At 33.2% G+C, this 141,524-nt stretch overlaps 16 protein-coding genes, 2 long non-coding RNA genes and 1 other non-coding gene across 25 annotated transcripts in view; 12 read left to right on the plus strand and 7 right to left on the minus strand.

Moving 5' to 3' along the window:
- The window catches only part of LOC18599381 (rust resistance kinase Lr10), a 2,606-nt gene extending 2,349 nt beyond the window's left edge, over positions 1-257 (plus strand). Inside the window, exon 3 of the mRNA XM_018120634.1 lies at positions 1-257. This exon is cut by the window's left edge and continues 1,068 nt beyond it. Within this exon, the coding sequence (XP_017976123.1) occupies positions 1-83 (83 nt within the window). The 3' untranslated portion in view covers positions 84-257.
- Positions 5,406-17,545, plus strand: LOC18599382 (zinc finger CCCH domain-containing protein ZFN-like). Of its 2 annotated transcripts, XM_007029329.2 has the most exons (9): positions 5,406-5,900; positions 7,907-8,064; positions 8,493-8,555; positions 11,093-11,212; positions 11,787-12,077; positions 13,438-13,764; positions 15,583-16,658; positions 16,738-16,827; positions 17,500-17,545. In XM_007029329.2, the coding sequence occupies exons 1-7, from the start codon at positions 5,786-5,788 to the stop codon at positions 15,862-15,864; spliced, it is 1,356 nt and encodes a 451-aa protein (XP_007029391.1). In that variant the 5' UTR covers positions 5,406-5,785; the 3' UTR covers positions 15,865-16,658; positions 16,738-16,827; positions 17,500-17,545. The 2 variants fall into 2 exon arrangements, with proteins under 2 accessions (XP_007029391.1, XP_017977170.1); XM_018121681.1 differs by lacking the exon at positions 5,406-5,900 and having other exon boundaries at positions 8,057-8,136.
- LOC18599384 (protein SIEVE ELEMENT OCCLUSION A) lies at positions 23,654-27,918 on the plus strand. The gene is made up of 7 exons (XM_018120620.1): positions 23,654-23,890; positions 24,022-24,117; positions 24,205-24,605; positions 24,711-24,808; positions 26,303-26,430; positions 26,526-26,996; positions 27,085-27,918. The coding sequence occupies exons 1-7, from the start codon at positions 23,741-23,743 to the stop codon at positions 27,676-27,678; spliced, it is 1,938 nt and encodes a 645-aa protein (XP_017976109.1). The 5' UTR covers positions 23,654-23,740; the 3' UTR covers positions 27,679-27,918.
- On the plus strand, positions 31,228-34,468 carry LOC108661854 (protein SIEVE ELEMENT OCCLUSION A-like). 2 transcript variants are annotated; one of them, XM_018120618.1, is made up of 7 exons: positions 31,228-31,444; positions 31,570-31,665; positions 31,750-32,150; positions 32,236-32,333; positions 32,856-33,013; positions 33,135-33,602; positions 33,678-34,468. In XM_018120618.1, exons 1-7 carry the CDS (start codon positions 31,283-31,285, stop codon positions 34,269-34,271), a joined length of 1,977 nt encoding a protein of 658 aa, XP_017976107.1. In that variant the 5' UTR covers positions 31,228-31,282; the 3' UTR covers positions 34,272-34,468. The 2 variants fall into 2 exon arrangements, with proteins under 2 accessions (XP_017976107.1, XP_017976108.1); XM_018120619.1 differs by lacking the exon at positions 31,228-31,444 and having other exon boundaries at positions 31,627-31,665; positions 31,769-32,150.
- On the plus strand, positions 37,525-38,948 carry LOC18599385. The gene is made up of 2 exons (XM_007029333.2): positions 37,525-38,038; positions 38,147-38,948. Exons 1-2 carry the CDS (start codon positions 37,946-37,948, stop codon positions 38,393-38,395), a joined length of 342 nt encoding a protein of 113 aa, XP_007029395.1. The 5' UTR covers positions 37,525-37,945; the 3' UTR covers positions 38,396-38,948.
- LOC18599386 lies at positions 41,480-42,984 on the minus strand. 2 transcript variants are annotated; one of them, XR_001928169.1, is made up of 5 exons: positions 42,873-42,978; positions 42,657-42,799; positions 42,466-42,552; positions 41,915-42,044; positions 41,480-41,752 (listed from the first exon to the last, which is right to left on the minus strand). It is a non-coding gene; the product is annotated as an uncharacterized LOC18599386 (long non-coding RNA). The 2 variants fall into 2 exon arrangements; XR_001928168.1 differs by having other exon boundaries at positions 42,657-42,984.
- Positions 53,449-61,133, minus strand: LOC18599388. Its single transcript, XM_018121823.1, has 14 exons — positions 60,919-61,133; positions 59,853-59,975; positions 59,422-59,481; positions 59,227-59,322; positions 58,338-58,418; positions 58,129-58,247; positions 57,934-58,035; positions 57,271-57,387; positions 57,023-57,091; positions 56,709-56,775; positions 56,236-56,289; positions 56,038-56,160; positions 54,309-54,347; positions 53,449-53,930 (listed from the first exon to the last, which is right to left on the minus strand). Exons 1-14 carry the CDS (start codon positions 60,940-60,942, stop codon positions 53,835-53,837), a joined length of 1,170 nt encoding a protein of 389 aa, XP_017977312.1. The 5' UTR covers positions 60,943-61,133; the 3' UTR covers positions 53,449-53,834.
- Positions 66,345-69,482, minus strand: LOC18599389 (auxin efflux carrier component 5). The gene is made up of 5 exons (XM_018120797.1): positions 68,665-69,482; positions 68,463-68,548; positions 67,881-68,038; positions 66,833-66,909; positions 66,345-66,744 (listed from the first exon to the last, which is right to left on the minus strand). Exons 1-5 carry the CDS (start codon positions 69,330-69,332, stop codon positions 66,672-66,674), a joined length of 1,062 nt encoding a protein of 353 aa, XP_017976286.1. The 5' UTR covers positions 69,333-69,482; the 3' UTR covers positions 66,345-66,671.
- On the minus strand, positions 79,031-84,313 carry LOC18599391 (CBS domain-containing protein CBSX6). The gene is made up of 3 exons (XM_018121824.1): positions 83,706-84,313; positions 83,236-83,611; positions 79,031-80,393 (listed from the first exon to the last, which is right to left on the minus strand). The coding sequence occupies exons 2-3, from the start codon at positions 83,577-83,579 to the stop codon at positions 79,463-79,465; spliced, it is 1,275 nt and encodes a 424-aa protein (XP_017977313.1). The 5' UTR covers positions 83,580-83,611; positions 83,706-84,313; the 3' UTR covers positions 79,031-79,462.
- TRNAN-GUU lies at positions 90,502-90,575 on the minus strand. Its single transcript has one exon. It is a non-coding gene; the product is annotated as a tRNA-Asn (tRNA).
- Positions 90,517-92,415, minus strand: LOC18599392 (scopoletin glucosyltransferase). The gene has a single exon (XM_007029342.2). The coding sequence runs from the start codon at positions 92,147-92,149 to the stop codon at positions 90,695-90,697; it is 1,455 nt and encodes a 484-aa protein (XP_007029404.2). The 5' UTR covers positions 92,150-92,415; the 3' UTR covers positions 90,517-90,694.
- LOC18599393 (leucine-rich repeat receptor-like protein CLAVATA2) lies at positions 92,913-95,729 on the plus strand. The gene has a single exon (XM_007029343.2). It carries the CDS (start codon positions 93,309-93,311, stop codon positions 95,505-95,507), a length of 2,199 nt encoding a protein of 732 aa, XP_007029405.2. The 5' UTR covers positions 92,913-93,308; the 3' UTR covers positions 95,508-95,729.
- On the plus strand, positions 96,760-98,119 carry LOC18599394. Its single transcript, XR_001928116.1, has 3 exons — positions 96,760-97,446; positions 97,605-97,676; positions 97,800-98,119. It is a non-coding gene; the product is annotated as an uncharacterized LOC18599394 (long non-coding RNA).
- Positions 98,625-106,491, minus strand: LOC18599395 (protein TRIGALACTOSYLDIACYLGLYCEROL 3, chloroplastic). 2 transcript variants are annotated; one of them, XM_018121585.1, is made up of 10 exons: positions 105,893-106,491; positions 105,072-105,200; positions 103,196-103,291; positions 102,995-103,072; positions 102,832-102,893; positions 102,608-102,683; positions 102,163-102,270; positions 100,399-100,486; positions 100,147-100,231; positions 98,625-99,141 (listed from the first exon to the last, which is right to left on the minus strand). In XM_018121585.1, exons 1-9 carry the CDS (start codon positions 106,091-106,093, stop codon positions 100,188-100,190), a joined length of 882 nt encoding a protein of 293 aa, XP_017977074.1. In that variant the 5' UTR covers positions 106,094-106,491; the 3' UTR covers positions 98,625-99,141; positions 100,147-100,187. The 2 variants fall into 2 exon arrangements, with proteins under 2 accessions (XP_017977074.1, XP_007029408.2); XM_007029346.2 differs by having other exon boundaries at positions 100,311-100,486; positions 105,893-106,486.
- LOC18599396 (mitogen-activated protein kinase kinase kinase NPK1) lies at positions 107,455-108,777 on the plus strand. The gene has a single exon (XM_007029348.2). The coding sequence runs from the start codon at positions 107,568-107,570 to the stop codon at positions 108,657-108,659; it is 1,092 nt and encodes a 363-aa protein (XP_007029410.2). The 5' UTR covers positions 107,455-107,567; the 3' UTR covers positions 108,660-108,777.
- Positions 112,737-116,141, plus strand: LOC18599397 (receptor-like kinase LIP2). The gene is made up of 5 exons (XM_018120570.1): positions 112,737-113,015; positions 113,369-113,532; positions 113,646-113,835; positions 113,981-114,372; positions 114,491-116,141. The coding sequence occupies exons 1-5, from the start codon at positions 112,913-112,915 to the stop codon at positions 115,964-115,966; spliced, it is 2,325 nt and encodes a 774-aa protein (XP_017976059.1). The 5' UTR covers positions 112,737-112,912; the 3' UTR covers positions 115,967-116,141.
- LOC18599398 lies at positions 116,507-119,290 on the plus strand. 2 transcript variants are annotated; one of them, XM_007029351.2, is made up of 5 exons: positions 116,507-116,599; positions 117,707-118,133; positions 118,215-118,331; positions 118,505-118,585; positions 118,966-119,290. In XM_007029351.2, the coding sequence occupies exons 2-4, from the start codon at positions 117,765-117,767 to the stop codon at positions 118,550-118,552; spliced, it is 534 nt and encodes a 177-aa protein (XP_007029413.2). In that variant the 5' UTR covers positions 116,507-116,599; positions 117,707-117,764; the 3' UTR covers positions 118,553-118,585; positions 118,966-119,290. The 2 variants fall into 2 exon arrangements, with proteins under 2 accessions (XP_007029413.2, XP_007029412.2); XM_007029350.2 differs by lacking the exon at positions 118,505-118,585.
- LOC18599399 (F-box protein PP2-B10) lies at positions 121,686-123,987 on the plus strand. Its single transcript, XM_007029354.2, has 3 exons — positions 121,686-122,265; positions 122,687-122,805; positions 123,069-123,987. Exons 1-3 carry the CDS (start codon positions 121,957-121,959, stop codon positions 123,667-123,669), a joined length of 1,029 nt encoding a protein of 342 aa, XP_007029416.2. The 5' UTR covers positions 121,686-121,956; the 3' UTR covers positions 123,670-123,987.
- LOC18599401 (sterol 3-beta-glucosyltransferase UGT80A2) overlaps positions 128,838-141,524 on the plus strand; it is a 12,926-nt gene continuing 239 nt past the window's right edge. The window contains exons 1-16 of one of the 2 annotated variants that reach the window (XM_018122051.1): positions 128,838-129,142; positions 129,358-129,432; positions 130,984-131,153; positions 131,735-131,977; positions 133,483-133,594; positions 134,191-134,361; positions 134,648-134,711; positions 134,949-135,006; positions 135,087-135,264; positions 138,095-138,225; positions 138,595-138,697; positions 138,794-138,870; positions 140,018-140,065; positions 140,143-140,292; positions 141,253-141,449; positions 141,512-141,524. The exon at positions 141,512-141,524 is cut by the window's right edge and continues 239 nt beyond it. In XM_018122051.1, coding sequence (XP_017977540.1) covers positions 129,040-129,142; positions 129,358-129,432; positions 130,984-131,153; positions 131,735-131,977; positions 133,483-133,594; positions 134,191-134,361; positions 134,648-134,711; positions 134,949-135,006; positions 135,087-135,264; positions 138,095-138,225; positions 138,595-138,697; positions 138,794-138,870; positions 140,018-140,065; positions 140,143-140,292; positions 141,253-141,426 — 1,857 coding nt within the window. In that variant the 5' untranslated portion in view covers positions 128,838-129,039 and the 3' untranslated portion in view covers positions 141,427-141,449; positions 141,512-141,524. Of the gene's footprint in view, positions 129,143-129,355; positions 129,433-130,983; positions 131,154-131,734; positions 131,978-133,482; positions 133,595-134,190; positions 134,362-134,647; positions 134,712-134,948; positions 135,007-135,086; positions 135,265-138,094; positions 138,226-138,594; positions 138,698-138,793; positions 138,871-140,017; positions 140,066-140,142; positions 140,293-141,252; positions 141,450-141,511 lie in introns of those variants that run through there. The other variant, XM_018122052.1, reaches the window with a different exon arrangement.

Genomic DNA, 141,524 nt, shown 5'->3' on the forward strand with positions numbered 1-141,524 from the left:
GACGTCGACGCCAACAAGAGCTGGATGTAATTTCCGAAGTCCATCAGGAAATGGAAGAGATCAACGATCTGCAAGAGGAATGACAGAGGTTTGGAATTTGAATGAGTAGAACTTAAAACGTTTGTAATATTTTATGGTGAAGCTTTTGTAATTGGTGCTTGGGAATTGTAAACCTTAGATAGCGTTAGAAATGACTTTTAAGATCACCATAATGATCTTATTATCATAGTTCTATTATCATGGATGATTTAATATTATCATATTTAGTTAACAACTATTAATTACTGAGAATTAAAGATCATCCAATTTGATATCAGGTAAAAATCATATGCAATTTTATTTACAATTACCCAAAGTAATCATAATAATTTGAATATTGTATAAAAATAATAATATGTAAAATATTAATATTATTTCTTGGATATAAGGTATAATTAAATGATTATCAGGGTACATTTATACTCTTTGTAACCTCTAGGTTAATAGTGTATTTTTCCCCTTTTATAGATATAGATAATAGGTACAAAACCACATTAAATATTATCTCTTATAGTTGATTTATTTATGTATTGATTTCAATGTTAAATACGTTTCTACTTAAAAATCCCAACAAATAAAAAATAAAAGGAGAATTATTTTGATACTTTTTCTCAAATTTAAGACGGCAAAATAGAAGCACAAAGAGAGAAGAAGATGGCAGTTTCCCATAGGGAAGGAGATGGGAAAAGAAATAAGGAAAAATAGATAAAGAGATTAAAAAAACAAAAAGAAAAGAAACTCAAAGCAGAGCCACCAAAAAAGTTGCAAAAGTAATTACCACCAGAAAAGGTATGATGATAGGATAGCACACCAAAGGCTTCCACATGTGTATCTCTTGGCCCTTCCTTTTTCGCTGGTTCTTTTTGAAAGGCCGACTTCCAGACAAAGCTAGACCCAAGGCAAAGGCCCCTAATACCAAAATTAGAAGATAAGCTTTCCAAAGTTGCAAGTGTCAAAGCTGAGCCAAGAATAAAGACACCCATTGCCAAGGTTCTATATTTCTATCCGCCAATGCCATATGAGATCCTCCTGCTGCTACTGCCACTGGTACCAAACTATTTGATGCTTCCATCTCTCTTCCTACTGCAACAACTTAAATGCAATTCAAAAGCAGTTAGCCTACATTGACCCACATTTTGAACCACAGTCCCCAGAGCAATGTATTGCATTTGCAGCATATATCCCTTTGAAAAAGGTTGTTTAGGTTAACAATCACCTTTGAAAAAACTGTTTAAAGAGTTTGAAAAGATTGATAATTGACTTAAGCATCGGAGTGCTATTTTCCTTCTTGCTTGCTTGCAGATCCTATCTCAGTTAGCCCTCAACATGGACATAATAAAAGAGTAAGAGTGTATATGAGAATTTTATTGTAGCTCCAAAACTTACTTGGTCATTATGCCCGATAATTATTTATAAATTTTGGTTGCATTTAACATTTTTTATTGAACTAATTATAATTAATCTCATAAAGAGTATGGAAACTTTACATTTTAATTTTTTTATGTTTGATATTATGTTCGAATAGATATAATTATATCATTTATACAAAATAAAATGTTAGAGGTATTATTTTTTGTTTATACACAAACAAAGTGTCTCACAATAAAAGTTAACTTCTTCAGCTTTTTTTTTTAATTTAAATCTGAATTATTATATTTTTTAATTTTTTTGTTCTCTTATGGGGTCTGATACTACTTATAATGAGTTGGTGTTTTCAATCCAAAAAATATGTCTGATAGGTGATGAAAGGGTTATATTTATATACCCAAGATTCATCTCATTTTTTTACAGATATGAGATTCGTGACATTAAGATATTACTAGTTTTCTTAATCAATGAGATTTTAAAATTATATGAAGATTAATTAACTCAAATTTTCATTTTTTAATTAATTAAAATAAAACTCCTATATTTTTTTTTTGTGGCATCTTCATATAATTTGACACAATTAAAATCTACAAGGTTCAAGGACGAATCCAGGTTGGGGACAATGAGGGTAATTGTCATTATTGATATCCTAATGTCTCTTTGATTTTATTACAAAAATAGTTTAAAATTTTAACCCTTTTATATTTTTTTCATTAAAATTGAAAAAAATAATATATATATCACATCATTATAAATATTTGAAAAAGTAAAAATATAATTATTACAAAAAGTGACTTATTTTTCATATTAATAGTTTGTATAATATTATTTATAAAATACGAGCCTTATAATTAATTTGTTTATCAATATAAAATCTATTAAAACTTTAAAAAAGAATTATAAAACAACAAATAAAAAATATTTATAAGTTAAAAAGTTATCTTTTACCTCATTTGTTACTTTTCTCACCTACAAAAAATTATAATATCTAATAAAAGCAAATGAGGAATCAGTTGAGAGAAAAGAACATGACAAGTAATTTTATGAAAGAAATGCCAAAAAAAAAAGTCAAAGGGGTGATATTGCTTGCTTTTTTCAAAAATGAAAATATTTGTAATTAGTTTTTTATATTTTTGATAAATTGTTATTATAATAGAGTATTCATTTATTATTAGAAAATTTTTTTACTGAAAAAAACAATTTGATGTATGTAGAATAATAACTTAAAAAATAAGATTATCAATTTTGAAGAGATATTCTTGAATGAATGATTCTTTAATTAAATATATAAATAAAAATACATTTTGTAGTATTGATAATTTAAAAAATTTTACAACACTTTCGAACTATAAGAACTCGCTGACAACTTTCGTTAAACTAGAGTTGATTTGTATTTATAACTTTTGTGTATTTAATATATTTATATATATAGTTTTTTAAAAACTTAATTATTAATAATTTTTATATATATAGTTTAACTCCATTGAATATAAATCCTAAATGGTCTCTTACAAAGTTAAAAACTGAGAGGAGGCAAGGCATGAGATAGGTAAAGGGGACTAGACGAAGATGATGGAAAACGTTTTTACGCATATTCTTTTCACCAATTAGAAAATATCTATTTAAAATTCACAAACTTATTTTGGCTTAGCTTATTTTAAATTTAAAAGTTATTATTAAGCTTTTATAAAAAATAATAACTTTTAGAATTAAGCTAAAACTGTTTAATAAACTATTTAACGAAATAAATTATATAAATTCTAATTTCGGTTAAAATTACCATAAAGAATATATGTCATCTTCAATCACCTAATAAACTATAATGTAATGCTTCAAGTTTATATATAATTTTATATGTTAAAATCAAATAAATCAATAAAGAAACGGAACAATTATCAAACTTATATAGTAGCAATAGTATTAAATTTTTATTGATCTAGTAAGCAATCGAATCATAATGCTTCAATTTCTAAAAAAAGAAAAAAGGAAACGATGTATTTAATATTAAAATATTTTTTGGTGAAAAAGAAAGAAAACTTTTAAATAGTATTTAAATACAGTTTTGAATTTTAGATTTTTTTTTCTCTTAATCTTTGCAAGAACAAAAAAAATTTTAGATTTTGATATTTTGTTGTTGGGTCTTCTGTTTTTTTCTGAATGTAATTTTGAATTTTAGATTTTTTTTCTTTTAATCTTTGTAAGAATAAAAAAATTATAGATTTTGACATTCTATTGTTGGATCTTCTTTTTTTTTAGTAGTTTTTGTAGAGAGATAAAAGAGAGGGAAATCACAATTTACGTTGAAAAATGATAATTTATAGAAAGAAAGAGAGGAGATGAGAGGGAGATTGATTGAGAGAGAGATATTTTCTGAAAAATTAATATATTTTTAAAAGAATAGGAGAAAGCTCTTTCCTGTAGCTTTTCTTTAAGCTTTTTTTTTAAAAATTTTATTCTTTAAAAAAAAGTTAATTTTTTTAAGAGTTTCTAAAAAAATTATGTTTGACTTGATCTTTATTTTTAAGAGATAGATAAGTTGAAAAAAAATTAAATCAAATAAGTACTAAATAAATAAATAAATAATTTTAATTTACAAAATGTTTATATTCAATGCCATTTCATCTATGTTCTCCAAGAAAAAAAAAAGTCACTTTTTTGTTGCATACAAAACTCATACAAAAAAGTAAGCTTTTTTATCTGTTTTTTTTTTTCCTTTTAGATGTAACTTCACTTCTTCTTCTTTTTTTTTTCATTTAATTTAGTCAGCAATTAAACATGTTTTTGTTTTGTGGAAAAATTAGGATGCTTTTATTTCATAAAAAAAAAAAATTTAACATGTATTAGACTTAGAATTTTAATTCTTAAATGAGTCTGTTTTTTATTTTTCTCGATAAAAAAAGATACAATGTTATGAAGTCGAATTTTAGAAGAGTAAGCAAAATTTAAAGGATATAGAAGTTGACTATCATACCAACACATTTTTTTAATGAAAAGTGGATTTTTAACTGGTACGGGGCACCAATTGAGGGTTATGAAGGTAATAAGGTTACATAAATTGTGATTAGTATAGTTTAGATCATCACATCCTTGTATTCAAGTTGCATATATTAATTATAATTGGGCAAGATTAAGTAATAATTCATCACATAAAGTTTATAAAATTTTTATTTAAAATTATTAAATAAAAAAACCCAAACCAACTAATTTGACTAAATTTAATTAGTATATCAATCATATGACCAGAATTAACTAAAAACAGTATTTATAACAAAATCTAGTCTATATTTGTCGAATGTCGAAATTTTAATAAAAATTAAATAAAGTATTAAAATTCATTTAGAAATAAACCTAACATAAGAATCTCTATTTAAGTTTTGCTTATATCCCTAATATGAATAGGGTAACATCTTTTTTTCCTCAACAGTAATGAATTTATTTCACATCATTATAAAATGTTCAAATATTTTATTTTCGTAATTAGTGGACTCAAATGTTACATCATAAGCTTAAAAAAATCTTCTTTTTTCCTTAATTTTTTTTCTTATTTCCCTAAACTTTTGGATTATAAGATAGAATTATCGTTTGACTAAAACAACAAGTTGATCACACAAAAGAATAAAGAGCAGCCCAAAATAAAAAGTAGTGACTCCAAAAAATCATTAAAAAAAACCTACCTGGAAATAGTAAAACGGGATCCCTACCCCAGCCGGTGCCAAACGTTGCACTCGCTTTTACATAATGACACCTGTCCAACAAAAAATTTAAGCCACCAATAGAAAGCCACCTGAACAAATAACAAGCCATGACGTGGCGATGTAAGAAGAGATTCGAGATGGGTTGGGTACTCGCGCGAGTGAAGAGAACGTTGATCGTTGGTTTTGTGTGAAACGCTAGTGAAAAAAAAGCGAAAAAGAAAGGAAAGGAAAAGAAAAATAAAAGAGTTGGTGGGTTTTGGATGGTTGGTTTTTATTCCCTCTTTGTCTCTCTACNTTTTTTTCTTTTTTTTTTTTCAATTTTTTCGATTTTGTTTTTGTGGAGAAGAGAAAACAACGCTCTTTCCTTTCTCTCAAAAACTAAAAGCAAAAAACTTAAGAAAAAAAAAAGGGAAAATTGTTTGTTTTGTGGTTTTTTTTTTTTGGAAAACGAGGAAAGACTTTCCGTGAAGAAAAGCTCCCTTTAGTATTTCTTTTTTTCTCTCTAAAAAAAGTAACCGTTTTTTGGTTTCTCTGGTTTTCGGTTAGGAAGGACGAGAGGAGAGGGGAGGAGGTGGAGTTTTTTTGCTAAAGTGACAGCGTGGTTAGTAACGGGGAATGAAAATTCCGGCTTGGAGGTGGTGCTAACGTGACAGTAGTCGGTGATGGAGGAAAATGACTGCTGAATGGAATTCTCATTCGATGCTGGAATTCCGATGCCCCGAACAGCAGCAGCGGTGGCAGCAGCGGCGGCGGTGGCTGTGACTGAAGGAACCTCGCTTTCACCGTCGTTGAATCAAGGCATCTCTCTCTCACTCTCTTCATATATTTCTTTACTCTGTTTTTATTTATTATTTTTTTTTCGTTTTTTATTCTGTGAAACGCAAGAGAAATGCGGTTCACATGTTTTTGTTGGTTATATTTTCCTGTTGTGAATTGTCCTTTTTGTCCATTTTTGATGGTGAATTCCGCTTTGATCATTGTCGATAATCAATCATTTCTTTGGTTAAATTTTAATGAAGAAACTATGTAAAGTTTGAATATTAATTATTCATCTTAAATTCTTACTTGCGTTTCAATTATTGAGAAAATAGTGCAATTTTTCTGTGATTTTGAATAAGTTGTCGCAAATTTTGTTGCGGTGAACGAATTTGAGATTCCACTTTTTTTAGTTTGTTTTATTTTTTTTTAAATTTCAAATTCAATGTCAAATTTAAGGTTTTAAGAAATAAAAATGAAATTTAAAATTTTGTGTGATTAGGTTTTATTCTTTATTTATTTGTTCCTTTTTTTCTTTTATTTATTGCTTTATTTTATTATTTCTTTTACTGTTTTTTTACTATGTAAAAGCAAATGCTAGTAAGCAAAATTATGAATTGGTTGAAAAATGAACAAACGACTAAAATGCTACACTTATTCTAATAAGTATAATTGTTATATATAGAAGTAAAATCATGCATTTTGTCATTAAGAAAATACATTTTTAACTTTTCAAAAAATATTGTTTGCTTTTAAATTTAAATTAAAGCTTTTGCCTCTTGATTCTAGAAGAAGAAGGCAAGTAGTGAAAGGCATCAGTCCTCTTGGACCTTAATGTTTTTAATTTTTTATGAATTTGGTTTTGATCAATGCTGAAATTTGAGCTGCATTAATTTACTATGTATCTTTTGAGGTGGTGATGGTCATTCTAGTCAGTCTGTTTTCACATCTTTTTGTCACTGTTTGATTTAATTGAAGTGACAAGAGTGAAATTTCTGAATTATTTTTACAGTTAGAATTTTTTTTAAAATATATATTCTCTTCATATATCAGATCTGCTAATGTGATTGTGGGAATCATATTAGTGCTTCAGATATAAATTGTATTGTTGTTCATGCAAGTTGAATATGGACTACCCATATGAAACACATATCATTTTAATATGGAGAAATCATATTAAACATGATTGTTCTAGACATAATAGTTTGTGTCTTAGGTTCCGAAATGGTGGAAATAGAAGCTTTTTTCTCTGAGTACCATTTCTCAGTTAATATTCAGTTTTGTGGTAGTCTTCAAAATGGATTCATTGCCTTAATGTTTTTACTTCGACTCTTGTCTCTTTTGAACTATAACTCTTTTACCTTTTGTATTTTTCAGTTATCTTGTATAGGATGCTACTTTTAAGCACCATACTTAGTGTACTGGAACAGATTCTTAGATAAAGTATCTTTCTGTTGAACAGAATATTGCTGCATTTATTTGTTTTTTAAACTTTCTGGATTGTACATAGTTGATCTTCATGCTTCCTTCAAATGCTGAATTTTCTAAAATGAAATTTTCTGTTCTTGGTGTAAACATTCTCAAATTAGAGGCCAGTTTGGATCTTGAAAAGGAGGGAAAGAACATAAACCAGTTTTATAAAGGTCTTTTATTGAGGCCTTAGAAAAACGGATTTGCATTTTTTTCCTTAATAATTTGGCCACTGTAGAGGCATGCAGATGTCAAAGGTTAGACTGAGATTTCTTACTGCTGCTAGCCAGAATCATGTTTGTTAAAGGGATTCTCATCCTGTCCCAATTATTTCATGCAAATTCTCAATCATTTGCACCTTGATGCTTTTCACTGTTAGAACATTGGGTGAGTCTACTTTAAATGCAAGGGATAAATCTATGATATTTTAAAGCTAATATGAAACTAAAAATTGAAATTTAGAGTTTGTACATTCCAGGTATATTGTGCACGAAATGAGAATTGCAATACCCGTATGTAGTTCCTTGACTCTATTTTGTCATGTATTTTCTGAACCTACTTATTTAATATTATTTCAGATGCTATGTGGCAAATGAACTTGAGATCGAGTGAAACAATGGAATCTGGTCCCTACCCTGAGCGTCCTGGAGAACCAGATTGTTCTTATTATATCAGGACAGGCCTTTGTAGATTTGGGGCAACATGTCGTTTTAATCATCCTCCTAACCGAAAGCTGGTATAAAGCTGTGGCTTGTTTGGACAATTCTTATGAACTCAGAGTTAATGCTATATGAGTGAGATATTATTGGTACAATGCAAAAGAGCCTCTCAATTTCATGCGTTTAGAAGCCTTATTATTATCTTTGACATAATATCGGTAGTTAAGTTGTAGAAACTTGAGGTGTTTACACATGGGTGTTTACTTCTAAATCACCCTAAAACAGAACTCATTTTAGGAAAATTTATAGAGTATATAGATGCTCAAGAGATAAGCATGGTTTTGTATATGCACGTGCGCATGCAGACACGCACACACTTGCTGCTCTGAACATTGGCATACTTCATCTGATACTGTCATTTCATTTTAACCGTCTTACTACTTGTTTGAGTTTTTAAATATCAATTGTCATTTGAAACATTTACTTAGACTATATCAAATTCCAGGCTATTGCCGCTGCAAGGATGAAAGGAGAATTTCCAGAAAGAGCAGGACAACCTGAATGCCAGGCATGTACTTATTCCTTGGTTCCCTATGTAATAACAATGTTGCTGCTTTTATCTATGTTCTTTATAATTTGCAATGTATGATTAACATACAATATGTGGAGAGGCTATTGGCACTCCCTATTGTCTATTCACACTCCCCACTAGGAACTTAACATTGTAATTTCCTAAATTACCCTCACTTAAATAACTTTTTATTAAAGTTAAACTTTAATTAAATATATTAATGTTTGTCTATTCACACTCCCCGATATTAATTATTTGTATTTTTACTTATTTATTGAAATCTTTACAATTTTTTATTATAATTGCAACTTAATAAAAAAGGAGGAGAGTATTTTTCTATAAGAAACTCAGATTCATATGCTGAAGCAAATTTGTATAGCAAACTCGTAGAAACAACTTCAGAAGAAAAAATACAAATGGCACTATAAGAACTGCACAAAGTTGGATGCCAATATATTTCATGTTTATTAAGTAATTACATACCCTCCCTATAAAAATAAAAAATCAGTAATAAATATTTTATGTTCTTCGTCAAAAAAAATATTTTATGTTCATTTACTAACTGGTGTGTTTGTTACAAATTATCTACAGGATGAGGAATAAAAAACTCTAATAAGGAATGACCTTAAAAGTGAAGACAAATATACTAAACATTCAACAATAAATAACCCCATTTGATTGGTTAACCAAATTCCAAAACAGAGAAGGAAAAATCAAGCTTAACAGCAGATTCATTGAATCCATATTCAGTCCCAAACGCAATCATTAGTTTTGCCACCAAACAAGCTTATGATTAAACTCATATTTAAAACAACTGGACATACGTAATTTACTCTATTAAGTCATTAGGGGTTGAGTTTGCTACTTACTTTAACTATGGAGTGCATTGAGATCTATGAGACTTCCACTTGCACCAAACCTTGAAATTGTTACAGACCTAGCATCTAAACTTGCTCACGATAATCTGGGCCAATTTTCTTATTTAAACATTTACGATAATCTTCTTTATTTCCTATCTATTCCATCAATTTGCTACCCAACTTAGACTTTGTACATCTGAACTAAAACAGATATGACAACTATCTAGACAAATAAATTTGGAAAAAAGTTTATGTTGAGCTAAAATTTTAAAATAAAAAAAATAAAGAATTATTTAAATAAAGAAAAGAAGAACATACCGGAAGAAAGCATGCCAAGATAAGAATTTAACTCCAATTCCAAGCTATTTTTGCCATTAGGGCAAGAGATTTCATTAAAGTTCATGTTTTCATCATCGATTTGTTGCTGCTCCATTGTTAGATTCATCTAATATTAATGAATTGAACGCTACTAGAGAAGAAAGAAAGCAATGAAGAGTCACAAGGAATGGAAGCTATGGAGAGTTAAAAGGTGCGTAAACAAAAGGTGAGAGTAACTGAGATTAACTAGGAGTGTGAATAGATAAATAGTAATATAATTAATTAAAATTTGACCTGAATAAAAAATTATTTAAGTGAGGGTAATTTAGGAAATTACAATTATAAGGTGTTAGTGGGGAGTGTTAATAGACAATTAGAAGTGCTAATAGCCCCACCCTACTTTTACGTATTCAAAGAGGAAATTTATTTTATTTGTTGTGTCTTGGAGATTTCACCTATCAAAATGATGGGTCAAACATTTCAATGATTTTGTAAATGCAATCATTTTAACTTGAACAGTCTAGATTGATGCAGATATTTCTCTATTAATGCTTATGCTATTTTTGGTGAATTCTTATGGATTTGACTGTTAGATCCATTTGTTACTTGAACTTGTTGTAATTGAGTCCGTGGATGTTGAAAATTGATAATTTGCAGTTCAGAATTTGTTCACATCTATATGGGCGATACACTAGAATTAGACAAGTGTTCCTGCTACGTTTAAAGTTGTTCAAAATGGAAATAAAGACTACTTTGCAGGTTTTAAAGGAAATCCTGCTGGATGTTGAACATAGCGAGATTCATTAGATTATAGGTTAAAGGAAAATTTATTGAAAATAATAGTGTAAACAACACAGACGGTTGATGATAGAGGATTTCCGTTACTTCTCATATGGCCTCCTCCTCCTTTGTCCCTGCTTTTTCCTCAAAAGATTCTTTTAATCATGTGCAATTCATAAAGACGAATCCAGTCCGGTCTCGATCCTAGTATAAATAAAGTAAACAAATAAAGAACCCAAGAAAATGGAAATATGATGATAATTTGGATTGAAAAAAATTTCCTTCTCTTTCTAGAGGTTTGAGATATCAATCAAACTTAGTCTGAACCCTCAGCTTGACTTGATGGTCAAATTCTCCTAATATTTTCTTTATTCTTTTATGTTGTTTTGACTTTCTGTTCTAGAAAGAAAGATAGCACAAACTCCTCTTAGATTGTATGGAAGCTAAGTTGCAATCTTGACAGAAGCTACTCTTTTGGTTTTACTGCCTCATGTTTCAGATATGGGACTTCATGTTTCTTGTTTTCATGGATCTTTGGATCTGACAATTGACATTTTGCTTTTAACTGCTCTGCAGTACTACCTGAAGACAGGAACTTGCAAATTTGGAGCTACATGCAAGTTTCATCATCCTAGAGACAAAGCTGGGATAGCTGGGAGGGTTTCTTTAAATATTTTGGGCTATCCTCTTCGCCCGGTTCGGATTTCATTTTTTTCCTTTAACTCCTTACAATATAATGATACATTATGTCAATATTCAGGTCTTTTCCTGTTTCATTTTTGTTTGTTCCATTGTCTTATAAAAAAAAAGGTACAATCTTTTGACTGGGTTAGTTTAGCAAAGAGGGGGAATTGATATCATCCAGTTTAGCTTGTCCAATTGTTTGCCAATTGCATAGTTATATTGACTGAATGTTAGTTAGTTTATCCTTTAGATCTGATATGCAAATATAAACACATACGCAAGGATCATAAAGTAAAATGTATATGGCTTGCTATGACTCGCAGAGAACTTTTTATCTTTTTAATTTCTATTTTTAATTTTTTTTAAACTTTAAATTGGATTGCATGAATGAATATACTGCTGAATTTTCGACCATTGCTGGACTCAATATTGAGGTTAAATTATTGTATTAGTTTGGACCTCGTTAAGGCAAGCTATATTTCTTAAATGATTTGTTTCTAGCACCTGGTTTTTTCTGATTATTTGTGTTTCATAGGCTTAGTGTAACTTTCTTTTTTTTTTTTTTTTTAACTTTTCCTTCATACAGAATGAGCCAGAGTGTGCTTATTATTTAAGAACTGGACAATGTAAGTTTGGGAGCACTTGTAAATTCCACCATCCTCAGCCAACTAATATGATGGTCTCAGTGCGTGGCTCTCCTATTTATCAAACTGTCCCTTCTCCTACGACTCCTGGTCAGCAGTCATATGCAGGAGGGATTACAAATTGGTCAAGAGCATCTTTCATTCCCAGCCCCCGCTGGCAAGGTCCTTCAAGTTATGCACCTTTGATTTTACCTCAAGGGGTGGTATCAGTTCCAGGCTGGAATGCTTACAGTGTAAGCTTTTCCTAAACTTATTTCTAATGCTTTGTTCATTAAGCATGTCTATTTAGTGTTTACATGTGTTTGGAGAACATTTGGGGTGACAAGTGAGGCGACTTAAGGGAATTGTTGTTGTCAATATGCTAATACTTTGTATTTGGAATATATTAATGCTTGTATCTTGAATCAAGAAGTTGCTCGATTATTTTTAGAGAAGCATTATCAACCTTCATCACAAAAGGTTTCTTTTGTGGTTGATAACCTTTTATCTTTTCCTGGGCCTCAACAAAACACATCTGGAGCATGCTAAAATGGTGCAATTTAACCAATGACCTCTTTTTTTCCTCTAAAGAAGAATCTTATTCTCAGCTTGGGTACTGTTGCATGATGCTAAATGCTAATATTTGATGGAGCTAATGTCCAGAGAGCCATGGGAACAGTGGTTTCGTGATGCTTGCCATTAACGTGAAATTAATGGTACTTTGGTAGCATTATGAAAGCCCAGAATTAAGTCTGATGGAAGTTGGTTAAAGTGTTGGAGGTCACAAGTCGACAGTATTGGTGCTGTTACCAGTGGTAGTGGAGTTCTGTTGTTTTTTGTTGTAGGAGACACTTGTGGTTGGCTGATGATGTGTTTGGACAAGTGCAGTTTGCTGCAGATCTGGTTGATATTCTGAAGGAACTATTCTGGCCTAAAAAGTTAAACTTGATCCATATATTTCTTATCATGCTTATTAGTAGGTTTATGATTAAGAATTAAATAAGCATGTCAAAATCTGGGTCAACTCCCATCAACAGGTGAGGTGGATTGGAATTTAACTCTTAATGAGAGCCATTCATATGCTGGTTGCACCAGTTTGGTCTTTGGTAAAAGTAAACATGAAGTGCAGAGGTTTCTTTTAAAACTATGTACATGATTGTTGAATTACTTGACAATTAGAAATGAGAGTCACATTGAATCCAAAATTTTTAGTTCAACTAACTTATTTGATCAGATGCTTGTTTCTACAAAACAACTAATCTATCTCCTCCTGAATACATTATTAACTGTACACTATAAATCAGAACCTGACCATGAATGCATTTCCATTGAAGAACAAATGTTTTATGGTAATATTATAGTTGTGCTTGTCTCTGGTGCTCAGTTATTTCTATGGTTTTGGTCCAAATGGTTTGATGGCATCTCTAATAGTGTACTGTATCAAAATGCCTGAGAGCATACATCTAATCTCTGGTTTTTTTTTTTTTTAAATATTTGGTTATACAGAATTTGATTTTGTAAGTTGATTTTCACTTTGACTAGCAAGCATCTTTGCAGCGTGTAACATGTGATTTTTGAGAAGTGCTACCATTCTAATGCTTCTCATTTCTCTAGGGTCAACTGGCATCAGTCTCTTCTTCAGAGAACCTGCTGCAGACAAATGGAAATAATCAATATGGAACCACACACCAGAATGAATCGGCAACTGCAGGGTCTCAAGCATCCTTTTCTCAATTTCGTTCTGGCTCTGTCCCTGTGGGTTTTTATGCATTGCAGAGAGAGAATGTATTTCCTGAGAGACCTGGCCAGCCTGAGTGCCAATTTTACATGAAGACTGGAGATTGTAAATTTGGTACAGTTTGTAGGTTTCATCACCCAAGAGAGAGAGTTCTTCCTGCCCCAGACTGTGTATTGAGTCCTATAGGCCTTCCTTTACGTCCGGTGAGTTATGTATTCGGTGGAAATTCTGTCTCCGTTTACTTCTGTGTCTTTATCTGTTTTAAATAATTACAGCTGTTTATGAAAAACCCAGTCTTAATGCTATTTAAAACTATGTCATTCCCTAGCTATTTCCTTACATGACCTTTTCTTTTCTAGAAAAACTTGGTTTTGTTTTTCTAATTGTTGGGTTTTAGTTGCAGCTCAAGCTAATGATTTTTGTTCTTACAAAAGTAGATATTTGATTTTTGGGCAATTGTTCATTCTGTGGATAAAAGAGTCTAAGGCTATTAGGCATTGATTGAGTTTTGATAGTGAAAACGTTCTGGAAATCAAGAATTTGGTCACCGCAACTTTTGCCACTACTATACTTAATAGGATGTCTGAGCCACATTGAAGATAGGTGGTTCTTGTTGTGATCAATTCTAGGATGACTGGGGTTTGTTAGAATTAGGAATTTATGGTTAAGAGGAGCCACAAAATTGTTCTAATTCTGCAGATAGTTATGAGAGCACCATAAACAATCCATCTTGATTCATTTAAAACAAATAAAATAAAATCTTACCCTGTTAAAGCTATTCTCAATCTAATTTTTATGATGCAGTCATGGAAGACAAAGCATTGGAGGCAGAAATTATGTTATTTCCATTTTGATTTAAGGATTTTTTTGGTATTTTCAGATGCAGGGTTAGTTATGTGTGTGTGTTTCACTGTTCTAATTTTTGGGGCTAGTTTTGGATGCTTTAATGTATATTCTCTCTTGTCCAGTCTCCTTTTCTTCTACTCTCTCTGTCTCTCTCTTTCTTTCCGTTTTCCATACTGCATCAGATTAATAACTTTAACCATGTGAGAATTCTTGTAGACTTATCCAACCATTAGCCCTCTCCAACCTTAAAGGTAAAAAAATAGTCCACAAATTTGTGGTAATCTTGTCCAAGAATATTTCTGTTAGCTTCAAGTTGACGTAATAATTTAGTGAGAGCAAAGTTATTTCTGTTGATTGATTTACAGAACCAGTATAGTTAAATTTCCATTTTGCACAAACTGTAGGGTTTAATCTTTTAATTTAAAACTGTAAACTGTGTACCAAAAAGAAAGGTAAACTGTAGGTTTTACCACAGGATCCTCTGACACTTGTGTATGAACTCTTTAATTTTGTTTTAGCCCCATAGGGTTTAGGATAGTGCAATATTCCTATGAAAATTGCTACGACTCAATGACCATCTTCAAAGAATTTGACTTCATTGACTATGATTGCACTCAGTCGTGCTGTTCTTGGTCTTTAATTCTGCTCAGATAATATGACCTGTACAAGTTAAATTCTAATTGGCAATGAATTTCATGCTGAGATTTTTAAGTTAAAATCTTCATGTATCTCTTTTCTGATGGATAGATCAGAGTTAATAGGTTTTCTTCCTAGTTAACTTCCTCATTTTATTGTTTATTACTGTGTCTTGATTTGTTATGGTAGAGAGCCTTACCTCGCACACTTGTTTTGAAGCTTTCATGTTGCCCAGATTATATGGTCACTTGTAGAATTTGATTACTTTGACTTTCTTTTTGTCATTCTTAATTACGAAACTTAGTATGTTTTGCTTATTTGTTATCCATCTCACATTTTTATTCTGGTTTGAGGTTTGCTTTTGTTCTAGTCATTTTATCTTGCAATATTCCCATGATTTTATGGTGCATGTGGTTAGTTCACTAGGAGAGATTCCTTACTATGTGCAGACATGCTTTTTTACTATGTTGCTAATTTTATTCTTTTATTATTTGATATTTTCGTCCTTACGATGTTGTGGTGCTTTTATATTTTAACAGGGAGAACCTCTTTGCATTTTCTATTCTCGATATGGAATTTGCAAATTTGGTCCAAGTTGCAAGTTTAACCATCCTATGGGAATTTTCACATACAATTATTCTACATCATCTCCATCTGATGCCCCAGTTCACCGTTTATTGGGGTCTTCTTCAGGAACTGCTGGGTTAAACCTGTCATCAGAGGGGCTTGTTGAAGCAGGCTCTACAAAAACCAGACGACTTTCACTGTCAGAGAATAGACAATTGTCTTCCAGTGATGATAATATTGACACAGAGGGATAAGCACTGCAACAAGATATGGGCTGATTACCTTTGACAATCTTTTGATGGATGAGGAAGAGTAATCTGTAAATTCATTTCCCATTGTTGGAGATGTACAGAGTTCATGTCAAGTTGATTCTGTTCTTTAAAAAATATGCAATTCAGTCGATAGTTGCCTCTTCTGAATTTCATGTTGCTGCATTGTATAAATCTCAAAATGATGTCACATTTGGTAAAACCCAATGTGAACAGTTCATCTGTCCCAAAGCTCTTTTTCTTTCTAATTTTTGTGTTATGTTTCTTTCACAGTATGTTATACGAGGCATTTCTTTTGCAGTTTTTATGCCTCAGCCTAATTTTCTGGTGTAACTTCATCTAGCTGCTGTGTTTAAGATTTCCAGTCTAGGCCCTTGCTTTTCAAATATGAGTAATTGTCTGCCACCCTGCTTTGTTCATACAGCATAGCTTTAACATTTATATCATACTTCTTCCTCTTCTTTTTCCTTCTTGGACCTCACATCCACAGACATTTCCTAATATCAGCCTTATTTCTTGAGGTAATAGTTACTATGTTCCCATCATTAATCAATCTTGAGTGATTCTTAAAGTTGTTTCTTGCATTGACGTATTTTACTTCTTAATTATATGTGAGAGAAATTGTGAAGCTGAAGTATAAATGAGTAAACAGTTGATTCCCCTGCAAAAAGAAGTGGAACAGTGTTATCTATATCCTTGTTAGATGAATTTTCAAACTCTTCTGAGCTCCTGGTGATCCGATCCTACTTCATGATACGTGATTCTCTGAAGATGAATTTGTAAGTCATTCCAACAGAATCTCTCATGTTTTGTGGGATTATTTTATCTTTATCAAGCATCATACCCTTGTCCTTGCAGGAGGCTCTGGAAAATGATAGAGAATCTTCAGATATTGCTCAATAAAATATTTCAGATTTCTATTAAATATCCTTGACAAAATTATATCAGGTATAGTGCAATCATGGAAAAAGTAGTGTTTTTATTCTTTTTTCTATTTAATGAGAAATAAGTTCTGTAATTATTGGAAGTTTACCAGTTTATGATTGAGAAGGTTTTGCCTTCTTTTGGGCTGCCTGTTTTGCTTAATGCCAATTTTTGATGTGTCCTTGTGCTTCCTTATTTCTATGCGTCTCAGCATTCATGACCTACTGATTCAATGTAATGTCTGCTGGATCTTTCTGGAAAGTGTGGTTGCTTTGCTCGGAACTGTGGCAATGCTTATTGCATAGGGAGAGAAAAATATCAGAAAAAGAAGAGAGAGAGAGGGGGGGGGGGGTGGGGTGGGGGAAGAGGTGTCAGTTGGATAAAGAAGAATTTTGGGTTTGGGACCTTGCAATTTCCTCCACTTCTGTTCATCAACATGAGGTTGATCAAAGTTATTAGGTTGTAGTGGCTTCTTTTATGTTTCATTGCAACTTTGGTGTTGTAGTTTTGTGCTTACAAACAGAGAAATTACTGGATATAGAGTGGTTTAGATGCTTGACAATGCTATTTTCTTTTATATTATGATGTAAGTTGTGAGTTGTGACCATACCGCTTGTTCTGAAATTGTTTTCATTCTGGATAGCAATTAGGATCTTGCATTTTTGAATCTAATGTAATCATGCGTTTTGATTGTAGGTCAAGGATAACAGGGTGCTTATAGGATAGATCAGCGGTTAAAACCTCAAAATATCAAATAAAGCTCACGTCAGGCTTATGATCTCAGGGCGGAGGAACAACAAGTGAAAATGTTTGCTTTCTTGCTCCTACTTTTGATTTCCTGATTGCCATTGTGCTTGGTTGGCAAGAGATTCCATTTTGCTTAACTCTGTGTTCTGTTAATTTTGGTCATAACTGTTTAGTTTGGAACATTTCTAGAATATATCTCCTTTCACTCAGTATTATCACATTTGGTTCGCCTAGCATTTTTTCAATCTGACATTTCCTTCAACCTTAGATGTCCTACGGCCCCGTTTGGCTCAGCGAGACGGTGAACTACCCACCACACTGTCCCGCGCTTCCAAACGGAGTCTGGAGGTATTACCTTCCAGCTCAAGGCTTGGAATCATAATACTATTTGAAGAGATGTTATTGTCAAATATAACTACTTCCTTTGTCCCAGAAAAACTTGTTACATGTTGATCGACTTTTGTCAGTCAAATTTTTTTTAACTTTTGACTTTGTAAATGCTTTGTTTAAGAGTTGTTTTACAATAATGAGAATTAGTGTGGAATAGTTATATCATGTGGATAACAATGAAAGTAATACTAAACAAATTATAGGGTTCACGAATTAGTTTTACAATTGGGCAGTTATAGAGAGTTTAACTTGGTGACTCAGTATATGGAGCTAGTTAAGTAGTTTTTTTCCTAATCATTTTTCGAAGTTGAAGTGTTTTTTCCTTTTCTTTTATTTTTAAGAAACACGTGACATATTGTCAAGTGTCATTATGTCATTAAACCAACATGAATGTCTATGACCCAATATACGTAGTGAATTAAGCTAACTCGTTATTCTCGTGATGGACATGTTCCTACATAATGATGAATGTGTTTTTACATAATGGACTTGTTCTTCTTATGATAAACTTGTATTCTTCCCGTGATAAATAGGTTCTTCTATCACGGACTTGTTCTTCCTATGATGAACATATTCTCCTCAAGTGTATTCTTCCCGTGACGTTCAATAAATATTTTCTTGCCAATCACTTTTACTTGGTATATATAAGAGCCTTGACAATTCATGAAGAACATTAGAAATTCAACATATTCTCTCCCTAAGATATTCTCTTTAAAAAGCTTAAAAAATTTCTTCCCGAATACTCTCTCCTTTACTCAACTCTTTCCATCTATTCTCTATTGTGCTCCGTCACCACACTTATTCTACTTTTTTTTTTCTTAATTTATATTTTTTACGTCAAATACTTAACACTTCAAGGGTTGTTCCAAGATGTCCCTATGTTGTTTTTAGTGCATCTTGTTTTATTGGTTACAACATTAGTTTTCTCCTTATCAAAAAATCCCTCTATAATTTGTAATAAAAAAATGTATTTTTAAAAACCTTTGAATGAAGTAATTTCTAAACATATGTATATATATATAGAAAAAATAAATTTTGATCAATTAAAATATTGAAAATGATAAAGATTGAAAATTTTGAAAAGTAAAAAGAGTGAAATGTGATAACTGGGCTGGGCTCAAGCAGTTTTAAACTCACTTGGTGGGCTTTTTGAACTTTCATTTAGTGGGTTGATTGTTCGTTGTTCCTTGGCGCACAATGGGCAAGTCATACGGTTCCTCGCTTGGCACTTGGCAGGCCGGTTTTTACCCTAAACGGCCACCCTGCCTTTTAACACTTACCATGCAAACATCTTGATAGCCTATGGTACAAGAGAAATAGGATCACATTTTTTATAATGTGTCTAACTAAACTATATTATAGTATTTGTTTTGTAATAAATTATTGTAATATATATCAAAAGTTGTAATATGATTACAATAAAAAATCAATACAATTACATTGTATTGTACTCTGAAATGTTGTTAAGGACATTTTTACCTTTCAACTTTATTACTTTGTTAAATATGCTTTGTAATATTATAATTAAAATAAAATATATAATGTAGGAATTAAAAATTAAAATAAAATATAATAAATGAAATTAAAAATTTATATAACATAGAAAAAAGAAATTAAAATAAAAAATATAAGATAAGAAATTGTATTAAAGAAATGAAAATAAAATATACAAGATTATAATAAGAAATGAAAATAAATATATGACATTAAAAATATATTTAAGAGATGATATTATCTAAAAATTAATAATAAAAAATACAAATATATTAAATTTAAACTTTACTAAATAGGGGTAATTTTAAAAATTAACATTACATTTTCATCAAAATGCTTGTAAACTAAATGCTGTAATGTTATTTTCTTTGTATTTTATCATTACTTTACTTGTATACCAAATACTGTAATATTTTTTAATTTCCTTACAATCTCATTGCTTACAATTATATTATCTGTAATTACATTGTATTGTGAAGTATCAAACGTCAGCCTTATATAAGACAAATTCATTTTGAAGCGATTATGAGATAGGACAATTTTGTAAAAGGAAACCTTTCCAAATTAATTGGTATTGCATGTCCTTCCGAAAGAATACATACTCTAAAACAAGGCCTAGTTGATTCTATTGTTCCATAAATATTGGTTGCTTGGTGACAAGGGGGTTAGCCTACCCTGGCCTTGACCAAATTCATTAAAAAACAATAAAAATGTGGGACGAGCACCATGCTTTTAGTACTGTATCTTTCCCTCCAAATACAGTGAATGGACCAAGACCAAGAAAGCTTGAGAATTAGCTTCTCCAAAAGCTCTAGCTTTTAAGGCTCCTGAATACCCTACTTGTTTTTACAGCTAGGATAACTGGAGAATCTAGACCCAAAGCTCCTTAAAATATAAGCATTGGAGAAAAATAAGTTATCTCTACTCTTATGTGTCCATTACAAAAAAGACAATAGGTATTATTTGAGACACTCAAACACCCAAAAGCACAATCTTTGTAGGGTAGGAAGCCAGTCATAAGAATTGCTGTCCTAGCAATCATTGAGTGCCAAGGGATATGCTCTTAAAACCAAATCAGCTTGTGTCGCCCAACTCTAACTTTGCTTGTGTTTTCATAATTGAATTCCGATGTGATCAGCTAGCTTATATAAGTCCTTTCATTTTGGAGGCGAGTCTTCAATATTGTTTCCAAGGACAAAACGAGGTTTTTGTGATCTTCTACATCAAATTCCATTAGGTCATTGAATTAATGTCGGTATATATAGAATTTTTTATATTAATAATGAAAAACTTCGATTCCAATTATTTAAACAAAAAAAAATATGTACCAACCATTGAACTAAATGTTTACAATAACTTTATTATGAGTTTGAGGGTCATTTGGAACATAACTTAACAGTTAAGACCTCAAAAAAAAAAAAAGTAATAACAAAAAAATGTCTTGATCATTGCAGGAAACAAGCATTCCATAATCTTTTGAAGATGATTGGAGGCTATTAGAGAAAGGGGAAACACGAAAACAAAGTGCTACAATCGTTTTCCGGAAGGAATGCATGAATTGAATTTCCTTCTTCTGCTTTTTTTTTTTTAAAGTACAAGAGTGATACGTATTGAAGTAAGAATAGGTGGGAACAAAAGTCGGTTTGTTTGTAAGACCAATTATGAAAACGAAAAAGGAGGGATGCTTAGGGCAAGCCCACGACCAGAATAATTTGTCGCAAATGATTATCAACGAGTTCCACATTGTCTTGTATATGTGCATAGTTTCTCCCATAACATCCATTTCTAGCTAACATAAACATGCATGCATCTGACATGCATGAACCTAGCTCGTGCTAATATTGGCTCTTCTTCAGCTATAACCTCTGGTCATCTACGTGAGTTACACAAAGATTTTCTCGTATTCTATATATAAAATCTCACCTTCTCTTTTTCGATACTCAAATAAAAAAATTTTCTGTATGTAATATATATAATCTCACACTTTCTTTTTCTATACTCGAACCTGATATTTTCAAAAAATATATCTTAAGATATATTTTTTCAGTTATTTATTTATTTTTTATGCAAATTGCTTTGTCATAAATTGTTAAAATGTGTTGGATTAAATACTGAAGTCAATTTATGAAATGTAAATAGTTAAATATGTGACGTTAATATATATATATATATATTTATTTATTTACGGTAGAGAAGCCATAATGCAAACATGCATGCATAATAAGAAGTGATCTATCCAAAATAAAATAAAAACATGGCACAAGGATAGCACATAAACGGTTGCCCTAATTGGGTCTGACGAGTCAAGCAAGAATATGGTGCCAAGGTGAAAAGCAATTAAAAATGATAAAATAAACAAAAGCACAATCCCAAAACTAAATCTCAAGTTAGGAGATTGATCAATGCTAGCTGTTCCTGATCCTGCCTTAATTAAATAAATCCAAGAACAACCTTTTAACTTTGGTCGCGTCGGATATATATATATATATATATATATATNTCGTATATATATATATATATATATATATATATGCCCTTACCTTTTTGTATAAATTTTCAACTTTAGTCAAAAAGAAGAAAAATAAGTGTTACATAATTTTAAATTTATTGCTTTTATGTAATTAGAATTAATAATTATTATTTATTTATATCCGTTGTTTTCAATTATTTAACAATATATTATAAGATTTTTTTAGTATTAATTATATTTTGTACGATACAGTGGCGGATCCGGGAAAAAAAATTCTAGAATTCTTGAGCTAGTTAATGGTTTTAAATAATAAGTTAGGTAGTTTATCATTGTTTCAAAATAAATTGTTTGATTTGATTAGAGTTGACGAAATTATATATATCAAAATTTATACATATATAATAATAAAAAAATTAAATATTGAGAACTTGCAGCCGTCACCTTCCGTAAATATGTACGATTGAATATTTGAAATGTAAGACAATTTTAATATTATAATCATAGATAATTTGAAATGTGACATTTTATTACCTTAAATATATAAGTTGGAGACATGCAGCAGCATTGCAGTGATAATGACATTGGAAGAGCATGGCCTGCTGCGAATGTTGAATGGGTATTTAGCCCAGCAGGGGGTACATCGGGGAAGTCCAACTACCATGTGGGATAAGGGAGCTTTGTTCAGTGACTTGTCACTTGTCGATTACCTGGAAAAGATTTGTCCTAGTCAAAGGGAGATGGGTTGTTGAAGATTTTAGTTGTGTAGTCTAAGATTGATCGGTGATTATGAGTTCACACATATTCCACGAGATGTTAATTCCTTGGCGGATGCTTTAGCAAAGTTGGGTGTGGGGAGGGAGGAAATGCTCTTTGTCTGGTGGTAGCGTGATAGAGATCACGGGAAGATGCTTTACATTATTGTTTGAGGTCTGCTGTGGGTGAGCTTCGGACTCTGTGTGACCACTGGACATACATTTTTGGTGCACAACCCCTGCACTTTTCTTGCATTAGTTGTTGTTGCAGAACCTTTCTTACGTTGTATTACCTAATGGGGTTTATATGTTGTTATGCTTTGGGTGTAGTATATCATTACCGGACTATCCTTGTCTAGACAATGAATCGAGTCTAATATTATACTCAAGAACAAGATTCACATCGACATTACAATTTTCACTTTTCAAAATAATATGAATCCACTGAAGAGAAAAATCTTAAAAGCAACTTATAGATTTGTATTTGTCTAATCACGCTTGTACAACATGAGCTCACCCACCTCTCCTATCATTGATAAAAGAATGTATTGTTTTGCTTTTTGGTTTACTCGTTTTAATTTATTAATATTTATTTTTAGTTTAAGAAACTTTGAGGTGAAAATAAAAACAAAAAAAAAGTTATAAATATCTTAATAGATTATCCTAATAACAAACTAGCTAGCTTAACCCATCTATATAGTTAGTCATCCAATTATACAAATTAAAATTAACCTTGCAATGACCTATTTGACGCTCCTAATCTTTCTTCATCAAATATCTGAACGCCATATTTCATAGAATTGAAGTTGTGTTTTGATATTATGACCCAAATGAGTGAAGGAATTCTTTTTGTGGTAAAGAAGATTGAAGTTAGTAAGTTTTTCTTTAAAATCGTCTTGAACTGATGATGATGTCACTTATCTGACATCATTTAAATTTGCATTGCACCTACCTTACTATGGCATCTTGTCTTCCATACCTAATGCTTTCTTTTATATAAGTGCGTTTGCTGCACCATCGATCGGAGTCCTCACTCCAAACCTGAAAACACCAACTCCGTCTCTTCAATCTCGATCATCCTAAAATGGCTGCAACTACATCCAACAGTCAGTCCTCCTTACACAGCATTCTCCAAACCCATGCCTTTGATCAAACTCGCGAAGTTGATCTCGGACCTCTAGTCAAGGTCATCGAGAGCATTTTGCAAAACGCTGCCGCCGCGTCTGTTTCCAAGGTACTTACACACTTCCCTAGCTAGCTACTTTGCCTTTTACTTTGCTCCTTGATCATAGAAAAAAGCTTTTAAAACAGTGTTATTCCTATTCAAATGATTGATACGTATGAATTTTAATTTCTTTGCTGTAGGGTGCATATGAAGGTTTAAGCGATATGATCGGCAGCCTGGAGAACTTTGATGGCATGCGTCAAGTATTGGATGATATACGCAGCATCTCCTGTGAGGTTGTTGCCTGACATATAATTATAGATGATTTTTTTTACGAGTACTGTCTTACTCTTAAGGATTCTGAATTTTACGTGTACTCGTAGATGTCATGCAATCTCTCAGACGTGGAAGCAACGACAATGGAGCTGCTCAAAAGGCTCAGAAATTATTCATGGAACGCCAAAGTGGTGCTAGCCGTAGCAGCTTTCGCCTCCAGCATCGGGGAGTTGTTGATGCTTGTGAATCACCGAACCACGGACCCAATTGCAAAGTCGGTAGATCTCCTCAAAGGTCACTCGTTTAAACTTGATATCAATGTGCTTAAACAGCTTTTGAAGGCCATGATGGATGTGGTGAACGTCAATTTCGCCTTCTTGGTCCCAACTCTTTCCAAGATTCCGAAAGAGGCACCGTCCATGAAGGATGCCATGGAATATTTCCCCACCGCCACTTACAAGATCCTTAGCGTTATTGTTCAAATTGCAAGCATTTTAAGCAAAAGGGAGTAAGCCCCGATCCATCCATGCATCGTGCCCAACTCCAACTTAATTATGAATACAATTAAACTAATTACCAATTTCTTTCTTTCTTTTTTTAACTCTGATTTCAGGCAAATTATTGACTCAACAATAAAAAGCTTGGCATATGAAGTTAGCTGTGTAAATTACGTCCTTCAAAAGAAATTAGAACGTTGCAAAATTGACGCTGGTAAGTCTTTTAACTTTGGATATATAACATTTATTCATTTTGGGTATATATACATAAGCCATCAAGTATTAAATTGAACATTTTCTTTTTGTTCTTTTAATTAAGAGGCAAAACAAAAAGGATAGATGGCTTGAAATTTATATATACTATATACTAAAACTCATTTCTTTGATTCTCTTCATGCACTCACGATGCACTATACTGATAATGGTGCTATTTATATATTTTTTTCCATTGCACTTCCTTTTTCATTTTTCTTTTCCTTTCTGCAATTTTAAGGCTTTGTGGACCATTTGCTAGCTAGCTTTCTCTTTTGCTAGGTTTAATTACATTACTTTTTCCAATGCAAAGTGCTTTGGCATTTTTATAATATTTTAACACTATTTTATTTACTGATCATTTTTATAAATAATTTGTTTTTTATATGTTAAAAAATTTTAAATTAAGTATCCTAAACTCTAAAGCGCCGACCGACAAATTTAATGCTATATGCCTTTCACCATTTTATAATATTCAATATTTTAGCAATTACTAATTATGAGTGAGACAATTTGGTGCTGTTGTAGTACCATTTTATGCTCAACAATTTGATTTAATCAGAATATTACTTTTAATTTTTTTTTGAAAGGTATAAGTATTGATTTTATTACTTAAAATTATCATACAATAATAGTGGAGCAGAGCAATGCATAGAGGGGTAAAGCACTCCCTTAATTACTGCATTTATCTGCGTATATGAGCATGGACCAAACTATCGCGATTGTGTTAGAGATCAAACTAACCGGTTATCCACCTTCCTTTCTCACCAGCAAAATCAAAAAGGCCATAAGGAGTAGTTGATTGTTTGAAGGTGCATAGTATAAATTCCATGAATTAAGTATGAGTTTAACTGAGTTACCACAGTTCTCTAATAAATTTAAACATGTGACAACCAAATAACAATGCTCAAGTGATACAAAAAATTATGAATTGCTTTGATTAATTTATGAATTTGAGACATTGATGACTGCAAATGTTTAGGAAATAGTTTTGAGATCGTTAGCTTTAAATTGCAATGAGGAATTTGTTTCTGTATTTTAAGTTATAACCAAAATTATTTTTGTTCATTTTGATTAGCTTCCAAAAACCCAAAAAAAAATTCATGTTTCATAAAATGATTTTCATTTAAAAAATCGTTAATATATTCATTACCTATCTCTATATTTCTATTTTTTTTAGTATTTTGATATTGATAAATATTTTTAAATAATTTATCTCAATTCCGCAACCACCGGGATATTTTTATTTTCTTTTCAAGTAAAATTTTTATATATTAATTGAGATAAAGATTACATGAATAAATTGATAACCATAAGTCATCCAGACATTAACTCAGCATAACATTCGTGTACAAGGAAACACATAGTATTTCCACAAGACATCACCCCCATCCCCTCAATTCCCGCTAAAAGTTTGTTACTTGGCAATGGAACAACTGATGACGATGCGATGCAGAACAAGGCGAAAAGTACCACAAGCATGACGAAACAGAGTACCAGCGGGATGAAGACGTTTCGGAACTCATTCCTAAAATTGGCTTTTGGGAACTTTTCGGTAAAATTAAGCAACATATGAAGATTCAGGTTGCTTCATTTACACTTCCTCTATGGTTGTATGCTCCGTTTTCATGTCCCTTGCGTTTTGCTAAATAAACCCTATGTTCTTCTGGTGCAAACAGGTTCCTGAAAAACTGAGGAAAAAGCATGTGCTGTTTCTCATATCGGATCTTGACATCTCCTTTGAAGAGATTAAGGTTCTTGATCGGCTGTACCAAAAGAACAACCAGAGGTATGAAATCCTGTGGCTCCCAATTGCGGACTTGACTACCCCTTACGAAAAGACAAAATTTTCAGAGCTGAAACAGTTGATGAAATGGGGTGCGGTCGAACCCTCCAAAATTGGACCGGCCTTCATTGAGTACATCAAGAAGGAATGGCATTTTATAAAGAACCCCATTGCTGTGTCTTTGAATGAAGAAGGAGAAGTGACGTGCCGGAATGCACTCCCTATGCTGTGGACATGGGGCAATTTGGCCTTCCCATTCACTGATGAAAAAGAGCATCACTTCTGGAATAAGATTGATGAGAAAAATGGTTGGAAACTTGAACTCCTGCTTGATGAGCAGATCGATCTCGACATACCGCCACGGGTACATTTTTTTTTGTTTGCTTGTTTTTGTATTTAAGCCATGGTTCAGTTTCTGATACTTGATCACTGTTGGGTCCTTGATTTGTCAGATGCGGAGCGTGACATTTGTATGCTTGTTTGGGGGTGAAAATATATCATGGATTCAGGCGTTCACGGAGAAAGTAAAAAATGCTACCGCTGGTGTTTCCTTTAAACTGGTTTACGTGGGAAAGAACAAACGGGAAGGGCTACCAAGCCACCTTCTAAGTCCTGACATTCACGTGATCGACTCTGAATTCCAGTGGCAGTTTTGGACCCGACTGGAGAGCATATTGTATGCCAAAATCCAACAGGACAAGACCAATCAAACTGATCGCGTGCTGCGCGAGGCCTTGAAACTACTTGGCTACGCTGGCAGTGGCGAACCGTGGGCAATGTTCTCTGTCGGATCAGCCGCGATGGTCACGACCAACGGAGAAATGGCTCTAAACATCATGTCAAACTATAAAGATTGGAAAAATGACACAACAGGGCCTCTTTTTCTTGAGGCACTCAGAAATTATTACATGTATAAAATGCAGGATACCCATGGCTGCATCAATGTTCACCTCCCCGTTCTCGGGGAGTTTCCAGGGATAGTAAGTTGCCCGAAATGTTCCAAAGAAATGGAGATGTATTACACGTATCGCTGCTGTGCTGAGTAATTACCAAACTATATGTTTGAGAAGGAGATGGATAAGATGCTTCTATGACAAATAAAGATCACCTTTGGAAGCACAAGGTTATACTATATGTTGCTTTCTTATTACTATGTTATGAATAATAATTTTTGGGACTCCTATTCATTAGCTTTGGCTTGTGAAGAGTTAAGATTAGTGTAATGAATGGTTCATCTACTATTTTAATTCCATTGTTTTGGTCTTTCTATCTCAAGTTTTAATAAATTTAATTTCTACACCTTCAATTTATAGATGATTGATAGTGATAAAATTTTACCATTAATTTCGACTACTTGACCTTTTTGTTGATAACATAATATGCCAACTTGAATTATTTTTTAGCACATGGAACACATATAGCACACAAAATTCTTATTTTTAATAAAAAATCTAATAAATTATGTTTTTTAGAATATAGAAATTATTGTTTTTAATTAAAATAAAATATTATTTTTATACTAATATATGCCTCGTGATCAAAAAATAATCTGTCTCATCATGTCAATTTATCACCAAATGCCATGCCATCCTAATTGATTACAAAATTTTAATACTTTCATCATTGTCATCAACTTCCTTCTAAATTGACTTTTAATAAAAGAGTAAATAATAAATTCATTAAAATTGAAGTAAAAAGATTAAAATTATCAAATTAAAATAATAGAGAGGGATTAAATTCAAATTTTGGCACATGCTTTTATCTGATAATTATCTGCCTCACATCTCCCTTTGGCATATGCTTTTATCTGATAATTATCTGCCTCACATCTCCCTTTGGCATATGCTTTGTATAGTATAACTTGATGGTGATTCCTTAGGTTGTGGTGTGATGATGTTCTTGATGGTTGTTCTTTTGATCCCATTACAACTTAAGGGTGTGTTGAACTTGTATAGTCTGTTTCGACACTACTTATCTGCAGCTCTAGCCTTCTATGCCTTCTTTTTTACAGGAAGTTATTAATGAAATCATCTCTACTTTTCAAAAGAAAAAATTAAAGAGCAGACACATTACTTAATAATTAATTACGTAACACAATGAATACTCGGTTGATCACTGCAAAATTTTGGAAGTTTTCTTTGAAGGCTATATAATCAAAGAGCAAATGAGCATTACTTCTACTATATGACAACCAATGTGACATTTTCATTATTTTGTATCTCTCACCCTCCTCAAAACTAAGTAACTTTGAGGAGGTTATATAAACCTTGTCATTTTCTTCTTTGAATGAAGTAGCTTTTTAAATGCATATATATATGTTATAAACTTTACCCTTTTTATTATTTTAAATATTTTGTTTATTAAAGTTTGAAAATTTTGATTCGTAAAAAGGGTGAATTGTGATAATTAGGCAGCTTGAGGCAAACGGGCTCTTAAGTGGTGGAATGGGAAAAGATGAATTGTGATAAGTAGCCTTGACCAATTCCATTGAAAAACAATAAAAATGTGGGACGAGCGCTAACCTACTTGTTTTTACAGCTAGGATAATTGGAGAATCTTCACCCAAAGCTTCCTCAAGTAAGGATAAGAGAGAAATAAGTTATCTTTAGTCAAATGTGTCCATTGCGAAAAAAGAAAGACAAAAAGTATTATTTGGGACATTCAATACCCAAAAGCACAATCTTTGTAGGGTAGGAATTGCCAGTCATAAGAATTGCTATCCTAGCAATCATTGAGTGCCAAGGGATATGCTCTTCAAACCAAAATCAGCTTGTGCTAGACAACTCTTAACTTTGCTCGTATTTTCATAATTGAAGGCCCATGTATCAGCCGGCTTATATAAGTCTTTTGATTTTGAGTCAAGTCTTCAATATTGTTACCAAGCACTAAGAGTTTGTTGTGATTTTCTATATCAAATTTCATTAGGTCATTAAGTTAATTTGAATAAGGGATTTTTAATATTGAGGATGGGGGATTTGATTCCAACTAATTAAAAAAAAGAACATGTATCAATCATTGAATTAAATATTCAGACATTAAGTAAGAAACTATGTGAAAATACTACAACAACTTCCATAGCCGATTAGAGGCAGCTATAGCCATAACAGAGTCATTAAGAACATAACGTTAACAGCCAAGACCCCATGTGAGAATTGTTTTTTTGAAAAGTATATTTGAATATTGAAAATTAAGATGTCGGTGCAGGAGACGAAAATGGAGACATGCAGTGATAATGAGATTGGAAGAGCATGGCTTGATGCGAATGTTGAATGGGTTTTTAGCCCGGCAAGGGGTACATCGGGAGATCTAATTAATTACCAAGTGGGATAAGGAAGCTTTTCGCAGTGACTTGTCAATTACCAGGAAATTAAAGATTTGTCCTAGTCAGTCAAAGGGAGATATGGGTGATTGAGAATTTTAATTGTGTAGTCTAAGATTGATTGGTGATTTTGAGTTCACACATGCTTCACGAGATGCTAATTCCTTGGCGGATGCTTTAGCAAAGTTGGGTGTGGAGAGGGAGGAAATGCTGTCTGGTGGTAGGGTGATCTTTGTCACGCGAAGATGCTTTACGTTGTCGTCTGCTGTGGGTGAGCTTCGGATTCTGTGTGACCACTGGACATACATTTTTGGTGCACAACCCCTGCACTTTTCTTGCATTAGTTGTTGTTGCAGAACCTTTTTATGTTTATATGGTGTTATGCTTTGGATGTAGTATATCATTTCTGGACTAACCTGGTCTAGGCAATGGTATGCAAGCTTTTTTTTAATAAAAATGAAATTTTTATTAATTTTGAATCATTCGTGAAAAATACATTATTAATAAATTCTTTGATGATTAAGAATATATATATATATATATATATATATATATATTGATTGAAAGAAAGTGAAGAGTCTAATATTCTATTTAAGATTAAAATTTGTATCGATATTACAACTTTCACTTCTCAAAACATTATGAATCTATTTAAGAAAAATCTTAAAAACAACTTATAGATTGTATATTTGTCTAATCTTGCTCACACAATATGAGATCCCCCAGCCCTCCTTTCTCTGCTTAGCTAATATATAAATCCTAGATTCCATTGATTTACATTTTTCATTTTAATTTATTAATATTTATTTTAGTTGAAGATAATTTGAAGTGAATAACAAAAAAATTTATAAATATCTTCATAGATTATCCTAATGATGAACTAGCTTAAACATACAAAGTTATAAATTTCATTGAGAAGTAATGAATGACAATAAGTGGTTACTTAAAATTATAAAGAAATTCGGCCTATCTATACAATTATTCATCCAATCTTATACAAAAATCAACCTTGCAATGATCTATTTGACGCTCCTAATCTTTCCTCATCAAATATCTAAACGCCATATTTCATAGAATTGGAGTTGTGTTTGATATTATGACCCAAATGAGTGAAGGAAAAATCGTCTTGAACTGATTATGTCACTTGTCTGACATCATTTAAATCTGCAGTGCACCTACTTTACTATGGTGTCCTGTCTTCTTGAGTACCATACCTACTGCCAGCTTATATATAAGTGTGTTTGCTGCATCCTTGGAGTCCTCACTCCAAACCTAAAAACACCAACTCCGTCTCTTCAATCTCGATCATCCTTAATTACCACCTTCCTAAAATGGCTGCTACTACATCCAACTGTCAGTCCATCACGATATCTCAGGAGCTGTCACAGAAGATTCTGATAACTCATGTCTTTGATCAAACTCGTGAAGTTGATCTCGGACCACTAGTTAAGGTCGTTGAGAGCATTTTGCAAAACGCTGCAGCTGCTTGCAAGGTACTTAAACATCACTCCCCTAGCTACTTTGCCTTTCATTTTGCTCCTTGATCATAAAAAGAAAATTTTTAAACAGTGCTATTCCTCTTCGAATGATTGATTCGTATGAATTTTATTTGTTGCAGGGTGAGTATGAAGGTTTAAATGATATGATCTGCAGCCTGGAGAACTTTGATGGCATGCGTCAAGCATTGGATGATATACGCAGCATCTCCTGTGAGGTTGTTGCTTAACATATAATTATAGATGATTTTGTTTACCAGTGTCTTACTCTTAAGGATTTTAAATTTTACATGTACTTGTAGATTTCATGCAATCTTTCAGATGTGGAGGCAACGACAATGGTGCTGCTCAAAAGGCTTAGAAATTATTCATGGAACGCCAAAGTAGTGCTAGCCGTAGCAGCTTTCGCCTTGAGTATCGGGGAGTTGTTGATGCTTTTGAATCACCGCACCACGGACCCAATTGCTATGTCCGTGGATCTCCTCAAAGGTCACGTGCTCAAACTTGATATAAATGTGCTTAAACAACTTTTGAAGGCCATGGTGGATGTGGTGAACATCAATTTCGCCTTCTTGGTTCCAACTCTTTCCAAGATTCCAAAAGAGGCACCGTCCATGAAGGATGCCATGGATTATTTCCCCACCGCTACTTACAAGATCCTTAGCGTTGTTGTTCAAATTGCAAGCATTATAAGCAAAAGGGAGTAAGCCCTGATCCATTCATTATGTCTCAACTCCAACTTATGAATACAATTAAAGTAACTAAATTTTTTTTTACTCTGATTTCAGGTACATTATTGAGTCAACAATAAGACGCTTGGCACATGAAGTTAGCTATGTAAACTATGTCCTTCAAGAGAAATTAGAACGTTGCAGAAAGGATGCTGGTAAGTCTTTGACCTTTGGGTATATAACATTACTCATTCTTGGTATATATACACAAGCTATTAAGAATTAAATAAGACATTTAATTTCCTTTTGTTCTTTTATGACTCAAAACAACAAAAGATAGATGACTTGAAATTTATATATACTTTATACTAAAACTCAATTCTTTGATACTCTTCACACACTCACTATGCACTCCCTTTTCATTTATCTTTTTCTTTCTGCAATTTTAAGGCTTTGTGTGGACCATTTGCTAGCTTTCTCTTTTGCTGAGTTTACAAAAGTTTTTCAATGCCAAGTTCTTTGGAATTTTAATTTATAATCTTTTAACACTATTTTATTTACTTATCATGTTTTATAAATATATAATTTGTTATTATATGTAATATAAAAAACAATGTTTCGTAAATTGATTTTCACTTAAAAATTGATGATATATATATACATATATTCATTACCTATCCCTAAATTTCTATTTCTTCTAATATATTTGTTTTGGTAAATGTTTTCAAACAATAAAGCCAATTTAACAACTGATTACGAGGCAAAACAAGGCGAAAAGTACTACCAGCATGAACAAGTAGAGTACCGGCAGTATGAAGGCGTTTGGGAAGTCATTATTCCTAAAATTGGTTTTTGGGAACTTATTGATAAAATTAAGTATCATATGAAGATTCAGGTTGGTTCATTTACACTTCCTCTAAGGCTGTATGCTCCGTTTTGAAGTCCTTTCCATTTAGCTAAAGCCTTTATTATTATTATTATTATTATTGTTTTTCACATTGTATGTCTACAAACAGGTTCCTGAAAAACTGAGAAAAAAGCATGTGTTGCTTCTCATATCAGATCTTGACATCTCCATTGAAGAGATTAAGGTTCTTAATCGGCTGTACCAAATGAACAACCAGCGGTATGAAATCTTATGGTTCCCAATTGTGGACGTGGCAACTTACGAAAAGATAAAGTTTTCGGAGCTGAAACAGTTGATGAAATGGGGTGCGGTCGACCCCTCCAACATTGGACCGGCCTTCATTGAATACATTAAGAAGGAATGCAATTTTTTAAAAAACCCCATTGCTGTGTCGCTGAATCAAGAAGGAGATGTGACGTGCCTAAATGCACTCCCAATGTTGTGGACGTGGGGCAATTCGGCCTTCCCATTCACTGATGAAAAAGAGCATCAGCTCTGGAATAAGATTGGTGAGAAAACTGGTTGGAAACTTGAACTCCTGCTTGATGAGCAGATCGATCTCGACATACCGCCACGGGTACATTTTCTTTTTTCTTTTTTGCTTGTTTTTGTATTTAAGCCTTGGTTCAGTTTCTGATACTTGATTTATCAGATGCGGAGCGTGACATTCGTATGCTTGTTTGGGGGTGAAAATATATCATGGATTCAGAAGTTCACGGAGAAAGTAAAAAATGCTACTGTCGGCGTTTCCTTTAAACTGGTTTACGTGGGAAAGAGCAAAGGCAAAGGGCTACCAAGCCACCTGCTTAGTTCTGACATTCACGTGATCGACTCTGAATTTCAGTGGCAGTTTTCGACCCGACTGGAGAGTATATTGTATGCAAAAATCCAACAGGACAAGACCAGTCAAACTGATCGCGTGATGCACGAAGCCTTGAAACTACTTGGCTACGCTAGCAATGGCGAACCGTGGGCAATGTTCTCTGTCGGATCAGCTGTGATGGTCACGGCCAACGGAGAAATGGCTCTAACCATCATGTCAAACTATAAAGATTGGAAAAAGGACACAACAGGGCCTCTTTTTCTTGAAGCACTCCGAAATTATTGCACGTATAAGATACCGGATATCCATGGCTGCATCAATGTTCACCTCCCCGTTGTCGGGGAGATTCCAGGGATAGTAAGTTGCCCGACATGTTCCAAAGAAATGGAGATGTATTACACGTATCGCTGCTGTTCTGAGTAATTAGCAAACTATGTTTGAGCAGGACATCGACAAGATGCTACTGTGATAAATAAATATCACTTTTGGGTTTTACCAGACCGATGGGATGATCATGAAGAAGTACAAGATTGTATTATATGTTGCTTTCTTATTATTATGTTATGAACAATTTTTAGGAGTCCTATACATTAAGGAGCTTTGGCTAGTGAAGAGTTCAAGATCAGTGTTCATCGACTATTTTAATTCCTTTGTTTTAGTCTAATTTCTATTTCAATTTTTAATAAATTTAAATTCTACACTTTCGATTTATAGATGATTGATAGGGATAAAATTTTACCAATAATTTCAACTACTTGGCCTTTAATTTATTAATAATGTAACATGTCAACTCGAATTATTTTTTACCACATGGAACACATATAGCACAGAAAATCTTTATTTTTATATAAATTATTCTTTAGAATATAAAAATTATTATTTTTAATTAAAATAAAATATTATTTTTTAGACTAATATATGCCACGTGATAAAAAAAATGAATCTATCTCATTATGTCAATTTACACCAAAATGCCATGCCATTCAAATTGATGACAAAATTTTAATACTTCCATTGTTATCAACTTCCTCTAAATTGACTTTTAATAAAAGCGTACGTATTAAATTCATTAAAATTGAGGTAAAAGGATTAAAAATATCAAATTAAAGCAATAGAGGGGGATTAAATTCAAATTTTGGCATATGCTTAATTTAATTTATCCCATAATTATCTACCTCACATCTCCCTTTGTTCCCTTCCCAAATCCCAACCCTCACCAAGAGATATAGGAATTGAAAAACAGACTTATGTAGCACAATGAAGACTCTGATTGATCACTGCAAAAATTTGACAGTTTTCTTGGAGGCTATATGGTCAAAGAGCAAACGAGCATTGCTTCTATGTAGATATATATGTACAACCAGGATTTACATATGCACATGCCTTTAGATGTTAATTTATAATTTAATTGTTAATTAAAGCACTAAATAGAAAAACAAAAAATTGTTTTTCTCATGAAAAAATAAATTTATTTGTTGTTGCTCCCACCCTTATCTACAAAATATGAACTTCAAATCATGTCATTCAATATGTTATCTCGATAGAGATGTTTATGAGCGAGATGGAGCGAATCTTAGAGCCAACATTTTTAGATAAGCCTTGGCTCAACCATAATTTTCCCCTTCTCTATTTTTTTTTTTTTTGTTAAAGTATTTTAAAATTATTTATTATAGTTATTTTATTTTTAAAAAAAATTAAAAATTAATAAATTTATTTATTATTAATATAAAAATACTATCAATTCTAGTTGGGCGGGAATGACGTTTACAACTTGAGATGTTAAAATGGTGGTGGATGGAGATAAAACTAAAATATGGTATAAACAAGTACAAAATATCCATGGAAAGGAAAGCCCAAATTAATAGAGCCTACTTGAAACAACTTAAAAACAAAGCTTGGGCTCAACAAGGGTAGCCCACTTAAAAGACCTTAATATCAGCTAGCTAACCTCCCCAACTCAATTAAATGTTTTTTTTTTTTATAAATTTGAAAAAACTTTAATCTTAAAAAGGTTATCGTATTATATCTGTTTATTAAAATAAGTCCTTCATCTTTTATTAAACTTTTAATTTGAACAAAATCAATTCTTAATCTTAATAGATTTAATATCAACGTGTATTTTTTTTTATCTATATGACACATGATATGATTTGATTATATAATCACTGTGACATTTTTTCTTGATTATTTTCTCGCACTTTCCTCAAAATTACGTATAATTTTGAGAATGTTATATAAAGCTTCTCATTTTCTTCTCGCTCTTCCCATCTCTACGTCCTTATTTTTCAGTTCCTTTACCCCTCCCTCTACCTTTTAATCTGTTTAGCTTCTCCAAAAAATCCTTTTTTTTTTGTTTTATCTTTCTTTGTTCTAAAAAAAAAAAAAACCTAGACCTAGTTGTCAAGAGTGGACTTTTGCCACCACCTATTCCTTTGTCCTCTATGAGTCTCTTCTCTCTACACTTTCATCGGTTAATTTTCACTAAATCTCCAAACCAAAACTTAAATTTAAAAGTTTTAGGCTTTGGGTTTTTCTAAGATTCGAAGAACAAGAAAAACTTTCTCAAAAAAATGAGTTCAATTAATAAAAGAGGAGAAAGAGATGAATAAAAAATGTTTTTCTTTTTTGTGATTCCAATGTTGACTGATGATTGACAACAACGACAGACTATTGATAATAGGCGGTCAATAAATTTAAATTGTGATTTTGTCACGTGATCACGTTAACTAGACAAGTTATACCTCATGTGATGAAAAAGGTATAATTAGCATTAAGTCTAATGATAGTTACATTTACATTAAATTAAAAAAACTTATTTATATCAAAATAAAAATTTAAAAATTTATCTGATATATATAAAACTTTAATGAAATTTATTTTGTTGCCTATCCTCTTATTCGAGCCTAATAATTAAATTCGTTTTCTCATAAAAAAATATGGTTTTGATGATGGTCCCTCCATCAAAACACTTTCAGAAAAACAAATGGAAAGTCTACAAAAAGGGACCACTATGGTAAAACAATATGGTCTGTGTTTTTTCCCATTGCCTTGTACCCATCCCATCTCACAATAATTTCTTCCTTCTTTTCTTCACTACAACTAACACCAATATGCATGACAGATATATGGCAGAGGAAAAAGGGATTATTTGTTGAGAAACAAAGACAACCCACTCCCTCTTTGTAATCCATAATTCTGTATCGTTATTCTCCTTTTTGGTGTTGTATGTGGGTTTTGATTGTACATTGATAAGAGGTACTGCACAGTGCACCCCCAAGCCTTGAATTATTTTGGATTGCACATTTTTATTTCTCACAGACAATGGTTGTCGACTTGGAGAGATTGATCCACGTATGCTGATGGTTTCTTTTATTATTTATTTAGAATTAACTTGACAGGAAAGGTTAAAGAAATAAACTTTGTTCCTTGTTCACGGAATGAAAACTCTCATTGCCTCCTTTTAGTTTATGACAGCTCATGCTTGATTGTAGCAAAACCGTACATATGTTTTTTTGCAAGAAAAAAGATGAGATACAGCCATTCCCATCTTCATCAGCACACTGTGATTTGCCACGTGGCATTGTTGGAAGGGACCTCCAAACGGTTTCATTGTAGAGCAATGTGAGATGTAATAATTAATTACATGAGACGGAGAGGCAAAGTGAAGTAGTAAAATCAAAGGGCGGCAGCAGATGCTTCCTCCTTAGTCCTATGGACTGATTCACAGTCTCAACAGTGCGAAAAGGTGCTCCTCCATAAACCAAACTCTCTCTCGCCCTTTAGTCTCTTTCTTCAAAAATTCCACACCAAAAAAAAAAAAGAAGATTTCTTGTATTTTAATTCCTTCTACTCCAGCTAAATCCCATTTAAGATGCACTCAATTTAGCAGCACCACCAAACAAAGCTGTTCAACAAGACAATTCTTTTTCATTTATGATTTACACCAAATCAAATTTAAGCCAAATACCTTCCTCTTTACAAAAACAAAAGACAAATCAATACCCATTTCGCATTCATATACATTACCATTACAATCCCCTTTTTCTTTTCTTTTACTACCTGCTTAGCAAAAACACCAAATACCCACTTCAAGAAACATGAAATCTGCTTATGGGGTCACTCTTTTTCTCCTGTTTCTGCTCTTTTCAGCTTATGTCTTCAATTACAATGAAGCTACAAGCATGGCCCAAGTAAGTCAAAAACCTTGCTTTGAATGCCTAGATCCCTTTGCTTTTCATGTCAAAGTTGTCAACTTTTTGGGTATTTCGTGGATTTAAAGTTGGTTTCTTGATTTGAAGGTAAATGGGTCTTCAGAAATGGTTCCATTGGTGGAAGAAAAGATGATGAAGATGATGATGTTCAATGAAAGCAGAAGAAAGTTAGGGAGTTTCCAGATATGCGCTGTTTGTACATGCTGTGGTGGAGCTAAAGGTCTTTGCTTGCCATCTCCTTGTTGCTATGCTATCAATTGCAACATTCCAAACAGACCTTTTGGATTCTGTTCGTTCACTCCCAAGACCTGTAATTGCTTTGGATGCCATCTCTAGTTTAAAGGTTTATTATATATATATTTGATCATTTTGCTTTGTTTTAATTTAGGAGTAAAAAAAAGCTCTTGATTCTGTTGGGAGTGTGAAAGGGGAGGAAGAGAATATCTGTTTTCTTCATTTGTTTGTTTATAAATTTTATAAATTTTATAGGGGAGGTTGCTCTTTCCAGGATAGTTTTTTGGCTATCTCCAGTGGGATTTGTCTATATATTTTTTTTAAGGAAGTAGCATTGCCTGGAAATAGATATGCTAAGCATTAGAGCACGATATATGGATAATTAAGGAAACATTGTCCCTTGTTTATGAAGCTACTGGGTCTTATGATAAGGTTATTTTTCTTTGGTTAGGATATAAATTAATGTTAGTGCTCAGTTGGGTGGAAGTGTTACTCATGACAAAGATTCAAGATGTCTATTATTTTAATATTGTTTTGTTTACTTTTTTTTATTTATATGTTTAATGTATTAGTGGGGTGTAATGCAGAATGCAACTTGGAAAACTGTAAGAGGATCTTATTTTAATGTCAATTTGTTTTTGGACAGTTTTGTTTATCTTAATCCTGTTTTTTAATTGTACTAATGTTTCTGCTGCTTTAATTATGCTTCACACTTGATCTTGCACAGTATCTTAAGTCAGAGTGGTTCAATACATAAATAAATCTAAGCTGATGTTGCTCAAGGGAAAGTAAATTGCTAGAACTTTGCAGTTGGCTTGTTGTGCCTACCAAATTTTGAAGGATTTTGCAATTACTTTTTTAACACTTAGCTTTATGGCTCTGGCATGTTGCCTCTCTTTCCTGCGGTGCCAGATACAAAAACTCTAGGTTGACATACAATGTCTTGCCAATTTCCGGCAGTTCATGCTTTGATTTGGGTGGGCCAATTCTTTGAATAGTGGGGCATCTAGGGAGGAAGGAAGAGCAAGAGGGAGGTATTATGAGATATGAATTACCTAAAAAAAAAAGAGAGGTTTTGTTGGTAGAAATGCCCTAAATAGCTGAGATTTAAATGTTGGTGACTTTGGTGGATGGGATAGATGTGATGATATTAATGCATGTAGGTGTAGCCAACAGAAATATTAGGGTGGGTGGAAGTTGGGTAGAGGCCATTAAGCCTAGCTACAATTGTAAGGTGGTGCTGTTAATATTTCTAGAGCTATTTATGTGTTTCTCTGCATATTTTATGTCTATTTTGTCATAGATTATAATGCGTCTTTTTTTTTTCTTTTCTCTTATAAATCATGAAATCCCCATTAGAAATTCGTAGTTTTTTTGTGAGTAGGACTCTTCTTTTCTTTTTTTTTAATTTTAAAAAGGGAATTTTAATGAGGGATGGGAGGATTTAGACATTGCAGCAGCAGCCAGCAGGTTATAGAGGCACATTTGTATTTGTTGTCTTGAGAAGGGTGTGTTGGGAATCTCATTGACCTTTTGTATGAAGGCAATATGCAACAACCCATGTGCTGCTAAAACATCAAATAACAATCAAATGGGTTGGCAATTCTAGCACGACCTTATAAAATATTTCTCATATAAATTTTTGGTTGAGAACTTGTGATCATGTTCAATGAGATTTGATTGCAACTCTATAAACTCTTTGCTTGCTCTGTTTGGTTATATCTTATCCTCTTCTATTTTAAATGCAAATCATAGCTTTTTTTTTTTTTGACAATGATTTATTGATATAATGAGAACAGCTTGCATATACAGGTTGGTATTCATTTAGGTCACATGTGATGACTGATTAGTTGCAACTTCTATGGGATCCACCAATACCATAATATGATTCAACAAATGTAGCTACAAAAAGACCCAACCGCAATAAGTCATATTAAAAGTATAAAAAATTACCAAGTGAGACGACTACCTTTCATTGTGTTAATATTAAGATTGGAGTTTGTGAGATGGGGTGAAGAAAGGAGATACCAGTGTGCAACATAAATTAGGCAAGGTTTTAATTTAAGAATATACCCTTTCTCACCATTTTGTGGAGATCATTGTGGTTGCCGACCATCTACTTTTACAATTGTGGCATTTATATGAAGGGACAAAGTGCAGGAGTAGCTCCTCCCTCTCCCTCCCAAGTAGTTGCTACCTCTTTTATCAGTCACTTGTGGGGCTCCATGACTGTCTTAGGACCTTTTTCTAACGGGTTTGGTATGGCCCTGGTAAGCAATGGTTCTACTCAATTGGTCCCGCTTTCCTTTTTCACTTTGATATCACATTTACCTAATTGGATCTGCCAACTCCCACAGCTCGAAACCAACCTTGACTCAAAACTTGAAAGGAGTTCAAGCTACGACCTTCCTCCCATCTTAACTCCAACTACTTGCTTGCATATTAAGAATGTGAAAGGAATCGATTGACTTCCACCCAAAAGCCTTACAGCCAATTAGATCCAAACAAAGTTGGTCATTTAATTTCCAAATGATTGAATGAAATATCTAACTGGTCGTTCAATGGTCACTTCTTCAATATTATTAATTTATTCCAAAACTCTTATTGGTTGATAAAAATTAACAAATAAATAAAAAAAACATTTTGAAAAATGTTAAAATTATATATAAATAAAGGAAATATAAAGTTTGGGGTGTTTCTTTCTCTCAATTTAATATTTTTAAAAAAGTACAGTAGATGATCAAAGAATTTAATCTACAAATAATTATATGAACTAAATTTTATGTTAGCTTTCTACTTTTTTTTGTGTGTGTGGAAAATGTGTATATTTCAGTAATATGGTGGATTGAAACAAAAGCAAAACAATAGAATATGTAGAAAAATGAACATAAGTGAATGATAATTGTCCGTTGAAAGGCATCATTTGATTGAGCAATTATGGTTTCTTGACTTTCACCTTCCCCATTCCCCCAACATCCGTAATCATTCAGTCTTCATCTACTTTCTCTTTCTCTCTCTCTCTCTCTTATGTCAAGTGGACTTTCTGCCTCTTATCTCAATGATACCAAATCAAAGAAATTTTGAATCCATAAAGCCTGCTGTCACATTCTGACAAGTTTGAACTAGGTTCCTTCTTTTAGTCTAATGTCTGTTGAGCTAGCTGCTTTAACATTGGCAAATTGAATCTATAAAAGTGAAAGTATACATTCTTTGTCCATTGAGATATTTTGGCCAAAGGCATCAGAGTCTTCAGGTACAGTTGATTTCGTAATCAAAAGTATCACCTAGTCTACATACAAGAAAAAAACTCTACATATTCTTAGTAAAACCACAAGGTTACATGTCAGTACTCCACTAGATCAAGTTTCATGGTTTTTCCATTACCATCAATCTGTCCTAAGATCCATGTATTCCCTACGGATACTGTCAGCATTGAGGATGACAATTTAAAGCGACTCCCTGTTGAACATACATCACAAGATAGAGTGAGTCATAAGTGAACTACATTTCTATGAAGCTGCAAAGGCTGAAAAAGAGGAACAAACTAACGCAGAGAGAGAGAGGGAGAGAGTATTTCTCAACATATGAACCGTAAAATCAGATGCTTTCATTGTATTTCACCTTCTAGGAATCTAAGACCAAAATTGTTAGTATGACTGCAATAAGCTCCCAAGCCAAAGTTCTAGAGAAGATGAGGCTATCAAGGGAAGGCAACATCTGAAGGCCCAGATCCCAGGAATCCAGAGCAAACCTAAACAGGTTTACAAAGAAGATAATCTATTATCTGTCTCAATATATTCTGCAGATACGATGAAAAGACTAGCAAATCTCTCAAATCGTACGGACACAAGCTCAAACTTCCAGGAAGTTAGAACTTGCTTTAGAAATAAACTGATACCATTTTCAAGAAAGGACCTAACGAAAACCTTCCAAGTAAGCAATGAAAGGTTGATACAAGAGAACTGGGGCACGTAGATTCAAAATTACAAATTAAGAAAATAACTTTTTTTTTCATCTCAAAAGGGTGGAATACTAAAAGCAGCACTGAAAGACCAAGAAAAACCTTTCTAATGTAAGCATGAAATTCCTTAATATTTGCTTTCAACAACGATGAAATAGTTTTCCTTAAGTTCATCCAAATATACAGAAATTAACAGGAAAAAGAAACTTACAGTGTATATATCCCTCTCAGTTGCTGAGGCATAAACAGTTCTGACTAAATCAACTGCTTCAGATTCAGAAAGTTGAGTAACGGCATCCTGCACAGGCCATGGGTTTGTCAAGCAGGAATGTATGGAGTAGAAAGTTCTGAAGAATATATATCACAAAATTATAAATTATAAAAAAAAAATTAAAAGCAAACCTGGGCAGGCAACAAGAGAGGGCTGGGAGACTTCAGTTGGTTATCCAAAAAAGGCATGATAAGTGTAGAACCAGTACCCTGGGTGCCATATCCAACCCTCTCATAGGAACCAACAGCATCATATGTGAAAACACAACCCTTTCCTAGAGGTTTGGATGAAGAATATCATATATAAAGCAAAGCTCAAACCAGTGATGAAAGCTCAAAATAGAATACCTTCGTCATCAAGGCCCCCCAAAACATTAAACGAATAATAAGGGAAGAAACGCCTGTAGTAAAGGGTGTTGGAAGCAGTTGAGCCATTGCAGGGCAGCTCATTTGCTTGTTGTTAGGGGGGGGCGATGGTCTGTTGCAATCGGGCAACCGATCGAAACCGTCGGTCAATCCGATCAGTCTCGTCGGCCAATCGGCTCAGCCCTCAAAAGGGACTCCTTCCCCCTCGAACCGATCGAATAACCGTTGGTCATGTTTTTTTTTTTCAAGAGGGGGGAAATACCGTAATACCCCTCATTAAACCCCCTTCTCCCCGCCACCCATAAGGGTAAAGAAAGAATAGAAGCTTTTGCTGCTATTTTTCCCTTTTCGGTTTTCCCCGACCCCCTCTAATTTCTCTTTCCCCTACTTTTCGCAGCTCCAACTCTCCCTCTCACTAAACCCTAAACCAGCAGCCACTAACAAAGTTGGCTCTCTTCCATTCTTCAACTGGTGCTTCTCAATCAAAATTACTACCACTGCAAGGTAAATCATAGTTTTTTTTTTTTGTTAGTTATTTTGTCAATGTGTCATTGTGTTTGGCTGTTTGTTGGCCATGGATTGTTAAGCATAAAACTCTCTCAAGAATTAGCCCAACGGAATTAATGTCATCTGTTGCCCATGATTGTTAATCATTTGCTGCTTATGGATCCTTAATTATTATTAGCAAGACCATTATTAGCCCATGGATTCTTCATAGCCTAAGTTAACTCTATGGATCTTTTACAGCCCATGTCAACCTTCACAACCTAGGTCAATTTCATGGAATCTTCACAGCCCAAGCCCAAATTAAACTAAGCCCACAATCTATAAAAATCACCTCGAAATCGACCGAACCAACCACCTTAAAAATTGATCGAAATCGATTTTAGGGGGGGTGCAGTTCGGTCTGTTAAAATGATTGAAATTTTTGATCGATTTTCGAAATAACCGGACTGAAACCGATCGAAACCGACTTTGCACACTTCTACTTGTTGTGCTGATGCTGATAAATCTGTAATTTAAAAAGCAAAACAAGAAAGTAATATGATGTCAGCTACAATATATGTTTCCAAGATGAGAACCCAAAAAAATTATGATCATGCACAGAAGATAAAGCTTATAGTTATATTAATTACAAAAAGAAAATGTAAAATAGACTACATATGCAATGGTAAGTAAAGGAACGAAGGTTTAGGTTTCTAGCAGCCCTCTAAAACAAATTTCAAGTTCTCTTTTTAACTTTTTTCTTACAAACAAAGCAATTTCTAGCTTTCCCTACTTTTGAAAAATTTAACCATCATTATTTTGTTTGGGGTGCTAAGCTTCAAATAAACTGTCTTTGGCTTTTAAAGTTAATTCAAATGAAGCCCATCATGTACATTCAAAACAAATATTCCATCCCCCATCTTCGATAACTCACTAAGTGTCTTGCAGCCAATTGCTTCTGTAGAACCTTCACATCAGCTTGGAAACCAAAAAACGCCATAATGCAATTGTCCGCTATACAAAAATAACGAGGTTACCAATATAAAGAACCCAAAGGAAAGGAAGAGTATGTTGGAAAACAATGTATTTCATAAAGTTCAAACAATCCCACATTACTAAGGTAAATAAAGGTGTGAGTGCTTTAAATAAGCAAACCCGTTAAAAGCTCATTGGAAAGAAGAAAAAACAGTGAGCTTGTGTGCACTTGAGATCGAACTAAGCCTTGAGAAAATTTAGATTTTTTCCCCTGCACGTGAGATAGGCCAAAGTGAATTTTTTATACCTTGGCTTTAATTTTTTTTTTTTAAGCTTTCTTAGCCTTTGATTGAATCAAACTCAAAACTCTACATGCTGATGTCTCTCAACGTCTATCTTACAAAGCACTCTACTAGGCTGATGACTCTCCTGATTTTACTACAACGTAGACCTGACTAAGTATACTTGCTAACCAGGTTTTTTCTCTAACTCCTTGAGGCTTTTTCTCAACTCCTTGATTTGGTGCAACGTTCATTTTATTCCCTGCCTATAAATACAACCTCCCTAACTCACTCACAACCAGGGGCGGAGGGTAAGCCAACAATGGGGGGCCGTGGCCCCCCCAAAATTTTTAAAAATATTTATTTTTTATATATATTTTATCAATGATCCCCTCAAAATTTTTGAAAATTTTAATTTATTATATATTATTAATGGCCCACTCAAAATAAATTTTTTATTTAATAATTAATATAAATGAAAAAATCAAACAACCTTACAAACCTATTTATCTTTGCTCTAATTTAAGTTTCTCTACACCTCTTTCTCTTTTTCGTTTTCTCTTCTCTTTTGTTTCTTTTTATTTTTATTTCTCTTTCTTGTAACTCACCGTTAAAACACACCTTATTCTTCAAAAGAGATTTATGAGCTTGTGAGTTTGGATAAGGAAAGACAGAGATCACCTACCACTATTGTGTAAAATTAAGAAGAGGTAAAGTTTTCTTTTACCTTCTTCTTTCTATTTATATTATTTTGACTCTTCTGGTTTCTACAGCAACTACAAAAAGAGCCTTTTCAGCAATGAAAATTATGAAAATAAGACTCCGAAACAAAATGGATGATGAGTTTCTTGCAGATAATTTAGTTGTTTATATTGAGAAAGATATTGTCAGTCTTTTCAGTATAAAGTCAATAATTAATAAATTTGAATTTAGAAAACATTGTTGAGTATAACTTTCTTAGATAACTATTATAAGTTTTTTTTTATTTACATGTTATATAAAATTATTGTCTATTATGAATCTTTTGATTTTTGATTAAATTCAACATATTAGTTTTAAAAATTTTTAGCTTTTATTTTTTTCATCTTTAGCCCCCCAACAAAAATTGACTAGCTCCGCCCCTGCTCACAACACACCAAAAGCCTTTCGTCTTCTCTTAAGTCTTCTCTACTTATTTTCTGCTTCCTTTCCTTCCTAGCTGGGTTTTTGCTTTTTATTTTTCTTGTCATCCCTTACTTGTTTGTGCAAACTATAAGAAAGGGTTTGTTGAATCCTAAAGGATAACTTTTACAGTCCTTTTACACCAAGTTTTATACTCCAAATGGGCGAAAATTATCTTTAAGGACAGTAATACTATGCTTCAGACTTCCTAATGTTCTTACTTGCTTTATTTTTTTTTATTCTAAATTTTTTCTAACAACCTTAAGATAATGGATTTCCATGTTGATAATGCTACTGCCACTCTTCTTACTATTGCCTCTGTCCCTGCTGCCTTTGTCCCCACTACCACCACCACTGTTAATGGTTCCACCATAGCTCCCATTCCGTTGTCCGTTCCTTCTATGTCTTCGGTTTCATATGCCAAACCATTTCTAGATATTTTCAAAATAAAAGTCTTTGATGGCAAAAACTTCAAAAGATAGGAAGAAAGGATTTTTTTCAATCCTTGATGTTCATGGGGTGGCTTTTGTGCTAATTGATTCTAAGCTAGATGATGTCAAGATGCTAGAACCATGGATGCACGCAAATAAGGTATGCAGGCATACAATCATTAGCAAATTTTCTAATGAGCTGTTTGATGTATACAGTCTATACAAAGAAGTAAAGCAAATATGGGAGTCAACGATTGCCAAATACACAGCTGAAGATGTTGGAAAATAGAAGTTTCGTGATTAGCAACTTCTATTATTGGAAGATGACAGATGACAAGAACATCAAAAGTCAGATCAATAAATACCACAAGCTGATGGATAACTTGAAGGTTGAAAAAATCAACTTGTAAGAAGAGTTCATTACTGGGTTTCTGATTGAGAAGCTGCCAGAATCATGGAATGGCTACAAGCAACAACTGAAGCACAAGGAAAAGTAGTTGTCACTTGCAAACTTGATTGTGCACATCATCATTGAAGACTCAACCCGGAGAGAGATTAAGGCCTCCAAAGAGAAAGAAGTTGCAACTAAAGCCAATCTGATTCAAGGCAGAACCCAGCGTCAACAAAGGTACTTTTATAAACCTGACAATAAACCCAAAGCTTCTCATCCCACTTTAAAAAGAAAAGTAGTTGTTTTGTTTGTGAAAAGCCAAGGCATCATGCAACACAATGCAAGAAGAGAGTCAAAGGAAATGACATTCCTACTAATCCAAGAGTCAACTTGGTCAAAGCAAATGAATTCGATGATATAATTACTGCAGTCATTTCACAAGCCAATATAGTGGCTAATGTGAAGGAATGGGTGGTAGACTCAGGTACTACCAGGTATATTTGTGTAAACAAAAATGCCTTACCTCATATACTTTAGTAGAGGAAGGAGAAGAGATAATATACCTTAGTGATTCTCAAACTACTTAAGTTCTTGGTAAAAGGAAAGTCCTTCCCAAACTCACGTTTGGCAAGACCTTAGCTTTAAATGATATTCTTCATGTTCCCAATATAAGGGCAAACCTGATGTTTATGGCTTTATTGGGCAAGGTTGGGGTGAAAGTGTTATTCGAATCTGACAAAATCGTATTGATAAAAAATAATGTGTTTATGGGTAAGAGTTATTGCAATCAAGAACTCTTTGTATTTAACATTTCTAATGTTTTGAATGAAAATGTCAGTTCTTCCGCTTACATGATTGACTCTATTGATTTATGGCATAGTAGATTAGGAAATGTTAACGTTCCTTAAATTAAGAAAATGCAATAACTTGGTTTAATTTCTAGTATTAAAAAATGATGTTTTAATAAGTGCAAGATATGTGCTGAAACAAAATCAATTAAAAAAACTTGTATTTCAGTAAATAGAGAATTTGAATTATTAAGTTTAATTTATGCTGACTTATGATATCTAAAACAAACTATGACTAGAGATGGTACGCAATACTATATTACATTTATTAATGATTATTCTAGATTTACTAAAGTTTATTTACTTAAGCATAAAGATGAAGCTTTTGACATGTTTATTAAATATAAAGTTGAGGTAGAAAATCAACTGAAAAAAAAAGATAAAAAGAGTTAGATCAAATAGAGAGGGTGAATGTATACCGATTAATGATATTTGTGAAAAAAAAAAAGAATAATTCATGAAATTACTCCTCTATATTCCCCTGAATCAAATAGTATAGTTGAAAGGAAAAATAGAACTTTAAAAGAAATGATGAACTCAATGCTTGTTAGTTCTAATGCACATGAAAATTTGTGAGGGAAAGTTTTATTATCTACATGTCATATTCAAAATAAAATTTCTTATAAGAAAACTGATAGGACACTTTATGAATTATGGAAAGACTATTCTCCTAACTTAAAATATTTGAAAATGCGGGGGTGTCTTACTAAAGTAATGCTTCCTGGTTTTAAGAAAAGAAAAATTGGTTCTAAGACATTGGATTGCATGTTTTTTGGTTATACTAAACATAGTACTACTTATAGATTTCTTGCATTAAAAAGTGATGTTCTTGATTATAATACAATTATTGAAACAAAGAATGTTGAATTTTTTGAGCATATTTGTCCATTGAGAACTAATACAATTTCTCATGCACCTTTTAGTAAAAATGATTTTGAAATTTAAAATGATGATTTGAGAATGAGTGAGAGACCCAAGAAAGAAATTTCTTTTAGTAATGATTTTTATACTTATCTTGTAGATAATGATCCTTTAACTTATATTGATGCAATTTCTTCTAAAGAAAGTCTATTTTGAAAAGAAGCTATGCGAAATAAGATTGATTCAATTTTACAAAATCAAACTTGGGAATTAATTTATTCACCACCTGGAGACAAACCAATTGGTTGTAAATGGATTTTTAAAAGAAAATTTAATACTGATCGTTTTATTGATAAATACAAAGCTAGATTAGTTGTTAAGGGTTTTACTCAAAAACAAAATATTGACTATTTTGGTACTTTTAATCTGGTAACAAGAATTTCATCTATTTGTATTTTATTTGCCTTAGCTTCCATTTACAAACTTGTTGTTCATCAAATGGATATTAAAATCGCTTTTTTAAATGGTGATTTAGAATAAGAAATTTATATGGCACAACCTGAGGAATGTGTTCTTCCTGGTCAAGAGAACAAAGTTTGAAAATTGATTAAATCATTATATGGCTTGAAACAAGCACCAAAACAATGGCATGAGAAACTTGATCAAGTTCTTGTTAGTAATGGATTTTCTACTATTGGAGTTGATAAATGTGTGTACACAAAAACTATTGATAGTAAATATCTTATTATTAGCTTATATGTCGATGATATGCTTGTTTTTTGTACATGCATTGATGTGGTCAATAAAACAAAATGTTTTTTGGCTTCTAAATTTGATATGAAAGATTTAGGAGAAGTGAATGTTATTTTGGATATTAAAATCATAAGATGTGATAGTTGCTTAATGTTAACTCAAGAGCATTATGTAGAAAGGTTACTTAAAAAGTTTGGACATTTTGATGTCACACCTGTGAGTATTCCTTATGATAGAAATATCCATTTAAAGAAAAATAGAGGTAATAGTGTAGCTCAGTCTGAGTATACACAGATTATTAAGAGTCTAATGCATTTGATGAATTATGCTCGACTTGATATAGCTTATACTGTGTGTAGATTGAGCAGATATACACAAAGCGCCGATCAAGATCATTGGACTGCCTTAAGTAAAGCGATGAAATATTTGAAATTTACTATAAACTATGGTATTTTATATAATGGATTTCTCGCTGTATTAGAAGGATACAATGATGCTAACTGGATCTTAGATTCAAATGAGACATAATTCACAAGTAGTTATATATTCACCCTTAGTGGGGCTGTTATAACTTGAAAATCAGTCAAACAAAAAATAATTGTTTAATCTACAATAGAGTCAAAATTTGTAGCTTTAGAGTTGGCTAGTAATGAGATTGAGTGGTTGAGAAACCTTTTAGCAGATATTTTATTGGGAATGAAACCAACACCTTCGTGTCTATGCATTGTGATTGTCAAGTGACAATAGCTATTGCAAAGAATAAAAGTTTCAATGGTAAAAATAGACATATTCATTTGAGACATGATGTAGTAAAGTAGCTGCTTAAAGATAGAATTATATCCATTAATTATGTGAAGTCAGAGCTGAATTTGGCTGATCCTCTGACTAAACCCTTAGGAAGAAAATTAATTATTGCTACATCGAGGGGAATGAGACTTAAGCCAATTGAAGAAATCAACAAATAATAGTAACCCAACCTATGTGATTGAAAATCCCATGAATTAGGTTCATATAAGTAATAACAAATTATTTGTTGATAAATTAATGCATTATTAAAATTATTGTTCCTCTTATGCTGTGTGAATAGTGTAAAACTGTAATATAAGAGAGGTTGAGTTAAACTCTTAATGAATTTTGTATCCCTTATGGGTAATATATTAAACTGTAGCATACACTTGATGGAATCAACCTATATAAGTGTGGAGTGGGGTCGTTCTTATGAGATTTATGGCAAATTCTCTAATGGCATGCTTGGTTCACTGGAAATAATAGAATAGGAATAGAATAGTCATTCCAAGGGAATAGAATAGAGGAAGAATATCTATTATGTAGATTGGTTCATGGGAATGGAATAGGATAGAAATTGCTATTATTACTTATTCCATTATTTGGTTGGTAGGAATAATTTTAAGAATGGTTAAGGAATAATGGGTAAATGATAAAAATACCCTTTATTAAAATTTAAAGATTTTTAATTAAAAAACAAAAAAAACTATGATGAGAAATAAATACTCTTTATTAAAATTAAAGAATTTATTTTGTTAAAAAATAAAAATATTCTGAGCAATAAAATCAAAATAACTTTTACTAAAATTAAATAATATTTTCATCAAAATACAAACATATTTTTATTATAATTTAATAATATTTTGTATTAGAAGATAATTAAACCTTTTATTATAATTAAATAATATTTAATATTAAAAGAAAAAATATATTCTTCATTAAATTTAAATAATACTAAATAATATTCTTTGTTACATTTATTATATTCAAATAATAATATTAAGTAATATGCTTTATAATATTTATTATAGTGAAATAATATTAATATATTAAATAATATTTAAATATTTTCATTTCCCTTTTTTTGAAAATGAAGTAAAAAATTTTGTGTCTTTTGTGCTTTAGAGAGAGGAGGAGGAAGAGAGAGAAAAAATAGGTTTAGTATTTTTTATAAGGTAATTTTTAAATTGTAAAAGGGTATATTTGTCTAATCAATTTTTTTTCTTATTCCCAACAATTTTGAATAGCTATTACCAAGGGGAGTCTTGGTAATGGATATTCAGGCTTCTCTTGGAATGGTTATTCTGAAGAATAGTCATTTCATTGAACCAAATGCAGCTTTATCTCAAGAATGAGAATAGGGGAGGAATGGTTATTCCATTCCCCCCAACTAAGCATACCCTAAAGCATTTATGAATAATTAGGCACGCGCATAGCCTATTCACAGAAAATCGCATTGAACAGTAGAAATTGTAGAGGTGTAATGTGATTGATGAAAACTATATTTCACATAAAGAATTTTTGGTTCATATAAGTTATAAACTTAACCAAAATTCTGTGATTTATGTTTCATTCTCTCTAGGGTTGGTTTATAGCTTAAAAAGCGCCAGTCACGATGCATTACACTTAAATGAAATTTGACCTAGCAAATACTTCCAATAAACCTTATGAAATATGTGGGAGATTGTTGGAAAATAATGTATTTCATAAGATTCAAATATCCTACATTACTAAGGTACATAAAGATGTGAGTGCTTTAAATAAGTAAACCCATTATAAACTTATTGCAAAGAAGAAAGGGGAGTGGACTCCCGTGCACACGAGATGGGGCTAGACCTTGAGAAAATTCAAATTCTCCCCCTATGCGTGAGTATACACATGGGTTAGGCCTAACTAAATTTTTGTACATTGGCTTTAATTTTTTTAAGCTTTCTTAGCCTCTGATTGAATCAAACTCATCAATTTCTTAGCCTCTGATTGAATCAAACTCATCAACTCCTTGATTTGGTGCAATGCTCACTTCATTCTATAAATACAGCCTCCCTACCTCACTCACAACACACCAAAAGCCTCTCATTTTCTCTTAAGTCTTCTCTGTTTATTTTCAACTTCCTTTTCTTCCTAGCTAGGTTTTTTCTTTTTGCTGTTCTTGCCATTCGTTACTAGTTTGGTTTGTTAAATCCTGAAGGATAACCACTACAGTCTCTTTGCACCGAGTTTTATACTCTGAATGAGCAAAAATTATCCATAAAAACAGTGATACCACACCTCAGACTTCTTAATGTTCTTACTTGCTTTATTTATTTCTTTTCTTTCCAAATATTTACTAACAAACAATTCAACTCAAGCACTAGAGGCTCACTATACTGTTACTTCCTATTTCCTTCTTCAACTTATTTCGCAAAAGACTCGACTTGACACTCCAACAATGCTGCTATTTCTATACCTATTAATTATCCTCATCCAAAACAAGTATGTTTTGGCTTGCTTCTACAAGTGGAGTGGAGCAAAACAAAACCGTTCCGAGATAGTTTTTCGTGAAATTCTTCAACAGCCGGTTTCACCAGTTTGGCTCAGAATATGATAATACTTCTTTCACTAAATAAACACTTCAGGACCTCTTTAACCTTTCAATGCAAAGGCGTGCTACATATATATCTATGGGTCATAATTTTTTACACCTCGATCAAATTTCTCCATAACCAAGCATGAAAACAATTAAGTTACTGTTTGATTGTTGCTTTTGCTGCTAATTTTCTGCTTCAGTAGGCGAAAACCAAAAAGCATTTTTGGGTACAAAAGTAGCCAATATTTCTTAAGAATAAAAAATTAATAGACCATATTTTAAATAAAGAACAAAATGCATGCAGAAATCAACAAAATGGGAACATAAACAACAAAAAAAAGACAAAATCATTGCCCGAAATCAGTAAAAGGAAAGTTATTTCAAAGACATAAAAAAAAAAAAGGACCCACGAACATGCAGAGCCATTAGAGAAAGAAGAATAAAAAAAACACTAGAGTTAGACTTAGCGGTATTAATTAGCAAAGAAAGGAGAAAGAAAAGAAAGATTTTACAGTTGAGCGATTTTGGAGTAAAGGCGAGTGAGAACGCTATAACCGGAAGACATTCGAGTATCGGCGGCGTCATTCCCGGCAATAGCAAAGCATGTTCCTCCGTTGCTGTCGTAAGGCGACCAGTTCGCTCTGGCTTGTTGCTTCCTCATGCTGGCGGGGGAGAATGACCGAATGACAATTTTGGATTCAGTAGATACTCACAGTATCTCAGTTTGAGACTAGATTTGTGTTGGGTCTGGTTACGGGCCAACCTACCTTGGGCCCACACGAAGCTCGTGATTGAGATTTTTACCATCTTAACAGTAATAGTAATTAACTTGGCCATTCTCCACCATTTTCTTTCCTCTGTTTAGTTCTTGTTTGATACTTGTCAGCTTCGATATAGATAAAAATACTGGACATTGCATAGTCACCTTGTTTCCGAGAATGGAATAGAACAATTTCCTAGCATCTGACACGTTCCTACTTCATATTACAAGCAGTAAAGACACATCATTTGCACCACTCTTGAAAATCACACATGCATTGCTGCTTTGTAACAACTTGAGGAGGAACAAAGTGGACAAAATGAAAAAACAGTAACAAAAAAAAAAGGGGGGGGGGGCTTTTATTATTTCTTGCCAGTTCCTATAAATATTACATTTTTCTTATTGACTAAAAAAATAGAACGATTTAATTATCGAATATACACGAACGAACTGAAGCAGGACCGAACTTGGTGTACTTAAATGGGAAATAAACAATTTTGTTCGAAATTTTTTTTCTCAAATCAGGGTCTCAGGGCCAAAGAACCCACCGTATTACCTGCTCAGTCTCTTCCTTTTGTTTTGCAACATCTCTAATGCATGATTGTGTACATATTTTACACAGCAGCGGGTGCTCTTGTTTATTTGCTATTGATATGGATCGACCCAGCACTTATCGTTCTTGACAGCTTTTTCCCATCGTTTTCTGAATATATCCAACTCAATATAGGACTGCCTCCTCACCTATACAAGATCATATTCTTACTCTGATAAGAAAACCCAGTGGATTCAGACACTTAGGTGTCTGCCAAGAGAGTCAAATGCCTAACAAGAAAAAAAGTGCATTCCATCTGCTTTTAAGTTTTGTGGCATCTTGTAATAATGGCACATTCAAAATAGAATGCATGTGCCTTTTAAATGAAGAGCTCCTAGCCAGAGTATGTAGAAAACTGTGGCTTTCAAATCCTAGATGGTTAGTATAGGATGATGAATATAATTTAAGTAACCAGTAACAAAATTAAGAATCAATTATGGATGAGGCTCAAAAACATGGATAAAGATAAGTTCCACTGGCCAAGGAAGCTGGAGAACACAAAGCAATATACACACTCACACACTTACTTCAACTCTAGGATCTTTCCAGTGTGAATGAGAAGATTTCTGCAATACAAAAACAGCCGAAATAGTTAGCAAAAATAAAATATGTAAGTACAATAATAGGCTTGGAAAAGAATGCGGACCACCAAACATTTAACATAATCTTCATTGTCACAATTATGGATGGCCATTACTGTTAGAATGTCTGCATTAATTGCTAGCTAACCAGCAGTGCATAATTGATTCACATTTTAACTAATAGAAAAATTCTTTACAGGTTAGGTTTCTTATATTAATCCTGAGGACTAGAACATGGCAAAAAATATCTAGCGGTCCAGTATAAATATTACTAAGATTAAAGAGGACATCTGTATTATGATGACGATTGGTTTTCAGAGGTTTGAATTAGTTGTAACTAATGCAAGCAACTCATGTAGAGATGGAAGACATTCTCAAATTACTGGTAACAGTTTATAATCCATTGCTCCTAGTATTAAGTTTAATTATCCTCTTATGAAACATCTATACTAACTCAGCACTTGCTGTTCCAGCACAAACATTTTAAGGTGACCACTAGATAGCACAAAGATGACAAAAGAACTTTTAGAGTATGGTACAATGAATAACACAGGTACAAGAGATCCCCTCACTGAACCTCCAATATGACAGATAATTGCACTAACAGGGTAACCATAAAGAACTGCTAAATGAAATTAAACTGAATAAGGAATAACATCCTCTACCAATTCTATCCAATTCATTTGTCTGCCTCAATATACTGTTTTTTAACATCCAGAGGCTAGCTAAGAGCTTTATTCCAAAGCACATATGTATATACTTTTAATATGCACACGTTGTGCTGTAAATGGAATTTTTCAGAAATAGGAAATGATATGGTGGTTCAATGTACATAGGCTGTATATGTTTTTCAAACAATTGCTGGAAGTGTTCCATAATAATAATAATTAGAAGAAGAGCAAGAAGAAATTTGTCCAAGCATGTTACTATTTAAATTGCTTGAATCCTTCATCTTATAAACTGAGGAAAGAGAATGGCTTTTTGTGGTTTCATCATAAGTTACTCAAGGTGTACATGTTTTGCTGCAATATCCTCTATACGAGGACAAACTAAGGAAAAATAGTGTCAGACACATTTGTATCTTACACTCCTACCTGAGTCCAGGCAACAAAGATTTCACTATTCGGCTATCCTTTATTGTTCATACGTCCATAAACAAATATGCGTTCCGCACAGTGTTTGTTCTTGTCACAAATGAACACAAGTACTTGAAGGTCTAAATCACCAGTAATAGCAGAGATTAGGAGAGAGGGCAGTGGTTTAAAAAAATATGGAACTCAAGTGTTGTATATGTGTTTGGTAAAACATTCCTTTATTATTGTGGTTGGATTACAAAACAGTGGCTGATCCACAACCAAAATGCCAGATGGATTTTAAAAAATTTTAGCCCAAACTTATGTAAGTGAAAATAGTGGCTGTTTAGCATTGTTGTCCAAACCACAGTTCGCAATTCAACCACAATGCTGAAGTAAACCTTCATCAGCACTGGCCTAAGATGCAAGTATTAAACTACATAATAATCAGCATAACAATAGCAGTAAAGCACTAGCATGAACCTGGACCAAAATGGAGAAATCTCCAAATTGCTGAGCACCATTATGCAAGGATGATATTGCTTAAATACAGAAATACTGCACCATTAACATCTTGGTGATATAGCTGTCGAATTTCTAACCTTGTTTCTGTGTCCACCTTCAACAGTAGAGTGATTTTTTTCAGCTGTGCCCCCTAGTGTAGGACGATTGTAGTGGACTATGTACTCAGCATCCACAACACCAATATTTTTGGTTCGATCACCCTATTAAAAAACATGTAAGGCAACTTTCTTTTGGGCTTAACAAACTAAAAGGGAAACCCACTTAAAGTAGCTTGCCTGTGCACAATAACCAAGTTGCATATCTAGGCCCCAGGCATGGATCAAGTCATTCTGGAAAGCAAATTAAAAAAAAAAAGACCAAAGGTAAATAAGCTGACCAAGGATGTGTGATAAAAAAACCAGATGTATTACGTAACATTAAAAACCCTTAAATAACAAGACTAGGGATATTCTCCAGGATGCATAGCTAGAGCGACGATTAAAAAGATACAGTACCACATGAGAAAATGTCACATATGCCTACGTATTACCCTGCTGGCCAGCTCCTTCTCATCAATTATTTAATTAATCTAAGAATTATGTTTCACTTAACTTAGCCCTCCCATATAATAAATGTACTATCTTGCAAAGAGTATGATAGCAAAGATATAGAGCAATTGACCTCCCTGCTCCACCCAAAAGGAGGGAAAAATAAGGAAAGAAAAGAGGCAAGAGTAAGGAAGTAAAACACTGCAGTTTGAAATGCAAACCTGAATCATGTACCATACACAACGCCAGGCAGCTCTTGAAAAAACAGGGGCCATCATTTCTATCCACCTGTAACATCATCTTCATCTTAGATTTGTTAAGCGAAATCAACATTTGAGGTAGGTTTTCAAACTAAATAATTTCGTCCAATCGCACAATAATAGCATAAATTCTTTGGGAGTATCAATAGAAAAGCTACCTTACACAGCAATATAAATACAAACAAATTTTCTTAGCTATATTGTTTATGTGAAGAATAAGAAATATTATGAACTAAAGAAAAACATTTAATGGTTTCACTGGCATAAAATTTTACCCTGTGCAAGGAGGTGCTTTACTCTGCCCATCACAACTTCTCCCATTAGCACGATGCTTGAAAGTTCTCCTGCCAATGGCATCAAGTAAAACCATACACAATGAATCATGTAAGCAACTGATTTAAAACAGACTACATCTTAACCACATTTGTGCAATGTTAGTAAAACAAGTGAATTCAGAATATGCAAGGTATAAACAGAAATAGCTTTCAAACAGAGATATCAAGAAATGAATGACTATAAGAACCTGTGCACCATTGATTTCCTTCCACGTGCAGTAATTTGATGGTGTACCTCTGATTTAGCAGGATCAAGTGCCGGCTGTGATATCTCAAGCCGCTCACTCTCAACAATTGACACATATCTGACATTATGAAATTAAGTTGGAAATTTCCAATTTTGATCAGCTATAGAATAGTAATATCAGTAGAAAATACATAAAATGCAGTTATTTGACACCAAAACACTTTTCAGTTCTTTTTAATAAACGTGGTAGCAAATATAGCAGACATAGGGAACAAACAATTTTATAAGCTTCGCAGTAATTATCACACTTCCTTCAACACATGATAGAACTATACTTTGGTACTCCATAATTTATCTTACAACTAGAAGGGCAAAGACAAGACATTCCAAATACAAACTGCCGAGCAATTTCAACTTCAGCTTAACCAAATGATCAATAGCAGGCTCTGCAGTCATTCTCAATTCTTCAGACAGTATAACTAAGTGTAGCCTATGGCTATCACTGATACACTGCTAGCGAAGAATCATAGATTTATTACTAGCATTTTGCAATATCTTTCTACTTGAATTGTAATGGGATTTCATTTCTCAAATTGACGGAAATGAGCAGCAACTTCTAACATAGAATTTATGTTCTAATTTGAGGGAATTGCAGTCAACGTACTTTTTTGGGTGGAAATCTTCAACTCCAAGGTCCTCATCCCAAAGGAAGATGTAACTGTATTCCGAAACTACATCAGGGTGTAAGAAACGCTTTGCAAACCACCTAGTCACCGAGAAACAAAATCCAGGGAGTGCTTTAGAATAATGCTACTTCCACTATAAATTGCTATGGGATTAGAAGCCTAAGATGTCGTACCATTTTGTTTGATTGCGTGCAGAAACGTGTATCACTTGATCATTCCATTCAAAAGACTTCCACTCATCAACTATACCATCATAATGGAAAAGCATGACAGCAAAACCACTAGATAGAAACTGTTAAAAAATGAAATTAAAGAGAAATCAAATTCAAAAACAAATATAAGCAAGCATTATATTGTAAAGGTCAAAGGAAATGTCATCTACCTTTTTGACCATTTCATGTACAAGATCTTTCTGCTTTATTCCAACAGCAACTGCAAATAAACTGCTGGAAGTATCGTCCTTCTGTCCAAACAGTATGCACATCACCATAACAAAAATCAATATTGAAGTTGCATAGAAGAATGAACATGTGTCACATTGACCAAATTAAACTTATACCATGCTAAGTGCTATGCTCTAAAATTTTTTTGACTTTGTGATTACATCTATCTGTCGCAACAAAAGATTTTATTTTATTTTTGTTATCTCTGATACATTATGGGGCATTAATAAACCTAAATATTTGAAAATTCTGTCAAATTATAAAACAATTTTAACAGCGTCCACTGCTAAATTACGAGAATAATGGTTCAGGCTTCTCCAGATTCTGTTTCTTTAGACACCTCTTGGATTGCTTTAGGTTTTAAGATGGACTACAAACTAATTGTAACTCATGACAATACTTTGAAGTCCCAATGAATTATCCATTATATCATTTGCAGAAGCAGAACAATGCACAAAAAAAAAGTAACAAATGTAAAAAGCCTAAAACAATGGCTCCATGCTTTCTGATAGACATCCTAACAACAAAGCAGCCAATTGCAAACTATCTTCAGTACAAGAATGTCCAGAGACATGAATGTGCTAAAATTCTATTTGTACAATAAAACTCATCAAAGCTGCTTGTTTATTTTAAAGTTTTATCCAATTTTAGTCAGTCAAGGGTTTACAATAAAGTGCATTTTGTACCATACAGTAATTTCAAACGTTATGGTAACGTGCATGCTCCACAAATTCTATTCCTAAAAGTCCAGCGAGAGACATTTTTGTGAATTTAAGTGCCCGGTCATCATTGATTGAAACTTCTATCAGTCATTCCATAGAGCTTTACCTTTGGGAAGCCCCATAAAGGTCGCAGTTGCAAGTTAGATGTTTTTGTGATGATACCTTCAGGTAATGGCTCACTTCCAGGAGGCCTGCATTGGTTCTAAAAGAATAAACAAACATAAGAAGAAATGTCAGAGTTTTGTTTGACAGGAATAAATTTTTCAGAATTAAGTAAAACACGCAGTGACTCAGATCAAACCTTGCAATTTTCAACTTTTGACGTTTGCAAAATATCAGCCACTCCCCATGTAAACGCTTTCTGCACAAATGGAACAGCTATTATTCCAGATATCCATCAATGTTTTACTTTCTATTTGATTCTTTGCACCAACTTCCAACCGGAAAGCATATAAAAAAAATTAAAGTCATAAGCTCAAGCCTTTAGGTTATTTGGAGGTCCAAACACCGGAGAAATTTTAAACTTAAAGCTGTAGAAAAATAATAAACATTCAAAAATAGAAACTATTAGTATCTTAAACTGTGTATTGATAAGAGAAATAACAGACAGGGAAACTATAGAATTTATATTAGATGGTGTAGTTCAAGAAAACCACACAATGCATACTCGCACATACGCAACCTACGTGCATTTACGATCATATTATATGGGATCAAAATTGGCATATTTACCTCTTTGTTTTCTGGCGCTACAAATGAACTCCCTATGAAGTAAATTACACAGAGCAAGGCAGTGGCCGGAATAAGTCTGCAAAGACATGAGCTCCAACTTTTTCGTTCAGTGACCAGAGGTATCTGTCAAGAAAACAATAATTGAACATTAAGGCACTATAATTTAAGTAGGCCACAGAGCCACCGCCTACCCTCACAGCTAGTACTAAAGTTGTATGTTAACTATTAAACCAATCAAACTCTATAACTATCTAAAGAATTAGAGGCCTACACCAATAAGTCGATCGAAAGGCACAAATCTCTCAAATAATAACAAAGAAACATTGGTGATTCCGAAATATAAACATCTATGCGGCTTCTTATCCCTCTGTTGGTACATTACTTACTAATGCAAGAAAAAAAAAACTAAACGCTAAGTATCGAAAGACTTAAAACCATCAGGCAATACCCAATAGGCTTCATCGAAGTGTGAGATAGAGAATGTTGTAGTTCCCTTTCTTTCCAAATCCATTAACATCACGGAACAAATGCAGCACCGAATACTTTTCTGAGCTTTTACCCACAATCAGCATAAACATAACATCCCAAACTAATTGAATTCAAAAAGAAAAAATAAAGTTTAAAATATTGAAAATTGAATACTTTACTTTTACCCTGGAAATCATAAGTGAAAAAAATAAATACCTAATAAGCATTTCGATACAAAAGTAGAAAACATTTATAAAGAATTAACAATTAAAATTTTACTTTTTCTACTTTGCTTTTACTTTTTTTCACAACTTTTTAAGCAACCAACAGAAATAATTATCAAAAGGGAGCCTTAAAAAAGGTAGAAGAAGGAGCTAAAATTTGCAGCAAAGTGAAAAAAAGAAGAAGAAAAGTTATGTTAGATTAAAGCTGGAAAGCTAGGAAGTAACGTTTGCAGCAGAAACATTGCAAAACATGGCTGTTCAAAAGTAGCGTTCCCAAATTCTTTACTTTGATCACTTAAAAGGAAAGAAAGAACTAAACAAAATTTTCCCGCGCATAAACACAATTAGTTAAAAAAAAAAAAAAGAAAACTTACACAATCTATCGACTTCATATCCATGAAACATGAAAGAACTTTTCTGCCTCTAGCTTTAAGCTAAGAAACGGGCTGTCGTTGATGAGAAAAAGCACTGTCCTTTAAAAAAGAAAAAAGAAACGAAAAATCAAACATGAAAAAGGGCCGTCAGAGATAATGATTGGAGAGAGAGGGCAAAAAAGAGAAGAAAAGAAAAGAGTTGGAGTGGAAGAGAAACTGTTGGATTTTCTTTTATTTTTTTAATTTATAATTATAAATAAAAGTACAGACAAACCGACGAACACGGAGGAGTGGAAAGAAAATGCACAAGGTTTTCCGTTTCGCACGCGCACGACTTTCAGTTTAGATTTTTTTTTTTTTTTACAAAATTAAAATGTCTTCTGTTTTTCTTTTTTTTTTTTGTTAATATAAAATAAAAAAATATTATAATGATAAGTGGGAGAAAGAGACAAAGAGTTTAAACGTTTTTGTTACTGCCACGCTTGAAAGCGATATTTAAAGTTGTTTTGGCGTTTCGAAAGCTTCTTTTTCGCCGGTGATGTTTTATTTGTATTTATCTGTCAAAAGACTCAACGCACGAGTTTCCTGTTTCACAAAAGTAGTCTTTTTTGGTTGATTTGATTCTTTGTTTGCCCCTTTCATAAATTTTACTTGTGGAATTGTTTCTTTTGTTAATTCTAACTATATTAACTAATTAGAGTTTTTGTTTTATAGTTAATTTATTATCTGTTTTCTATTTTTAAAATTAAAAATATTGATTTTTTTTGCTGGGTTAAAGTGTGAATTTATTACTAAGAAAAAGAGCAAGTATGAATTTATTTGTTAAGAAAAAAAAAGAAACGGAAATTCTTATAGCCAAGGAAAACTGAAATCTTTGAAGTACTACTTCCGTTACATTGGAGCTGGGAAAGGGTTTTGTTTAGTTGTTTTTGCCTGTCATTTAAATTAACTTAAGACCGTAATAGTCCAAAACATGTCTTCGGTTCTTGGTCATGGTCCGTTGGAAGCTACCAAGCTAAGGATTTAAGTAAGGAAAATTTTGAATTAGATTTAAAGAAAAAAGAAAATTGAAAAAATATTGACATAATTACTATTAGTTTTTTTTACATAATACTTAAAAAACTTTAAATTATTTTAAAATTTTAAAATAATTTTTTTATTATTTTTTATCAAACTTTTATAACTTTATTTTAAATTAAATAAATTTTTACAATTAATGTTGATTAATTATTATTAATTAATATAATATATGTTATTTTATATCATATAATATTGATATAGTTTGTTAACTTATTATAATCGATGGTGATTTGATCAGTTGATATAATCACGTGAAATTTTATTTTTGTTAAGATAATTTAGAGTATTAAGTAAAAATCACATACCACAAAAAATGATAAAAAATAATTTTTAAAAAAAATCATGAATTTTTCGTTTTAATATTCAATAACCTCAACCTTACTTTGTTATGAAAAAAAAAAAAAAGAAGAAGAATCTATCACCGACTAAACAGGAGCTAACTATGAATATGTTAAAATGTGGAATTTAATGAATGGGACAGTGGGAAAGATACTTCAAACCCATTAAATCTTTCAACCAATAAATGCAGAATTAAATAATAATGGCAATTACGGTAATATTTAATATTTATAGTGGTTTTGAGCTTCTAGCTAGAACATTAAATCGTTTTATTTTATTTTTTTTATTTTTTTGGGAGGGCCGAAAAAGGAGATGGGATTTTTGTTGTGGATTTAATTGGACAATAAATGGGTTAGATACGATTATAAATCTCATTTTCTATAACATGGTGCTTCCATACAGATAGAAAAGCAGTTTATATAATACAAAGTTGTAAGATTAGGCAAAGTCAAGATAATAATTCTATACTATGTTATATTACAGTCAATGTATAATGATTAAAACTTGTGCCAAACTAATATTACAAGACATTATTTCTTTAAATAATCCTTCCTTTATGGAATAAATTTTGCCAACAGATAAAACTGGAAAAACAATCATGATTAAAAATAATAATGATAAAAAAAAAAAGAATTTGAAGAAATGTAATGATCATCTTCAAGATCGTGCAGTCCAACAACTCCTTTTATGGGTACCCTCAACTGCTAAATTGGTGCCCATATTTTATTATTTTGTCAATAAAATTGTTGCAACATTTAAATCAAGATACAGACAAACGTACAAGTATTGAAATGTCTTTGTCTAGTTGAATAACAAAAAAAATAAAAAATAAATTATGTTTTCCATGAATATCGCAAGGAAATTTATTTAACCTTTTAATTTTGAAAAATTCTTCACAATTTAAAAAACAAAACAAAAAGAAATGTGTTTAAAAGCTTTATTTTGATATTATCAATTTTGAAAATAGAAAACAAGGTTTTCAATTTCTTATGATTATGAAGCAAAAACTAAAGGAAAAAAAGTATAACATTAAAAAAAACACTAAAATGTAATTTTAATTTAATATATGAATTTATATTTAATACATATTAGCGTAGATGATTTTTTTTAACTCTTTCTTTCTCTAACTTTTTTCAACTTTCTCTTTTATGAATCTGTCAGACAAAAAAAATTAAAACAATGTTTTCTCATATATTGTCTCTTACTTCGATTAAATTTTTTTTGTTATTTTTAAATTGAATTGATTAAGATTATAAAATAATAAAAAGGCTCTTTAAAAATTTTGAACAATATAATTTTTAAATATATATATTTTAAATATGAACTCAGTTAAATATTTAAAATTATTAAGGTCAAATTTCTTTACATTTAATCTAGCTAAGACGGAATCTATGGAACAAGGTGGATTTACTTATCTTATACTAACATAACAGCTCATTTCTATTAAGTTGATAGACAAATACAGAGATGGAACGAGAATTGTGAAGGCAATCAAATTTAGGCAACACCACTTTAGAAAAAGGGATTCTTAAAGTGAAATGCAAGAATTCTGTGGAAAATTAGGATAATGAAAACATGTCACATGTGCTTCTCCTGCAATGCAAGAATCCTAGCTATAAATGTTGCAACTTGTAATTCGCAAAGAAAATATATTCAAGGAACCATTCTTTAACATACGCTTTTTATTTTCGTATCAAAAAAATTAATGAAAAAATAAAACTGAAAAAAAAAAGAGATAATTTATTGTTTGGAAATACACAACGAAATGTCCAGACACTAGACGCAGGCTAATGCCACCAAATTAGTCAGTTCCGAGGACTGCAAAAGTCTTACGCGACCTTCGAAAGGGACCACTTGAAGTCTATTTTAGGGTGTACAAGGCTGTTCGAAAATTCCAAACTGCAATGCCAGCAAATGGAACACTGAAACAAAACCTACTCAACCTTCTCCAATCGTGAGTTTGCAGTCAGGCTTACGCAGGAGTGGAACACATTCATCGAAAATGATTGTTCTCTTTTATTATTTTTGTTGTCTTTTTATAATTGTTTTTGTACTATATTTTGTGGTTATAACAAACCAAATTATCTTATACATTTTCTGGGTGTCTTGTGTTTTAAAAGAGGCTCTTTTGAACTTTTTTATCTTTAGAAAGAAGATAAATAAATAAATATATGTTACAAGTACAGCTTAGTCAAATATTTATACTAGGAGATAGAATTATTAGTATTTATATTTTAAATAAATCTTATCTTATAATCTAGTTATTTGATAAAAGTCCATAAATATAGATAATTCAATTAAAATACAACAGATATTATTATTATTATTATTGTTATCTTTTATGGTATCAGAACTATTAAAGCTTTACCAAGCAAGTTCTATCATGGCCAACACCTCTCAAACCTTATCCTTTCCTTGTTGTACGTTAAATATTTTGTAATGAAATTATATATAAAAATTAAAATTATTATCACAATCAAATAATTTCATAAAAAAATTATTATGTGAAATAAAATAAATTAAATTAATTAATTAAACATGAAATTAGAGTAAATTTATAGTGAGATTCAAATTTAGGATTTGAAACTTTTAAGACTTTTTCATTCTCATTATATGTTAAATTAAGTATAATAGGTTAAACATTTCTTGAACTATTAGAAAAATTTAAATAAGTTTTTATTTTTGTATTGCATTCAATAAAATTTTTATATTTTTATTTTAAAATAAACAATTCTTATTACTAACAGTTGACTAACTATCATTAATCAAAAATATTACTTATTTATTATACTCTCGTGGTGCTACCGTATTGAAAAAGTCATGTGATTATCTCATTGTATCATATCAATATGCCACATTGCTATGCAATATGACATATAAGTATCACATGACATAAAAATAGCATGTGATATTTTCACTAATAATAATTAATCGATCATTAATCACAAAAGTTTATTTGATTTAAAATAAAAATATAAAAATTTATTTAAATATAATTAAAAATAAAAAAATTATTTATTTTTAAAATAATATAACGTTAAATTATATATTTATTTATACAAGTGATATTAAATTATACATGAAAATAACTTTTTTTTTTCATTTCATAGCGTTGATCACAAAATTCAAACTTGAAATCTAATTTTAAATATAAACACAGGTGTCCCCTGGAATACAGGTTAAATTTCTAAAACTAAACCCAAATAAATGATTTACAGTATGTATAAGGGTTGGGAAAGATAAGGACATCTGAATTGGATTGGATGGAACACGTGTATTGCGCAAAAAGCCAGGCCTACGTTGAAAGAGTCAGCCAATAAAATTGTAGATGGCCCACCATTAAAATTTTTTCTTCTTTTTATAATGAAATTAATAAATAAAATAAAAATGTATAGTTTGGCAAATAAAGAAATTGAACTACTACGGATTTAGGAAAACACGTTTTCCACTACAAAATGAAAAGGACTTCCAACTTAAGAGTTTGAATCTCAAGCTAAATCCTTCTCCTCAGAGAATCCAGCCGCAGAAAAGAGAAAAAACATGTGAAAGACAAAATTTACAGCTGGAAGAGTGACTGCGTTAAGATATATAAACAAAAATGTTAGAGTCATTGATCCATGTTTTTCCATTCTTTCTTCCCCCACATGGTAATGAGTAGGGTTGCAGTCTTCCCAAGCGTCTCAAGCACTCCATTAGGTATACTTGTACTTGATTTAAAGCCTAAATAACTTCGTTTTATTGGTTGGGCAAAAATCTAAAGCAGAACAGAACTACTGTCCTGTTTTGAGGGTTCTTTTTAATTTACTTCCGTGTTCGGCTTTTGCTTTCATCTTTCTGGGTTTGTTCATTGTGTCTTGTTTGGATCATGTTGGGCTATTTTCCTTGGGCGCTGCCCTTTTTGTGCCGGCTTCCATCTTTCGAGGCCCGGAAAATTCACAATGATAGATGAGATAGGATGGGAGAAACTTCTATCTAACCCAAAACAGAGGCCGATGAACGAAGAAAAATAAAACAAAGGCTAAACAGAAAAAATTCACAATAGATTTTGCAAATGACTTAAACTCGATTAGTCACATATAGATATCTTCCTCATTACTAATATCATTAATATTTTGTTTCCCATTTTTCCAGGGATAACGTGATTTTAAGATATCATTTGCATTCCAACATTACCTACCACCGAGTGAATTATAGTTATAAACTAATTCGAGTTTCAATATTGTATCAAAAACCAGAAAATTGAAGAAAATGGAAAAGAGACATTGATCATCCCTCCCTCCTTCCCCTTTCATCGAAAAAAAAGAAGAGTCTGAAATGAGGCCGGCCGAGGTAGATTAATGTACAGACTCTAAAATTGCATAATAAGCGACCAGCACCGGTAACGATACGATGGTGCCAAATATCACTCTGCAATGAGAAAAATCGTGAAGCTAGGTTAATGATCTACGTTGTTTCATAGTAATATAGACTAAGTACTTGTGCATGAGTTTCTTACGCAGTGCTGAGTACTTCTGCATGCATTCCATATTCCTTGGCGAAGATGAAGGAGGTAATGGATTGTGGCAATGCTGCCTGCAAATGTTTTCACTCTAAATTTAATACATGTAGGTTTGAGCAATTGAAAGAAGTGATTAAGCCAATATTGAAATGATAACTCATTAAGTGATGAGGTAGTCAAAGGGAAATTGTGTATGGGTGATTTTTTTTATTTGGAAAAGGTTATTTGAACTTTGTTTTAGGATTATGCACTTAAGGGTGAGTAAATGTAAATCGAACCAAACAACCAAATCGAATCAAAATGAGTTCGGTTAATTCGGTTCTTTAGATAGTTCGATTAGAATAATTCGGTTATTCGGTTAGAAAATTTTTTAACCAAATGAACTAACCGAACTTAAATAAAGGTATTGTAGGGATTTTTGCATGAAAAATAAACCCTAAACCTAATCTCTTCTCTTTTTTAATTATATGAGTATCCATCTCATTTATTATAATTTTTTATTATCATTTTTAATATTTTTATAGTATTGATTTATTAAAAAAAATACAACATAAATAAATATATATAAATAAAAAAATTATCAAGTTCAGTTTTTGAAAATCGAACCGAACTAACCGAATTAGTTCAGTTTCGATTAGTTCGGTTATTTGTATAGTTTGGTTCGATTTCGGTTATTTTTATATAAGAATTCGGTTAGTTCAGTTATTAGCTATCAAAAATTAAATTAAAACCGAAACAACCGTTTGCACCCCATATATACATCAATCAATGAATCAAATATTCGGGTAAAAATTATGTATAAGTGGTCAAGAGTTAAAGAAATTTAGAATGGCAAATAAAGAAAGGTAAGGTTGAAGCCTACAAAATGTCCATTAAGTCTTTAAAAGTGTAAAAAGTTAAAAAAAATTAAAAGCTTTAATTTAGCCGCCACAGGCTTTTTAGTCGACTGGAGTGAACCACATTGCTTAGATGCTATACGGCCTACGAGTAAAGAAGCAGAATATGCACAAAGCAAAATTGAATATATAGAGAAAGAATTAAGCACCTGAATGATGGCGACACGTAAAACAGCACCATGCAAACCCACTGCAATGGCCCCAATGGCCATGGCCGCTGGTCCAGCAATAAACCTCAAAACCATCCCAAATATAGTCAAACTTGTGCCACAGGCTATTATTTTTTCTTGAAGAGCCATGAAGGTTCCTGCATAAATATTTGATTGGGAAATGATAAAAGATCAGTCCCAAATTAATATATACTAATTCGAATAATTCTACTCACGTATGTAAAATATCTTTCCCTCTTAAAACCTTGAAATATATAAAAAAGTTTTTTTTTTAATTTTTATAAAGGGTAAGTAAAATTGTTCTTAAAGAGTTTATAATTTATACCATGGTATGTATTGTCAATTGATTAATTATATTATTAATTTGTTATTTCATCCAAAATTTAATAAAATGATAAGTTTGTTTTTCATTTTTAAATTGAGAAGGAGAAATTTGTATCAAATTAATTTTTGAACAGCAAATAATTCACTTTTCATTAAATCAAATACTTGAATGTAAATAAATTTTAGTTATCAATAATGTATTAATATTAATATATATATATATGTAGTTAGTCTCACCCATGCTAAACATGGCAGTCCCTGTTCCAGCCTTTGACATTATCAATATTGATCCCTCCATTATGCTTGGCATCTCAAAATGCCACCTATAAGTAAAATTCAAAACCATAATTTAATAATCAAGTATATCCAAAAACATAGAAATAATATATTCGAAATAATCCCAAAAATCAATAAAAACCAGATATTAATGCATGCAGACCTGTTTGCAACACAAGCGTAAGCAAGGCCAATAACACAAGCGTATGAATTGGGATTCATAGCCAGTTTCATTCCCACAACCTTCATCAGATTCCAGAAAGAAGGCCTGGTGCTTAGTACCCCAGCATTATCTGTGTTTCCTTCTACATCTTTCTCCTGTTCATTACCATCTTTTGTAGCTGAAGAAATGGACACTCCTGACCTCCGAAATTCCAAAACAAATAGCAAAATGGTCAACCAGATAATCGCTTGGACAACAGATGACTGGACAACAAGATCGACCCCTGTTTGGCCATACATGGCTTTCATCAAAGGCACCCCTACAACCAAAGCATTAGTTAAAGTAGACAAAGAGAAACTTGTGATGGACCAGCAATAGCTCCCTTTGCTACTACACTTTGCCCAAAAAGCTAGAACCACCACAATAACAAGCTTGGATATGGTATCAGCACCGATGAATCGATAATTCATTTGAAAAGGATCAATATGAGTTGTGAATTCCACAGTGAAGAGAGGGAGAGTGAAATAGCAGACAAGGCGGTTTATAGCATCACACTGTTCCGCGGTGAATATCCGCCACCACTTCACTGATCCATACCCTAACATCAATGCAACATAGAGAGGCACCATAGCCACAACCACCTTGTAAACATCTTCCCAACCTACCATTTTCTCTTTTCTTTCTTCTTTTTTTTTTCCTCCTAAGTAACTTTAAAAACCCTTCAAAGATAGGCTCTTACTCTGTCTTGTAGTTAAGGGTTTTCAAGCACTGCTGAAAGAATGAAACATGTTAAGCAAAGGATGATATGGGGTGTTTATTTATATGCATGGCATGCAAAGAAAAAAGCATATTTTTCTTCTAGTTTTTACAAATAATAATACATATTGTAGAGATTGGTGGGTGTATAGGATTCTATGCCGTGGATTCTTGAAGGTGTCACTCAAGGTTTTCTTCTTCTCTGTGAGTGCATTGAAGAGTAATGTTGCTTTCAACAAATGGGTTATTATGCTATGGTCAGCAATCTTTCTATGGAATAAGGAATGAGGTCCAGCGATTATTCCACCCACCATTGCCAATAGAGTTTCTGATTTTGTGTAATTATTGTTTATTATTCTCATCAACCTTATATACCAAAGTGGGTCATCCAGTGATAGAGGCCAAGATTGCACAATTTTTTGTTTTCTCTTGCCTTTGTTATCCAGACATTGGCATTTTACACTGCTGAATAGATTGGCTACTAAGTGATTTCTTAAGCCAATGGCTTTGATATTCTTGAAGGGGAAAATGTTGAAACATTAAAGAAAAGGGCACCATTAGCTTAGCACTTCCAAAGTACTTTTGTGGAGTTTTGGAAGCAAAATTTGGATTTATTTTGTTTTTCTCAAGAAAGCAAATAGTGCTATTTTAAGCATCCAAATGGCTCTGCAAAATTTAAGACGGTCGAACTTTAAAAGAACAGCATGTCCGTGCTGTATCAATTCTTTTGAAAGATGCCTAATGGCTTTCTCGAGTCACAGTGGGGTGATTTGACTCCCATAGCGTGAGAATTTCAAGTACTCTCTGGTTAGAGCATCGCGTCCCTCCCTTACCACATAAATATGAATATAGAATAAGTTCCATTTTTTGTTGATTATATCATATATGCTCCCCAAAATCCGATCCTGTTTACTACAAATCCATCAGTACACCAGCTAGCTGGGCATTCCATGAACTAAAACCCACTTATTATATTCCTCTTCATAGTTGTTGATGGAATGTGAGAAGTTTGAAGTACTAATTTGTGGGAAAGAAAAATTTCAATGGTGCTGCTAGCTAGCTAGTTGATTGAGTTAATTGATTTATTTCCTTTTTGGATTGGATGGTTTACGACTAATTGGTTTTTTGTACAACTACTACTTTGGACTAATACAAATATCTCCTACCTCAAGGTGCTTCAACATTTCCTCCAAGTGTGCTACATCATACTGGCAGAGGATAAGATGAATTATTTATCTGTTTCTTTTTTTTCTTTGGATGTGGAGTAGAGAAATGAAGAACCTAGCAAAAAGGTTGGTCTTAGCCTCTATTATGTTCTTTTTATTCTGTTTTGTCATTTTCATTAACAAAACCAGATTGAATTTGTAATTATCATAACATGTTTTGTTGAATCCAAAATGCTCCCTCAAAAAGTGATGGAAGATATTTTCTCTCATTATTTCCTACTTAGGGGGCAATTTACTTGTGGTAGAGAGAATTGGAGCAGAATTTGTTCAAGTCCACTCTTTCGCATCTATTCCTCTTGTCTGCATGAGAAGGACTGTACAATTTGTCTTGGCAATGGTTTTCAATTTTTATATATATAATATATTTTGTTGCTTCCACAACTAATTTGTCAATAGCATTTCAACATGGTGGCTGCTTAATCATATGATTAGGTATGTTTGTTCATTAAGAAATCTATGTGCAAAACAAGGTCAAATCCTACACAAAAAGGTACAGCATACAGTTTAAACAAGAGATAGGCAGCTTGCTAATCCATTATTAAATATTGTTTACTTTTGTTTGTTAGCATCACTTCTTACATCAGACTAAGGTGGCTGGGTCATAGCACACAGAGACTTCCATCATCTTTTCAGCAGAAAGTCTAATTTTCCATCTCAACACAAAATTGACATTCACTTATTAAGTATGATTGGATCTCTGCTTGGGAGCATGAGGTTGACGATTAGACCACTTTTTTTCTTCTGTGTCTATAAAATTTAACCTTCTACTTCAACCTTAGCTACCATTTATTTTATTTGGTCTTTATGACTTAAGCTTTGTGACTCTTTTCTTTTGAATAACACTATATTATCAAAACAGCAAATAAAACACTAGTTCAAGAACAAATTCCACACTGGGTGGTCCTTAAACTGACTCGTGTCAAGATATGAGATTAAGAATGTGAAAATTGCCTACTTGGACTCTCTCTAATATGGTACCATTTTTTAGTACAGGTAAAGCCAACTCCACTTCCAAGCAAAGGGATAGTGGAAGATCCATTTGGCAATTTTAAAACCCACACATTGGTGGGTGCAATGGAAATCAGTTCTAACTCCTGAAGAAGGTATTTAAAAGTTTCTGCTTTTTCTCTAGGCATCTCATCTCATCATCTCTTCCATTTGGCCAATCTGAATATTCCAATGCTCTCTCTAGCAAGTGCTCCAAACTTGTATTAGAAGCTTGTATTTTTATACATAAGAGTAATTTTGTAAATTTACGTTATAATTTTAATAAATTGCTTTCAAATTAAACACTATAATGTAATTCTTTCAATAATTACATTTCCTACGATAATCACTTTTTTATATAATATTAAACGCTGTAAAATTATCTTTTCGATAATTACATATCTAGCAATCAAATTTTCAACAACATACAAAACGTAATTTTAGATTATAAGGGCACTGCATGTCGCTTCATGTGTCGAGAAAGCATAATATCTAGAATAGCATCTATCTATCCAAAGACATGAAAAAATAACTCAACACTTTGCCTACTTAACGTTCAGAAGCGGATTGATTGGCAGCTGAAACACAGAAACAGAATGAGGCTTTTACTCACGCCCAAGGTGAGTACCCAGTTCAAGCTTAAGGCTTTTACTCATTCTTTTTCTCTCGCTCGTGAGTATATATATGGGCTATGCCAAGTGAAATGGGAATTGGGCCGTTGCACAAACCCGTAGACTTGGCTCAAATTGGGCTTAAGATTTATAGGCCTATTTTGTTTTTGTGTTTTTCCTAATTCTTGTTGCAAAAACCAATATTTTGTACAATAAAAATTAAAAATATTTTTTGAGTATTACGTTTGTCAATTTATTTACATACAAAATTTTTTCCAAAATTAATATAAAACTCTTTCTTATCCATCTTATTTTTTTAAAAAAAAAATTTTGCTAGACAAAACCAAATAGGCATTTATTTTTCATAGAATCTGAAAAGGAATTTCCTTTCACTTTAAAATTACATCTTGGCAAAAGAAAAAATTGACAAAAACAAAGAGGGATGAAAGAAGAAAGAGAATAAAATTAAAAATCGCAATGAAAAAGGGGAATTGTTGGGCTCAAGCCCAATTAGGATGTTCATCTTAAATATGCAATAAAACAAAGATTTAAGAAGTATGGATCTTATTTCAATAAAAAATAAAATACATTATTAATAAAAAACATAAACTCGTTACACCGAGCTCATGTCTTAATTATCTTTATTTTCAAACTATGTATTTATTTAAGTTTTGGCATAAATTTATTATTAATATATATTCAAAAATTACAATTTACAGACAAATAAAAGGTAAATTATCATTGAAAATTTAAAAATTCGAAGGATCTACTGCTTTGTAGTTTGCAGTAATGAAACAAAGGCTTTGGCTAAGAGAGAGAGAGAGAGAAAAAAAAATTAATTAATTAATTGAAATTGGGTGCTCTTAGATATTGCCACAAAACTTGAGTTGAAAAAGGAGGGAAAAAACAGATTGTGATGAATGATTGATTTGCCACTCGCTTTCTCCAATGGAAACAAACAAATTGTTCGGTGTTGTGTTGGAGTTTGGATTAATAATAGCAGACGACAGACTGTTGCAGGTAAGCGTCTGACAGCAAGTGAATCCACCAGGGACACGCTAGCCTGTTGTTTACTTAAAACGAATAAGTGTCAGATGGTACAGCAGTCTCCCACATCGCAAGGACAGCAGCCAGTCGAATAATATTTAAGGCACAACCAGGACTTGAACGACTACGACCTTACTTGAACAGGATCTGTTCTATAGGCTCGTACCTTCGTATCCTTAAGTTCTAAGGAGACAGGATTTCAAGTCTGGTTGATGACACAAGACTGTGTGATCAGAGCGTGATTACTGGCTTGGCGATCCAGTACGGATGACGCTGGCCGTGGAGGATCGTTCCCCTCCGGTCTTCGCTTGGATGGGATGGTCACACAGTTGTCTGACAGACTTTCAAAATCTTTTTGGGTTCTGAGATATCAAACAACCAGGTTTATTAAAGCCGACATCATTCCGAAAATTCGTAACAAGAAAGGCTTTTAGAGATTCTGATGCTTAGATCCTAGCAATTTTACAAATAAAGTTTTGAGGTTTGGTCTCTACTGTAATTATATTAGGCAATAAAGCCAAGGTGTTGGACTTAGATTTACAGATGCGTTGGTGACGGCTACTCGAATCCAAAATCATTATTCACTAAGACCCAACCCCCAATCACATGAACAGCACCTGTACATGTCTTGGGCATTAATCATCTTTCACCAGGAAAATCAGAGAACTCCAGGGGCCAGGGGAATGGTGGTTGTTGCACAACATCCAAGAAGAGGCGGAAAGAGGTTTCTGAGAATTGGCCTGATTGATAAATTCGTATCAAGAACCACAGCAAGCATACACAAATCATTTAGCAAGCAATCATAAATATGAACAAAATCTGCTCTCTCTCACATGAATCACGTTCAATTACAGAAAGATCTCATGAATAACATTTTGTATGTTTAATAACTCACTCCTCACCATTACCTTTCAAAGACAAGGAATTTTCTATTAGAAAGTACTATTCGGTAACTTAGATATGGTGGGTTATGTTATGAATTCCAGTGATGGTTGTGCTTTCAAGGTAGCGAAAATACAAATGAATATAAAACTGCTTGAACCCAGCACAAAATAACTGGGTGTGGTGGATTAACAAAATCATGCAAGCACGGTTATACCCAGTAACCCAAAAAGGGCACAAAAGATGAAGTAAAGACATGGCACCAATGCTAACCACAAGATGCTTGCCCCTACTCTACAGATTATTAAAATACCTCCAGAATCAAGAATAAAAATTTAAATGGAAATGCCATAAAAAGTATAAATAGTTCAGATAAAAACAAACAAATCACATCCGACCACAATGCCATGCAAGCAAAGCATTAGGGTCAATCATGATGCTGGACCAACATAATGGCTTCAAACTTCAACCTTTCCTCCTAGATGGATACTTCTCATGGCCTGATAGAAACATATTTCAATATTGAAAAAGATTTGTATTCAGAGCTCAACTGCTCAAGTCTACTTAAACAGGCCTCAATCGAAACCATGTCAGTTAGCTACCTAAATTATCCTAAATAAGAATCATCAATTCTGCATCATAGCTTAAGACACTGCTTCAAGCAGAAGAAAGAGATGTATATGTTAAATTCTTTCTCCTACTAACGAATACAAGTTCACTGTATATTTGAGAGGATCCAAATTTTCTTCTTACATACGCATAAATTTCAGCCCAAAAGGTAGTAACCAGACCAGAAAAATGAATTGTCCATTTTTTTATGATTAGTAAACTAGTATGAACCACCCACTCAGGCTAAAGATTGATGAACAAGCATGAATCCTTTTAATTTAAATGTTGACGGTTAATTCCTTGATTAACAATCAAAAGAAAGCATAAATTGTTGGTAAGAATATCTGATTACTCAGTCAACATGGTCATAAAAGAAGTACTCAATAATGGTTAACTACAAAGAAAAGATGACGATGATGCACACTAATGCAATGATCCATATAATAATGGCTTCAACAATCAGTGCACCAGCTAGCTTGGCATTCCATGAGCTAAAACCCACTTATTTATATTCCTCTTCATAGTTGTTAACGGAATGTGAGAAGTTTGAAGTACTAAATTCTGGGAAGGAATGATTTCAATGGTGCCGCTAGCTAGCTACTTGATTGAGTTAATGGATTTATTTCCTTTTTGGATTGGATGGTTTATGACTAATTGGTTTTTTATACAACTAATACTTTGGGCTAATCCAAATTTCCTGAATGAAGGGTCCTACTCCTACCTCAAGGTGCTTCTACATTTCCTCCAAGCGTGCTACATCACACTGGCAGAGGATAAGAAGAACTGTATATCTGTTTCTTTTTCTTCTTTGGAGGTGGGGTAGAGAAATGAAAAACCAAGCAAAAAAAGGTTGGTCTTAGCCTGTATTATGTTTATTTTTATTCTGTTTTGTCATTTTCATTAACAAAACCAGATTGAATTTGTTATCATAACAAGTTTTGTTGAATCGAAAATGCTTGAGGATAGCATCCCTCTAAAGGTGATGGAAGATATTTTCCCTCATTATTTCCTATTTAGGGAGCAATTTATTTGTGGTATAGAGAGAATTGAAGCAGAATTTGTTCACTCCACTCTTTTCATCTATTCCTCTTTACAACTTGTCCTGGCAATGGTGTTGAATTCTTATATAAATATATAATACATACATATTATATTTTGTTGCTTCCACTTCTAATTTGTCAATAGCATTTCAACATGGTGGCAGCTTAATCATATGATTAGGTACGTTTGTTCATTAAGAAATCTATGTGCAAAACAAGGTCAAATCCTACACAAAAAGGTGCAGTCTACAGTTTAAATAAGAGCTAGGCAGCTTGCTAATCCATTATTAAATTTTTTTTACATTTGTTTAGTAGCATCCCTTCTTACATCAGATTAAGGTGGCCGGGTCATAGCACACAGAGACTTCCATCATCAATTCAGCAGAAAGTCTAAGAAAATATATACTAACTTTCCATCTCAACACAAACTTAAGATTCACTTATTAAGTATGATTGGATCTCTGCTTCCCAAAGGCATTATTTGAGAGCCTGAGGTTGACTATTAGAGCTCTTCTCCATCTATAAAAATTTAACCTTTTAGTTCAAGCTTAGTTACCATTTAGTTTATTCGGCCTTTATTACCTAAGCTTTGTGACTCTTTTCTTTTGAATAACACTACTAACAAAACAGCAAATAAAATACTAGTTCAAGAACAAATTCCACATTGGGTGGTTCTTATACTGACCCGTGTCAAGAGATGTGATTAAGAATGTGAAAATTGCCTACTTGAACTCTCTCTAATACTATAATCTTTAGTACAAAGTAAAGCCAACTCCACTTCCAAGCAAAGGGAAAGTGGAAGATCCATTTGGCAATTTCAAAACCCACACATTGGTGGGTGCAATGGAAATCAGTTTTAACTCCTCAAGAAGGTATTTACAAGTTTCTGCTTTTTCTCTAGGCATCTCATCTCATCTCACCTCATCATCTCTTCAATTTGGCCGATCTGAATATTCCAATGCTCTCTAGCAAGTGCTCCAACCTTATATTGGAGGCTCTAGCTGCTTGTATCACACACATATTGGCCCCTCTCAGGTGCCTCCAGGTTGGGCCTCTTTTGTATCACATGGCAATCAATAATACACGAACACGTCGGCTATACGCGTGTATGTATATATATATATATATATATCAAATTAGATTTGTTTATGTAAAATTTACTTAATAAATTTCACTTTATCGTTAAAATTAGAAGTACTCCATTAACAAAATCCAGTAAGTTTAAATAGCTTTTTCTTCTCTATTTTAACTAATAACATCAAAACCTCACATCTTCTTCTTGCTTCCTAATCTCCTAACAGTCATCATTACATGAATTACTTATCACCAAATGCACCATATGATGGAAAAATGATTGAGATGTAAAAGATAGCTATTTTTTGGAAGTTTGTATATAGGTGTTCTTGATGGCATTCAAACCATGAAATTCAAAGGGTATTACCATTTTAACAACCACTAACCACTAGGTAAGAGACACGTGTATCTTTCTCATGTATAACTTCCATATGATTGTTAAGTAGTTCCATATGGTCAAGGTGAGTACCTAGTTCAGGCTTAAGGCTTTTACTCATTCTTTACTCTCTCTCATGAGTATATATATATAGACCATGGCAAGTGAAATGGCAATTGGGCCGTTGCACAAACCCGTAGGCTTGGCTCAAATTGGACTTAAGATTTTTAGGCCCATTTATTTGTGTTTTTCCTAATTCTTGTTGTAAACATAAATATTTTGTACAAATAAAAATTAAAATGATTTTTATTATTATGTTTTTCAATTTATTTACTGACCAAATTTTTTTCAAAATTAATATAAAACTCTTTCTTATCCATCTTAATTTTATATTTTTAATTTTTCTTGACAAAACCAAATGGGAATTTATTTTTCATAGAATCTGAAAAGGAATTCCTTTTCTCCTTAAAATTACGACTTGGCAAAAGTAAAAATTGATAGAAACTGGGGGAAAGTGAAGAGTTCACTTGGGTCTCCGTTGGGCTCAAGCCCAACCAGGATCTCAACTCAAATCCACATCAAAGCAAGGGCCCAAGATTGTGCCCTGTTTAACGTTTTTTTTTCAAACCATATATTTATTTAAGTCTTGGCAAAATTTTAAGATAATAGGTATGCGAATTTACAAATAAATAAAGGATAAAATTATCATCGAAAAATTAAAAATTTCTTTGTAGTGTGTATTAATGAAAGATTAATTAATTGAAATGGGATGCTCTTAGCTTTTGCCACAAAGCTTGAGTTGAAAAAAGAGGAAAAAAACAGATTGTGATGAATGATTGATTTGCCACTCGCTTTCGCCAAACAAATTGTTCGGTGTTGTGCTGGACTTTGGATTAATAATGCAGGCGACAGCTGCAGGTGAGCATCTGACAACAAGTTAATCCACGAGGGACACGTTAGCCTGTTGTTTACTTAGAGCGAATAAATTGTCGGATGATAGAGCAAGATTCCACATCGCAAGGACAGCAACAAAGCGAATGGTATTTAACACAGAACCAAGAGTTGGCAGGTTACGACCTTACTTGAACAGGATCTGTTCTATAGGTTCGTACTTCTGCATCCTTGAGTTCTAAGGAGACAGGATTTCAAGTGTGGTTGACGAATTAAGACTGTGAGATCAGAGCGTGATTAGTGGTCTGGTGATCCTGTTCGGATAACCGTGACCGTGGCGGATCGTTCCCTTTCAGTCTTCGCTTGGATGGGATGTTCACGCAGTTGTCTGACAGGCTTTTAACTCTTTTTGGGTCCTGACTTTTTTTTTTCCTGAATTGGCTGCCCCAAATTCACCTGAAAAAGAAAGCAGGATATCGGAGAACCAAGTTTATTTAAGCCAACATCATTCCAAAAATTGATGGGCTTTCAGAGATTCTGATGGTTAGTTCCTAGCAGTTTTACATATAATTGTTTTTTTTGAGGTTTGGTCTCTACTGGAAGTATAGAAGCCAATAAACCCAAGGAGTTGAACGAAGATATACAAATGCGTTGGGTGACAGCTACAAAAGGAAGCAGCAAGGCTTGAATCCAATATCTTTATTGCTAAAACCCCACCCCAATTACATTAACAGCACCTGTACATATCTTGGGCATTAAACATCATTCCCCAGGAAAATCAGATAACTCCAGGGGCCAGGGAATGGTGGTTTTTATAGAACATCAAAGAGGAGGAAAGATGAGGTTCCAGAGAGTTGGCCCGATTGGTACAGCACCAAAAAACCCAGAAATGTATTACATTCAAGTGGGAACTACAGTAAGGCCAAGCCTGAAGTACACTCATGATGTCTCTGATTAACTGATTATAATCCCAAAAGCTCTCAAAACATTGTCCAGGTTTAATAATGTATTTGCAACTATAATAAATTTGCAGTACTAGCATACATGAGAATGGAGAGCAACTATAATCCCTGTTTTGACATCTTTTCATGAAAAGGGCGTTGCAAAATTATACAACACATTATATAAACCCCCTGCAAGCCCGAATCTCTCATCAACCTCATAGAGCATAATATGCTGCATAAGAGGGCTAAAATGCTACTAAAGTGCAATAATGGAACCAAAATAGATAGAATAAAAAGGAAAGACATGCACACACACATAGACATACACAATGGAGAAACGAGGGGAGGACGGAATTCAACTTTGGATTTCAGTCCCAAGCTCATTGATTGATCGAGTTGTGGGAATCATTGCAGCTGGTTGTTTGGTCACTGCAACCAAGATGTCAGCATAACCAACCACCCCAACTAAAATATCGTCATTTTCATCTTCGGTCACCCAGACATGGGTTGCCCTATGAGATAGCATCTGAGCCATGACCGCAGCCAGCGAACTAGTGGTTTTACATGTCAAGGGTGCACTTCTGCCCCTATACATGCTCCTGCCAACACCAAAACTTGGGCTCACTGGATTAAACCCAATGCTCCTGCTACTGAATTTCCTTGGCCTTGTTGACCCAACACCATTGACTATTTTATTATCTTGAACTGCTGAATTAACAGAAAAGTCGGGGAGCAATCTGGAACTCACATTATCCTCAACCCCCATAACAAACTGTCCAGCTGAGAGGTTGGCTAAAGCCCATGCTGCAGCTAAATAATCACATTTCCATAGTTTAGAGGCTGAGATTTCACCTAAAATTTTATGGTGACCATCTGGTGTGACCTCCACAACAGCAACTGCACTAGGATCCCCGGGATGTTTTTGAGTTGCTTCTAAAGCTGGGAGGGAGGCTTCAATAGAGCTGTAGTTTAGGTTAATGGCACCAAGTGAGGAAATAGAGGAGAGGGGGACTGGAGCTAGTGCACCAAGGCAACCAATGAGGAAGCGGATGATGTCTTCTCTTGAGAGACAGCAAAACTTGTCACGCATGTAGGTGGGGGTGGACGAAGAAGAAGGGGGGTTGGCATTAGTGATGAGGTTGTTGCTGCTACCATTTTCAATGTTCTTGAGCCACTTCCCATTATAAAGAATTGAGAATCTCTTGCTCATGCCTTTCCATACCTTGCTCTTTGGAACAAGAAGTCGCCTCACACCCTGCTTCATCATCTCCAGTGCATCTATCAATCTAGTCCAAAACAAAGAATTAACAATGCCATGTAATTACATTGAAAAGGTATCTGCAAAGAGCAATCAGAATCTAGCAGAAGAAGTGAGCATATACAATGGATTTTTTAAACCTAACACTACTAAGTTGCCTACTCTTAGTTAATAACCAAAATGGACTTTCTTTTTTCCATAAATTTCTGCAAAAAAAATGCCAATATGTACTTACTACCAAAATTTTATTTGGCCATCCGTGACAAGAACCACAGCATACATATCTCCACAAACACAATCATTTAGAAAGCAATCATAAATATGAACAAAATCTGCTCTCTCTCACATGAATCATGTTTGATTATAGAAAGATCTCATGAACAACATTTTGTTTGTTTAATAACTCAGTCCTCGCTATTACCTTTCAGAGACAAGGAATTTTCTATTAGAAAGTATACTATTCGGTAACTTAGATATGGTGGGTTAAGTTATTAATTCCAGTGATGATTGTGTTTTCAAGGTAGCAAAAATACAAATGAATATAAAAACAGCTTGAACCCAACACAAAATAACTGGGTGTGGTGGATTGACAAAATCATGCAAACATGGTTATACCCACTAACCCAAAAGTGGCACAAAAGAAGTAAATACCTGGCAATGGCATCAATGCTAACCACAAGATGCTAGACCCTAATCTACAAATTATTCAAATACCTCCAGAATCCAGAATAAAACTTTAAATGGAAATGCCATAAAAAGTATAAATAGTTCAGATAAAAACAAATAAATCACATCCGACCACAATGCATGCAAGCAAAGCATTAGTGCTGGACCAACATAATGGCTTCAAACTTTCCCCCTAGAAGAATGCTTCTCATGGCCTGATAGAAACATATTTCAATATTGAAAAAGATTTGTGTTCAGAGCTCAACTGCTCAAGTCTACTTAAACAGGCCTCAATCAAAACCATGTCAGTTAGCTACCTAACTTATCCTAAATAAGAATCATCAATTCTGCATCATAGCTTAAGACATAGCTTCAAGCAGAAGAAAGAGATCTATATGTTAAACTCTTTCTCCTACGAAAAAGTAGAAGTTCACTGTATATTTGAGAGGATCCAAATTTTCTTCGTACATCCACATAAATTTCAGCCCAAAAGGTAGTAAGCAGACCAGAAAAATGAATTTTTTTTTTCTATGATTAGTAAACAAGTATGAACCACCCACTCAGGCTAAAGATTGATGAACAAGCATGAATCCTTTTCATTTAAATGTTGACAGTTAATTCTTTGATTAACAATCAAAAGAAAGCATAAATTGTTGGTAAGAATATCTGATTCCTCAGTCAACATGGTCATAAAAGTAGGACTCAATAATGATTAACCACAAAGAAAAGATGACGATGATGCACACTAATGCAATGATCCATATAATAACGGCTTCAATAATAATGACCAACAGAAAACTGTTAGTTATATAAGAGAATCCTACACTAATTAAAAAACATGCATGTAAATGCAATCACCCTTGACCATAAGTTTCAATATAGACATGAGTGTAAATTTTGGTTATTGTACAGTATCTAAAGGAAGATGTTCCTAGCACAAGTTGCATAGCTGCTTTCAACCAAGTTGAAGTCCATATTCCACAAATCTAACAAATTGGACATGCATTTTAATTAATTTGAAGCAAAGGGCATAACAGCATTCTACATGCTATAATACACAAAGATTGATAAGACAGGATAATATATTAGAAGCAAAGGTGAAGAACACAAATAATAATGAAACACCCTAAATCCTAAAACAGTTATTACCGCTACAATCAGAAGAAAAGTGGATCTCAATTGAAAAATTACTATTAAATAGTTCTTGTTTACTTGAATAGAGGGTAATCAAGACCTAAACCAACATCTTTATCTTACATTTTCCCTTATTCTATAACCTTATAGGAAGTAAGAGAACGTTAATTGTACAATTTCAATCACTGTAACTGTTTATATAACAGCAACCATGTAACGACATATCTGTATTCAAGAAAAATGCAATGACTACCAAGGATATAAGGTTATTCATAAAATATGGACCAGTGAAGGAATAGAGTCAAAGTCACAACTCAAAAGAGCCCCAGACTTGCAATTCTTTTATCAATATAAGTGGCAGTGCAAGAAAAAATAAAAAGGCAGCCCACAGCTAGGCACATAAACAATCCGACATACACAACATGTTATGAAGTTAATAATAAATAAATTGGAACAGAGTATAAGACACTTAAACACAAAGGAAGAGAACAAGCCTTTACAATAAAGCTAACACTGTGGGAAGGGGGCAAGGCAGAGGGAAACCATATTTTCTTAGAAAAGTTATTCTCAAACATATGGATTTAAGGAATTTAACACAGATTGCCAAACAATAATGTAACTCCGCAACTGCCTGAGTCAAATATGTAACCAAATCTTGCTTTGGGAGCAAATCATACAAGATGGCATGGGATACACAGGTACACGATTCTAAGGACAACAATGTCACAGACTACACAATTCTCCCCTTTTACCTAATTCAATGACCAACAAGATACCATGACCCAAAACAAAGATAGACACATGACATATCACCTTAACAGAAAACAAGTCCATACAATTAATGGCCAAGAACAAGAATGAGAATGAAAGACAAATTTCTACATCCACTTGAAACAAGTATACATCACTTTAACATAAAGTCCACGTAATACTCAGGCTTTGACTAACTGTTGCTATATGTACTTAGGAGGTTAAGGTCATAGCTCAACCCTCCCAACAAAATAAAAAGTTCCAACATCTTCAGGCTGACAAAAAAAAAAGTGAATAAATAAAAAAGAAAATGAGCTAACCTGGTGCCAGGATCAACAATCTTCAACAGAGCATTATTAGGGACAACAACATCAGAAACTTGTGCTTTCATAGCCTTGTCTTGATCTTCCAAACACTGAGTTCTGGCCAAAAAGGAGACAATATCAAGTGAAGTTAAAATACCAACAAATCTCTGTTGTCTCATTTCATTTTTTTCAATCATTCCCACATGAGATCTTCTCTTCCAAACTGGTATGCCACACTCCGTCGACTCTCCTATTGCTCTTATAGCTGATTCCACCGTCTCTGTTTCAGAGAATTCAACCAACTCTGGCTTCCCCACCGTCAGATCCCCCACCACATGGTACAAGAACACTGATGCCATTCCTTAAATTTTCTGTTTAATAACCGAGAGAACTGAGGAAAAAAATCAAACAAACAAAGAACAATCATCATCAAGTCCTGAATTATTCATCCTGTTTCGATAAAGGGTGATTTTATATTCAATTACCTCGACTAGGATTCTGTTTATTCGATCCAAAGTTGAATATTTTCCTTCACTATCCCACTTTTCCTAGCCAACCCAACAGAGAAGTTACAAAAAAGAAAAAAGAGAGAAATGCTTACAAGAAGATATTCGGTTTTCCGTAAAATTAATATATGTTTAATTTAAAAGATAAAAAAAGCCTTAAAAAAATCTGATCTGTTTTTCCCTTGTATACACCTAAGAAATGAAAGAAAAATCTGGGTATATTTTTGTTGTGAAACCGGGAAAACCGGTGAGAAGGAAGAGCTATAAGAGGGAGTGGAGGAGAATGAGGAGGAGGTGAATGCCGGTGATGGGTAATCGATAAAGGATCACAAGAAAGCAAACATTTGGTGCCATTGAAGGAGGAGGAAAGAAGCAGAGTTCTTGCAGCAAAAGCCCATTCACGATGATCTCTCTCTCAAACTCTTGACCGGATTGGTGTCACGAAGAGCGTGATATTGGGAGAGAACATTTCATTTTGTTTGGGTTTATAGGGGGAATGATGCGGTCCATGTGGATGAGATTGAGATACACGAGATTAAAATTTTGGTGAATTATTGAGGGAGGATGGAAGGTGGCGGCCAAGTGGGGCACTTTCACAAATTGGAATTTATGATGAGATAAAAGAAAACGATTTTGGTTTTCGGAAGTTAGATACATAGATATCTGTTTACATGTGTATTAAGACGAGGTTTACTTATTATTATTATTTATTTAAGACAAGACGAGAGTCCATGGTATCAATTATTGAGATAAATATAAGAATATAGGTTTTTTTTTTTGGTGAGGTTACTATTATGTACCTTTACCATTAGAGGAGAAAATGGAGATGGAGATGTCTAGAAGTTGATGTGTTGTTTTATGTATATAACATAATATTTAAAAAGTTTAAATAAATTTATATTCTTATATTGTATTCAATTTAGTTCATATACTTTTAATTTGGATCAAACAAACTCTTATAATTAATAATTTACTAGTTACCGTTAATTAAAATTTTACTTATCATTTCATATTTATGTGACACAACGTGCTACTAACATAGAAAGTGAAAAATATTGTATGATTATATCATCATATTATATCATTATCTATTATGATATATCAAGTAATGTTTTAACTAATCACAAGAAATCAATATTAGTTATCAAAGCATATTTGATTCAAAATAAAAATATAAAAACTTAATTGAATATGATAAAAGAATAAAAATTTATTTAAATTTTTTACATAATTTAGAGATTTTTTTAAAATAATATGTTTATTTTTTATTTAATTAAAAATTAAACACATTAAATGATTTAACTCAATTATTGATTCGTCAATACATTACGCAAATAATTAGATTCAAATCATCTTTTATTTCAATAATCTATCTTGATATTTTTAAATTTTAATTTTGAACATATTCTCTGGAAAACTATTAAAATGTTGCTTATTATTATTATTATTATTATTATTATTACAATATGAGTATTGAAAGCGAAAGGGTTCAAATCTAATTACTTGAGTTGAAAATACAAACACTATATTATGGGACCAAAATCTTATATATTTGTATGTCCTTCTTGATCTTCTGTTTTCTAAGTTGAGGGGAACTTAGCCATAACCATTTCCAGCCAAATACAAGATGATTAGGTTGGAATAATATAAGTGATCAAGGTAGCATAAGAATGACAAAAGTCATCATAATAATAATTTTTGTGATGGTAATAGTAGATATTTTGACAGCATAAGATTCCTATATATGTTGTGCATGAGAAATGGTAGGTAATTGCCAACAAGCACAATCATGGAAAACAGGTAGGGTTTCCAAAGTTAGAGAAAAAACTATTCAATATGTTATCAATTGAATAAAGTGAATTCCATAGTTACATCCGTTTTAGTTAATAACATGGGAAATCCTCCCAATTGTCTCATTCAGGATGTTCTCCAAGTTTGAACAACACTGGTATTTAACAACAAATATCCCAAGTCCATTCACTAAACAAATAGATCATATATAGTACCATACAATTAATAAGTGGTCATAACACCTCAACAGTTTCTGTTCTCTTGCAATTTCTTAATTTTAGTTAATTTACTCAAAATCACAATAATTTAACCTCTTAATTTTAAAAATTACTTCAATTTAGTCCTCTTAACATTTTTCTTTCGAAATTACCCTTTTTCTTTCGAAATTACCCTTTACAAAGTTGACGTTATTGCTAACGTTTACTCAAAAGCACAATAATTTAATCTTTTAATTTTAGAAATTATTTTAATTTAGTCTGTTGACGTGGCACGTGAGGTGGACTAGAAAGGCTGACATGACAATGTCATATCACTTTGACATGTGAACCCTATACTCATGCATTTTTTTTCATTTTAGTCCATTTACTCAAAATCACAATAATTTAATCTCTTAATTTTGAAAATTGCTTCAATTTAATCCTTCGAACATTTTTATAGAGCTAACATTATTGTTGACATGGCATAACTTTGATATCGTGTGTTTGTTTATAGAGCTAACATTATTGTTGACATGGCATAACTTTGATATCGTGTGTTTGTTGAGTTTTGAACCCAAAACCTCGTGCAAGCACAACAAACTTCTTACTACCTGCTCTAAACCCTTATCATTAAAAATATATAGTTTTTATTTATTTTCTTCTTTCTTTTTTGTTTTTTTTTGTTTTTTCCCTTTTTTCTTTCTTTCTCTTCTCTCACCTTTTCCCTTAAAGACCAGCCTTCAATCATCAGATGTTGTCGTTGGTTGCCAGTCGACAATCACCGATCACGATCATTGTGTGGCATATCCAGTGATCGTCGTCCAATGACCAACGTCCGATGATTGATAACTAGTGATCGACGGCGACGTTTGGTGACTGGCAGTCAATCCTTAAAGGAAAAGGTGAGAGGAGAGAGAAAAAAAAAAGAAATGAAAAAATGAAACAAAAGCAATACATAAATAAAGCCACAGGTTTAGAGTAAGTGGTAAGAAGTTTATTGTATTCGCATGAGGCCTTGGATTTGACACTCAATAAGCAAGTAAAATTTTTAGAGAAAACAATAAAAAAAAAGACACATGTCGCTCTCTTGTTATGCCATGTGTCACCCTTTGGACATGCCATGTGATGTGACATGAGTGGGTGTTGATGGACACCTCATATGCCACGTCAGTAAGCGGGGCCATATCAGCACCAGTCAGTAATGACGTTAGCTTTGTGAAGAGTAATTTTGGAAGAAAAATGTTAGAGAGACTAAATTAAAGTAATTCTCAAAATTAAAGCAATTTCTAAAATTAAAGGGCTAAATTATTACAATTTTGAGTAAATGGACTAAAGTGAAGAAAATGCAAGAGTATAGGGACTGTTGAGGTATTTTGACCATTAATAAGTCGATAAAATAGTTAGATAATGTTTTAATACTTGTTTGGCCTGGCACCACGTCAGTAATGATGTCAATTTTGTGAAAGGTAATTTTGAAAGAAAAATATTAAAGGGACTAAATTGAAGTAATTCGTAAAATTAAGGGATCAAATTATTACAATTTTGAGTACTAAAGTGAAGATCTCAAAATTAAGGGACTAAATTGTTATAATTTTGAGTACTAAAGTGAAGAAAATGCATGAGTACCTGGACTGCTGAGGTGCTTTGACCATTAATAAGCAAATAAAATAGTTTTTTTTTTTTTATAATTGGAGGAAGGGGAAGGTAAGAGTATAATGCACCAACCAATGACCAAAATGCTCAGGTGTTGATAAAATAGTTAGATAATATTTTAGTGCTTATTTGGCCTAGCTTTTTTTTTTCAATTTATCTATTTTTTAAAAGAATAAGTTAAGGTCAAACAGAATTTTTGATAAGTTCATAAAAAAAAGCACTTTTTTAAAGAACAAAAATATCAAAGCTTAAATAAAAGCTCCAAAGAAGAGCTTTCTTTTCTTTTTTTTTTTTTTAAATATATCATCTTTTAAAAAAAATACTACTTCCTCTGAATCAATCTCCCTCTCACTCAAGTATTTGACTCATTGGTTGATGCGTGTTTCTTTGCCTAGAGAATAAGGTTCGAACCCCCCTTCCCCCAATTAAAAAAAAAAAATCTCCCTCCCTTTGCAAATCACCATTTATCAACGCAAAATTACGATCTCCCTCTCCTCTACCTCTCTAAAGACTACTAAAAAATTAAAAACAGAAGACCAACCATTGAATAACAAAATTTAAAATTTTTTTGTTCTTGCAAAGATTAAAAAAAAAAGACTCAAAATTTAAAGTTACATTCAAGTACCATTTAAAAGTTTTCTCTCTTCTTCATCAAAAAATCTAATACTATTACTATTATACAAGTTTCAGAGTTGTTCCGATTCTTTGTGGATTTTTTTGATTTGAACTTATGAAATTGTATATAAACTCGAAACAAACTTATTTTGTTTTAATTTATTAGATGATTGAAGATGACATGAATACTTTTTATGATAAATTTAACAAAAATTAGAGTTTATATAATTTATTTTATTAAACAGTTTGTCAAACAACTTTAATTTAATTTTAAAAGCTATTATAATTTATAAAAGCTTCATAATAACTTTTTTTTTTAAAAAAATTAAGTCAAATAGGCTCTTAATCTAATGATTAAGCTCTATACAAGATAGAAAAGTATACAATAAATAAATATTGGTCTTATGGTCTTGTTGTCATTTTCAAATAAATTTTTATCCTAATCTATTGACACCTGAAACATGCTATTAATTAAACTAAGATGTTCCCAATAGATAGGAAAGTTTTATTAAATACATAATTAATATTATATTTATTTATATTTAATTACCAATTTTCTCCTCGTGGTTTGAATATATATATATATCCATTCAAATCCTTAACGTTATATTTGTTGTTTTAATTAATGATTTTATGGCTCTTCGACTTCTCCAAAAGCCACTTGGTGCTAAATGCTAATCATAAAATCGTAATTGGCCTGTTTGGTTACAAGAACAAAGAGGGTAAGAATTGTTTTTTCTTTTTTGCTCTCTTTATTCTTGATTGAGATTTTGTTTCCATTATGATTTTTTAATACAGAATATAATAATAACTATTATTGCATATGTTTCACGTGAATATATATTTATGTTTTAATTTTACTTGCAAATAACAATTATGTACAAATTATAAATATTTCAATGGTTTATAAATAAAATATAATTATATATAATTAAAAATTTTGTATTCTAAATTTATAGATTATTCAATATTATTAATTGAGAACAATATTTTTAATGAAAGTTATTTAATGTAATTAGGATTCCGTTTTACAAATTGAATAAAATTTATTAAAATTTATAGCAAAAAATATTTTTAATAATATATAATTAAAACTTAAAATTATAATAATAATAATTAAAATTATATTAATATTTATTTACAAATTAAATAAATTTTTATTAATATTAATAATAAAAGACATTTAAAATGATAATTTTAAAAAATAACTAATAAATATAATAATTTTTGTTAATTAAATATATAAAATTTGCAGAGTGAATCGCTTTTCTTGAATCGGCCATCCTCTGTCAAAAGTTTATGGATGAGATCTAAGCTTAGATTCAATGATTAGAATTGAATTATAAGATTGCAATGGTGGTAGTTGAGATAGATGCTTGGTAGATTTATCACTTGAAAATAGAGGTACTAATATGAGCTGGTCCGGTCTAATTTGACCCAAATCTTTGTAGATTGAGAAAATATGAGTTGGGTCATGTTAACTTATTTTTGACATGGGTCATCAAAATCCTAGCTCAACTCACGCCTTGCTAGTTCATGGGTCAGGTTGGGTCAATTCATTTCTTTTTTTTTTCTAAATCATTTTTACAATTCTACCCAATAAATTTCTTATTAATAAAATTATTCTATGATTTAATTCACAAATTGAATAATAAAAACATGTTACAAACAAATGAATTACACTAAATATAAATAAGCAAATAAATTACATAAATAAAGTTTTAATCTTTAACACAAATTACCATCCTATAAATATAAGTATATAACCAAATAAATAGAAACTTCAAGACTCATTTATGTCCTTCTTAATCCTCATCTTTAAGCAAAACATTTAAATCTTGTTTGAATTATGTCTCAAGGTTTGAATCATTATCAATTTATTATTTAATATTCATTGTCATAAAAAAAAAGAGATAGTGAGTTTTAATTTAAACTAAACTTATTAATTTAATAAGTAAAAATTAAAGACATTGAAATATATAAAATAAACAATATCATTTATAATTAAATTATTAATTTTATATAATTAAATATATAAAATTATTAAATTAACTAAAATTATTTTTTTTAGCTCGTCCCAACCCATTAATAAGATGGGTTGACTCATTTAGACCTAGTTCTAATATAAGTTTAAATTTTCAAACTCAACCCATCTCATTTTCAATAAAAAAATAAGTCCACTCAATGGCCCAAGCATATTTTGACTAGTCTACTTGAAAGATGCTATTTCAAGTCAAATATAGACCTAAATTATGTGAATGGAAATTTCAATTAAGAAAATATTAATCAATTAAGCAAATTTCTTAATTTTTTCAAGTGAAATTAATCAACAAAAAATTAATCAATTAACAAAAAATTAATTGAATGGAAATTTCAATTAAGAAAAATTGTGAAATTAATCAATTAACAAAAAATTAATTTAATTGACAAGGAAAAATGTGAAATTAGTCAATTAACAAAAAATTTGATTAATCAATTAACAAAAAATTAATTGAATTGAAATTAAAAAAAATTAATTACGCTAGAAGAAGGGCTTGAACCTTCGACCTTGTGGTTAACAGCCACACGCTCTAACCAACTGAGCTACTCCAGCTATTTATGTATATTATTTTATTTCCAACAATACTATATTTTCCTACAAAAATACTAATATTGATAAAAAAAATCCGTGACGGCTTAAAAAGAAAAGATTTTTGATATATGTTGGTCTGGTCAAGGGCAGCTCAACCTCAATTCATCTAGCAAAGCATTCAAATCAGAGTAAGATGATTCACCTTCTTCCATAGCCTTCCTCGCCATATTTTTCAATTCCTTAGCTCGGCTTCTCATTTCCTCAGCTTCTTCACCAACCATTACCCGACTCACTGCCCTTTCTATATCTTCCTTCATTACTTTAAATTTTGTACTAGGATCATCTCCCCATCTGCACCATTCTTTGGCTCCAACATCTACTCCAATCTTCAGAACTTCTGTAACCAGCTTTTCGTTGCAGAACTGTTCTGCACAAAGAGGCCAAGTAACCATTGGCACCCCAGCAGTTATACTCTCTATTGTTGAGTTCCACCCACAATGGGTCATGAACCCTCCTACAGCTTCATGATCAAGGATCAAAACCTGGGCCGCCCATCCCCTAATTATCAAACCCTTCCCTTCCATCCTCTCTTCAAATCCTTCTGGCAACCATTCTTCTTTGTCTTCATCGTTCACCTTTCTTACAACCCAAATGAAATCCTGTCCTGAAGCTTCAAGGCCCTTAGCTATCTCATTTAGCTGAGCAGCTGAAGTCCTGAATATACTTCCAAAACATATGTAGAGAACTGAGTTGGGTTTCTTCGAGTCTAACCATCTTAAACACTCATGTCTGTCAATGGAGGCTGCATTTCCTCTTTCGGCTTTATCTTCGTTGTTCCTGTTGCAGAGTGAAACAGGACCAACCTGCCATGCCTTCCTTCGCATAACTTTGGAATAGTGTTGTGTGTAAGCTGGTTCTAGCTCGTGGAAACTATTTACTATGACTCCATAGCTTGTCAACTCTGATTTGATAGCTTCATCTATCAGCTTTTTCCGCTCAGTTTCTGCTGTATCTTTAATATAATCTGGCAGCTGCAATCTTGTCATCTTTATCTGGTCCGGGAGGCCAGGCACATCAAAGGGTTCAGATTCAGATGAAATCTTCTTGAAGGGTTCATGGCGTATTAAGGTATCAACGACACAAAGAGCAAAGCAGCTTGTTCCATGAAAAACCAGTCTTGGGATCCCAAACTTGCCAGCAATATCTGTAGCCCATGGAAACATCCAGTCAGCCACAAGGCAATCAGGGCGGAGCTCTTCAAGGATCCGCTCAAGTGGTTGTTGGAAAAGATTGATGGCCTTGAGAAACTTTGGTATCATTTCTTGTGAAGTGATGGAACTCACGTTCTCGCATCCTTCAGGCAGGCCTACCTCAGATGCAGGAAATTTTATTACCAAAGTACTAATGTCAAAGCCCAATTGCTTTTCTCTTTGAATTTTGCTGGCAAAGAGAAGAGCATTAAGGGGAGTAGTAACAATAGTTACCTTTACTCCATGCATAGCAAAAAGTCTAGCCATGTCCACTGTTGGGATCAGGTGACCATGGGCAAGTTGTGGAAAGAAAATGAAATGAAGCTGGCGTGAATTTGAGGCCATTTAGCTTGGTTCAAGGGAAGAAACAGGACAGGAGTAAATTGATTTGGCAAGTAAATTAAAAGTTAATAAGCTCCTTATTTATACACAAAGCAAACAATGAAAACACTGTCATTCAAAGACACAGGTGCTTGAAGCACAAGAAAATGTCTTGATAGGTGACATGAATTTGTTTGCTTGGACTGCAAGTATGCTTATAGTTAATAACTACCCTGGAAGATATGTGAAAAGGTCATAGCTAATTTAAATAATGCATAAAACAGACAACCGCCCATCGTCACTGACTTATTTTATCAATAAAATATTAGGAAAACAGCTTCCAACTTCAAGTCCATGTTCATTGTTTTACACTTCTCTCATGTGAAACTTACTTACTAATTTGTTTTACTTGCTTGGCAAGGAATCTCAATCTACTTGGAAGTCTATTTATTTTTGTTTAAGTCCAAGTCTTAATCAACTTTTTCCTGGCAGCAAGATCATCATCTTTATCCATTTCACCTATAGTCTCTGCATAACGAATTCAAATGGAGCAGCCCAATTACCATTCCGTTTAGCCCTTGCACACACAACAGCACAAGAGCTAGTTACTTTGCATCTCTTTCCTATTCAGGCCCACAACATTTTGGATATGAAGGTGTGTATAGCCCAGTACAGGAAAAGTTTATGACATGTAACAATATTTTATTTAATAAAATAATAAAAGAAAAAGGAAAGGAATAACTAAATAAAAGCGATTTCCACTTTAATTTTACTTTAGTTCCCATTTTAGTGTATTAAAAAGAGAAAAAGAAAAAGAAAAAGAGAATGTTTGCCTTATTATTCCTCAGTAAACATACTCTCATGCCTCCACTTAGCTGCAAAAATTCTCCACTTTCACTAGTAAGTCTCTCTCTCTTTCTTTCTGAATGCATTTTTCAGCTTTCGGTTTGTTGAAATTCCTTTACTTCCATTGAAGAAGAACATGGGTTCCAGATTTTCATCGCTGTAAAACTCCCTCTTTTCTTCTTCTGTCACTCTGCTGTTCTTTACTCTTCAGTTTTAGTTCATGGCTCGAAATATTTAGCCTTTTATAGAGCATCAGAAGAAATGGGTTTTATGTTTTAGCTTCCATAACTGTAAGTAGTTTCACAGTTTAGTTTTAGTTCTGAGTTTGTTTTCACTCATGGAGCTGAAATGGGTTGTTGCTGTTTTTCACCCCTGGAAACCCTCAGAATTACATACACTGCCACTCTTGCTCTTGATAATACTACCACTATGTTCTTTTAACCTGTCTCAGTGTTTTGATCTTGACCCAGAAGACAAAGCCTCACTATTATTGTTCAGGTCATCGGTTAAAGACCCTGGCCAGAGCTTAGAAACCTGGGTTGGGTCAAACTGCACCAACTGGACCGGTATTTCTTGTGAAAACCGGACCGGTCGGGTTGTTTCTGTGAACTTGGCTAACATGAATTTGTCCGGTAAAGTGCACCCTGGCTTATGTGAACTGTCATTTCTTGAATACTTGAAATTGTCTCAGAATAACTTCAATGGCACGATTCCAACGTGTTTTGGTTCGTTGGGTAGTCTTAAGACTCTTGACCTTAGTCACAATAGCTTTAGTGGGGTTCTACCTGATGATATCATGAGGCTTAGACAATTAACAGAACTTGTGTTGAATGCAAACCGAGAACTGGGTGGTGTTTTGCCATGGTGGATTGGTAATTTTTCCAGCAATCTGGAAAAACTTGATTTGAGTTCGAATTCCTTTCATGGGGAGATACCTGAAAGCGTGTTTTACTTGAAGTCTTTGAAGCACTTGGATCTTGGAGACAATCATTTATCAGGCAATATTCATGAGTATTATCAGTCACTGGAGTTTCTTAATCTTGCTTCGAATCGGTTATCTGGTACTTTGCCTTGTTTTTCTGCTTCTACTCAGAGTCTTACAGTTATGATATTGGCTAACAATTCTCTTGTGGGAGGAATACCTACTTGTATTGCCTCACTGGAAGCATTGACGCACCTTAATCTATCATTTAATCACCTGAGCTATGGGTTATCTCCGAGACTTGTGTTTACAGAAAAGTTGCTTGTGTTGGACTTGAGTTTCAATGATTTATCAGGTCCTGTTCCAAGCAAAATTGCAGAGGCAACAGAAAAATCAGGCCTTGTTCTTCTGGACCTCTCTCACAATCACTTTTCTGGTAAAATCCCATTGAGGATCACCGAGCTGAAGAGTTTGCAAGCATTGTTTCTTTCTCATAATCTCCTTACAGGGGCAATTCCAGCACGGATTGGAAAGTTGACTTATCTTCAAGTAATTGATCTGTCGCACAACTCCTTATCAGGTTCAATTCCATTAGACATCGTTGGGTGTTTTCAGTTGCTTGCACTGATGCTCAATAACAACAATATTTCTGGTGAACTTCAACCTGAGCTTGATGCATTGGATAGCTTGAAGATATTGGATGTAAGCCACAACAAGATTTCTGGTGAAATCCCACTAACCTTGGCAGGGTTAAAATCACTAGAGATTGTAGATTTGAGCTCCAACAACCTCTCTGGAGCACTGAACGATGCAATTACCAAATGGTCAAACCTCAAGTATCTCTCCCTAGCTCAGAACAAATTCAGTGGGAATATATCCAGCTGGCTATTCACTTTTGGAGCAATCCAGATGATCGATTTATCTGGGAACAAATTCTCAGGTGTCATACCAGATGTTAGCTTCAACATTAGCTTCCACAATAACAGTGGAAACAGTGATAGAGCACCTAAAGAACCATTTATTGCAATGAGAAATGCTGAGATAAAAATTTCTGTCATGGTCATTGATAGTAGTGAATTAAGCTTCAACTACAAGGTGTCTTCAACAGTTGGAATTGACTTGTCTGATAACTTGTTACGCGGTGAGATTCCAGATGTTCTATTTGAAGTAGAAGGATTGGAATATCTGAATTTATCTTATAATTTTCTCGATGGTGAGCTTCCAAGTTTGGAGAAAATGTGGAACTTAAGGGTCCTGGATTTGTCACATAATTCCTTATCCGGCCAGATCCCTGCAAACATCTCAACCCTTAAAGATCTGGTATTCTTGAATTTATCATATAACAGTTTTTCAGGATCTGTTCCTGATAACCAGGGATATCAGAGATTCCCAGGAGCATTTGCTGGTAATCCTGATTTGTGTGTGGAGTCCTCTGGTGACGGGTGTTACAGAGCAAGCCCCACTGTGGTGCCTGGGAGGACATTTGAAGAAGTTGAGGGACCAATATTGGTTTGGGTGTTCTGTGTAAGTGCTTTTGTTAGTTTCTATTTTGGTGTTGTGGCTCTCTTTTGTTCTGCTCGAGCAAGGAGTTACATCCTCCAGACAAAATTTTAATGCAGTGAAGGCTTTCTTCTGTACATTTACATTTCTCTACTTTAGGGGGCTACTTTTCTTACTGAGATTTAAACTCATGCTCAAAACATTAGAAGGTATGACATCTCAAAGATCAGATTCTCTTTATCCGGTAATATTTAATCTTACACTTCTATGTATGACAGCTTCTATCTGTTAAGATTTAATGGCTTGATGTCAATGATTAGATTCTCGTTTGATTCATGAACTTGTTCTCTTAAATACCTGTGGAACTGCAATCTTTTGAGATGAAACAAAAACCTTCTGTTTTTATCATCAAAGAGAAGTCAAAGGGCTTAGAAGACTTATGTATGCCCTTTTTAAAACCTTTTCTCCTCCTTTTAGCTAATAACTGGTCATTTATGATAGTTCCCACTTCCTGGGTTCAAATTTAAGCATCCCATTCCCCCGTAGAGTTCTATAAGTAGATTAGTGAGGGGAAAAGATGACTTGATTTTGAATATGTCATCCTAATGGTGTTGGTAGTTCAGAACGTTGGTGGGTTTATTCACTCCACATTAGAAAGGAAGAAGTTCTTTAAGTAATCTTGGTAGAGCAAGTACTTGATATTGGTGATTGCCATTTTAGTTTTCATAAATTAAATGAATACAATTCTGAAAAGTTATTATTGTTTATCAATGCTTAACCATTGATGGAAATGCTGCATTTGTTCTCCAAGGGTTGTCTTATAAAAAGACTGTATTCATCAAGTATATAAAGAACTCTTCCATGGAACCATTTGCACAACTGCTTGGAGAATGGAGAGTTTTGAAGCTTTCTTGTATTCTAGAGGCATCATAGCCTTTAAGACTGTTCTTCATGCCCCAAAGCCAAATTTCTTCTTTCTTAGTGATGAAGAGAAGATTGATTGGCAAAACAAATCTTTGTACAAATATTAAATATCCAATAAGTTTCTCGTTGTAATGCCCTAAAACAAACATAACATTAACTTGTAATACCTTTCAAAAAAAAAAAAAAACTTTTACTACCTCTCTTTAAACAGGTTGAGTAGGTTTTAAATCTCTTTACTTCCCTTAAACCAATCTATTCTTTCCAAACTATAAATTCCAAAAGTTGATACCACTATAAGAAGCAAGAATCTCGTAGGGGCTATCCAAAAATAATGAACAAACAAGCTCCTTTTAAAATGAGAGAATTGACTCAAAGAAAAGAAAGACAACAGTAACAGAAAGTTAAAGAAAGATAAAACTTCGAAGAGAATTATGAACCAACTCCTTAGCTATAATAACAAAACCTTACTGCACTATCAGTGGTAGAAGATGATTTAAGGCCCACAGCATAAAGGTTTTAAATAATTGGCCTTAATTTCCTATTTATATCCACAATGATCCTTCTTACTTAAGACACGTAAGAAAAATATTTTAAGTAATCCCAGAAGAAAGGTCCTAGTTGCCTGATCAATGGGGGTAATTGGTGAATATATGCTTTTCATTCTAAATTGGGATTTGGGGTGCAAGAGTTTGCTACCCAAAGATTGTATCCTGGGAGGGAAGAAAGCACCAACACCAATAGTCTTACAACTTTTTCCATCCATTTTCTTTACTTATTTCTTCTTGTTTGTATCATTTCATAACGTTAACCAAACCAAGATTCTCTGTCTTCTTGGAACTGAGAAGGGGTTAATACATTGCCCTTTACTTGATACTGTCACAAAAAACGAATGGCCGAAAGCAAAAAGATTATACACCAACGCCATCAAGCATATGATTTTGCCACATGTACGATGAACATCCAATCTTCCTTTCCTCACCCTCAATCATAAATAGCGGTCCATTGCTCAACCTGGGATGTACTTGGGACTTGCGTAATCAAATTCATAGTAAAAGCTTCTCTCATTTCTCGATCGTCTGCTTCACAAAATGTCTTGCTGTGGAGATTGCTGCGGTGGTGGCTCCATTGGGTGAAAATTTTATTTATTTTCTTATTTTTATGATTTCCTATATATATATATATATATATATATGCACACACACACGGTTGCATGCATTTGAATAATGTAGGGTTTTGGACAATGAAATTTGAGAAGACTGATGTATATTTTTGTCATGTTATGAACAGGTATCCTGACTTGGGATACTTAGAAAAGACCACCACTGAGACCTTTGTCTCCGGAGTTGCCACAATGAAAATGTATGCTGGAATTATAGTCATAGACATGCATTCATGCCAAAATTATGGTCTTTAACCATATATTTTTCTTCTTCCAATTACTATTCAATCAGATTTCTTGATTCTTATGACCATTATTGGCAGGTCGTATGAGGGGCCCGAGGAAAGGTTTGGAGCTGAGAACGAGTGCAAACAGTGCGGATTCTCAAACTGCAGCTGCAAATGAAAAAGAGGAAAAGGTCCATATGTATATGTATCTTAATATATAATAAGACAGCCATTGCTTTGGCAGAACCTTTTCCAGGGTTTTGCTGCTGTGTTTTAATGGCTAGAATTTGGTCTTGTTAATTGCTGTCAGTGGTTGCTGTTTTGTCATTGTCGAGTCTTGGTCTTGTGCACGTTTAGAAGCCCGAGAGGGGAGCTTGGGTTTTATGGAATGTAACATTTCAATGCTTTTCCTTTCATTTGAGTTGTGAATTGGCTACTGCCCTCTACAATTTCTATGCTTGAAACTTCTGATAAGGTCGATTAATCTTATTCTTTTTGGTACCAAGCAAAGGTGTATGAAGATGATCATGCATATAAACATGATCTTGCCTTAAATTCTGTGAATCCTTACGCATAATGCATTCAAATTCCCACCATTGAATAAAGGGTATAAATGAATTATACTAGTTCCCATCATTCAATTCTGTTTCATAATGTACCCAAAAAAGGATTCTTTCTATTTCATCATTTTCCTGTACAGGGTGTTTCTTTTCTTCCTTTGTTGAAAATTTTAATAATCCAAAGGCATAAGATGGGTACTTGTAAGCTTCGTCCTCGTGTGAGATGTTCAAGGTGTAGCTAAGGAAATACTATGGTCAGTCCATCATGACAAGGCAGGGATCCCCGGGAATAGAAAGTATCTACTGGAACTAATACCGCGTGTTAAACAACATTTACATGCAAATGAAATATAGCCTTTAATAAAGGGAAAAAAGGTGACGCAACAGCTTTCACAAATCGGCTTTCTTTTCCTACAATGGTTAATAGCCAATAAGGCTCAACATAAAGGGCCAATTTCACAATTCTAGAGCTAAACCTGTAACCAAGCAACCCTCACCACCCAAGACCCTTAAAAGGGAGAATTAGATGGTAAATCTTCGGAGAAAACAAAAGAAACAAAAAGAATAATTGTAAGTTTGATGATTAGATCTATCCTGATCTACAACAACATTGTCGAAGGGGGCACTTATAAATCAAGGTTGGCCTGCACAATGTAAAAACAAAGCCAAAATTTCTCCCTGAGGTCAACAATTGTATAGAACAGCTCAAAGGTTTCTTGTTGAAGCCAAAATTTTTATGTGCCATTTGACTTATTTTCCTGAGGATCCCTATCTAGCAACTTCAGTAGCAGCAGACAGTCAATGACCATATTCAATCTCCAAAAACCTTTGTATGAGCTCTAATATCTGATTGGACCATCCAGACTACCAGATGCAAACTGAAAATATGGGAACAAGGTGTGGCAATGAGATTAGATCATTTTGAAGTTGGTAAATATGTAAAGTTTGCATGTTTCAATTCATCTAAACATGCTGCATCTACATAAGTAGATACTAAACCAACTGCCCTTACTGGTCATGGAAAGAGAGAGCAAGAGAGGTAATTATGAACATAACAATAGCAATATTAGATAAACAAAGCTTGACCCCTGTTCCACCAATCAAAAGTTGATCAACATGAGCAAAGGAAAAAGGCAACTACGAGTAAGGCAACGAAAGCGAAAAACAAGACTTGAAACAAGTAGTTTATATGTGGGAATACAGGCATTAAGAACTGACAAGCTCAGCTGTATAAAAATTCCTAAAGCAGAGTATATCAATTAAATTAACACCATATTCTATGATCTAAAAAGGACTTGTCTCTTTATAAGTGTTAGTAGGACAATTACCCTATGTGCATGTGCACTCATGCACACCTTGCTTATGCATGTGTCTGTGTGCATGAGAGTACCCTCTGGCAGATACATATTTGTATTAATTAGCAGTCCTCAAAAGAAAAATGTGCAAACCCTATCTTTTGGTTTGTTTTAAATCACTTAAATTTTGAAGGCATTTTGAGGCAAAAAACCACAAGCTTCAGTTAATTGTAGCCTTTACTACTTATTTTTTGTTTCCTCCAAAGTTACTAAAATGCAAAAGCATATAGTAAAAACTAAAAAGTTAAAATGAGCAAACTATTTAAATTGTAACATATTTAACCACAATTGTTCCATGTAACAATAAAATCATGCATTTCGTATTCAATTAATTTTTTATTTTAAATTATTCAAAAACATAGTTTATTTATATATCTAGACATGCCTTTGCTTTAGATTTCAGAAGCAAAATGGCACACTTAACAAAAGGAATCTAAGTATTTTATTAAAAAGAATATTCGAGTGTTCCACCAACCAGTGTTTTTTTATTTTTTTTCCTAGTTCATTGCAACTAGTTTCAATCATTACCTGTTGAACAATTGGATTGGTTGACGTTGTGAATTCATCAGTCATTCCTTGCCAGACAACCTTCCCCTCATGAAGAAACAATAACCTATAAGTAGAGAAGAGATTCTTTGAGTAGGGCATCCCACATCTAACAAAAGCAATACAACATCATGATCTCAGAAAACCTGTCAACAGCTCTTCTAATGGTACTATGTTGATGAGTAACAACCACGTAAGATGCAATCTTTCCAGGTTTTCCTAGCGCATCCTCACCCTTCGTATGTACAGAGCGGATAAGATCTTCAACCACCGTCGATGCAATTGGATCAAGCCCAGCTGTCGGTTCATCATATAAAAGCACCTGTCCAGAAGCAAAAAAGAGTTACAAATTAGAGAGCAAGAAACTCAATTTTATAGACAAAGAACACTAACATAGCCATTTTTTTTCTGGTGGTACCCACCAAACCCAGGGCTGAATGAAATCAATTGCACATTAGGTATAAAGTAATAGCTGGCTCAATTGAGTATAATAATACATTTAGGAGAAATTAAAAACTTCTCATTGCATTACTTGCTTAAACATTGGAACTCAACATTTTGTAATACTCTCCCTTCCGAGTACGGTCAAGGAGCATGGTTCTTGTTTACTTTCTATGATAAGTAACCAAAAGAATGCACTTAGAATGATAAACTTAAAGGGGCATAACTCAATGTAAAGCACCTAAGCTAAAGTATAAGCTCTCCTACCATATAAAAGAATAAAGAAGAGGAAAAAAAATGAGCAAATTTGAAGAGGCACATATAAGCAAGAGTAAGCATATCTTGGAGACACGTTCTACGTTGAGGCAACAATATATAAGCATAATATTTTCTACAGAAATGTAGACTACATTAAGATAAGATAACTTGCATAGGTCTCCAAGCTACTTGCTTTGACATTTTCTACCAGCCCCTCACAATTCACAGAGAGAAGACCCACAGTCAGGATATGACCTAACTCCAATATAAAACAAATTAATACATAGGACCTCATTTCAGGAGCAAAGTTGCCAATGAGCTATAAATTACCCCATAACTCGTGCACATAAAACAATAACAACTTGCTTTCTCTTAATTATTCTACTTTGACTGAAGTCTTTTACTGGCCTTCTGCAATTTGTATCCTTATAGAAGATAAAATGAACACTAATCAGATGATACTTAGAATAATAAATCATTATTAGTTGCCAAACCATTTGGACGTTCTACTGAATCTTGCAAGCATAAGGAGTTTTAAGCAACTCAGTTAACGCTATGGCTTAGATCAAACCACAATTTTCAAAATATTTCTATCCACTAATGTAGATCTCTCTAGTCAACTGGTAAGAATACCAGAATAAAGGCCAAAAGAAACAGCAACATCTATAAAAAAAAGAAAGATTCTAAACCTGCAGCGTATAATTCAGCATATAGACATTACCACATAATAAATTCATGAGAAAGTTCAAATTTGCAGCTTTCTTCATTAGTTATCTACCTTCAAATCATGAGGATGAAATGAAACTATTAAAATAAATTGAAAAGTAGAACAGAGGAGGGCAGAGGATGAATAGATAGATGGATTGGAGACAGAGAGATAGAAAACTACAGATTAAGACTTGAAAATAACTTGCAGTTATTGCTAGTGAAACATATGACAGATCAAACGATAACTGATTTTATAAATCATCAACTCCTCTGCACAAACTGGAAGAAAAGGAGGTGAGCAAGCCAGATTATACGCAAAGTGGAACAAGCAGACTAAATTTCATGTTCCTAGGGTTCAGGATTAAAATCTGAAAGCAAACAGAATCAACCGGATGCTAGTTGAAAGTCCACTTTCCTATGGTGCCATTAATTTGGTTTGGAAGACCATCTATAAGTTTACCTTAAGACGTCTAAATGAGTCAGCTGTACAATGATGAAAATTTTTTATCAAAATTACAAAGGATTACTACAAAAGCTCCATCATCCATTTAATGAAAGTTAAGCAGCATTCCAGAGAGGAATTTATCATACCTCGGGCTCAATTGCTTCTTTGGTGATATCACAAATTATGGAACGAGCTAAAGCAACTCTTTTTTTCATTCCTCCAGACAACTCAGAAGGTAACCTGTCCTCAACTCCCTGAAGAGAACATTAAGTTAGACTTGGCATCAGCGGGAAACTAGAAGGTACATGCGTTCACATTGCAAAAGAAGGTGATGGAAGAGAAGATATACATCATACTGCTAAAAGCATTAATAAGCACAGATAGCATATGAGAATTGATGTTCAGCAGGAATCAAACTAACAATGAAAAAGAAATTTAAATAGACTTCATTATGTTGAAATACATCATTATAAGACCTTAAAATATTAGCTACATACTAACTAAATCAAGCAATTTTTTTTTTTTTAAAGTTGGGAATACTAATTAGCATTCTCTTCTTTCCAGGCAAAGAAATTGGAAATGCTGGCATACCTTCAAACCAACAGCAGCCAAGTTCTCTGTCACAAGCTTTGAGATTTGTTCGTCAGGCATTCCCGAATGTTCATATCTAAGCAATTAATAGACAAAAAGTCATCAACCAACTTTATAAGTTTTTTTATTTAGGAAAAAGGAAGTTAGGTCAAAGCATAGGCCCCTCGATACTGAGGACAAAAATGTGTATAGGATATCTAAGAAAAATATATACTGTCTCTTACAAAAGGAAACCAACATTTTCACGAACAGTCAAAGAATCGAAAAGTGCCGCACTCTGAAAAACCTGTTAACAAAAAAGTACATAGACAGATGGATCATACCACAAATAAATTATCCTTGAAACCTGCCAATTCAGTTTTTTCAGAGTTTAAATAGAATTTTTACCAGTCCAATTCGAAGACCAGATATCTCATCATCACTGATTAAACCTGATCTTTTTCTGCCTCGAACATAAACCTCTCCCTGCACATAAGAATTATGCATTCTCTATATATGTAACCAAGTAATAATAGATCAATGTACAACATAATTGCGCAAAAATGATTAGCAAAAATATGAAACCAGACTCAATATGCAATGAGCCACCTTGTCTGGAGCAAGAAGTCCAGCAATAATCTTCAGAATTGTAGATTTCCCAGTTCCAGAAGGACCAATAATTCCAACAGCTTCACCATGCCTAATCTATTGATCAGGGAAATGTTAGCATATAAAAACAGAAAAAGAATTTTAAAAAAGAATACTACAACATAACACCAAAAAAAAATTATGTGAATTATTTAAAAAAAAAATTCAGCAACTATCATACTCAAGGAATGATTCTGACCTACGTTGCTCAGACTAGGATATGAGTATCTGACACAATATGTCTTAGTATCTGACTCGCCTATTTTTTCAAATTTTTTGACATGGTGGGAGTTGTCAAAAAGGATCCAAAATTAGGATTATGAGTACATAGACATGTCATACAATACTAGAACAAGATATACATCTAAAACCATTAAACTGGAAACAAATAGTTGGTATAAATAATGTGAGATGCCACCAAGAGTTATGGCTGATATGTTACTTACAAATTCAACGAATAAATTCTGTCTATGGCTCAATGGGGTCAGCTATGGTTGGGCCAAGCCTTATGGTGTCCATGAGTAAAGGTTAACATGCTTATGTTGTGAGCAGCATGGTGCTCATAAAGTGGGCAGTCCTCACATCACTCAAGGGAGTTTGTCCAGTCCAGTTTGAGATAGACAAGTGGCTTAGATGCAATGCAGACCAAGAGTCCAACTCTCATTACTGAACCCAAATTAATGAAACCTTACACCACATGGCATATGATATGACATATTCTTTGACTCTCTATCTTTTAAAAAACCACATCTTTCAGATGAAGCATATGCTATCAGAAAGCTTCATTTGAATTGTACCACTTTTCCAGCTTTTCACATATAAACTTCTACAAGAAACATCAAAAGTTAAGCTCATGCCGACCATGATTGAAGGACATCAAGGATTAGGACAACCAAGGCACACCTACTAGAACACCAATCAAAGCTGTCAATAAGCTCGGCAGAAAATTGCCATCGGAACCCCAATGGAGTCATAAGTTGTCTCCCCAACAGTGTCAGCCATGTCTGACACAGATCCCATATGCTTGTCCACATTGAGTTGTGTCAATACAAATACTCAGCCAAATATGTCAAGTCTAAGCATCATAGATTATGGAAAAATAATTGTAATCATGCCAATGTTTTATCCACTAATGAGAGGACACCAATAATGAAAGATTGTATGAGCTACAATATAGGACAGTTGGACAGGAAGATGACACAGACAGAACTAGTAAAATTTAAAACCACACACCCAAATGGAACAATGGTCTTTAAAGAATCACTGAAAAGTATTATCATCTCAACTCAACTAAAACTAGTTTCTTTCAAATCTCTATTGCAGCTAAAAACTAGAATCAATAATCAGAAAAGAAAGAGAAAATGAAACAGAAACTCAAATTCTTTTCCTAATAGGGAACTGAAAATGAAAGAAATATGTTCTTTACTCGTGACAGAATATAAAAACTTCATTCTGGAGAAGATAAGAGAATGGCAGGAAAATTATGAGGTCTAACATGGTAATATACCACTTGAGGTCATCTTATGCACTGGTTTGAGAAGTGATATGATGGCATGCGTCACTAGCTGCAAATGCTTTTCACTCTTCTATAGCATGTAGAAGCCCAAAACATGTACCAAGATTCACTCTCACCCAGAAATAATTCGTTAAAAAAATTGTTTGAGCTCCCCTAACCCCCCCTTTTTTTTCCGCAAAAGAAAATGTCAATCAGGAATTTTTTAAAAACATCTAATAACTTGAAATCACCCTCATGCAGTCCAAGCCATAAGTATCTATCCATATGCAATCCAAGCATCCCTAAAATAAAAGAAAACATATTTAGAGCCACAAAAATCACCTTGAAGCTCACACCTTGCAAGATATGCTTTTCTCCAAATGACTTGTACACGTTTCGACATTCAATGAGAACATCAGAGCCGTTCTCATTCTTCACTTCCTTGCTCAAATTCTCAGATTTAGATGATTCCTGAAAACATAACCATGCAAATCACCATGTTAAAACTTGAAAATTAAAAATAAGAAATAAAAATAATTAATCTAAATCAAGTTCTCAAGTTCTTAAGCTTCCATTTAGTTGTTGCATTTGCTATTTGCTTTTTGCTTCCAAAAGCAGAAAGCACATTAGGATACTAAAGCAATAATATTTTAAATAATTAAACATTAAAACTGTAGTTTTTCTGGAGAACAAAATGCATATTTTTACTTGTATATAAAACAATTATGATAGAAGTGGTATTGCATTTAGTTATTCGTTCATTTATAATCATAAATCATTCGGCTTTTATTTTATTTTATTTTTTGGAAGCAAAAGCTAAAAGAAAAAGCAAATAGAGCCTAAAAATCTGTAAAATGCAAAACATGTTGGATATTTACACAGTTCGATCGCAGAAAGAAAGAGTATGCATAAATTTGGATGTAAACAATTTGAAAGCAAAAAAGGAAAAAAAAAAAAGAAAAGAAAGTAATTGCAAGATCAATGACATATGCAAAGACACTGTTAGCAATCAAACACAATCCACTCAGCTGAACTGCACAATTTTTTAAGTCAACCTAAAGAAATTTCCAAAAACATTCAATTAAATTCAAGAAAGAACTGTAAAACAACAGAAACCAAAAAAAATGCAGAAACTAACAAATGGGGATAGCAGAAATATTTACAGTCAATTTGCTTCCAGAGAATCCATCACGTCCCAAGTTCCTAGGAGGTGCCACACAAGCACAAATAACATTTTTTTGCTCCTTCCTCTTCTTATTAAACCAACAACATTTGCTTCTTTTCGTACCCAAATCACAATTTTTACTTGATGTCGCTGAAGTAAATAACCCCAACGAGCTTGATAAAAAAACCGTACTCGCCATTGTTTTTTAAGCGAAACGAAAAAAATAATTGAATTTGGCTACTTTGAAACTGAAATTTTCAAAGAGAGTTTGAACAGGAAATCTGGGTATTGAAAATCAGTGATTCTGGAGATGACGCAGATCGGTTCATTAAGCCAAAAAACCATAGGAAACGAATGAATTTGTGAATTTTGAAAGATACCCAGATGAGTTAATTGATTAAAAAAACTCCAAACTTGAAGTAGGAATTCGGTTTGGAATAAAAGAGCCAAAAATTTAACCTATTCTTTGAACAGAAGAGAAAGACAGGAACCATGGGAAGGAAAAAAGGTCCTTATATAGGAAGCGTGAAAAGCGTGCGCCTTGGACTGGCGGTCGGTGGGAGCATGTCTACTCGTTTCTATTGTCATGTGAATTTGGGTTCCTGATTCAATGGTGGAAGATACCGAGGAATATAAATTGGATACCAACTTCTCAATTTGAACAATCAAGTAGTCTGATTTTTATTTTTTTCAAACACTTAAATCTTTTAAGAGTGCATTTAGGTGAGAAATTTCAAAATTTTGTATAATTTTAAAAAATTAAAGTATTTTAAAATACATTAATTTTTGATAAATATTGTTTGAAATGACATTTGAGAATTGGAATTTGATGCAATAAAAATAATTATAAAAAATTGATGTTAGTGATTAAAAAAGAAAAATATGCATACATTAGATTTGTAAAAAATGTATAAATGTTATTAATAATATAAAAAATTGAAAATAATATATTTAAAATTATATGTTTTGTAGATTTTATTTGGAATTTGTACATGAGATTGCATAAAATGATTTATACATCACAATTTTTACAATGAGTTATACTGATTGTCTGGTTAATTATGGGTTTGTTCTTGATTTTTATTTTTCTTATTTGAGTTATAAATATAAATTCTTTGCGGTGAAAGAGGATGGAGATTTTACTCCACTGATATTTCCCTTTTTTTTTGTAAGTTATATGTTAATGGTAAAGTTATTCTTTCAATAAATTAGTATGAGAAGATTGTTTTATTAAAAATAAAAAAGTTTTCAAACTTTAGAAAGCTGCTGTAATATATAGACTATGCACCCCTGCTCTAATTGAGTGACACTGCCGATACTTGATGGGCTTGCTAATTCTGCATATGGGCCCCACTTCAAGCCCATTAACTCACTCACAAAACATCCCAAAAGCCCAACGGATCGTTTGGAAATTAGGGTACGCTGTTTCCTTTTTATCACGTGCATTAATTGTGGGAAATTTCATACATGCAATGAAATTGAACGCGTAAACAAACTCCCAAAAGAGATCCACATGGACTTTGCGCCACTATGACGCTCTTTGGTCTCTGTTATCTCCTTCTCGTTTCCTTTCTTCGTCTCAAAGAAACAAGCAAAAGAAAGCTTCAAACCCTCCTCCCACAACCCAACTGAGAAATCAACCTTGAATTTTTTAGTGAAAGTCAGAGTCTTCGATGGAGTGGATTCGAGGGGAAACGATTGGACATGGAAGTTTTGGGACTGTCAACTTGGTGGTACCTAAAAAAGGCACTTCAAAATCGTGTCCCGTCATGGCTGTCAAGTCTTGTGAAACGATCAACTCTGCTTCTCTCAAGCACGAGAAGGAAGTGCTTGATCAGCTTGGTTTTTGCCCACAAATCATTCGTTGTTTTGGCGAGGAATATATGGCTGAGAACGGTGGGGAATATAACCTGTTCTTGGAGTATGCTGATAAAGGTTGCTTGGCTGATCAGGTTAAGAAGAGCGGTGGAAACTTGATAGAATCCGATGTTAGAAGATATGCAAGATCGATACTTAAAGGGCTACGCTTTATTCATGCCAAAGGGTTTGCTCACTGTGATATTAAACTTCAAAATATTCTTTTATTCGGTAATGGGGATGTCAAGATAGCTGATTTTGGGTTGGCGAAGAGAAATGGGGAAGAAGAAGGAGAAGGGCCTCATAGGAGGATAGAAATCAGGGGCACTCCTCTCAGTATCGCACCAGAGTCGGTTATGGAAAACGAGTATGATTCACCGGTGGATATCTGGGCACTTGGATGTGCTATTGTTGAGATGTTTACAGGGAAACCAGCCTGGAGTTTCAAACCAGGATCAAACGTGGCGGCTTTGTTGATTAAAATTGGTGTCAGTGACGAATTGCCTGTAGTTCCTGCGGAGTTATCCGAAGATGGAAAAGATTTTCTCAGTAAGTGCTTTGTTAAGGATCCAAACAACAGATGGACTGCTGAGATGCTCCTGGATCATCCTTTTGTGGCTGCTGATGATGAGAATATTGCAATTATGAATCGATTTGAAGAAGAAGCATCAACATCTCCAAAATGTTCTTTTGAAGAATTTACAATGTCACCAAGATGTCCTTTTGATTTTCCAGACTGGGTTTCAACTCAATCAACAGTTTCTTCTCAATCAAGTTTCCAAGAAAATTCAAGCCCGGTTACGTTGTTTCCAAGTTATGTTTCATCACCTTTGGATCGGATTCGTCAACTGGCTTGTGATCAGGCACCCAATTGGTCAGTTTCCGGAAGCTGGATCACCTCGAGGTAGAAGAACAGAAAAGTAGTTGCAGTTTAATTGCCTTCATCAAATTGGTGATTATTATCATTGTAAATGCTTAGGAAAACATAGGCAGTTTTTATGTTTTGCTGATATTGGCTACTCAGTTGGCCACAGTGTACAGGCCATTCTTTATTTTAAGTATCTTGAAATAAAAAAATTACCAATTCCTTTCCCAAACAAATATTGAATCTTTGCATTTGCATAATATAAAGCCTCAGTTGTTAAGAATTTGTTGTGCGGCTTCAGTTCAAGTTCCAATTTCGATCAAATTGTAGCTAATCATCAATCTTCTGCGGCGCTCGGTAATTGTTCATCTAACGTTGAGACATTATGCTCAAATTCCAACATTGACTTGAACCCTCGAGGATAGATTAAATCTGAACTTTTCTAAAGTAATAATTATGTCTTCGAATGAATAATGGGGAGAAGGTTAGGAAGAGATGAATTTGCTAATCATTTGATGAAAATCATGGTTGGACATATTGCAAGAGGTATAAGTTGCCTATTTGGTTATGAGGAGGTCGAACTTAGGGAATATAATGCCTTTATATATATATACACACACATACGTAACTTAAAGCTTTTCTAGTGTTTAATTTGTTGAAGTAAAATTCTGCTATGTTGGTATTGTTTAATATGGTTTCTGTTTTTTAAGGATGTGACTTTGTGATTACAATTTTATCAAAGGTGTAAGTGGCTAAAGCTAGGTGAAGAAGCATCCTGTTTAAGGGGTGTCGTGGTTAAGCACCGAGATTGATATCCAATGTTTGATCATGGCTTGATGTTATTGGTTGAAGACTTGAAGTAGTCTTTGAGTATGTTAGGTTGTGCAGGAGGTAATGATCTTTTTTACCTAGTTGTAAGGTGGTCTAGAGCAGGAGCCATTAGCTAAGGTTTTTGTAGCTTAAGTGTCATTCTTGGATCTTGCAGGCTTAACTCTCAATAATGTTATTGGCTTCTGTTATGGCTTGCAGTGGTGACTTTGAGTGCATTGTGATGTACATTCATGTGTATAATGTATTGGAATAATTGAAGAAGATGGCAGAACGTGATTTATACAGTGAGTCCAACATTTCTAAACACGGTTCTAATTGGAGGGTGCTGTAGCTCTTCTGGTGTTTGGTCTTTGTTTTCATCTTTAGGTTATTTTTGTTTGAATTGCAAAGGCTTTTGCTCTGTAGTAAGTTGCTAGTTTTGCTAGTTCTGTAGTAACCAGCTGCTTGAGTATCAGTCAGACCAGCAATCTGGGTGCAGCATTGGCTATTTGGGTTTACACCAAAGGTTCAACACACCAACGTAGGTAGACAGATTGATACTATCCCGAGGGCAAGCGGGCGCAGTACTTTGAGAGCTGACCAAAGCACACATGACAAGGTTGAGGGAAAGAAGAAAGACAATCGATGCTGAAGCCTTTGATGAAGCCATTTGTATATCTGGAATTATTATAAAACCAAAGATTTTTAGATGCTTCGTCTATTGATTCCTTTTCCTTTGATTTCATGGGATGAAAAAGTAAAAAAAAAAAAAAGTTTACCAACTGTGAGCTGTTTAATTAGTGGATTAAAATACCTCCTATATAAACAAGATTTAAAAGTATTCTCCCTTGATATATTACATGAGTGTTGTTGATGATATCTATGCTCGTAACCCTGTGAAGAGATATATATATAAATTTTAAGATATGTACATTGAACCTAAAATCATAAATCGATATCAATTTGAACTTATCATATTTATATTTATGTAAGCATATATCAAATTTAATTGATATTTGATATATGTTTTTACATATTGAGATAATGATATGACAACACTTACTATATGTAATATGAAAATTTTATAATTTAACAAACGTATCTATCATGAATTGGATAAAAAAGAGGGTAATATATACTTATTAAAATAATACTATTTTAAATTTTAAGCTTGTTATCTAATTTAAAATCAATTGATAGTAGGTGAAGAGATCCATTATCGAAATTTAATCCTTATAAATTTTTTCTAATCATTACTTTATTTTTTTATATGATTGGGGATGAGGATTCGAACCCTATTCTTTAAGCAGGAGATCATGCACCAACCAATGAGTTAAATGCTTGAGTGCATCATTATTTTAATTTTAACTCTTAAGTGCTAGGATAATGGATCTATTTTATGATATTAATTTCACATTTAAGAATAATAAATCTATTGTTTAGTTTGGACAACACATGTAGGCATAGCATATCTATTGTAGCGGGATAACAAAATGGAATAATGTTTGTTTTGATATCATGTTAAATTTAAAAATTGATATTCAACTAAAACCTTCAAAGGTAAAGTGATTTTTTTTTTAAAAAAAAAGTGAGTTTATTAACATGATATAACTGGCATGTCATAACAATAGCAAATCAAGCTATGGAGAAAGAAGTACAAATACAAAAGGATTCTACCTACCACTCAAAACAGATAATGGTGACTTTTATATATATTTACATGTATAAAACCCAAACTAAATAGATGAGAGATTATTTTATCACCAATTTAACAAATACTTTAATTTGGTATGGAATGACTAATTTTTTCGTGAAGACAAATAGAAAAAAACAAATACAAGGTATATTGCCTCTCCCTCTGGACCCTCTTCATTATTTTTTTTTTATTATTTTTCCAATAACTCCATCATCAAGAAATGTAGCTCCAATTTTTTTTTTTGCAGGGGTCAAACGAAGCTATATATAAAATACTTTGTAATTCTTTTTTTCAATTTATATACTGAAGAAGTTATTTGAAACTTTTACAATTATATATTCAGTGTTAATAATGTATTTTAACTTCATTATTGATATATATATAGGTAAAATTGACCCATCTCCAACTTAGCTATTGACACTCTCGTCTCATGTTTTTTTCTTCCATCTTTTTTTTTAATTCTTGACATTATAAATCATGATACATCAATAATTCATAATTTTTTTAAAAAAATTTAATATAACATACACTAAAATAAAAGTTTGTTCTTGTCAAACTTAATGAAAGTTAGATACTTAGGAACAAAAAAAATGAAACGGAGAGAGTATGCATATTAAAAAAAAATTAAATGACTAATTGTAATTAAACATACAAAAGGATATGACTAAATATATATAATATAACAAATCATTACACATAAAATTATAAAAGTAGTTTTTGGCCTTTCAAACAAATTAAAAGAATATAATAAAAAAAAGGATATCAATGTTCAAATATAAAATCAACACACAGCTAATCAAATTATTAAATGAGCTTCTTTCATAAAAAAAAGAAGAAGATAAAGCTACATAAATGAGATCCTCATCTCTCTTCCACCACCTTTTATTTAAAAAACAAATACCTTTGACACTTTTGGCTGATATATTTCAGATATGAAGACAAATACAAATTTTTCTTTGATTTACTCATTGATGAAATTGGTACGGACCTATCAAAGAAATTCTTCCCCCAACATTTGATCAATTATACCAAGTTTTTTATTCTAAATTTCAATTTGAATTAGATCGAGACAATATACATAACACAATACACTTCTTTCAAAATTATTTATTTTTTGAATTTTATCTCGAAAATACATATATGATACTAAATAGCCAAGCAAATGTTCAAATGATACGAAATTTAAAAACAAATCAGTTAAAAATGATATAATAATTGGAACAAAAATGTAATATATTTAAAACAAATTGCATGGCACAAATGAATATGTTCAATGTGGTGGGAACTCTTTTTACGTAGCTGACAATATGATTGCATGTCCCATGCAATTGGAAAGCGGGACAAAGTCAAAATTATGTAATTACTATAATTTAACTGTAATGTTGCAAATCAGTGGTTAGAAAGCTTCACCAAATAAGCCTGGGCTTACAAAGAAATTTCCCTCCATTTGCCCTAAAAGGCTGAAACGCCAAACCAACAGAATTTTGAATCTCATATTTTTGGCTTTCCTTTTCAAATGTCCACTCAATTCTCCCTCTTTTTCTCCGAGAACTCTAAGGAAAAACAACTAACATTTTTTTTTTTTGCTCCTTTCCAAAAGCATGGGTCCTCGTGATCTCTTCTTGTTTTCCCTGGCTGCAAAAGCGCCTCCTCCTGTGAGGGGTCCTTCAATCTTTTGAAGGTCCCCTCAGCTCCTGTGTGCAAACTTTTGCCTGTCCACCTCACCAATATTCGTCATCTTTTGCTGGTTTCCGAAGCCATTTTTTTTTTCTGGTTCCTCTCCTTCAAAAATGAATTGCTTCCCATGTTTCTCATCACAAAGAAGCAAGAAGGAAACCGGTAAAAAAGAGCATGACTCTCCCTATGACGCCCTTGTTCAATCAAGAGTGCCTGGTATGCCCTGTGCTTTGTTGCTTATTTTCCCAACTACTAGCCTAATTAATATGTTTATTCACTTCATTCCTTATTGGAGGAAACACGGAACTCGGGGCAACCTTGCATGGTTATTAGGTTAGGTATGCATCAAGTGAGATCTAATTCTTAGCTTTCATTATCATGCATAACAAATATATAATTAAATCACAACGTAACAAGGATTTTTTATTATTATTTTGGAAAAAAGAGATTCTAATCCGATTAATTGGATATAAGGCTTCATACGTATATCATTGGAGTAAATGCTCTGATGTTCATAGGACATTTTGTTAGTTATTTTATAATAATTAAGAAACAAAAACATGATACAGAAAATATGGAGGTGTCCAACCAAGTTGAAAGGGGAAACATTCCCGTTCAAACATTCAATTTTCGAGAGCTAGCCGCCGCAACCAAGAATTTCCGTCAAGAATGTTTGTTGGGTGAAGGTGGTTTCGGAAGAGTTTACAGGGGGACTCTTCAGGCAACCGGACAGGTGCTCTTTACTGCCAACACTTTTACCCTATCTTTGTTTCTTTCTTTTGAATTTATAAATGGACCTTAAACTTCGGTAATGAATTATGATCCTTTAGCCTTCATTGGAAACAGGTGGTTGCTGTTAAACAACTTGACAGGAATGCAATGCAAGGAAACAATGAGTTCCTTGTTGAGGTTGCAAAACTGAGTCTCTTGCGCCATCCAAATCTGGTCAATCTCATTGGATACTGTGCTGATGGAGATCAGAGGCTTTTGGTGTATGAATTCATGCCAGGGGGTTGTGTTGAAGGTCATCTACTTGGTACAAACTTTTCCTTTTGCTCTTTTTGCTTTTTCTCTGTTCATTTTCATTAAATTATTTTTCAAATTATTTGCTTAAAAATTCACATCATGGTCGGTATGTGAAGTGAAAGACAAATTTTAATATTTGTATAGTGTAATTGCAGATATAAAACCTGGGAAAAAGCCATTAGATTGGATAACCCGAATGAAAATAGCATATGGGGCAGCTCAAGGTCTAGAGTATTTGCATGATAAGGCCAATCCTCCTGTTATATATCGTGATCTCAAATCCTCAAACGTTTTGTTAGATGAAGAATTCAATCCAAAACTCTCTGATATTGGACTGGCCAAGCTTGGCCCTTCCGCAGACAAGATGCCTATGCAGTCAAGGGTGATGGGAACTTATGGTTACAGTGCTCCGGAGTATTCAAGATCCGGTAAGCTCACAACTACTGCAGATGTATACAGTTTTGGAGTTGTTCTACTAGAGCTAATCACTGGAAGAAGAGCCATTGACACTACCAAACCTGTCGACGAGCAAAACTTAGTTGCTTGGGTAAGTAGCTTTGTCTGTAGTAGAAACGAAGTGATAGATTTCCAATCTTTTATAGCATTAATTTAGGAAAAGAATTTAATAATATCAACCACTCGGTATCATTCTATGCTTGCAACAGGCACAACCAATATTCAGGGAACCGAAGAAGTTTCCAGATATGGCAGATCCTTTACTTAAGAAGCAATTTCCTGAAAGGGGTTTGAATCAAGCTGTTGCAATAGCAGCCATGTGCCTCCAAGATGAACCTGCGGCCCGTCCTTTGATGAGTGATGTGGTGACAGCCTTAAGTTTTCTTTCTATGGCCACAGAAGAGAATAGTATTCCTCCCACTCTTCCTCCTTCTATCTCTTCTAAGTTGCATTGCATCTCATCTAAGCTGCAATTCTTGGAGCATAGTGATACTGGGAAGCTGAAGGAACAACACAACTCTGTTCATAATGCTGATACGGATAGTGAATCAGAACATGATCAAAATGATGAGGTCCGCAATTCACAAGAGGGAAGTGTTTCTTCGAGCCGCAGTAGCAGTGTGCATACACCTGGAAAAAGTGCTTTGACTATTGATCATAGCAGAAGATCCAGTGATGGAAGTGCTTCTTCCAGAGAAGAAAGCAGCATAAGTTCAAATGAGGGAGGTGCTTCTTTGAGCCAAAAGAGTAGTGCGAAATCACTGTTTTCTTTAGGCCATGCTTCTTCGGAAGAAACTAGCAGGGATGCACATGATAAAAGTGATTCTTTGAGCCAAAAGAGCAGTAATAATTCACTATTTTCGTCAAGCCACAATTACAGCAAGGAATCACAGGATGCGAGCTTTTCTCCAAGTCACGAAGATAGCAGGAAATCACCATTCTCATCAAGCCACAAAAGCAGCAGGAAGTCACCGAAAAATGATGATTATTTAAGCAGCAGTGACTCAGTTGATGAAAGTCCCTCTTCAAGTCGTGACAGAAGCAGCAGGAAATTGCTTGATAAAAGTAATTATGCAAGTCAAAACAGCAGCATGAAACCACAGGATGAAAATGTTTCTTTAGGTCACAATAGCAGCAGGAAATCAACTGATGGAAGTGTTTCTGTGAGTGACAAGAGCAGCTTCAAATCACAGGATGAAAATGATTCTTTAGACCATAATAGCAGCAGGAAATTAATTGATGGAAGTGTTTCTCTGAGTCGGAAAAGTAGCCGGAAATCCGAGGACGGAAATGTTTCTTTACGCCGTAATAGCAGCAGAAAATCACCTGAAGGGAATGTTTCTTTGAGTCGCAAGAGCAGCAGGAGATCACAGGAAGGAAATGATTCCTTACACCATAATAGCAGCAAGAATTCAGCTGATGCAAGTGTTTCTTTAAGTCGGAAGAGCAGCAGGAAATCACAGCATGGAAACGTTTCTTTACACCATAATAGCAGCAAGGGCTCACATGATGAGAGCAATTCCTCGGGGTCCAGCAGAAAGAGCCGAAGGCGATCTACGAAGGTAAATGATTCACTGAGCTACAGCAGCAGTGAAGGATCACAGGATGTAAGCGAAATAGACCTGGACAACACCCATCGACGTCCACTTACCTTCACAAAGGCTAAGACAACCGTCTATTTTTGAGCAAAACACATTTGTAGGGAGTCAAATGGGAACATTTTGGTCGAGAGAGAAGCCATTTATGCCACCCAGAAACTGAAGTGACTTTGTCTTCTCTTTAATGTTTTTGTCTATGTCTGAGTTACAAGAACTTGTTATCTTCATTATTCAATTAAATGTGCAGCAAAAAAATTCATAAGCCTTCCCAGTTTTTTCGCTCAGAAATTAGACAACTTGGTTAGGTGTTGGCATGCTAAGATCAAATATGTTATAATATTAATATAATCACCCGAACAACTGACAACTGCATAACAATTAGTCTATTACTAATTTTTACAATATTGTATTTCCCATCCTACAGATTCTATTTTAATAAACCCACAATTAAATTTACAAACGCAAGTCAGAAATCTGAAATGCCTAACAGAAAAAGCCCCCAGGGAGGTGTGCCTATAAAAAGCCCATCTTTGCTTGCCAAAATGCCTAATGTGAAAACTCAAGCCCATTTTGACAAGATGGAGGTTGGGTCCCAAACCCAATTAAAATGAACCATAGAAAAGATATGTAAAAAGGTCCCTCTCTGTTTTATCTTCTCCAGCCTTTGCCTCTACTCTCCACTCTTTTTCCGCACCACCAGCCCAGCAACTCTCTTCTCAGGTTCTCTGCTACGTCTCGGCTCAGCTTTTAATGTTTGTGCTTTGCTTAATCCTCAGACAAATTCATGAACTTCTTTGCTATTAACTTCTTGTTGCTTTTTCTTGTGTTAGTTTTACATGATCATTGTCTGAGTCTGAGAACTGGGTACCATGGAATTTGTAGTTTTGTGCTTGTATAATTTTATTTTTCTGAACTTTGGTTTACTTGCTGAGGGTATGGATGGAAAATATTATATTATATCATGTGATTTTGTGGGTTAAAACTTGAAAGTTGCTTCAATGTATTCATCTATGTTAGCTATTTGCCTATAGAATGTCCTTTTATATTTTACTAACAGTCATCAGACTGGACATTCCGGGCCTTAAAATTTAACCTGCTGTTGTTCTGGTTTAGTGGCAAGGTTCGGTTTTTTGTGGGGAGGTTGCAAAATTTGAAGATAGCTGGTTAAGAATACTAGGGAACTCTGAAATTGCAAACAAAATCATGTTTGGGCTGGTTGACTTAAAATGAACGAACCTGATTTCTGTTTTTTTTTTAATGCTTTAAATAGATTAAAAAAAAAATTTATGGGGCCATGAAGGCAAACTTGTGGCATGCTTTATATTTATCTTTCCATTTGGTTTTGCTTTGTAATCAGAATTCTAGATTGCTGTATTGAGCAGAACTTCAATGAAAGAAAACTGAATGAGAAATTTGATTCCTATTGAGATACCATGTAATTTTGTTTTTCTTACTTACATCCTTAGTACTGTGTTATTTTGAGCTAGAATTTCATTTTGAGATGTGTTCTATGAATTGGTTTCTTGAATGGAAAGCTTATTATGTACTGTTGAAGCAAAAGATGTTAATAATGAAAGAATGTCCTGTGAATATGTAACCTGTTCTTTCTTTTTGCTTTTTGTTCTTTTGGCTCCTTAGTATGACTCTAGTTTCAGCCTTTATTTTGTCTCAGTCCATCGATTTTCCTCTCTAAAACAGTTAGTGTAGTTATCGAAAAAAGTCAATTTTTTTTTAAAGCATTTTAAACTGAATTAACGAAACCGACCATTTGCCTACCCCTATATACAGCTTCTAACAATTTTCTTTATGTTCTTATTGTCACTCTAGGTTTGTTTCTAGGAGCAGAAACGATATAACAAACAAGGATTAAGAGGAAGAGGAGGATATGATGGTTGTAACCTTATTGTCTCCATGCAATTCAACTTTAATCCGTGGTGTCCTTATAAAAGAAAATTCATCATGTCCCCGATTATTTTCGGGCATTAGAGAAAGGATTCTGAATCAACATGCCACAAGATGTTTTCATGTTTATCAAAACAAAAGGTTATCTCGTGGCTTTCTTGTGTTTGCTGCGACTGAAGGTTCTGCAAAGTCCAGCAAGTCTGAAGAAACTGTCCCATCTTGGGCTAGACCCGATTCTGATGAGCCCCCTCCTTGGGCCCAAGATGAAGGGAAGGAGTACACAGCGCAGCAGAGTTTTGAGATTCCCTTCTATGTTTACTTACTTGCCTCAGCAGTAACTGCCATTGCTGCAGTATGCTTGCTCTTCTTAATCTATAATGGTTTGACACCCACAAAAATAAGATGTCTAAACTTTTTCCTCTTCATCCTGCAGATAGGTTCTATTTTTGAGTATGCCAACCAAAGGCCTGTTTTCGGAGTTGTAAACTCAGACAGCATTTTCTATGCGCCCTTGCTTGGTTTCTTTGTATTTACTGGCATCCCCACTTCTGTGAGTTTTTCTAGTTTATTTTTCTATTTTCTGGTATTGATTTTAATATGTTGAATGAGGGAAAATCATCTCTAATTGTTTCCCTGTGGAGTCTAGTTCTTGAAATCTAACAACATATAATTGATACCACAAGTATAACTTCGCTTTTTGGGGAATTTAACAATTATTTGTAGTTTGAGGAATTGCAATTCATTTTGGCATCCCTTGACTTTTGTTGCTGAAAGCTCCCAGGAAACTCTAAACAAAGAAGAAAGGTGATTTTAGAAAAATTACAGGTCTCAGACTACCACATGTTTATCTTTAACTGTGTTGGCTTTAATATTGTAAACTGTTCTAAATCCAATCCAATATGTTTTGTGATCTAATGTAATAAGGTCCTATTTATAATCAACTTTGGCTCCTACCAATAATTTTGATTGATTTGGAAGAATGAAGGTTGCGATGCTACGTAACTAAAAAAATAGTTTTGTCAACAAATTTAAACATATGTTGATATTATAACCTAATAGTCCTTTTATTTGGTGACAAGCAAGCCCATTTTCAAAGTGGTTTATGGAGTACTTATGAAACATTAGTTTGAAATTATTACCTCAATCTAAGGCATTGTTCTGCTAATCTGACTTTGAATATACAGGCATTTCTTTGGTTCAAATCTGTTCAAGCTGCTAACAAGGAAGCTGAGGAACAAGATAGGAGAGATGGTTATCTGTAAAGTCAAATTTCATAAGTTGTCTACTGTAATTATTCATCATGCAGAATTATTCTCTGGAAATTGAGCGCCTTTCCTTAATTAGTTAAAGGTGTTGGCTATTCATTTTAGTCCTGCTTCTCTGAGGGGAATAAAGCTTGTGATTGTTATAACAGAATGTCCATCGATTTATTTCTGCTTATAACTCTGAACTGACTAAATACCAGCATTGGACATAGGTCATATTGCCTTGTTGATCCTGTTTCTCTTATGACAAAATTGTACGGGAGGTAGCAGTTTGAATAATTTTCAGGTCTCAGCCTATGAAGTGTGAGTGTTAACGGTGATATGGGAGTTGTTAATGCTCCTTCACTGAGGTGGCAGCTGAACGCGAATGTGCTCTAGCAAGGGACACCTCTGTTGCGAGCGTGGCTGCTGTTCTAAGAGACTCCAGTGGGATCAGGTGATAGATACTCTTGCAAGGAAGCTGGTTCCTTTACACTCTCTCAACTCTTGAGATTATGGCAAAGAGGGAAATGGTAATAATTTTTGCTCTGAATATTGGCATTTCTGCATTTCATTAAAATCACCTCAACAAAAGAGAATCTCAGTGAAGTGAGCCTCATGTGTCCACGCTAAAAGCTCTTACACTAATTAGATATATTGAGGCTTAACAATGACCCTCACTAATTAGATATAGTGAGGACCTGTTCACATATTATTAAAATCGGATCATATCTGTGGTCACATCTGTTGAACCAGTGACTCCACGGTCAGACCAATTCGGTTCTTATATTAGATCGGGTAAACAAATGACAGTATGACACCATTAAATTTAATCAATTTTTTTTTTAATTTTTACATTAAGCCGATATTGACTCAAACAGTTAAATTGATATTTACCCAATTTAACTCATGTTTAAAACATTATATTAAATTAAAATCACTTAAATGTCATTAATGAAATTGAACATTGGTTTCAAGGAAGATGGTTTTTTTATTTTATTTAGGGAAAGGGGTTTTGAATTTTATTTTTTAAGTAAAGAGATCATTCACTAACCAATGATTAAGTAAAGAGATCATATATTAATAAATGAATCAAATATTCAATATGAAAGATATAACTTTTAAAAAATAATAATAATATCGGTTATATCTCTATATTGATTTATACAATAGAAATATTATATTTATAAACCTCTATCAGATAATTAGATTATAAGATAAGAGTTAATTAAAATGTATGGATAATTAAATTACAAGATAAATTTTATTTAAAATTAAAATACTAATTATTCTATCTCCTATTCAAGTGTGTTTATCCTTTACGGTCTTTACAACCATCAAATCAAGGGTTATGTTTGTTTATATTCTTAAATAATTTATTTTTAAATATATAATTATAAATAAATTATTTAATTAAAATTATTATACAATACTACTATTTAGTTAGACTATAATATCTCATTAAAGTTATATTATAATACTATATACTATAATACTATATTTTAGAGTTATCTTAAAATAGATAATTTAAATTTTTTTATAATTTATATAATTTTATATTATATAAAAAAATTTCCTTTTTCTAACAACATATATTTAAAAAAAATTAAATATGCAATTCAAACATTGACCCTACAATCGAGCCATTGATACTTTTTGATTCGATTTTGATAATTATGCTTGGCGACCTTCGCTAATCAATGTTATTATAAACTAGAAGTCTTTATTAATCATATTATATATATATATATTGTTTTGATTATTTAATTGTTAATTCTTATGCATGAATTAAATTTATAAAATTATTAATTGACTAATTTGAGTTGCGAATGGAAAGAAAAGCACGAAGAAAGAACGCTGAGTGCAAAATCAAATCAATTTGTTTTATAATATGTTTATATAACTCATTTAACTAAATATAAATAAAGTATCATTTAAACTATGATATTTGGTATTAATAATTGAATCAAATTTTTTAATAAAAATAATTTCATTTTCAAGAATATGTTTTGAATAAAGATTTTATTTCACAATTACGTTGCTAATATTAAAAGAATTCGACCACATAAAAATTAAAATATTTTTTTCACCACAAATATTAATATAAATTAAGTTATAAATATTATTCAGTTCAAAATCAATTATATATATGTCCATTTAAAAAAAAATAAAAAAAAGCCACTCCAAGCGAAGCGAGCCCCACTCTGTTTATAAATTATTGAAGTACCGATTTGTTTTATGGGGATTGAAAGTGCAGAGTTTGTGCGAATACAAGTAGACTGAATGAAAAGACCACGTTGATGACTCGGAATGGCATGGCCTTAATTGCAAAAGTTTTTCTTTTCACGCCGGTTTTTGAATGTGAAGCAAAGTTTGGGATTTGAGAGTTGACAACAATATTTTTGACCTCCTTTTATTGTAATAAACAATAATTTAATCTACTCCTAATAACACTAATAATAGATAGTAGTAGGAGTAGTAGGAATTTATAGATTATTATTGTTTGATGTTATGTATTAATTTAAATTAAAAAAAATCAAATATTACTTATCCCTATTTTAGAAAATAAATTGGATTTTTATGGATGTGCTATAATTGTTATCGGTTAAATAAGATAAATAAAAATAGAAAAATAATTAAATATGGTAGTAGGCATCTATCTATCTTTTTGTGTGGCCGATTCTGATGTGCTGAATCTTAGACCTTACCGAGGCAAAGCCGCTTTTCGGGATACCCATTTCATGGCCGGTTCCCACGCCATAGAAATATATCCTAAAGACTTAACCGCTAAGCTTTCCCTCTTCACTCCCCTATTTATAAATAAGTTTGCCAACCACCGTTCCTTCACTTGACCTAAACAGTTTCTCCTCCCCCCTTCTTTTGTTTTTTGCTTCTTCTTTTATCTGTTCTTGAAATTTGTAACTGATTCTCATGAAATCCGAGGTTTCTGAGATTGAAGGAGGAGGAAGAGGAGGGCCGTCCTTGCCGTCACCACTCCTCGACCTTAATGCTCTCCCTCAAGATTGCATCGCCGCCATCCTTTCCTTCACCACTCCTCGTGATGCCTGCAGATTGTCGGCGGTTTCCACCGTCTTTAAATCGGCTGCCGAGTCCGACGCCGTCTGGGAAAGCTTCTTACCGTCTGATTATCGGGCTATAATTCCCTCATCGCTCGCTTCCAAGAAAGCGCTTTATCTCAGCCTTTGTGATAATCCTGTCCTTATCGACGGGGGCCGAAAGGTAATTGAACCCACCGTCTCTTCCTAATTTTTTGTTCGAAAATTCCATAGCAATTTTTGGATATGATAAAATATGAGGCAATTAACAAAAAGGTGAGGACCTTAAGAAATTTTCAATCATCTTTTTGGTCTTATCAAGAAACTCTAACATGCTTGCTTAATCTTTTTTTTTTCTTTGCAAATTCTTGGTGCTCCTCTCCCTGAATTAGAGTTTATTGAATCTGATCTATCCGACGAGCTCTAGACATTTTAATAGACGTTATCAATTAGCAAAAATGATTAATGTTGCTTGTTCTTTAATAGGGAATTCTCAAAAGTCAAAACATTATGTTCAGTTTGATAATGATCAGAGTGTGGTCTTTCTTCCATTGATTTTTTTGCGTGTAACTTAGTTTTTAACTATGCTAATTTTCATGAAACAGAGCTTTTCATTGGAAAGAGGGAGCGACAAGAAATGTTACATGCTATCTGCCAGGGACCTCTTCATTGTATGGGGTGACACTCCAACTTATTGGAGATGGATTTCCATACCTGAGTCCAGGTCTCTCTCTCTGTCTCTCCCCTCGCCCCTGCCTTTCTGGTTGGGTCTTTTCCGTTTTTTCTTATACTTTCATCATTACCATCTAAGTTTATAAGACCCAACTAAGAATTGTGAATCTTAGATTATTATAGAATGGAATAGGTGAAGAGAATTAGTGGATGAAAGTTCTACTTCTCGCCTCTACTCGCTTCGTCCATCACCGCTCTTTTTCACAATTTATTTTCTATTGTTGTTAACATGAAAACATTTCATGTAAAAAACAGGTTTGAAGAGGTAGCAGAGCTTATTAGTGTTTGTTGGCTTGAAATCCGTGGGAGGATCAGTATCTCCATGCTTTCACCCATGACGCACTATAAGGCTTACCTTGTGTTCAAGGCAACAACTTCTGGAGCTTATGGGTTCGACCTCCAATCTGTGGAAGCTAGTGTTGGACTTGTTGGCACTGAAGGTCAGAAGAGAACTGTCTATTTGGATACAGAAAGACGCCGGAGAGGTCGTTTCCCGATTGCCCCAAGGGGAATTGGGCTATTTAACAGAAGCCGTTTCTTTGGGTTGCAAGCATCTGTACCTACTACTGCAAGTGATGATCAGTACCCGAAGGTGAGAGTAGATGGGTGGTTGGAGATTGAGCTGGGTGAGTTCTTCAACGAGGGATGCACTGATGAGGAATTGGAAATGAGTGTTTTGGAGATTAAGGGTGGTCACTGGAAGGGTGGCCTCGTTATCCAGGGGATTGAGATCAGGCCTAATCTCTGTGGAGGGTCAGAAAACAATGCCCCTGTTCCCTCGGATTTGTGCTTGAATACTGGTATCTTGAGTGGACAGGACTCTAAAAACCAAGATTTTTCTGCTTCGCTCCCTTGATCGACTTCGAAAATTGAATCAGATGCCTTAATTTCGGGTAGTGATGAGTGTGCATAAGCCCGCTTCCAAACATGTCAATTGTATGCCCGAAGACCGCTTCTTTCAGCATTTTACCCCTCAGTGCTCCTGTTAAGCATTGTGGTAACGAAGCAGTTTACCTCTTTCTGAAACTTTATGCTCAAAACTTGTTTTCTTTTTGAGATGATGTTATTTCGTATGAAGAAAAATGGAAAAGTGTGTTTAATCTTTGGATCCTCATAACTTCCACATAGTAATAATGATGAGAGTCTAAGAGGCCGCTTATGACGCTTGGTTCAATTGCTTCTTTTACTGGTATATGCGTTTCTTTAAGCAAAAGCCAGAAAGAAATGTTTTGGCTGCAAAAAATACTAAGACATAAAATGAAAGTTTTTGGCTTAATATCTAAACAAATCTTTTAATTATTTGGTAAAATTTAAATAAATTTTTATTTTTTTATTGTACTCAATCAAGTGTATATATATATTTTTATTTTAAGTCAAATAGGTTTTTTAATTAACAATTAAATGAATGTTATTTGTTATTTTATATGAAATGTTGAATGTTATTTGTCATTATATATTAAATGTTGTTGACATGGCATATTAAAATGTTATAGTGAAACGTTGATATGTTACAATGAATAATAATATAACATGTTAGATATGACATGAAAATATAATTACATAAATTTTTTACACTATAATGTCACGTGATGTTTTAACTAATGGTAATTTATTTGATTCAAAGTAAACAAATAAAAACTTAATTGTACTTAATAAAAACACTTTAATTTTTTAAAATTTTTTCAAATATTATATCAGATTATTTTATTCTGGTTATTAAAAATTAACATTTTTCATATTTATGAAACCATTATGCTTTAATTGGCATTGCCTTTAAGTTATTAACTTATTTATAGGTTTTAACACATACCAAAGCATAGTAACTTACTTTTAAGCAAACATAAATACTATACGTAAAAATGAGGATTTAAACTCAATTATCTTAAACAACTTATTTATTATTGAATTAAATATTTAGGTGCAATCAAATCTTATATTTGTTTACTTGTATACTTGTTCAGAATATCTTAGAAAAGAAAAGACAAATGGGCAATGAAGCTTAATTGCAAAATTAAGATCATGTTATACTGATATGCTTTCTCACATTTCTAAGATGGGTGGAATGGTAGTACCATACAAAAGTTAAGATGTCTATATTCAATATTTATGACTACCTGCAGACAAAAAATATAAGGCAGTGTTTGTCAAATTTGACACTCAAATTTCAGCATTCACTAGCAATAAGCAGTGGGGAAGGGTTTTTCTGAGGAGGTGTTCTTTGGCTGGTGGGTTGTTTTGGAAGATTTCCTACAATGTATAAAATGGATAACATCAACTAACTGTTATTTTAATAGGAAGAAAAATATTCTATTAACATTCGAATTGTTATAAAAGATGGAATGAAAATGTTAAACTAAAGTAATGTATGAGTCAGTCATGTGTTTTGAAGGGAGCTTTTTATTGAGAAAACAGTAAAGAAAAATAATACTAATTTATTTATTCTCAAAAGCAAACATGTATGTTCAGTAAATAAAAAACGTAGCGTCAATTTTATTGTAATTTGCATAAAAAATATGTATAAGCAATAATTTCCAAAAACGAAATCAATAGAGCATCCTAAGAATAGAAGCAAATGATCAACTAAAATTAAAAAAAGAAAGTTATTGAAGAATCTTTACAAAATCTTGCTACGGGTTTTGTCAATTCCAAATCACAACCTAAAGTAGAGACTGCAAAATAACAAACAAAGAGTGAATTATGGTGAAACAAACATACAAATATTTGTTTACGAAAACTGGAAGTTCATTTTGTAAAACAAATGCATCAACATATTTTACTAACAAAGCAAATATAATTAATAGATATATCAGGATATTGACTTTGTAATTGTTAAGAAATGTGTTTTTTGTTCAAATAGTAATAAAGTATAATTATATGTTTATATATGCTGCTATATGTATTGAGTTAACAATGCTTGTATCGTCACGGGATGGGCCAAATTTTGAGAGAGAAATTATCTTTTGATCGCTAAAAAAATGAGAGGTCGTATCATAACTTGCTAATTTCCTTTGATGACCCACTTTTCTTTTAATGATGAGAAGGATTTTTTTCACTCCGAAATTGGATCATCAATGATAATACAAAATATTACTACTTTTAACATTAAAGATCTTGAAACAATTGATTTGACAAAAAAAATCCTCCATTTACAAAGTCAAACGATAAACATAACTAAATCATAATTGACATTGAATAACAGTACAAATGCATGATAATAACTTGAACATTAACACCAAACTATATGGCTTAACAGAAGCTATCAAAATATAACAAAAATGTTCACAAAAGGCAAAAAAAATTAATTATAGAAAATAATTCACTCTAAAGTAAAGTAATTGGAAAGTTAAGCATACTTGAGTAAGCAATTAATTTAGCAAATTTTACTGTAAAATAAAAACAAAATAGCAATTAATGACAAAACACGTGACAAAAAATATATTAAATATTAAAGTAAAAATTTAATTAAGAAGTTAACCATACATGAGTAAGCAATCGTTTTAGCAAACTTCGTTGCATAATAAAAACCAAATAGAAATTAACAAGAAATTAAACATATGAAAATAAGGATATATAAGATATGAATAAAGAATAAACAATTTAAGTCAATTAGTTAACTCAAAGAATAAAGAATATCATATTTCCATGCATGTTTAGTTTGTACGACATATACAATTTACTGAGTGAAAAATCATAATAAAATATGAATAAATAATAAAAAAATATTTAATTTAAAAGTTAAGCATATTTGAGTAAGCAATTGATTTAGCAAACTTGGCTGCAGAATAAAAGCTAAATAAAAATTAACAACAAAACACATGAAAAAAAAAACATATAAGATATGAATAAAGAATAACAAATTTAAATCAGTTGGTTAACCCAAAGAAGAAAAAACATAAATGATTTTTATGAAAAACATATATAATTTCCAACAAAATACTTCAAATAAGAACACATACAATTAATTACAAACAAATATTGAGTAGAAAAAAATTGATTGAAAATGATTCTCAAAACGAAAAGAACCACATATGTTTTTTTTTTCTACAAAAAAACCCCAAACAAATACTAAATCATATACCCTGAAATCAATAGAAACTCTGAAAATAACAAAAACCTATTTCAAAACCAAATAATGAACAGAAAATAAAAAAAAAAAGAAAAAACACAACAGATAAGAAAAGTATTATAAATTCATACAAAACCGATAAATATAAAGAGTAAAATTGATGAAAAAGGATTCTTGATTGAAAACAAACAACATATGTTTTTTAATCTCCCAAAAAACCCTCAGATGAACGATGAACAAGAAAATCCTAAATCGATTCAAACCTTAAAAAAGCAAAAAAGACAAAATCGATCAAAATCGAAAAGGGAACAAAAAGATCCAAAAAATGTTACGAACAAATGCACCCAAGGAAAAAGAAACGACGTCAACCTAAATAAGATAAACCAAATCTGATAAACATACAAACGGTAAAGGAAGAGGATGAGAGAAAGGAAAACAATCCAAAGAGAATGAAAAGAAGAATCGTCCTCAGAACGAAAGGCAACTCTAGAAAAATCATCCAAACCCAGCAATAATCATAACAGAAAAGCAATGACAGACATTGAGATGACTTCTTCAAAAACCCAGATACGTAAATGTTCTGAAAACATCTACGTCATCGATTGTATAGCCTCCATGAGCGGTTTCCAATTTCCAATAAATTAAACAACCTTCAGGTGACTCTAAAAAAGAGTTTGTAGAGAGAACCTAGTTAATAAGCCTACTCAAAGCAACTTAAGAGAAAACCCAAAAAATGCAGACATGGAGCTCGTCGAAGACAACTCGAACCCAAAACCTATCTCAAACATCCTCTGAAAATACCAAGTGTCAACTTATTAACCAAACCACATGTCAACCACACGGAATACCTCATAAAGACCGTACAAAGCTTCTTTTATATTATAGTTATAGATGGTATCCTCAGGTCATGCACGTATCAGTCCTTCTTGAGAAGTGGTGTGCTCCCAAATTCATCTTAAGATAAGTCTCTTTGTCTCAGCCAGTTACGAGAGTGGAGCTTTAGAAATGAACAACTAAATTTGAGTTTCGAAGGAAAGGTAAAATGAGGGACGGAAAATGATTGCTCGTATCAACACTAGGCTTTTACTTTGGAGAACGATGTTCACAAACTAAAGCACTCCACTAGGCAGCTTTGATTCGGTGAGGCCTATAATCCTGGGCTACATAACAGACCTCAAGTGGGCCGAACAGACACCTGTATAAATATATATATATATATATATATATATTCTTACATAAATACTTTTATTTAATTGAATTAATATTATTTTTCCTAATAAAATGTCACTCAACATATATATTATACTTGTTACACTCAAAAAATTAATAAATTAATATAAAATTAAACAAACATTCACTTTCTAAAATAAAAATCAAATTTTAAAATTTATTCTTTGTCATTTAAATGATGTGTCATCAATAAAATATTCAAATAAAATCTCGAAGTTTTAAGTTTAAATTTTATCATGTATAAGTTTGGGTTAATTTTATATTAGGTTTGTTTAATTACATATTGATTGGTTAGTTAATTTATTTATTTTATTAAATTTTCATATGATATTATATAATGTTTTATTATGATTGAAATTTTTTATTGTAAATATAATTTTATAAAAAAATTTAATTGTTGGAAAATTCATAAAAAGTTTTAGAACGGCGCGAAAATTCATTGATTACCACTTTTATGACGTTTGTAAATAGTCCAATTATTCGATTGGAAAATAAAATAACATTTCCTTTTTAATCTAAAATTAAATGGCAATAAGTTCACCCGCATTGATTTTTACGGTCAAAAAGGCTTAGTTAGGAATTAAGATGTAGGTTTAGTCGGTCGGTTACCAAATCCGAAATCTAACTTTGGCGCCCTTTAATGGACATCCTACGTGGTTTTCTATACACGTGTCTTACTCTCTTTCTTTTTCTCTTTTTCGTCCGACGTCTCTCCATTTTCTCTCCCCTTTTCCTGTCCCAGAAATCACGAAAAGCAAAAGAAACCAACTACATTATTAAATTCTTATATAAATTCCGACTCTTTTCCCATTGCCAACACCCTTTTTCCTCTCAGAATATTCGCCACGCCCTTCGCTCCTCTTGGTCTTCTAGGGTTCCCCTTGGAGTCTACTTCTTCTTCTTCTTCTTCTTCTTCTTCTCTGTGACGAAATGGCAGAGTTACTGGAGACGAGTCATCGGAATTCTAACGTCACTTCCGGCGATATCTCCATTGAGATTTCCGGCGATGATTCCAATGCCGCTAATTCTTCAGGTTTCTAGCTTTACTCTTTTTTTTATTGCTTTCTTTTTACGTTTCTTGGATTTATTTTATGGACTTAATTTGATAAAAGCTTTTTTTTTTTGGGGGGGAGAGGATTTTATGAGAAATTCTTTATAACTGTTTGCATTACTCTGTTACTTAAGCTTTTTTGCTCAAAGTTAATTATTTTTACCTTTGGTGGTGTTCTTTTTTGGATTTATATTTAGGTTGTTCAACTGATGTGCCTGTTGATTTCGAAATCGAAATTGTAGGCGATGACGATAATGGCTCAGAAGCTTCAGGTTTGATTATTATTATTATTATTTGTTTACCTTGATTATTTGATTACTAATGGACATAATGTATGAAAGGGAATTCCGTTAGTATACTGAAAATTGTTAAAAGTAGAAATATACATATTTCCTGAATAGCATTTTTGTTACGAATTAGCCGTTATAGAACTTTTTAGGATACATGTACAAGTAGATAGTGTTACGAATATAATCGGCCAAAGGAGTCTGTTCAGAGGACGAATTTAGTAAACTAGCATGTAACTAGAGAAAATCAAACGTAAAGTTGGAGCAAAGCCAAGAACCTAAAGGCTCCGGGGCTTCTGCCTTACCATTAAGATAAAGCTTCATAAGCACAGTAATCGAAATTCTGATATACCAAGGTTGCCTTAAAAGTTTTGATTTATTTCTCTAGTGAAAATATTCATTTAAAACTGTTTTGGCTCTGCATATATGTGGAATGTAGTATAAATGTAAAACAAAAGGTTCTTTCTGTTTCTTGCTTTGCTAACAAGTTATATATTGCCGGAAGTCCTTTCTCTGCATGTGAGCCTAAGATGAAATGTCCCTCTACCTTTTATTTTTATAAATAAATCCTACTGTTTTTACATCAGGATGTATGACTGAATTATAAAATTTTTAAGTGTATAAACTGAATCTATCATCCTCTGGAAAATCTGTCTCGAGGATTGTTTATCTACAAAAATGAAGTGAAATTAGAAAAACATGTGTAGCTAGAAGCCCAAGTGACCTATTCAGGTATAAGCTTTGTGTAATTGGTGCCAATGGATTTAGTGTTTGGTGGTTTTTAGGAGTGAGTTAGATGGTAACTGGTAGGAGTTTGTTTAGGGATTATAATATCATATTGTAGGGTACAAAACCTAAAAGAAGTTGGGAAGTAAGTGTAAAAGAAGGAGATTTGGGCTTCAGTGCTAAGTCCCAAGGGCTTTTTTCCATCCCTAGAGAGCGTACTAGCTGCTCAAATTGCCATAGACTTGTCCTCTATTACAGTCAAGTGATTATTATAAGGACTCCAACAAAGGCTTATGACAAATATGTATCCATAAATTAAATAAAGCCCTAATATGTAAGTAGAACTTAAACTAAGATCCTGACAATCTAAAGCTGCAATCTCCAGCAAATTAAGATCCTAAACCAGTCTGACAATGCCATAATTCTATAAATACTTGATAACCAATCTTGACTCTTCTTATCTCCTTGTGTGTCTCAGCTTGGTACTAAATGATGACTTCAATGATTACTACCGTATTTACTACAGAATTGCTGGGAAGACATTTAATGGTACCTGTCAGTATGTGATTACTAGAAAGTTTCAAGAGATGCTATTACATGTAACATGTGCATATCATTGCAAAAATTTGAAGGTTACGTATGTTTGTGGATGGAGCTGCATTCTAGGATTTTCTCCTTCTCTATTCTTTCTGACCAATTCACCATCACATTAACTTTATTTCATAAGTGCATTAGCATGTGTGACTTATTTATTTTAGTGAATGTAATTAGTCATCCTATTATTATTGCTCTAAAATCTGCTCTACCCAGGGCTTACTGACAGGAGTTTGGCTGGACAAAACATGCATGGCAAAGCATCTATTTCTGCAATGAATTCAGGTTCTAATCAGCAACCAAAATCTCGGAAAGAAAGACAAAGTAGCAAACTAGCTTTATATATAGCCAAATTTTTGGATGAAAAAGTTCCTTTTAGAAAGAGGGTATGATGTTTAACCTCTGGTTACATTTTTCATTTCTTTGTTTGTTTTATTACTATGCACAGGAAGTTAAAAGAATGTAGGATCTGTCTTCTGGATTAAACTAGTTTTAAGTTCTGGGATATGATTTAATTACAACTAAGACATAAATATAAATTTTATGATGTGACTTCTTCTATGTTATGAGCATCAATGTGTTGTAATTCATATTGATACTGGAAGCATGATTACTTCAAACTTTACTTTTGCACCTACATACATATTAGATGGGCAGTTGTTATGCAGGACTTTAATAAGAATATAATGGTCAATGACAAACAAGATCGGTAGATTTATTATCATTATTGAGTTCCAAGCTGTTATATTTCTTTTTGTTATTTGGTGTGAAAACCTAGTTCATTCCCATTTTTCTTTGTCTTGATATAGTCTAACTGATTGTACATTGGTTATTTCTTTAATCAAAAACTCTTTTTTGGGATTCCCCAAGTATAGTATTAACATTTTATGCTAGTTTTTGCTTGCTATTCCATCATTTTTGCTCTTGTGAATGGAATTTTAAACTTGATTTTTAAATATTAATGCAGATCAAATTTTTAAACCAAGTCGCTAATGTGAAACATGATGGAACGGTACAATTTGATGTTCCAGTAGATATGAAACCACATACCCTTGATTTTGGAACTGGTGTAGTTTATGATCATGCTCCAGATAAAGAGCATTACACAGAAGATATTCCAGAAATACCTCCTCCACTGCAAATAGTAATGCTTATTGTGGGAACACGAGGAGATGTACAACCATTTGTTGCCATTGGAAAACGTTTACAGGTTATATCTGTATCCTCATCTTAACAACAGCCTTTTAGAAGTATGTATACAGTCTGCAGGTTTTGGTATCTTTTCCTTAAAGCCTGGAATTAGGTTCTGCTCTTGAGTTTTCATTTTCAATGTTGGTCACATGACTAAATATGGCATTGTGGCTATCTTCATGCAGATTACATGCTGAAATATAACAGTTGGGAACTTGTACCTGTCATGAATGCCATGCATAACATTTGTGCCTTGATGTATTTATATTTCATCATTCTATTTTTGGTGTAAACATTGCTATCATAGTGCTGTCCATCTATCCATATGTACATACACATTTTTATTAGTTAATTATATTGTTTCCTTATATTTACGATTGGGCTCCCCTCCATTACTTTTCTTTCGTTTACTTTCCAATACACCCATCATCACCATTCACATGTGTAGGACCTGTGATTTTGTGCATTTCGCTTTATCCCCCTTTTTCTTTTAAATGACACTTGGCCTTGTCTTTCGATATTTGCCATCGAGGCTATTTCTATTTTACTTTTATTTTCAACTTCCATTCACCTATTTTTGGTCCCATCAACTGCATGTTACAAAAGTCTTCAATTCTTTTATTTTGCTGCATGTAGTAATTGAAAAGTTCTTAAACCTAATGCCAAGAATACATGGTCAAGGACTGAAGCAGGACAAATTCAAGAAATTTGTCTACATGATTGTGTGCTGAGTTAAAGACAGACTTTAGACAGGTGCAGACTTAACTCTTTGATATTAGATTTTTGATTTGTAAATGGGCCAAGTTTGAGGATGTAAGCATGGATAGAAATGAGAAGATTGGTCGGTAGAATTCTGACACAGAACCAATGGGATTTAGGCTTTGTTTAGCATGCACTGTTGAGAGCGATGGCTGTTATTTGGCTTGGAATGTTAAGGTGAACAAGCACCAATGTGATGATGGAGAACAAATATTTTAACTAAGACAGCATGGTGGCTGGAATAGTGTGGAGGGGAAGATGGAAAAAAGTAGTTAAAGGTAAAAAATATCACTAGAAACACTAAGTTGACTAAATTAGAAAAGCATCTCTATGTGCAAATTCAAATTTAAAACATGTTTAATGGGAACCAATAATGCCTTTAATTTCATAATAGTGGTTGCTATGTGACCCTTAGACATCAGAGTGAACATGATCAAAACCTGGTTGGCTAACATTGATGCTATAAAGAAAAGGGCGATCAAAGTTTTTCTTCCATGGTTTCACGCAGGATACGGAGAACCAATGTTGGTACATGGAGAATATGCCATAAACAGTTAATGGTCAACTTGTGTTGATGTCAGTTTATTTATATTATGGAAAAACCTTTTAGCATGCATGGTTCAAAGAAAGTTTTGCCCGATGATTATGATGGTTGCCTGCTGGTTTATAGTTGTTTAATGTATATTATCCCTTTTCTTGGACAGATTTTCTTTCAATGATAGCCTCAAATATTTTGAGTTGATGGAGGTCAAATTTTGCTTGCAGGCAGATGGCCATAGGGTTAGATTGGCAACTCACTCAAATTTTAAAGATTTTGTCTTGGATGCTGGGTTAGAGTTTTTCCCCTTAGGGGGAGATCCAAAAGTTCTTGCTGGCTGTAAGTGTCTAGATCTTATCTTTATAATATTTTCAAACTTCCCTATTTGTTTTTGAGAGTGAGGATCTTTTATCTGATTTTTCTTTCATGTAGTTGCTCTTGAAATATATATGGTCAAGGGAGGGGGCTGTTTGAGGTAGAGTCATTTTTGTTTCTTTGGTTATTTGTAGAATTGTATGCTTTATCAACAAATATATCAAAAAGAAAAAAATTCGAATAAAATACATTTTCAAAGGGCATTTTTGTAGATTCTATAAGCAATTAAAAGCTCTTTGTGAGAGAAATAGAAACTGTGAAAGGCCTCCTTTCACGGTTTTCTCTTATGTAAAATTTAATGTTTAAGTTGAGAACAGACCTGACCTTTTTTTCTTTTAATCTTTATCCAGTTTCTGTGACCTTGCATAAAGGTGTCATGTAGCCATATATTTGGTGGATTTAGGCCTTCTTGCTTCATTCATCAAGTGATTACTAAATATTACTTTAAAGCACTACGAAGATGTTGTCTAAGACATTGGCTTGTGTCTAATTAGTTAGGCATCATATGAAATAGGAATTTTCATTGTCAAAATGTGAACTCATCCCTGAGTTTTTTGCAGATATGGTCAAGAATAAAGGCTTCTTGCCTTCAGTTCCTTCAGAAATTCCTGTTCAGAGGCAACAAATAAGGGAAATAATATTCTCTCTACTTCCTGCATGCGTGGCCAATGATCTTGATAATAATGTCAAATTTGATGTGGATGCAATAATTGCCAATCCCCCAGCTTATGGTTAGGTCTTAGTACCTCTTTTTTATTATTAACCAGTATGTTTTTGTCCAATGACAATTGAGCATTTTAAGTAGAAAGGGTCTTTCTGGTATTGCTTTCACCCTCGTGCATGATTAACATTACTGCAATATTTAACCTAATGAAACATAGCTGTCCATTTTTATGTTCTACATATTCAATGTTCTTTATTTAAATCATGCTGGTATTCTGATGAATGAAACTTATGGACTTCTATCTTTTTCTCCTTCCTCTCTCATGCGGCTAATGTAGATAAATACTTGTTCAGGACATACACATGTTGCAGAGGCGCTAAAAGTACCACTTCATATATTCTTCACGATGCCATGGACGTAAGTCTTGGTTGTGATTATTTGATGTTAAAAAAAGTCTTCTGAATTAGCAGGTTTTGAATTGTGCATGCACCATTGATATTGACATCACTTATCTTGTATGAAGACAATCAACTTTGTGTTATCTTTTTTGTGACAATGCAATCACTCCCTGGACTGATGTAATCTCTTTATATGTGTGTGTGTGTGTTGAGAATAATTTAACTGTGTCAATGACATTTGTCACCTTTCTATCAGGCCTACTAGTGAATTTCCCCATCCTTTGTCCCGTGTTAAACAACAAGTTGGTTACAGGGTGAGTGTGCTTTTCACTTCCTTCAGTTAAGGTTTCATTTATATTTGGATCAACTCATATCTCGGTAATCTCTGCTGCAGCTTTCATATCATATTGTCGATTCCCTAATATGGCTGGGAATACGGGACATGATAAATGAGTTCAGGAAGAAAAGGCTGAAGCTGAGACCTGTCACATATTTGAGAGGATCCTATAGCTCTCCTCCAGATGTGCCTTATGGGTATATGTGGAGCCCTCACCTTGTTCCCAAACCAAAAGGTTATTTTATTTATATATTCCTTAGTATGATAAATTTGCTTGTCTTGATCCTATGGGAGAACATTTCATTCATTGTGACAATTATCAGTTGGATTGATGATTGAGAGATATGATGCCAAAGGATTAAGTTCAAGATTTTTTGCTTTTGTTTATTTTGTCTTTTTTTTTTTCCATCAGCTGTTAAGTTTCTTGACTTATTATTTATGAACTATATAGAAAATTTTAAGGCAGTTGTATATATAAGAGTTGTTTTATGGAGTTGATTATCTGTACGTATTCTTGCAATATGTAGTTTTCTTGTGTTTTATGTTTACTTAGCTTTTTCCTACTATTGATTAATAATACAAACTTTATATCCTAATGGATAGTGTAAAATTTTGTCAAACATAGATCAGCTTTTTGTTTGAGTACATTATCTGAGTCCTAACTCCTAAGAGAGTGATCATTTCTGTATTCATAAATAGCATCTAAAAATGTTGCCATCTGACTAGCACCTACCAGGGCAGTCTACCACCCTGATTGACAGTGACATGCTTGATATGTCTTCCTCTGTCTGAGTTCCATAAATTGACTACTTGTCACTGCTTAGGAACTTGATTCGTTTGGGTGGTTCAATTTAACTTATATCACCTAAATAGTTTGTTCTTAATAACTTTTCTTTAATTTTGCTTTTGATAATCTGAAGTATACCAGAAGAGCTTGTTCTACTGCTCTAAATTGTTTGGAGATGAGACTTCTTCTCTCTTCCCCTACTTTCTTCTTGTTGTTCTTAGTTGACTATGCTTTGTCCCATTCTCGTTGGTTTTTCTGTCAACTCCATACAGTTGACAGACTGCTATCTGACTAGCACCTGCCAGGGCTGTCTACCACCCTGATTCAGTGACATGCTCGATATGTCTGCCTCTGTCTTGAGTTCCAGAAAATGAATAACTTATCACTGCTTAGGAATTTAATTATTTTGGTGGTCTGATTTAGCTTATATCACCTAAGTAGTTTGTTCTTAATCATTTCTCTTTAATCTTTCTCTCGATAAGTTGAAATATACCAGAACAGCTTGTTCTGCTGCTCTAAATGGTTGGGAGATGAGACTTTTCCTCTCTCCCCTACTTTCTTCTTCTTAGTTGACTACACTTTGTGTCATTTTCTGTCAACTTCATACAGTTACCTTTTTTAACCTTCTTTTCTGATCTCATATAGGTTAATAACACACACACACAAGGTGGAAACTCTATTCTCTCTCTCTCTCTTTCTATGAAAGACCGGAAGAATGTGGCCGCTGAATTTGCCATGTTTTGCTCCCTTCTGTTAGGAGTTGGCTTGATGTTATTTTATCTCTCTGCTGCTATTCTTGAGTTGGGTTTTTTGTCTTTCCTTTTCCTTTTGTTTCTATTTGTCTTGCATGCGGTTTATGAAATTGTCTGTCTATTGTTTCTTCTTTCATTAAATAATGTTGATTTTCTTTATTTCTCTCATGACATCTTGGCTTCATTAGTTGCTGAAGAATCCAAGTTACTGATTGATGCAGGGTGGAAAGGAGTTGCTCGAGGAATTAGACAACTTAAGATATTTTTTTGTTGGTGTTTGTATTTTGCAGGAATTCTTATATAGATTAAGGATATTTTTGGTTATCTGGGTTATATATATTCGTTAGTGTTTGCTATTTTCCAAGTATTACTGAGTTAGGAATATATTTGGTATTCTGCATTAAATACAGTCTAGATTGTTGCTTATAATTACTTATGTTGTTTGAGATTTCAGTATGTTTTGGAATATGAATTTTTTTTTGGGGACATGCGGTCTTGGGCAACATAATGGGAGGTACTCATCTCCCATCCCTTAAATCCCACCCCACCCTCCCAATATTTGAACCTAAGACCTTCAAGTCGGAGTCTCAAGTTCTGACCAGTGGGTTGCCTTGAGATTTTACAATGTTGAGTTTAAGATTTCGCTGCTCTATTAATTCTCTCTGGCTTTCTCTCCGTTGATCTTCTATTCCTCCTCTGATTTCTCATTTTTCCCGTTTCTGTTACTCCATCATGGTCCATGTTGTCCTTTTGCTTCATCTGTTTCCAAAAGTCACAACTCTAGCTTTATTTTGTTCAATCATGCTTTTTATGTCACACTGAACACTTAGGAGGAAGAATATTTTATTCCTATTCTTGGTAGACTTATTGTCTAGACTATTTTGGCCTTGTTTACTTTATCCTATCCTGTTGGTTTTTTTATTATAACCATCTTTAGGTGTGTTGAACTCAGACTTTTAGTTCAAGATCTTTTTTATTTCATGATTTTGTCTGTTATATTCTGCCCTAGATATTCTTTTTATAATGGATACAATTCTGTTGTCATCTACTAAAAATTGTACCAGTAGCTTCCTCACGGGAGGCTCATTTACTAATGTTGCATTGGTTATCTCTTATAAATTCTTCAAGCACCATAATAGTGCTTACCAATTTGGAATGCATATTACAAAAAGGAAGCAGTGATACATGATCAGGTTTTGGATGATATATTGATACCATTGTTTGAAACGAGAAATAAATCAGTCAATGGTAGTACCAAGCATATGTGTTGTATAGTTGATTCTTTTTTGGTTGCATATTCTTTTTGTTCTTCTGTTACTTTTTATGCTTGAGGACTGTTATTTTATGCTACTATTGAAAGTCTTGATAACTTGGAACATTTATAGTTTACCTTTTCTAAAATTTTCCTTTCCTTTTGCACATTGTGCTAACTCAAAATTTCTGAAAGAAAATGGCCATGCATGTTGATGTTGGCATTGCCATTTGAAGGATGTATTTCTGATATGGTATAGATTTTTCTCCTGCAGATTGGGGACCAATAATTGATGTAGTTGGCTTTTGTTTCCTTGACCTTGCATCTAGTTATGAACCACCAGAGTCACTTGTTAAATGGCTAGAAGGTGATAAAAAGCCTATCTATATTGGTTTCGGTAGTCTTGTGAGTTTTCTTCTACAAGTCTTCCCATCTTTTGGATATTTATTATCGTGAAAGATTGAAATGGTTTATTTTTCTTGTACAATTTTGACTTTTTTTTATTGAACTCTGTCTCTAAAGGTAGTTTTTATGAATAAATGTGCTTCTTTATTTCATTACCTTATGATTTTATTGACTATTTTAATAATTAGAATTGTTTATGTGGTATTAACTCTACTCTCTCCAGAGAATTAAGTGCATTTAACTCTTTTTATAGATTTTAGTGTAAAAAAAGAATTTATTATTGGCTTCATTAGACCACTCATTCTGTTTCTTTATCATGTTCTGTTAATCTAGTATTAAATTGCTCTAACTGCCTTTAATTTTTAACAGCCTGTTCAGGAACCAGAAAGGATGACCCAGATAATAGTGCAAGCTCTAGAAAAAACTGGACAAAGAGGCATCATTAACAAAGGCTGGGGTGGTCTTGGCAATTGTACTTTTCACTTGCTCTCTTCTCATATTTCCTTCGTTAGATGTTTAGTTTTGTTCACCGTATGGAGTGTATAGCACTTAATTGTCTTTTGTCCAGTGGCAGAACAAAAGGACTCTGTGTATTTACTGGACAATTGCCCCCATGACTGGCTATTCTCACGATGTATGGCTGTGGTAAGTTGTAAATGTAAAACTTTCAGCTTCTACAGCGGTTGAAAATTATCTGTTCATATTTTATATTTGATGTCATTTTCATGCAAGTGCTAGATATTTATGAGCAATGAGTTTGGTGAATCATGATTTGTACATAGATTTTATATGGGAATAGTGTGTTATATGTCTCAAACAATTGTTCTATTTAGAACCTTTAAACAAGTAGATCCATAAGCTCCTTAGCCTTGGAGTTTTTGTTTTGTTAATTTGTTTTTTTTTTTTTAATGTTATTGCATAAAGTGTTATTGTCTTCAATTCCCTATATTCTATTGTCATAGCAACACTAGGAGGGGTGGTAGTTTTATTCGAAGCCTTTTATAAGGAGAAAAGGCCATCATCAAAGTATTTCATTTCATTATATTTGCTTAGTCACTTGCTGAATGCATCATCATTATGCCTTTTTATGTATCCTGAAGTTGAATTATTTACGGGGTGTTCAGTGGAATATTATGAAACTGGTTTGTAATTGGAATGGTTATCTCCCTTGTTCCTTTTAATACTATGGGTGTTGAATTGTGTTCCTTCTGATGGTCCCCAAATGGATTGCCTGATGACATTACCTCAATAACACTTTTTGTTAGTCTTCACTTTTTTGACTGCTAACTGCCAGATGAGACTTGCTGAGTTGTTCTTTCACCATCTCTCGATAAATTGAACCTGACTTGGACTTTTTCCCACTCAAAAATTCGTTTTTTCTATTCATGCTCCCACTGTCCTCAAATCCCATAACATTTTGTTTCTTCCTACTTTTTTTTTTACATTTTATCTCTGCAAATTTCAGTTTGCTAAATTTTGTCATTACTTTATTTTTCTAAAATTTTTAATACTTTTTATAGTTAACAGAAATTTCTTTTTAATTGTCCTTATCCACTCATGTTGGTGGTCTACAATGGGTGAATATTTGATGAAATGGGTCGATGAGATGCTTCATAAGCGACACAGTTATCTCTTTATTACTTTTCTTTGTTAAATGTTTTGAAGAACTGATGTAATTGAGGGCTTGAACAATAAAGCTCTATTTTGGCTGTATGGATCTATTTATTTGTTGATTTGGCCATTATATGTAATTGGAAATGTGATGAACTGTGTCCTTGCATGTTTTCCCCAGGTTCATCATGGTGGAGCTGGAACTACTGCAGCTGGTCTCAAAGCTGCGGTAACCTGCTGTTCCCAAGATTATATTCCTCTGATCATTTCTCCAACTTTTTAAAGCATCTTTACTCTTGTATTCAGTGTCCAACAACCATTGTACCTTTCTTTGGAGACCAGCCTTTCTGGGGCGAGAGAGTGCATTCCAGAGGAGTAGGTCCTGCACCCATTCCTGTTGAGGAGTTCTCACTTGAGAAGCTGGTTGCTGCAATAAAATTTATGCTGGATCCTGAGGTATGATGAATTCCCTACAGAATAAACTTTGAAATCTGCATGAGGTCTTATTATTATGAAATTTCCATTATATTTACCAGTTTTGGTTTAGGCATCAGCTTTATATTTAACTTATAACTTTTTAGTCATTTTTATCTGTAAAAGAACAGCAGCCATGTGGTAAGGTTTCTATCTTGCTTCTTTTGAGGTTTTGGGAGGTTGACCCATTATGTGATGGTTTGGTTGCTTTATTAGGACCTTGAGGTCATGGGATTAAGTTTCAAAAAGAGTCTCTCTACAAAGCCAGGGTTTATGGCTACAGCTTTGTTCTGCCCTGAATAATTTGTGTCTTTTAGCAAAATTACCAGATTGCTTTACACAGAAACCATATTGCCCTGCTTTAATTACTTGCTTTTTGCTTCAATGGAAAACAAAAAAATCAATGTTAGCATACAACAATAAAAATATGTTTGAAGAATTAAACATTTAGAGTGACATAAATCAAGAATGCCTTTATATTGTCATGCTTTAAGTTTTCCCCTGTAATCTACAAGCTCACCTTTAGCTTTAACCAAACACAATATTGTTTTTGTTGTTTGTTTTACCTTATAGCAAAAATAATTACAGAAAGAAAATAGTAAAAATGATGGCAAAATGGAGCAATGATGATATGGTCCAAATCCATGATGATGCAAAATCTGACAACTTTTTCCTTTTCCTTTCCACTAATGAGTGACAAAGCTGTTATTTAACAAATGATAGTGTTCAAATTTTAGGCAAGAAGAGACATTTCCCAACCAGCAAAAGAAAATGGGAAATTTAGAAAAAAAAAACAAATTTAATTGGAGCTTAGTGAGAGGACATATGAACATATTTGCTTAAGTATTTTCACCATGTAAGTGGTTTTGAGATTAGTACATGGTATTCTAACTTTTTTGAATGTTGTGCTGAAGAAGTTAAACACAAATTGGTTTCATGCAGGTGAAAAGACGTGCTGTGGAGTTAGCAGAGGCGATGGCAGGTGAGGATGGAGTAGCAGGTGCAGTAAATGCCTTCTATAAACAATTTCCTGGCAAAAAGTCCAAGGATGAAAGCAAGGCAGCCCCAACTCCTTCAGGAGTATTTTCTATAAGACGTTGTTTTGGTCGCACATAACGTAATCTTCAAGCTTCTTCTTCAGAAATGTTGTTGTAATTCAGTGAAATGTTGTTGTAATTCGGCACAAATGGAGCTTGGATTTAGCAGTTTGCACT

The sequence above is a fragment of the Theobroma cacao genome, chromosome 5 (genome assembly GCF_000208745.1).
Source record: "Theobroma cacao cultivar B97-61/B2 chromosome 5, Criollo_cocoa_genome_V2, whole genome shotgun sequence".
Classification (NCBI taxonomy): Eukaryota; Viridiplantae; Streptophyta; class Magnoliopsida; order Malvales; family Malvaceae; genus Theobroma; species Theobroma cacao.

Bases quoted from the DNA above. Each gene is read 5' to 3' on its own strand.
- LOC18599382 (XM_007029329.2), top strand. From the start codon at position 5,786: ATGGAATTCTCATTCGATGCTGGAATTCCGATGCCCCGAACAGCAGCA. The intron at 5,901-7,906 runs GCATCTCTCTCT...ATATTATTTCAG, and splicing joins TTCACCGTCGTTGAATCAAG to ATGCTATGTGGCAAATGAAC. The intron at 13,765-15,582 runs GTGAGTTATGTA...ATATTTTAACAG, and splicing joins TAGGCCTTCCTTTACGTCCG to GGAGAACCTCTTTGCATTTT.
- LOC18599384 (XM_018120620.1), top strand. From the start codon at position 23,741: ATGGCTGCAACTACATCCAACAGTCAGTCCTCCTTACACAGCATTCTC. The intron at 23,891-24,021 runs GTACTTACACAC...TCTTTGCTGTAG, and splicing joins CCGCCGCGTCTGTTTCCAAG to GGTGCATATGAAGGTTTAAG. The intron at 26,997-27,084 runs GTACATTTTTTT...TTGATTTGTCAG, and splicing joins ATCTCGACATACCGCCACGG to ATGCGGAGCGTGACATTTGT.
- LOC108661854 (XM_018120618.1), top strand. From the start codon at position 31,283: ATGGCTGCTACTACATCCAACTGTCAGTCCATCACGATATCTCAGGAG. The intron at 31,666-31,749 runs GTTGTTGCTTAA...ATGTACTTGTAG, and splicing joins TACGCAGCATCTCCTGTGAG to ATTTCATGCAATCTTTCAGA. The intron at 33,603-33,677 runs GTACATTTTCTT...TTGATTTATCAG, and splicing joins ATCTCGACATACCGCCACGG to ATGCGGAGCGTGACATTCGT.
- LOC18599385 (XM_007029333.2), top strand. From the start codon at position 37,946: ATGAAATCTGCTTATGGGGTCACTCTTTTTCTCCTGTTTCTGCTCTTT. The intron at 38,039-38,146 runs GTAAGTCAAAAA...CTTGATTTGAAG, and splicing joins AAGCTACAAGCATGGCCCAA to GTAAATGGGTCTTCAGAAAT.
- LOC18599388 (XM_018121823.1), bottom strand. From the start codon at position 60,942: ATGGATATGAAGTCGATAGATTGT. The intron at 59,976-60,918 runs GTAAGTTTTCTT...TTTTCTTGACAG, and splicing joins ATATGAAGTCGATAGATTGT to ATACCTCTGGTCACTGAACG. The intron at 57,388-57,933 runs GTACGTTGACTG...TCATAATGTCAG, and splicing joins GAAGATTTCCACCCAAAAAA to ATATGTGTCAATTGTTGAGA.
- LOC18599389 (XM_018120797.1), bottom strand. From the start codon at position 69,332: ATGGTAGGTTGGGAAGATGTTTACAAGGTGGTTGTGGCTATGGTGCCT. The intron at 68,039-68,462 runs GTGAGACTAACT...ATATTTATGCAG, and splicing joins GACTGCCATGTTTAGCATGG to GAACCTTCATGGCTCTTCAA. The intron at 66,910-67,880 runs GTGCTTAATTCT...AAACATTTGCAG, and splicing joins TACGTGTCGCCATCATTCAG to GCAGCATTGCCACAATCCAT.
- LOC18599391 (XM_018121824.1), bottom strand. From the start codon at position 83,579: ATGGCATCAGTGTTCTTGTACCATGTGGTGGGGGATCTGACGGTGGGG. The intron at 80,394-83,235 runs GTTAGCTCATTT...GTTTTGGACTAG, and splicing joins ATTGTTGATCCTGGCACCAG to ATTGATAGATGCACTGGAGA.
- LOC18599392 (XM_007029342.2), bottom strand. From the start codon at position 92,149: ATGGCCTCAAATTCACGCCAGCTTCATTTCATTTTCTTTCCACAACTT.
- LOC18599393 (XM_007029343.2), top strand. From the start codon at position 93,309: ATGGAGCTGAAATGGGTTGTTGCTGTTTTTCACCCCTGGAAACCCTCA.
- LOC18599395 (XM_007029346.2), bottom strand. From the start codon at position 106,093: ATGGCGAGTACGGTTTTTTTATCAAGCTCGTTGGGGTTATTTACTTCA. The intron at 102,894-102,994 runs GTAAAAATTCTA...TTTTGTTAACAG, and splicing joins CTGGTCTTCGAATTGGACTG to GTTTTTCAGAGTGCGGCACT. The intron at 102,684-102,831 runs GTAAGAGACAGT...TTAATTGCTTAG, and splicing joins GAAAATGTTGGTTTCCTTTT to ATATGAACATTCGGGAATGC.
- LOC18599396 (XM_007029348.2), top strand. From the start codon at position 107,568: ATGGAGTGGATTCGAGGGGAAACGATTGGACATGGAAGTTTTGGGACT.
- LOC18599397 (XM_018120570.1), top strand. From the start codon at position 112,913: ATGAATTGCTTCCCATGTTTCTCATCACAAAGAAGCAAGAAGGAAACC. The intron at 113,016-113,368 runs GTATGCCCTGTG...AACATGATACAG, and splicing joins TGTTCAATCAAGAGTGCCTG to AAAATATGGAGGTGTCCAAC. The intron at 114,373-114,490 runs GTAAGTAGCTTT...TGCTTGCAACAG, and splicing joins AGCAAAACTTAGTTGCTTGG to GCACAACCAATATTCAGGGA.
- LOC18599398 (XM_007029350.2), top strand. From the start codon at position 117,765: ATGATGGTTGTAACCTTATTGTCTCCATGCAATTCAACTTTAATCCGT. The intron at 118,134-118,214 runs GTATGCTTGCTC...TTCATCCTGCAG, and splicing joins CAGTAACTGCCATTGCTGCA to ATAGGTTCTATTTTTGAGTA. The intron at 118,332-118,965 runs GTGAGTTTTTCT...TTGAATATACAG, and splicing joins TTACTGGCATCCCCACTTCT to GCATTTCTTTGGTTCAAATC.
- LOC18599399 (XM_007029354.2), top strand. From the start codon at position 121,957: ATGAAATCCGAGGTTTCTGAGATTGAAGGAGGAGGAAGAGGAGGGCCG. The intron at 122,266-122,686 runs GTAATTGAACCC...TTCATGAAACAG, and splicing joins TTATCGACGGGGGCCGAAAG to AGCTTTTCATTGGAAAGAGG. The intron at 122,806-123,068 runs GTCTCTCTCTCT...TGTAAAAAACAG, and splicing joins ATTTCCATACCTGAGTCCAG to GTTTGAAGAGGTAGCAGAGC.